General features: G+C 48.8%; 1 protein-coding gene across 3 annotated transcripts; it reads left to right on the top strand.

The window, feature by feature from the left end:
• The first annotated feature begins 58,358 nt into the window (after positions 1 to 58,358).
• On the top strand, positions 58,359 to 117,985 carry LOC147108354 (procathepsin L-like). 3 transcript variants are annotated; one of them, XM_086004950.1, is made up of 8 exons: positions 58,368 to 58,708; positions 76,589 to 76,730; positions 85,677 to 85,799; positions 88,007 to 88,159; positions 90,099 to 90,323; positions 92,103 to 92,268; positions 107,782 to 107,887; positions 117,256 to 117,985. In XM_086004950.1, the coding sequence occupies exons 2-8, from the start codon at positions 76,599 to 76,601 to the stop codon at positions 117,353 to 117,355; spliced, it is 1,005 nt and encodes a 334-aa protein (XP_085861076.1). In that variant the 5' UTR covers positions 58,368 to 58,708; positions 76,589 to 76,598; the 3' UTR covers positions 117,356 to 117,985. The 3 variants fall into 3 exon arrangements, with proteins under 3 accessions (XP_085861077.1, XP_085861076.1, XP_085861075.1); XM_086004949.1 differs by having other exon boundaries at positions 58,368 to 58,827; XM_086004951.1 differs by lacking the exon at positions 107,782 to 107,887 and having other exon boundaries at positions 58,359 to 58,827.
• Positions 117,986 to 144,179: the final 26,194 nt, after the last annotated feature.

Here is a 144,179-nt window from a genome sequence, read left to right as displayed (position 1 = left end):
GGCGCCCTCACTTCCCCACCATGAGTCCTGAATAGCGAGGTCTCCCGCAAGTGAACTTCGGTCAGGATAGTGCTGGGTTGGGGGCCGTGCCCCACCCAGCTGGAGCCATCTCTTCCGCGTAGGATGAGTAGGCAAGTTCCTCCGGACCCTGTCCAGTTTCTCCCAAAGGTCACTGCGGGGTCTCCTCCTGGATTTGTCCAGTGGCGAGGTGATCCCCAACATTCTGTATCCATATCTTCATTCGATGCCCAGCTCGGGCTGGGCGAACAGGGCTGCTCCTTGGTCCACTCTCCTGTAAAAAACTTAAAAGGACATGCAGCCAGGTCTCTCACTGACCTGCTACCTTAGGTGGAGACATGGTCGGGTCCCTCGACCTCGGACCAAAATAAAAGCATTTGGCACACGTATAAACTTAAACTTTAAACTTAAAACTCAAAATAACTAGTAAAATTCTAAACTTAAAATTTAAACACCTTAAAAGCAAGCTATAAACATTGGTTACTTAACACAAAGCTATAATACAAATGCCGCCCGTCTCCGGACGGCCAGGCTAATCTCTGGTGTCACTGTTGCAGATTACTGCTGCCTGCAGCGAAGCTGGACTGATTCCAGCTTCCGGTCCCTCGCAGCTTATGGCTGCTGATTGGGGACCTCTGCCCTTTGGCTTCTCCCTGGTTTGGGAGCCCGCCCTACTCCACTGTAAAGTGGGTGACCATGCTTTCTTGGGCTGGGGCACCCGAAGAGACCTTCTGGGGGGCGTCTCTGTGGGGGAAACTTTGGCTGACGGACCCTGAGCCTGGGTCACAGCCCTAGCTGGCTGGGGCCTTCTCCCCCTGGTGCAAACAGCCCAGATTGTATAATATACCTGGCAACCTGCCAGTACTCTGGGTTTGTCTCCTTTTCCCTACCCACTCCTGTACTGGGGGCAGGTATCCCCTCACCACCCGCTGCTGATGGCTGAAAATCTTCCTCTCCAGGTCCAAAACCCGGTACCGGCTCCCCTGCAAGAGGAATTGCTATCCCTTCCTCCCCAGAGTCCCACACCATAGGGGGAATCACTCTAGAAGTGGGCTGAGAAGCTTGTCCCTTTAAACAGGCAACTGCGCCTGCGCGAACCTCCTCCCCTGAGTCCCTCGGCAGAGGCTGTGAAGCCTCTGTCTTCAAACAGGCGACTGCGCCTGCGCAGGGAAACCGAAGAGGAGCCGCTGTGGTCCCGCAGGCAACTGCGCCTGTGCATTCGATCTCTTCGAAAAGGGTAGGAAGAACCGCTGGGTCTTCCAAGCAGGCTACTGCACCTGCGCGTATAGACTGGGAAGCAGGGACCTTTAAACGGCCGGCTGTGCCTGCGCGCGCGGCCTCACAGTGAACAGGAGCCGCTGGGGGTTCCAAGTCCGTGACTGCGCCTGTGCGAACCTGGTGTTGGGAAACCTCTCCCCTCAGGCACGTGACTGCGCCTGCATGGGAAAACTGAAGAAGAGCCGCTTGGGTCACAGGCTGGGGAACTGCGCCTGTGCGAACAGGCCGTTCAACAGACTGGGGAATTCCTGTCTCCAGACCAGCGACTGCGCATGCGCGGGCAGTCTCCAAGCGATCTTCTGTGAATGAACTGGCAGCAGCCTGCCGATTTCTACTCTCAGGCTGCTGTTTCTCTGTTTCTGAGCCAAATAACTGGTTCAAATTTAAACTTTGACCAAAACTTAGGTCCCACTGGGGCGGGGAAGTTTCCCAATTGGTGGGCCGGACAACTTTTCCCTTGGAACAAGCCACAGTGCCTGTCTTTACAGCCTGTGAACTTGAACTTGTCTGGTCAGATTTATACAATTTTCCTGATTTTCCCTGTGTCCCATCCCTGCCTGTAATCGCTGCCACTGGCCCAGACTCATATGGGTCCCAGAAAGTGCCTGCACATGCACCCTCCTTGGCCAGCATACCGGCCAGTCATTGTGCGGAGGCAGAGGTGGGCGAGGGGGCTGCAGCACCACTGATGGCTGCTACCTTTTCCTGATTGGCCCTGAGGAAAGATCTTATTGACTCCATGACGGACTCGACTGTATCGGGAGGAGTTTCTGTCTTTGCCTTCTGAGTTGGGGCTGCGGGGGTCCTGGCTTTATCATCTCTCCCAGGCTTTTTACAATCCCTGTGCCAGTGGCCTTCCTCCCCGCACCTGTAACAAGTGACCTTGTTCTGGGAGGGACGGCTCCCCTCCTGGCGCCACTCTTTCTTGTATTGAGCCCCAGGTTTGACCTCCTGGACCTTACCCTTGTGCTGGGGGGTCCCACTATTCCTACCATTCTTATATGCTACCGTGAGCTGCCGGATTACAGTCTCTTCGGTTGCTAGGTGGTCTCGGGGGTCAAACCAGGTATCAGCCTTTGCTTTTATCTGGGGCAGGCAATTGAACACCAGGCAACGAAGCCATTGGGTCCGCTGCTGCTGGTTCAGTTGTGCCCTCTTTTGTCCCCCTGTACACGTGCTGTTGTAGACTGACCACAGCCTGTCTGCAAATGCCTGTGGGGTCTCCCCTTCCTTCTGCAGTGTTTTCCCTATGCGATCGAATGGATTGCCATCGTTCGCACCCATGGCTTCCAGTATTTCCTCCTTTAGGTCCTCAAAACCCTTCTGCCCTCTCTTAGCCTCATCTGAAAGGGTCTGATAGAGCGTACTATCTACAGAGAAAAGCAACATTTTGGCTCTCTCTTCCTCATCACAACCGTTAACACAGGCTGCCTGCTCGATCCCCTGGAAGTGCACTGAGGGGTCTCCCTTTTCAGAGAGCAGGGGAATATGTTTCACCAGGCCTCTGAGCTGTTGGGTATCATAGGCTACCAGATAGGTATGCTGAACAGCCCCTGGGTCATTATCATTCATGGGTGGACCGTACCTCCGTTGTCAGAGGGGGTACACTGGTCCTGGTCCCCGCCTGCCTAGCGGGACCTGCTGGCCTTCTTCTACCACCCCATTGTCCACCCCTTCTTGATGCCAGAGCTCCTCAAAACCCAGAGTTGTGGGCTGCGGTCTTGGGATCTCTAATTCCCTAGCCAGCCTTTCCCTGGGTGTTGCCTGTGGGGCTGTTTTACTTAGGTTGCCAGTAAAATCCGGCTGACCTGCCTTCGGGCTGATCAGGCAAATCATCCCCTTTGCTCCTTTTAAAGCCATCTTAAGGCTTTCTACCTCTGCCCTACAGGGGCCATGATCTGCTTCCTCAAACCTTTGGTTGCAGGCCAGCTTATAAGCTGCCTTTACCTCCCTAACCATTTCCTCCTGCTCTGTTACTTCTGAGGTGAGGCGGGCATTCTCTTCCCGCAGTCTCATCTCGTTACTCCTTGCTTCTGTAAACTGGCACTTTAGGAACTCTATCTTGTGCCTCGCGTGGCTTTTGCCCTCGCTAGCTTCTTGGGTGAGGTGTGCGTTTTCCTCCTGTAGCCTCATCTCACTGTCCCTAGCCTCTGTGATTTCCTGCACAAGGCACTCTATCTCTGCCTGGCATTTTGTGACCTCTAGTGTGAGGCGTGCATTTTCTTCCCACACCCTCATCCCACTATCTCTGGCCTCATTCACCTCTCTTATGAGGTGTTCTACCTTCGCCTGGCATTTTTCAAATTCGGACTCCCGATTCTTGGCCTCTGTAACCTCCTTCCGCACCCTCATCACACCCTTCTTAACCCAGCCACCTATACCATAATAGGTCAGCTTACATGCTGTCGCTATCTTCTGCAGGGCTACCCACAAACTTAAAGCAAGAAAAACAAGAGCTGATGCTTTCTCCAGATCCAGACCACTTATCATATCGAGAACTGCCTCCAGTCCTGCCGCGGTCGCCAATTTGTAGGGGGGCATCTTTTACCTGGTTTACAGTAATTTACCTTCCTTTACCTGGTTTACAGTAATTTACCTGGTCAAGCAGCCTTTTTAACCACTGCACTGAGACCAATACCAAACAGCGGTTTCGAATTGCTAAACCCACCCTTCCAGTTCTGACTGGAGGAACTTATAATTAATGATATATTAAAATGGACAAAATGGTCTGGATGCGAGAAAATTAAACTTTACTAACTAAAGAAAACTACACCACACGATCAAAGCAATAAAGAAACTACACCACACGATCAATGTAAAATTGCTTAACAGGGGAAGGCAGATGGCAAAAATGAGGGATAAATGGCTACAATGTAAGTCTTACAATCTTAGCAATTTCCCTTAAATTACCACGCCTCTAACTCCTTACTAGACTGCCTTGCTGAGGAGTCAGAAACCTGCTCACCTGTGGTCCAAAGAGAGAGAAGAGCTCACCTGCAGTCCAAGGAACAAGAGAGCGAGATGCTTCTGAGAAGCTATCTTTATATCCTGTGAGCTCCTGCTGTTTTGGTGCTGAAAAGGTCTGTGTGCAAATTCCAGCCAAAAAGTTTGAATACACAAGAGAAAGGCCATGATTGGCTGATTTAAACGGGCCATTTCCCAGTGGCCAAACTGCTTCCTTTGTCTGGAATGGGTTTCGAATAAAGCTTGGGGTGGTTTGAATGTGTCTTCATTCTGGGGCTGAAATGTTCCCGCCCACATCCAGAAGTTTCTGGGCTAAAACAAAAGAGATCCAAACTGTCCATTATCTGTAATGGGTGATTCAAACCCATTCTGTTTAAACTGTTCCCTTCCTCAGTTTGAGTGTCTGTGAATGGCTTTGAATGGAGTTGAATTACTGTGTAAACAGCTTGGGAGGCTATAGTAAACAAAGCCATTTCCTGTGGACAGCTTTAAGTGGTTTGATCAGTTTCTGTAAACACATCGATTGTATTGGCAGGGCGGGGAACTCCCTCCCCCCCCTGACCGGACCCGCCCATGCTACAGGGTGACTGACAGCCCGGCTCCATTCAAATGCTAACCGAAACCCCCCTTTGATTGGCAGGTCTTTCTCACAGACACACTTCTCCTGCCATGTGGTCTGACAGCCATTTTAAGCCCTGGAATATTAAAACAGTCCAAAAATCCATCTTTTAATAAAATGATTTTCCTCTCAAAGTGTGCGATTTTCACACAGTTCTTTGATTCCAGTGCCCAAGTGCTGCTCTGCCTACAAGCTTTTCAATGCAGCCTTTTTGCAGTTCTGGGTATACATAGATACATAGATACATAGAAGATAGGAGCAGGAGTAGGCCATTCGGCCCTTCGTGCCTGCTCCGCCATTTAATGAGATCATGGCTGATCCTTTAATTCAGTATCCCGTCCCCGCCTTCTCTCCGTAACCCTTAACCCCTTTTGCCCGTAGAAATATATCTAATTCCCTCTTAAATATATTTAATGAGTTGGCGTACACTGCCCTCTGTGGCAATGAGTTCCACAGGTTCACCACTCTCTGAGTGAAGAAATTCCCCCTCATCTCTGTCCTAAATGGTTTAGCCCTTATCCTTAAATTATGTCCTCTAGTTCTGTTCTCACCCGCCAAGGGAAACATTCCTTCTGCATCCAGTCTGTCTAGACCTGTCAGAATTTTATACACTTCTATGAGGTCCCCTCTCAATCTTCTAAACTCCAGTGTGTACATCCCTAAACTACATAGTCTCTCCTCATAGGTCATTCCCGCCATTCCTGGTATCAGCCTGGTGAATCGCCGCTGCACCCCCTCCATGGCAAGAACATCCTTCCTCAGATGAGGCGACCAAAACTGTACACAGTACTCGAGGTGTGGTCTCACCAGTGCCCTGTACAGCTGCAGCAAGGTATCCCTGTTCCTGTATTCTAACCCTTTTGCTATGAAGGCCAGCATACCGTTTGCCTTCTTGACCGCCTGTTGCACCTGCATGCTCGCCTTCAGTGACTGGTGTACAAGAACACCCAGGTCTCTCTGTACTTCCCCCTCTCCCAATCTATTGCCATTTAAATAATAATTTGCCCTCCCGTTCCTGCACCCAAGGTGGATAACTTCGCACTTGTCCACATTATAGTGCATCTGCCATTTATCCGCCCAATCGCCCAGTCTGTCCAAATCGCTCTGGAGCTTCCTGGTCTCTTCCTCTGAGCCCACCCCACCTCCTAGTTTAGTGTCGTCTGCAAATTTGGAAATGCTGCATCCGACTCCCTGATCCAGGTCATTAATGTAAATTGTGAACAGCTGGGGGCCCAGGACAGATCCCTGTGGTACCCCACTTGTTACTGCCTGCCATTCAGAAAATGAGCCGTTTATTCCAACTCTCTGTTTTCTATCTGACAGCCAGTTCCCTATCCACGCCAAAACTTTCCCCTTTATCCCATGAGCCTCAATTTTCCATGCTAATCTTTTATGTGGGACCTTATCGAAGGCCTTTTGGAAGTCCAGGTACACCACATCTACTGGCTCTCCCCCATCTATTCTACCAGTTACTCCCTCAAAAAATTCCAATAGATTAGTCAAGCACGATTTACCCTTTGTAAATCCATGTTGACTCTGTCCTATCCTGTCCCCATTTGCTAAGTGCTCCGCTATTTCATCCTTAATGATGGACTCCAGCATTTTGCCCACAACTGATGTAAGGCTTACAGGTCTGTAATTACCTGCTTTTTCCCTACCCCCCTTTTTGAATAGTGGGGTAACGTTAGCTACCCTCCAATCCATCGGCACTGTTCCCGAGTCTAATGAATTCTGAAAAATCATCCTTAGTGCATCCGCTATCTCTAGGGCCACCTCCTTCAGTACCCTAGGATGCATGTTATCAGGCCCTGGGGATTTGTCCACCTTCAATCCCTTTAGCTTCCTTAACACCATATCCTTAGAGATATTGATTTGCGTCAGTTCCTCCTTTGCCAATGTCCCTATTTTTCCCGATATCCCAGGGAGGTTTTTTGTGTCTTCCTTCGTAAAGACTGACCCAAAGTATGCATTTAGTTGATCTGCCATTTCCTTATTTCCCATTATATATTCCCCCGTATCTGACTGCAATGGACCAACTTTGGTTTTCACCAGTCTTTTCCTTTTGATATATTTATAAAAGCTTTTGGAGTTAGTTTTTATATTTTCCGCCAGCTTATTTTCGTAAGCTATTTTGCCCCTCTTGATCATGCCCTTTGCCCTCCTTTGCTCTATCTTAAACTGTTCCCAATCTTCCGCTCTGGCGCTTTTTTTGGCTATTTTATACGCCCTATCTTTGGTATGTTTTAAAGCATTGTCCAACCCAGAGACAATTTAAATCACACCATTCTTCGTATTAATGTTTCCCGATCTTCGGGGCTGAGGGGACTTTTTGCGAACCCCTACATTAGTTAGTAGAGTTTTAAATATTGGCCGGGACACTGGGGAGAACTCCCCTGCTCTTCTTCTATTAGTGCTGTGGTATCTTTTACATCCACCTGAGAGAGCAGATGGGGCCTCGTTTTAGCATCTCACCTGAAAGGCAGCACCTCTGACAATACAGCACTCCCTCAGTACTGCACTGGAGTATCAGCTAGATTCTGTGCTCAAGTCTCTGGAGTGGGACTTGACATTTTCACAGAGGCGAGAGTGCTCCCCACTGATCCAGGGCTGACACCGTGAGCTAGTTAATAGAGCCCATCTCCCTCCTAGTACCTCGGTAGATAAGCATGTTGCCTGGTGATGAGGAGACCAGGAAGGTCCCATGCTTGAACCCCAGTCTGTGCTGAATTGGATTTTCTCAGCCAGAGAGTAGAGGTACCACAACAGGCCTCAGGAGAGGGAAAAAAGTCAGCCAGAGTTACTGCCCCTGATCCCTATCTGGTGACCCCTTGCTGCAGAGCGGATGTCATGTGAGCACAGGATCAGGCCCTGCTGTGGTGACACCCATGGTTGAATGGCCTGACAACAGCACTGTCCAGATTCACAATGGAAGACTGGAGAAGGTTTCTGAGAGCCCATGGAAAGAAACCCCAGCTACAGCAGAGGAAGGAGACAATTCAAAAAAACAGTTTGTTTAATAAACATGTATTGGGGTAGATTAATGAATTCACACTCTCCACCCAGAGCACACATCAGGAATTTAGATATAGAGGTCAGCGCGCCTGTGGAATTGTCTGTTCTAATGATGTTACATAGAATTGACAGCACAGAAACAGGCCTTTCAGCCCAACTGGTCTGTGCCGGTGTTTATGCTCCACACGAGCCTTCTCCCACCCCTCTTCATCTAAGCCCATCAACATATCCCTCTATTCCTTTGTCCCTCATGTACTTATCTGCCTTCCCCTTAAATGCATCTGTGCTATTCGCCACAACTACTCCTTGCGCTAGCAAGTTCCACATTCTAACCACTCTCTGGGTAAAGAAATTCCTCCTGAATTTCTCATTGGATTTATTAGTGACTAGCTTATATTTGTGTCCTTTAGTTTTGGTCTCCCCCACAAGTGGAAACTGTTGTGTATGTAACCTGTTCCACCTTAAGAGAGCTTAAGCCTGTTCCACCTTAAGAGATGTACTACTTTCTCAGGCTCCTGTAGACGTAATACCGGGGGTGAACACACCGGTATATAAGCACTGTGCAGTAATCTTGTATTCAGTATAGTCCCTACCTCCAACCAGTAAAGACCTGTTTTTATTGTTACTCATTAGTCTGTGTCTTAATTAACTAAATAATTCACAGACTTAACACTGGCGACGAGTCAGGTTCTTACCCTGCGGCAGTTATTCCACGGCGGTTGAAGAGAGGTTTCAAACCACACCACCACTGGAAGCGACCGGCATTAGGAACCTGAAGCCTCCATCAGCTTGTGAACCGGAGTAGAAGACAGGGCTGGGGAAGACAGAGGTACAGGGCGATAGTGATCAGCAGATAAGGGCCGGGCCGCTTTGAAGTGAGGGGCGCAGCCGGGCCATCGATCGCAACCACCGATAAGGGCCGCACTCGGGCTGAAAGGGCAGCGGCTGCAGAAATTGAAGGCGCGAGAGCCGCGGTGCACAGCGCGGGCCATCGATCGCGATCGGGAGATAAGGGCTTTGGAGTGCGAGGCGCAGCTGGGCCATCGATCGCAAGCACTGATAAGGGCCGGGCCGCTTTCAAGTGCGAGGCGCAGCCGGGCCATCGATCGCATCCGCTGATAAGGGCCGCACTCGGGCGATCGCGGCAAAGATAAGGGCCGCACTCGGGGGCTGAAGGGAGATGGCATCGGGGGATGGGTGAAGACCGCCAAGCGCGGGAAAACCGCCATTTTGTGGGCGGAGGACGACGGCAAGAGCGGGAAGCCGCCATCTTTGATAACAAGTAAAGAAAATAAAATCTGAGAAATTGCAAATCTACAATGCCTAAACACGGGAATATTAGCACCTTTGACAGTGACCTCGAAGATTGGGCCATATATGTTGAAAGAGTAAAAAATTATTGTAAGGCCAATAAAATTCGTGACCAAGATAAAGCTCTAACATTATTAAATTTAATGGGTGCGAAGACATACGGGCAATTGAAACACCTGTTATCACCAGATGAACCGGCGGATAAGACATTCGATGAGACTGTTACTGTCCTGAAAGATCATCTAAACCCCACGCCGCTGATGCTCGCGGAATGATTTAAATTTTACGACAGAAGGCAGCTACAGCATGAAAGCAATGCTGAATATTTGCTGGAATTGCGTAAATTAGCGAAATATTGCCAGTTTGGAACGGGACTGACAGATGCATTACGAGACAAATTTGTGTGTGGTTTATTTAAACAGGATACACAAAAGCGACTGCTCGAGGAGAATGAGCTGACGCTTGAGAAGGCGGTCACTATGGCAGCAGCACACGAAGCCGCAGCGAGAGGCACGGCAGTAATGCAGCTACGGTCACCGGAGCTCAGTGCACACAAATTGGGTGTGAGTTCTGGCAAATGTTATCGTTGTGGAAAGACAACGCATGATCAGAACCAGTGTTGGTTTAAAAACCAAGAATGTAGAACTTGTGGTAGGCTTGGACACATAGCTAGAGTATGCAGGTCAGGGAAGAAGACCAGCAACAAGAAGTCACCGCAAGGAAAATACGCAAAAGTACACAAGGTGGCCGAACAGGAGTCCGATTCAGACGCTAGCAGTAATAAACTGGCTGGCTTAAGCAGTATTGAACTGGCTAGCTTAAGGGTACTCAACGTTGGTAAGGGTGCAGACCTCCAGACAATTTGGGTTACTCTTCAGATAGAAGGAGTCCAAGTAAAAATGGAATTGGACACTGGATTGGCATTGTCGGTCATGAATAAGAAAGATTACAGAAGGTTATTCCAACATATTCCCCTACAGGATACGGAGATTATATTGACAACCTACACGGGGCAGAGAGTGTACCCCATCGGGACAATAAAGGTTGCAGTGGCCAACAAGGGCGAAGGAAGTCAAATAATGGACTTATATGTGCTACCGGAGGGAGGTCCACCACTACTAGGCCGGGAGTGGTTTAGAAACATAAATATGGACTGGCATTCGCTAAAAGCCATAAAGAGTGAGAACTCGGTGCAGACAATCAGCACAGACTCTAGAACTGATGATGGTAAGACCAACCCATGTGCAAAAGACAAAGTTTCAGCACAGAATTCCACTGAGCAACAACAACATAGTTTAACAGAGAATTCTGAGTCTGTCAAGTCTACTGATATGCACATTTTTGAGGGACACTGGGCTCGAACTCAACTCCATTTCAAACTACAACAGCAATTAGAACAAATGATTCGCCGTTTTGAGCAAGAGATGAATGAAATAAAAAAGTTCTTTGTTACAGAGTGGGAGAATCTGGAAAGTCAACAGAAGCAACTGATGGAGAAAATGGAGCAGGAGCACACCAACCATCTGCGCGAGGAGGCCGAACGAATCAAAGCTGATTCAGGTTCTGAAGGTGCGTGCCATAATCTGGTGTCAGAAGAGTTAACGGTCAGCCAACTCCTTCATATGCTGAGGGACAAGACTCTGAAATGGGAAAAACTTGAACAAGAGCTGCGATCTTCAAAGGAAAAGGGTTTGGAGCTCTCAAAAGTCATTGAGATGGCTGATGTGACGACACAGACTGAAACGACCGCAACAGAGCAGCCATTGGATGCCAAAAGTACGCTGACTCATGTCAATGTAGAACAACAGACCGCTGAAACAGCTGCTCCGGTAGAGGGATTGCATAGTCCGATCAATCAATCTCCAAAGGAAGTTGAAGTATTAAAATCACAAATGAGGTCACTAGTAAACGACTTGCTGAAAGCCCAGAAAAAGCTGGATGCAGAGGTACACATGAAGAAGTCTCTTCAGGAAAGATGTCTGGATTTGGAACAAGAGCTGGCTAACGTCCAGCTGGGTATGGAGGAAATAGACGACCCTCTCACTGGTCTAGCTCAGGACGACACCGAATATTACCATGACCTGGTGGACGACACCGAATATTACGATGTCCTGTCCTGCCCAGCTTGTAACTTCGACTCCCAAAGTGCAGAAATCATGGAGGAGCACCAAAAGTCTACGGAACATCGGGAGAAGCTGGCTCTACGACGGAAACAGGAGGAAGAGAAGGAGGAACTGCGTATGCAGCTGGCAGCTGTGGCAGCTGACAATGGAGCCCAGAGAGTCTCCAAGAAGCAGAAAAGGAAAAGTAAAAACAGAAGATGACCCATCTGAACCATTATCACCTCTACCAGATCACACGTGGTCCCTCCGAACGGAGCCAAATCAGTTCGGAGGTTCAAGCTGTTAAATCCATGAAAGGACTATTGAATGAGTAACGTGAACCGACTACACCACAGAGATTGAATCTGTGAACTGTTTTCCGCAGAGACTGAATCTGTGATATGTTACGTTAAACATGAAGTTATATATGTATATATGTTATTACGTTATGTTAAATGGGGGGGATGACTATAAAGCTAAGAAGGGAGGAGTGTTGTGTATGTAACCTGTTCCACCTTAAGAGAGCTTAAGCCTGTTCCACCTTAAGAGATGTACTACTTTCTCAGGCTGCTGTAGACGTAATACCGGGGGTGAACACACCGGTATATAAGCACTGTGCAGTAATCTTGTATTCAGTATAGTCCCTACCTCCAACCAGTAAAGACCTGTTTTTATTGTTACTCATTAGTCTGTGTCTTAATTAACTAAATAATTCACAGACTTAACAGAAACATCTGCACTTGAATTCCTGATATGGGCTCCCGTCATGTGATGCTCCACACCAGTCTCATGAACCTCACTGAGGAGAGTTTGTGCAGTGGTGAGCGCATTCATTGAGGGGATGAATTGCCTCAGAGCTTCTCCCACTCCGCTGCAGGAACCTCGGGGGTAACAGGATTCCCACTGCCCTTCGGCCTAAGTCACAACAGTGGAGCGGGAGAAGCTCTGAGCAAATTCACCCCTGATGTAGCTGTTTATTTTGGGGGAAACGCCCTATTATCGGTCATCTTCAAATAAGACAAAGGCCTCATTTTCACACATTTCTAAAAATTGGCCATTGGGATGCGGGCAGCACTGGTGACAGCCCATCTATTGCAATAACACAGTGAAGGAGGCGTACTGCAGATCCATTCTACTGCAAAAGCAAGATACTGCGGGTGCTGGAAATCTGAAATAAAAACAGAAAATGCTGGAAATACTCAGCCGGTCAAGCAGCATCTGTGGAGAGAGAGAAAGAGAGTTAACATTTCAGCTCGATGACCTTTTGTCAGAACTGGAAAAGGTTAGAGTTGTAACAGGTTTTTAAGCAAGCACAGAGGCAGGGAAAGGGGGAGGAAACAACAACAACTTGTATTTATATAGCACCTTTAATGTAGTAAAACGTCCCACGGCGCTGCACAGGAGTATTTTAAGACAAAAAATTTGACACCGAGTCACCTAAGGATAAATTAGGGCAGGTGACCAAAAGCTTGGTCAAAGAGGTAGGTTTTAAGGAGTGTCTTAAAGGAGGAAAGATAGGTAGAGAGGCAGACAGGTTTAGGCAGGGAATTCCAGAGCTTAGGACCTAGGCAACAGAAGGCACGGCCACCAAAGGTTGAGCGAGTATACACAGGGATCCTCAAGAGGGCAGAATTAGAGGAGCGCAGATACCTCAGGGGGTTGTGGGCAGAAGGAGATTACAGCGATAGGGAGGGGCGAGGCCACGGAGGGAACAAAAGGGAAGGTCTGTGATAGGGTGGAAGGCAGGAGAGATTAAATGACAATAGGGATGATGGTGCTGTAATGATCAGTAAACTGTCATTCTGGAATGGTACACTAGGTGGTGCTGTATATATATAAGAGTGGGCTACCCATGATGCACTAGGCTACCCACAAGGCAGCAGTCAAGATGGAGGCACCTACAGATACTGTACCTAGTCCACATGTGCTCAATAAAGTGTCTAGCAAAAGCTAGCTGTTCTTAATAAAAACGACTAGTTATTAATGAAGATAACATGGTACCAGGATTGGCAAGATCTGCTGAATATTGTGCAACGCGACATGGAGAGTTTGAAGCCACCAGAGCATTTGAAACTCACAGGAAATGTCGACTACAATTGGCAGACTTTTAAACAACAATTCAAACTCTACACTGCTGCCATCGGGTACGGTACAAAGCCAGATGCAAGGAAAATAGCGTTGCTGCTCACGGTTGCAGGCCCACAGGCAATAGAGGTATTTAATACATTTGTATTTAATCCAGAGGAGAACAGAGAAAAATTAGACGATGTGCTAAAGAAGTTTGATACACATTGTTCTCCCAAAAAGAATGAAACCTATGAGAGGTACATCTTCCGTTCTCGGACACAGCAGCAAAATGAGACTTTTGATAGCTTTTTGACTGATCTGAAACTGAAAGCACAGACATGTAATTTCTCTGAGCTGAAAGCATCCATGATTCGTGACCAGATTGTGTTTGGTATTCATGATAAAAAAGTCAGGGAACGTCTGTTGAGAGAAACCGAACTAACATTGGAAATTGCTGTGAAAATATGCCAAGCTAGCAAGCTAGCTCAAAAGCATGCCAAGACTTTCAGTGAAATCAATGATGATGCGTTTGCAGTAAGTGCTGCTGTCGGTGCTGTGTCCTACAAGGGGAAGAAACATGGGCAGAACAGAAGTGAAAAGCAATTGGAGGAAGGAATTTTTAATTGTAAACGCTGTGGTTACATACACCAGTTAAAACAATGTCCAGCATTTGGAAAAATGTGCACAAAATGTCATGGAAAGAATCACTTTGCCAAACAATGCTTTTCAAAAGTAAAAACTAAGAAAGGGCAACGAGTTAATGTAATTGAGGACACTGATTTAAGTGAGACATGTTTTGTAGGAATGGTGTCATGTGACAATATCAAAAAGGATACAGAAAATGTGCAGCCCTCAGGAATTAACAATGCTGAACATAAAGTTAATGCAGTAAAAGAGGACAAATGGATGATCCCACTGCAGGTAAATGGAGTATTAGTTACATTGAAACTAGACACTGGGGCAAAAGCAAACTTAATCAGTATGAGTGACATTAACAATATGAAAGAAAAGCCCAAAATACAGAAAAAGTCAGTACTACTGAAGGACTATAATGGACAGAAAATAGATAGCTTAGGTGTATGCAGACTTAAAGTGACAGTCAAAGACAAAGTGCATCATCTCATGTTTTCTGTTGTGGCTGAAGGACTTGATTCACTACTGGGTGACAAAGCTTGTGAGGACTTAGAACTGGTCAAGAGAGTCTACCGTATAAACTGTGCCATAAGCAGACCAGATGACTCGGTGGATTCTGTAGTGAATAATTTCCGTTCAGTCCGTAAGGGTGACCCCGAGCTTCCGGTCGCCCGTCATTTTAATTCACCGCTCCATTCCCACTCGGACCTCACCGTCCTTGGCCTCTTGTATTGTTCCATGGAAGCTCAACGTAAACTCGAGGAACAGCACCTCATCTTCCGATTAGGCAGTCTGCAGCCTTCCGGACTCAATATCGAGTTCAACAATTTCAGATCATAAGCTCGGCCCCCATTTCATTTTCTCTTGTAATTGTTCCACTCCTTTCCCCCCCCCCTTTCCTTTTGTTTCTCTCTCACACCTGGCAGCTATCTTTTGCCCTGCCAGTACACTTTACACCTAATCCCAGCCTATTACCATCTCGTCTAGCTTCTAATCTCTTTTACTTCTTTTGTTTCTTTTATTCTTTTGTCCGATCGCAGCCCTGCCTCCGATCTAGTTTCTTTTCTTTCCAGTTTTGAAGAAGGGTCCAACCCGAAATGTCAACTCAAATTTCTCTCCACGGATGTTGCCTGACCTGCTGGGTTTTTCCAGCATTTTCTGTTGTTATTTCGGATTTCCAACATCTGCAGTATTTTGCTATCGAATAATTTCCAGGATGTGTTCAAAGGATTTGGAGTTCTACTATTCACTTACAAGATCCAGCTAAAGGAGAATGCTCAGCCAGTGGTATATGCTCCACGAAGAGTTCCAGCACCCCTGCGTGACCGGCTCAAGAATGAACTGGACAGAATGACCACACTAGGAGTCATCAGGAAAGTCGAAGAGCCAACAGACTGGGTTAACTCCATGGTATGTGTAAAGAAAAAGAACAATGATCTAAGAATATGCATGGATCCAAAGGACTTAAATGCAAACATAAAACGTGAACACTACCAGATTCCCAAGCAAGAAGAAATCACCAGTGAAATGTCAGGTGCCAGATCCTTTACAAAGCTTGATGCCTCACAAGGATTTTGGCAACTAAAACTGGATGAAGAGAGCACCAAATACTGTACCTTCAACACACCATTTGGCAGGTATTGTTTCCTCAGAATGCCTTTCGGGATAATATCTGCATCTGAAATCTTTCATCGAGCGATGGAACACATAATTGAAGGTCTGGAAGGAGTTTGGGTCTATGTTGATGACATCATCATCTGGGGCTCCACATTGAAAGAACACAATGAGAGACTGACTAAAGTGCTACAGAGCATACGCCGGAATGGACTGAAGCTCAACAAAGCCAAGTGTCAGTTTGGCGTCCGGGAAGTCACTTTCCTAGGAGATAATCTATCTGGTAAAGGAATAGAGCCAGATATGGAAAAAGTAAATGCCATACTCAAAATGCCCCGACCCACTGACAAAAAAGGAGTGCTACGCATCATGGGGATGATAAACTTCATTGGAAAGTTCATTCCTAACTTGTCAGCCAAGACAGCCTGTCTGCGAGACCTGCTACGTAAAACAAATGAGTTCGCATGGACAGAAAGACATGAACAAGAGTGGATAAACCTCAAAAACAGTGCTGACAACCACACCTGTACTCACCTTCTTTGACCCAAGAAAAAGAATCAAAGTGTCAACGGATGCATCAAAAGATGGCCTAGTTGCGGTCTTGCTACAAGCAGAGGGTGAAGATTGGAAGCCTGTTGCCTATGCCTCCAGGTCTATGACTGATACTGAGTGTCGATATGCCCAGATTGAAAAGGAATGTCTAGGCTTGGTAGTTGGACTAGAAAAGTTTCATGGCTACATATATGGACTTCCCACCTTCACAGTTGAGACAGACCACAGCCCACTGGTTGCCATCATAAAAAAGAACCTGAATGAGATGTCTCCAAGGATTCAACGACTCATGATGAAGCTGCAAAGATATGACTTTGAACTGATCTACACACCAGGCAAATACATAGTGTTAGCAGATGCACTCTCCCGAGCACCCACAATGAGTCATGTGAGCTCTACTGAAGAAGACGTGGATGTTCATGTGAGTATGGTCACTGCTGCGCTGCCCGTGTCAGACACAAAATCAAAGCAAATAGCAGAAGAAACAGTAAAAGATACAGTATTACAAACAGTAATAGAGAACATTCATTCATCATGGTTGGCCAAAAGGTTCCTGTCCAAAATATTTTCACATAAGGTCAGAATTGAGTGTCGCAAGTGGACTATTACTAAAACAGAACAGAATAGTCATTCCACAGGCTCTACATCAAGACATGCTCAAAAGGATTCATGAGGGACACCTCGGAATTGAAAAATGCAAAAGGAGAGCAAGAGACACTGTTTATTGGCCTGGCATAAATAAGGACATTGAGAACATGATAGGCAAATGTGAGACATGTCAGAAACACCAAAACAAACAAGCAAAGGAACCAATGATAGTAGCTGACATACCAACGGCACCATGGCAAAAGGTTGGTATGGACCTTTTTCATTTAAATGGTAAAGACTATCTAATAGTGATTGACTACTATTCTAACTATCCTGAGATGGCGCTGCTCTCAAGCACCACAGCAAGCAGCGTCATAATGCATGTGAAATCCATCTTCGCCAGACATGGAATTCCCAGGATTGCCGTTAGCAACAATGGTCCGTGCTTCAACTGTAAGGAGTGGCAAAAGTTTGCAGCACATTATGACTTTCAACACATCACATCCCGTCCTTTGTATGCTCAGTCGAATGGTAAGGCAGAGAAAAATGTTCAAGTTCTCAAGCAGCTACGGAAGAAAGCGACAGAAAGCAAGTCTGATCCTTATCTCGCCCTGCTGAGCTACCGAGCCTCACCTTTAGACTCTGGTTCTTCACCTGCTGAACTCCTAATGGGTCGCAAGTTGCGTACCACGCTACCCTGCTGTGTAAAAGAAAAGCAGAGTAAGGAACTGAGACAGAGACTTCAACTGTTAAAGCTGAAACAGAAATCATACTATGACAAGTCATCCAAAACTCTGAAACCATTGACAAGGGATGATGTTGTCAGGATTGAGGATCCAGATGCATGGAACAGGAAAGCTACAGTTCTTGAGGAAGTAGGAGCAAGGTCATACACTGTTAGAACTGAGGAAGGACAGATTCTCAGGAGGAACCGCCGTTCCCTCCTAAAAACACAAGAGACTATCGAAGAGCAAGTCGATGACAATGCCGCAACTAAATCTTGTCACTCACCACCAGAACAATCTAACACAAATACACATACAGGCTCTCATGAAAACACATCAGACTTACCTGTGCTGAGAAGATCCACACATGAAGTAAAAAAGCCTGATAGACTTAATCTTTGAGTACAAAGAAAACTACATTGAAAATGTATTGACTGTTGAAGATGTTTATGTTGTTATTGATTGATATTGATTGATACTGATTTTGTTTAACCTCAAAGAAAGGGGAATGTAATGATCAGCAACCTGTCATTCTGGAATGGTACACTAGGTGGAGCTGTATGTATATAAGAGTGGGCTACCCACGATGCACTAGGCTACCCACAAGGCAGCAGTCAAGATGGAGGCCTCTACAGATACTGTACCTAGTCCACATGTGCTCAATAAAGTGTCTAGCAAAAGCTAGCTGTTCTTAATAAAAACGACTAGTTATTAATGAACATAACAGGTGCAAGGCGAAAGGAGATCGTAATGGGACAAGTAAAGAAACACAAAATGGGCCTAGACCCATTCTACTGTATGGATTTAAAAAATGAGATGCTCATTAGTGATTTTTGCCTCCTAGAGCTGAGCTACCTCTTCCAATTTTATTGGAATATGTTGCCTCAGTAGCCAGTACAGGGCACAGAGTAGGCCTAAGGCCTCCACACCTAATACACAAGGATGCAACACCTGATACACAGCTCAATGGACACTGACCATTATATCACTGACCCTATAGATTGTGATCCACCATTTGGCAAATTATTTATATATTCACTTGGACTCAGCTGTATCTTAGGGTAAAATGTACCACGTGGTATAATCAGATGGATCATTTGGCAGTATTACTACTTACTCACTGCAAATAAAATGAACGTGAAATATAACTTACAGTGTATGGATAGGACTCCTCTGAGTCAATCCACCATTGCTTACAGTATCAGTGTATGGCTAGGACTCCTCTGAGTCAATCCACCATTGCTTACAGAGTTAGTGTATGGATGGGACTCCTCTGAGTTAATCCACCATTGCTTACAGTGTCAGTGTATGGATAGGACTCCTCTGAGTAAATCCACCATTGCTTACAGTATCAGTGTATGAATAGGACTCCTCTGAGTCAATCCACCATTGCTTACAGTGTTAGTATGGATAGGACTCCTCTGAGTTAATCCACCATTGCTTACAGTGTCAGTATGGATAGGACTCCTCTGAGTTAATCCACCATTGCTTCGTACATATTCAAAAGCATGTGGCATCAGCCACCATTGCATCCATTGCCCCCCTCTGGTCTGGGACCATCAGTCATGTTCTGCTCGCTCAGTGAGATGAGTTTTCCTGTCTTCCTGAAGGTCTGACCCTCCAGAGCACCAGTTGAACTGAAAGCCCAGCACGAACCACAGTGACCCTGGTTCTAAAAGTTAAGTGGACATTATTTCATTTCTAGTAAGTTTTTACTGAAAGTTGCCTTTGAAACCACGGCTGCATATAGTGACATTGAAGTTAAGTTTGGTTGATGGATAAATATTGGCCAGGAGAACTCCCCTGCTCTTCTTTGAAATAGTGCCACGGGATCTTCACGTCCACCTGAGAGGGCAGATGGGGCTTCAGTTTAATGTCTCATCTGAAAGACGGCACCTCCAACAATGCAGCACTCCCTCAGTACTGCATTGAAGTGTTAGCCCAGATTATGTGCTCAAGTCTCTGGAGTGGGACAATGAACTCACAAGTGGCCGCGATTTTCCCATTGGAGGCGGGTTGGGTGCAGATCAGGTGGTCGGCGGGTCCCGATCCCATCTCCGCTGTCAGGTGGGAAAAGGTTGCGATTTTCCCCTAACTGGCCAATGAATTCCGGGTGTGTGCGTTCCTCTGGCCCAATTAGTCTTTTGGGATGAAACTTGCCTCTGCTGACATCACTTATCCAGCTGCGTTTAAGGTCTCCAAGCAGCCTTGGTTCATTTTCTGCCCCTCTTTTTGATGATTTACAACTCTGTTACTTTCTGCTGCTATAAAGATGTCCAGCTCAAGGCCCAAGGCCTCCCCGAGGTTCGACGATGACTCCCTCCATGCTCTGGTGGAGGGAGTAAGAGCTCACAAGGAGGTGCTCTTCCCCTCAACAAACAAAGGCTGTATGGCTCCAACTCGCAAGGGATGTGAGCTCTAGGTCGGTGTGCAGCAGAACCTGGCTGTAGTGCCGTAAGAGGTCCAATGACCTTGCCCGATTAGGAAAAGTGAGTATACCATCACCTTGATCCTCATTCCGCTCCCCTTCTCCTCTCATCACCAGCACTCTGCATTGCCAACCTACTCCTACACATCCCACTGTACATCCCTTGCACCCTTAACCATCCCTCTCTCTCTGTGTACACACTCACTTCACTATTCGACTATGCAGCCCTCACACTCCCTATCACAGTTATGCAATGACAACAACTAACAACGTACAGGGAGGGCGCTTGGTATTGGCACCTCACTCCATCTTTGTCTCCTTCTAAGCATCTATGCTCTGGATTCTCTACACTCACTCCATCATTCTCACTCAAACTCCACTTGTTGCCCTCATTGCAAGAAAAGAGAGCCCACAATAAGTGGGAAAGGGCGAAGACTGGAGGAGGGCTACCCTCAATAGCTCATTTGATCAACGGGCTCCTGAGGAGGCGGCACTCAAAATCATTGGAGGTGATGAGGATGTGGAAGTGGGGGACGGACAGACGGGCGCATCTGAGCTAGCTGGTGACAGAATAGTTTTGCATCTCTCTCATTGACATTGCATGAGTGACTGATATGGCTTCTGATGCTCATACAGATTGATTTATGATCATCTGCACAATTCCATGTGCATGCTACATTAATATCAGATGTCTAACTCATGCCTTTACTCCCCCACAGGACCATCGACAGCCTCCCCCACCACTGTCCAGGAGGAAGAAGCGGAGCCTGAAAACTCCTCAGAGGAACCTGCAACCTCTGAGGGCGCAGCGTCAGCCTCCCTCATTGCAGAAAAGAGACCCCACAATAAGTGGGAAAGGGCGAAGACTGGAGGAGGGCCCAGCACCAGCACAGATACACACACCTCGGTGGGACCTTCGGGACATAGAGTAGAGTTGTCACCTGGTGTATCACAGCTCACACGTGAGCATCAGCAGATGGTGGAGACAGGGACAGCAGTGGAGAGTCCTCGTCGGAGGCTGCAGGGCAATCCTAGCTCTGCTCAGCTGCATGTGGATCCTGTGCCTCCGGGTCCATTCAGAAGGAGAGTGGTGTTGGAACTCCAGGAACAGGTGCAAGATTCTCTGGCAGGTTTTGTCTCCAGGGTCACTGCGAGTGTGGAGAGAATGGAGGAGTCAATTGCTAACATGAGCAGAGCCTTTGTGGAGGTATTGGCGCATGAATGCATCACCACGGAAAGGTTGGCAATCTGCGTGGAAAGGATGGCTATGGTAGAGGAAAGGATGGCTACGGCCATGGAGCAGCTAAGTCACCAAGGGTGTGGAAAACATGGTGAATTTTCAGAATAGACTGACATCTCTGGAGGAGCGATGGGCAGCTATTGAGCAGTGAAACCAGAACTTCATGGAAGTCCCCTGGAGTACGACTGCCAGTGCGGATACGGGTCCTCATGGCCCCCCTGATGTGCAGCAAGGTGCTGTCCAGCCACTTGGTAGCACTGAAGTGGGGCTGACCCATGAGAGGGATGTTGGTGGCAGACATCAAGGAAGTGGGGGCTCCTCCCCAAGCGCTTACACTCCCAGGCCACTGAGTAGCCCTTGGTTAGAGCCCCACCAGAGTCATCACCCAACTGAGATGTGCGTCTCAGCCCCTGCACAGCCGCAGGAGCAGCAGACTGTTGCCGAGCCCTCACAGGCTTGCAACCCCAGAGGATGCCCGCCAAAGGTGTCGAAGCAGGAGCAGCATGAAAGTGAGCAAGGTGCCTCCACATCTGCTGAAGTCACAGGGGAAGCACCATGTAGGAGCACGCATAAGAGGAAGATAAAGCACAATTAATCACAAGGTTAGTCACTTGGGTGTTCTGTTTTGTTTAATTCTTAAATGCCATCCTTTAGTGAATGTAATAAACTGAAGTGATGGCAATCTGTTGAAGTTCTGGCCTGTGTCATTTTGGAAATGGAAGATCCACATTGAGGGCTCAGGGCAACTTGGATTTGTCACAATGCTGGTCAGAGTGATAGGAAGCCACAGGTTCTTGTCCATTGTCTATGGTGTGGCAAGAAGTTGCCAGTCCCATGTGTTTGTTTGGGCAACCTATGCAAATCTGGCCAAGATGAGTGCATCCCTTGCATCCCGGGCAGCAATGTGCTCGCGTGCTGCTGGAGCTGATGCCTCCGCTTCTGCAAGGTCTTACTCCTCCTCCTCCTCTTCCTCCTCCTCCTCCTCCTCCTCATTTGAGGATGCTATGCGCTGAGCCATTTGTTCCTCAGGTAGCTGGAAGCCATGATGCTGTGTGATGTTGTGCAGTGCACAGCAGATCACGATGATTCTGGAGACCCTGGCTGCTGAGTACTGAAGGGCTCCACCTGATCTGTCAAGGCATCTGAATCGCATCTTCAGCAAGCCGATGGTTTGCTCAATTATGGATCTGGTCGAAATGTGGCTGGCGTTGTAGCACTCCTTAGCTTCGTTTGATGGCCTCCTCCATGGCATCATTAGCCATGTCTTCAGGGGATAGCCCTTGCCTCCAAGTAGCCATCCGCAAAGTTGGTTTGGCGGATTGAAGAGCGGAGGCACACTAGACTGCTGCAGGATGAATGAGTCATGGCAACTGCCAGGGTACTTGGAAAATGTCCTTCTTGTGGTTACACACCAGCTGCACATTGAGGGAGTGGAAGCCCTTGTGGTTGACAAAAAGAGTTGGGTCATGATGGGGTGCCCTAAGGGTCACATGTGTGCAGTCTATGATGCCCTGCACCCTTGGCAAGCCTGCCATATTTGCAAATCCAACCGCATGCACGCTTACACTTGCTTGATCCTTGGAGAAGTTGATGTAATTGTGCGCCTTTGCAAAGAGGGCATCGGTTACCTGCGTGATGCAAGTGTGTGCGGCCGCCTGGGAGTCGCTGCTGATGTCTGCTGATGATCCCTGGATGGAGCCTGAAGCAAAAAAGTTGTGGGCGGTGGTGACTTTGACAGCCACTGGTAAGGGGTGTCCACCCGCTCCTCTGGGCTCCAGGTGTTGGTGCAGCATTGCACAGATGTCACCGACTACCTCTCGCGAAAGTCTCAGCCTCCTTTGGCACTGCTGCTCAGTCATGTTTAGGAAGCTCATCCTCATCCTGTAAACCCTGTTTTGGGAGTATCTCCTGCGGCGACGTGCTTCCCTGCGCAGACGCCTTCTGCCCTGTGCATCATCAGGTGGGTGAGCAGCAGGTTGGCGCACCTGTTGTTGCTGCTGTTGCTGCTGCTGTTGTTCCTGGTTCTGCTGCTGCCGCGGCTGCTCTTTGTCCGAATCTGAGGTCCAGGATCAAAGGCAATAAATGGTTCCCATGCTGCTGGCAGACACCTCAGTTGAGGAAGCGTTCAGTCAATGTGGAGAGAGGGTTTTCCCAGGAGGCCACAGTGGAGATGGATCTCAGCTTCACCACTTCCAAAATCAGTGGACCTGCAAAAACTTCTCCAAAACCTGAAAAAACAAAGTTCTGCCACCTGCAACTGATCCTTGTTGAAAGCTCCGTTTTTATGCTGTAGCTGCAGCTGTTGGGAAGCCAGCCACTTGTGAACCCGACAGGATTAACTGGCGTGTTTCATAATCATAATCAACTTTATTGTCATTGTTAGTGCACAAGTGCAGTACAATGAAATGTAGGCTTGCGGCTCCCGAGAGTGTACATTTAGATTAAGACATTTAAACATTCAACATTCATTTGGCTTGTAATACATTAACATAAACATAACCATAATAAAGTGCATTGGCAGATGTGCAGGCTTTAGAGTTTATTTGTGGAGTTCAGTAGGATGACAGCCCTGGGAAAGAAGCTGTTCCTAAATCTGGTTGTTCGGGTGCGAATGCATCTGTAGCGTCTCCCAGATGGCAGGAGGGTGAACAGACTGTGGCTGGGGTGGGTAGGGTCTTTGATGATGGTCCGTGACCTCCGTAAACAGCGTTTCTGGTATATGTGCTCTATGGTCGGTAGCCGGGTGCCGGTAATGCGTTGGGCAGTTTTGACTACCCGCTGCAGGGCTTTCCGGTCATAGTAGCTACAGCTGCCATACCATACTGTGATACAGTTCATCAGGATGCTCTCTATTGTGCAGCGGTAAAAGTTAGAGAGGATCAGGGGTGACAGGTTACATCCCTTCAGCCTGTCAAAGCGAGCGTAGAAGTTGTTAAGCTCCTCCGGAAGGGAGGCATCGCTAACCGGGGGGCTGGTGTTTTTACTCTTGTAGTCAGTGATGGACTGGATGCCTTGCCACATGCGCCGGGGGTCCGAGTTGTTGTGGAAATGATCCTCTATCCGCAGTGTCTGTTTCCTTTTGGCAGTCCTGATACCCTTTTTTAGGTTGGTCCTAGCTGCACTGTAAGCCGCCGCGTCGCCAGATTTAAATGCTGCGTCGCGTGCTTTCAACAGCGAGCGGACCTCTCCGTTCATCCAGGGTTTCTGGTTGGGGTATGTCCTGATATTTTTATGGGTCGTGATGACCTCGACGCAACTGTTAATGTAAAATAGCACCGTGGATGCGTATTCCTTGATGTCATTATGGGCAAACATGCCCCAATCAGTGCGTTCGAAGCAATCCTGAAGCTCCGAGACTGCCCCCTCTGGCCATACTTTCACTGATCTCACTGATGTTCTCACTCTTTTGATGAGCGGTTTGTATGCCGGGGCTAGAAACAGGGAGAGGTGGTCAGACTTCCCAAGGTGGGGGCAGGGAATGGCCTTATAAGCATCTACAATGCTCGTGTAGAATTGATCCAGTGTGTTCTCCCCTCTTGTGGGGCAGGAAACATTCTGGTGGAATTTCGGTCGTACAGATTTTAGGTTTATGTGATTGAAGTCCCCTGCGACGATAAAAGCTCCGTCTGGGTGCGCAGTTTGTTGTTCGCTGATGGCCCTGTAGAGGTCCTTCAGTGCTAGTTTGGCATTAGCGTGTGGTGGGATGTAGACTGCAGTGATGATAACAGCCGTGAATTCCCGAGGCAGGTAGAAGGGTCTGCACCTTACCATGAGGAATTCCAAATCAGCCGAACAGGATCTATCGATTATGTCTGTGTTAGTGCACCAGGCATTGTTAGTGTAAATGCACAAACCGCCTCCCTTGCTCTTACCGGAGTCTGCAGTTCTGTCGGCGCGGAAGACCGTGCGTCCTTCTAGCTCGATGGTGGTGTCAGGGATGCCGTTGTTCAACCAGGTCTCTGTGAAGATCATGGCACAGCATTCCTTTGTCCTTTTCTGTGAGGAGAGATCAAGTTTGATCTCATCCATTTTATTTTCTAGTGACCTGACGTTGGCCAGGAAAATACTTGGGAGGGAGGGTTTGTGTGGGGCCCTCTTCAGCCTATTTTGGATTCCGGCCCTCTTACCCCGCTTCTGCTGGCGTTCCCTGCGCGGTCTGCGCTGACTTCCGGCTGGGGAAGGACGCCACGCTGGTCCCGGGGGTCGGGCGATGTCGGGAGGCAGATCGACGGCGCCGAGTGTGAGCCGCACGCAGTCGGCCCCGATATCGAGGAGCGTCTGCCGGCTGTACAGTAGGTCTGCCCTCAATTCCCATATCAGCAGAGTCCAGAAGAGACTCAGAAAGAGGGTAAAAACGCTCAGTCTCGGGAGAGACAAAGCCGCTGCGTCCATGCGCACCGCCATTTTTTTTTTTTTTTTGATGTGATGTGCAGCATGCTGGAAATGTGGGAAAATTTGACAGGCCTCTCAAAATGGGATTATAGAGGTCGTTAAGTGGTAGTTAAGTGCCGTAAGGGCCTATCCCATTGTTTGGAGGTGGGACCGAAATGGAGTCTGCAAGCCCGCCTTTGGGAAAGATGCACGGAGGCGGGCTGACAGCGGGATCGGAACCCGCCATCATTCTTTGCAAGTTTCCCACCTGACCCGCCTCCAAACCTGCCCCCTGAGTGCCGGCAAAATCCAGCCCGAGTTGAGAGTGCTATCACTGAGCTAAGGCTGATACCAGGGGCTGGATTTTGCCCAGTAATAGGGGCTGCGGGATGGCTGTAATGATGTGCTTGTTGATCCCAACAGCCATCTTCTCCGTCATTCATCGGAAGTGCTGTCTTATGAGGCGTTCATGAACGGCCCTTGCAGAAGCAACATTGAGTGCCTCCCTCCCACGTTGTTGCTGCTCATCCTCATCTTCATCCACCTCCTCTGCATCCTCCTCCTCCTGAGATGGTCCACCAATCCCTGGTCCTCAGAATTGCGAGGTTGTGCAGCATGCAGCACACAACTATGTAAACCGATACTTGATTGGGGGAGTACTGCAGGGCTCCTCCAGAGTGGTCAAGACACCGGAACCGTTGCTTCAGCACACCGATCGTCTGTTCAATGAGGTTCCTAGTAGCGCTATGGCTCTCATTGTAGGCGAGCTCAACAGGAGTGTTGGGGTTACGGAGCGGTGTCATCAGCCAGTTGCAGAGTGAATAACCCTTGTCCCCGAGGAGCCAGCCACGAGGTTGGTACGGTGGCTGGAACCAGTCTGGGACACCAGTCTGGCGCAGGATGGATGAATCGTGGATGCTGCCAGGATAGCGGCCATTGACGGCGAGGATGCGCTGTCTGTGGTCGCATACCAAATGGATGTTCAGACAGTGGAAGCCTTTGTGGTTGCAGAAAACCTCTGCATTTTCATGAGGTGCCCGCAAAGCCACGTCACGTGCAGTCAATGGCGCCCTGAACCATGGGGAAGCCCACTATCCTAGCAAAGACACATGTGTGTTCATGCTGTTTGTCTCGGGTCATGGGGAATGTGATGTACACCCTTCTCCTTTTGTAGAGAGCATTTGTGACCTCCTGGATACAACAATGGACAGCAAACTGGGAGATGTTTGCAATATCCCCTGTTGAAGCCTGGAAGGTGCCGCAGGCATAGAAATTGAGAGCCACTGTCACCTTCACTGCCACCGACAGAGACGTCCTGGTCCTGAGCTGAGGCTGGAGCTCTGTGACCACCTCCTTGCTGAAGCGGAACCTTCTAAAACACTACTCCTCGGAAAGATGAATGTATGAGAATCACTCCCGGAACACCCTGGGAGGGTAAGGTCTCCTTTGCAGAGCCCAGTTGGCCCTCCTCCCTCTGGCCACGTTTTCCACTATCTCTCTCCGCCTCCACTGCCTCTGATGGTGAAGCTGGAGGACGAGGCCCCGTGCTAGTGCAGCCCCCATTAAATCTTCTAAATTGGTAGTATTAAAGCTTACAGAAATGGGAACCTGAAAAGTCTTGCAGACGAACAAAACTCCTTCAAGTCGGATAGCATTAAATGTCTCCAGATGCCTCTCTCCCTCTCTCAACCTGCGAATGCAGAATCTTTTGCCGACAGGAAAAAGCAGGAAGCGCATGCCTTTAAATAGCGCTCCCCCAGCTTCCAGCTGACTACAAAGCGTCCCCCTCTACCTGTCGTTCCTAATGCCAGGCGCTGAGGCAGGGGGCGAGAATCAATTTCCGGTCTGGGGCGATGCGTGCTTGGATGGTGTCATGATCGCCAGGCGCAGGAGATCGTGGTGGTAGTGTTTAGCGCCACCGCAAACTGCCAGTTCAATTTCACAGGCAGCGTTAAAATCACCGCGCTCGGGCAGTAAGTTGTTATCGCCCCCCCGGAGGCGCTAACGGAAGGCGCTAACCAACCAAATTTTCCCCCCTAAGTATTTTATTGTTATGGTAAAGTGATGGGAAATAGGTGCGTCTCACTGTCAAACCTGTATTCTGTTCATTCATATATTTGATGAAAAATAAACCAGTTTGTTGAATCAGTCTTCTCACTCGAGTGATCAGTCCACCTTCCAGAAAGGCAGGGCAACGTCTGCAAGATCATGGTGACCAGTATATGCAACAGGGAATCAATGTCAAAGCCCCAGGCTATGCTATTGTTCAACTAGACATTGGGCAGAAAGGATGCACTCCAGATTGTAGGGGATGTGAGGTCCACATATGGGAGGGATTGTTGATGCTGAAACCAAGAATATCTGCTGTAGACCGGTGACATTTATAATAGGTCACTGGTAAAACATTTGTAGACACACACACAAACACACATACGGAACCAGTAAGTAAAATTACCACCATTTTGTTTTATTTAAAAAGTTTATTATAAATGTTAAAATATGAAACAGGCCTTATTGATCACTTTAAACAGCATGGTTATAAAATGTCAATACTTTCTCTGATACCACTACAGGTTGAGCGTCCTGAATCCGGCAACCTCGGGACCGAGGCCGAGCCGGTTTTCGTGTTTTTCCGGACTTCAAAACGTGTTTCTGATGTCCGAAGTCCGGAAATATTGCAAACTGGGCTCGGGCGTTTCCGGAACATCAGTAACACGTTCCGAATCCGGAAATGCCTGGGCCCAGGTTGCGATATTTCCGGTTTTTGGACGTCACCTTGTAGTTCTTCTCCTCGCAGGCCTTGTAGTCCTCACTTCTTCGCAACGCACGGTAAGCCTCCCTCTCTTGTTTTTGCAACGCAGTACTCTGTAACTGTACTTAATGTGAGCTTCCTGGCCTGTATCTTTTGCTACCATCTTCATATTTGAAAAGGAATGTACAGTACTCAAAGCATGAAATATAATAAAGGTAAGTTATTATGAAATATAAAACAGTAAATGAAGGCTTTTATTTGTTAAACAGAATAAAAATAAACAGGTAAAGTTACAATTAGTTGGAGGTTGTGCTTGAGGTAGAGGGCTCAGCTATGATATCTGGGGCTGATGATGGGCCAGCAATAGTATTATCAAATGTGGAAGTTACTGGTGTAGTTGCACGCTGTAGGTCTTGGGCCTTCTGTTGTGACATCTTTTGAAAGATATTTAATATTGTCGTTCGTTTAAATAATTTGGGCTTTTCTTTCACTAATCTTTCCCGAATTCTGTAGACCTGCAGTATTTCTTCTTCACTTATGAAGCTTTGTTGCTCTAAGGCGTGAATTAATTCTTGACAAAGATTGATTACTTTGTCAATCTGCACTTTTTCGACTTGATCACAGGCATCATCATCATCCTCACTGCTTTCATCCTTTTCTTCTGGATGCAAAACCCTCTGCATGATTTCGTCATCTGTCACTGCATGCACAATGGGAGCATTGTTGTCTATGTCCATGCAACATTGTCCTCATTCAATTCCTGCGCAGCTTCGCAAGTCAGCCCTCTTGTATAATCTAAAAGTTGAGCAATCATTGCTTTCTCCCTGGACACACGAAAGCCTTGAAAGTCCTGAGGAGCATCATCAGCATCATCATCAGCAAACATAGTTGATGGCCAGATGTTATGTCAAGCATTGACCAAGGTGTCTGCAGTTACCAAGTTCCATGCATCCGCAGCTGTCCATATGGCGTCCTTGATAGAGAAAGCTTTTGAGATTGCTTTTATTCCCATGCCTGTGTTCACAGCATTAAGTAAACACCTCATAAACTTGTTTTTGTACAGACACTTCATCGATCTCAAAATTCCTTGGTCCATTGGCTGTATCAGTGATGTAACATTTGGAGGTAAGTAGATTCCATGGACATTATCCTTTACCAAAAGCTCAGCATCGGGATGTGCTGAGCAATTGTCTAGCAGCAAGTATATTTTGCAGTTTTCCTCAAGGCCAGCTTCTGTGCGATGAGGGACAAAATTCTTCTCAAACCAGTTCAGAAAGATTACCCTGGTTACCTATGCTTTCCTATTGGCATAATAATGCACTGGCAATACTCTCAAACCCTTGAAACATCTTGGACGCTGGCTTCTCCCAATGACCATAAACTTACACGTGTGTCCCAGCCGCATTTGCAGCAGCAAGCACAGTCAACCTATCCTTGGCGTCTTTAATACCTGCTGGCTGCGTTTCTTCTGCTGCTGCTAATGTCTTTCACGGTACGCAGTACCAAAACAGTGCTGTCTCGTCAGCACTGTACATTTGCTCAGGTGAAAGGTTTTCATCAGCAATTAGTTTGATGAACTCATCAATATAATTTTCAGCTGTCTCATGATCTGCTGAGGCTTTCTTACCACATACTTTCAGTTGCCTGATGCCATGACGCCTTTTAAATTTGGCTAGCCAACCAGAAGAGTATTCGCATGGAGTTTCAATCCCCAGTTGCGCATTGAATATTTTAGCTTGTTGCCTCACCATTGGGCCAGACAAAGGAACCTTTTCACTTCGCCTCTGTCGCCACCATTCCATCACTGCTTGATCCAAATCATCACATTTCGGCTTATGCATAATTTTTCTCTTACTCATTTCCTTATGAACATCACTTTCCGCATAAAACTTCATGAGCTGTTCTTTCTGTTTTCTAATATCATAGATGGTGGAGAGTCCAACACCATACTCCTCACTCAATCTTCTCACTGAAGCACCTCTTTCTAATCTCTGAAGTAACTCAACCTTCTTGGCAATTGAAAGTGAACTATGCTTCCTCTTTCCTTTATCTGAACCCATTGGGGTATCTGTTGGCCTTTTTGACATGTTTGCAATGACAACACAAATTCACAATCTTTACCTGTGCAGATCTTTAAATCGGGAAAAACACCACAGCAATGGAGTCAGGTTGGGTGGGGTCTGATCATGGGATGTAGGTGGGTCAGCTGGGGTCTTAGCATGGGGTGTAAGTAGGTCACCTGGGGTTGAGTCAGGCCAAAGGGACTTGTGTGCTGTGCAGAGTTGATTCTGGCCAAAGGGACTTGTGTGCTGTGCAGAGTTGATTCTGGCCAAAGGGACTTGTGTGCTGTGCAGAGTTGCTGCGGACCCAGGAGCAGCGGTGCGGTGACTGTGAAGACCTGGCCTGGAACAGGTAGGATTGATGTTTTTATTCATAGAAACATAGAAGATAGGAGCAGGAGTAGGCCATTCGGCCCCTCGAGCCTGTTCCGCCATTCAATGAGATCATGGCTGATCATCCAATTTCAGTACCCTGTCCCTGCCTTCTCCCCATATCCCTTGATCCCTTTAGCCTTAAGAAATATATCCAACTCCTTCTTGAATATATTTAATGAATTGGCCTCCACTGCCTTCTGTGGTAGAGAATTCCACAGGTTCACCACTCTCTGGGTGAAGAAATTCCTCCTCATCTCTGTCCTAAATGGCTTACTCCTTATCCTTAGACTGTGACCCCTGTATCTGGACTCCCCGGCCATCGGGAACACATCCTTCCTGCATCCAGTCTGTCCCGTCCTGTTAGAATTTTATGGGCTAGATTTTCAGTATAGACAGTTTTGGGGCGCCAACCTTAGCGCCCGCCCGAAGTTAGCGCCCGCCCCAAAGTAGCGCCCCGTTGCCGGAAATTCAGTGGCTTCGCCCTAAGAGATTGGTGGAGCGCTAAAAGAGGCGTTCCACTCCTATCTTTAGGCGCTAAGCCGGCGGTCCAGAGGGGTAGCGCCCAGGCGGGGCGCAGCGCGGGTGCGGTCATTTTTGGACTGACAGCAGACCCCGTGGCGCCGACCAGCTCTTAAAGGGGGAAGGGACGAATTGGTCTGCTGCCACGCCCTGCACACTGCAGCCTTGCAAAGAGGCCTCAACACTGCTGCTCAGCCCCAGGGAGTCATGGCAACGCCAGAGAAGGCCCGTCAGCGTGCCCTGCGCTTCTCAGAGGGTGATCTGGACATAATGGTCACAGCTCTGGAGGTGAGGCGCAAGATCTTGTTCCCAGAGAGTGGGAGGAATCCAACCCACCACGACTACACCAAAGCCTGGAAGCAGATCGCCCAGAGGGTGACGTTCACCGGCGATGCCCCCAGGACCCACAAACAATGTCGTAAAAAATACAACGATCTGACCAGGATTGTGAAGGTGAGTAGCCTTTCCAGTCTCCTCCTCATTCTTGCATGTACACCTGACATGATGGGCAAAGGGAGCTGAAAGTCCTATTGGCCAGCCCTCAGCCAGCAGCATTGGGACAGTCATGAGCATCACATGGCCATTCGGCACTCTACACTTTGTCCAAGCTATTCCACCATGGGAGGCAGTGCACACTACATCAGGGCTTCACTCTGTCCAAGCTATTCCACCATGGGAGGCAGTGCACACTACATCAGGGCTTCACTCTGTCCACGCTATTCCACCATGGGAGGCAGTGCACACTACATCAGGGCTTCACTCTGTCCACGCTATTCCACCATGGGAGGCAGTGCACACTACATCAGGGCTTCACTACGCACTTACAGCCCGTCCTTTCTCTTGCAGGCTAAAGAAGCGGTTAATCGCCAGGTGCGTGCCAGGGGTGGCCGCGCCAAGCTGCAGAAGCTCACTCGGCTGGAGGAGCACGTGTGTGTGCTCATGGGAGCCCGTGAGATTGTCCCCACAGCGTGCGGAGTATCCGACCCTCCACTGCCCGGCAATGGTAAGGACCTCGCCTTTTGGCCCTCTCGCGTCGCACTGGCCCATCCGAGCTACCTCCTTTGCCACTGTCCCACCAATGCGCTGAATGCCACCAGTCCTAACTCCCTCGCTGACGCCGTCTCCTCACTCTGAAGCTACTCTTGTGCATTCCTGCTTTCAGCTGGTGACGACCAGGACCCTAAAGCTGCCAGTGACAGCACCTCCGACCAGGAGGAGGAGGAGGAGCAAGCCGGACCTTCGGGGGAACAGTCACGTCCCGCAGGAGAGGAGGAAATGCTTGACACCTCCTCACTGGACGAGTGCCTGGAGGAACTGTCGCAGGGCAATGCAGCTTCTGGGACCAGTGGCGTCCAGCCACCCAGGAGCCGTGCGCGTGGCCCGCGGCCTTCCCCCCAAAGGGGGGAAGGATCAGAGGGGAGTGCTGCTGTTCGGCACACTCGCCGCCACCAACGCGGCAAGGGTCCCCTAGTTCGGCCCCCTCCTCCCCAGCGGGAGAGTCGCGACTCCAGTCCGGACACCTTCACCTCGGAGGAGGTGCGGAAGCTGGATAAGATGGCCGCGGATTCGGACCGGCGCCACACGGAGCTCATGAGCGTGGTGGGGCGCATGCCTGAGGCCATCGAGTCGCTGGCGACCAGTGTGCGCGAGTTCGGGGCAGCAACTGCCGCGAGTGGCCGCATGCTGACTGATGCCGTCAAGACCCTGGCGGCTGTGATGCGCGCGCACACCAGGACCACAGGGGCACTCACTGCTGCCACACGCGCTGTCTCAGGCAGGCATCGCCAGGGCAGCCGCCGCGCTGGACCATCCCAGCAAGCCGCCCCTTGGCTGATTGTTGCGGATCCTGCAGTGCGGGCCCGGCCGAGTGCCACCGCGCCACAGCACCAGCCAGCGCATCCCACACGCCAGCTGGCCCACATTGCGCCATCCGTCGCCGCCATTCCCCCACTGGGGCGTCAAGGGCAAGCGGCTGCAGCTGATGGTGGCCAGGCTCAGGTGCGCCACTCAGCAGACGGCCCCTCGAGGCCCAAACGCCGTGTAGGCAGCCCCCCAGCGGCATCTGGCGGAAGGGCATCTGAGCCTCAGGCACCTTCCCCCAGCCTCGCAGCAGCCACTGGGCAGAGCTTGCGAAGGAGCAGCAGGCCGGGCAGGGGAGGCAAAAGGCTGGGCAAGGTCTCGCCCTCGCGGGCCACTCAGTAGAGGGTGTGGGCAGCTTTCCTTTTATATGGCGGTGGCCATCTTTATTTTGCCCATGGTTGTGTTGTTGGAGGGCTTATTTTTTGCGTTAGGCCGACGTTGAGGCCCGGTTTGAAGAAAGGTGGAGTGACTCCTCCCCAGTTTGTGGGAGTGAGTCGTTTGTTGGGCTTTTTGTGGGGCCCGTTTATTGTTTTTGGGGATTCATGTGGGAAGGGCTTTTCATTTCTGTGTAATAAAAAATTATCTTTATTCATGCAGTCTCCATGGTTGTTCTTCTTAGTGTTTATTGGCTTCGCCGGCTGAGGGGTTGCGGAGCGGCTGCATTCATCTTCCCTCATGGCCCCTGGCCATTCCCTGACAGGGGGCTTAGAAGTACCGTGTAATAAGGTGGCGTCGTGCGGCCCTTGGCCCTGGTCGCTCCCTCCTGGGAACGTACTCCTGTTCCTCCTCCTCCTCCTCATGCTCCTCCTGCTCCTCCTGCTCCTCCTCCTGAGGTGCTGGTCCAACGTCAGGTGGCAGTGCCTGAGTCCTGCGGATAGCCAGGTTGTGTAGCATGCAGCAAACCACCACAAATTGGGAGACCCGGTCCGGCGAATACTGGAGAGCTCCTCCGGAGCGATCAAGGCAGCGGAACCGTTGCTTGAGGGCCCCAATAGTTAGCTCGATGATGTTGCGGGTGGTTTGATGGCTCTCGTTGTAGGCCTCTTCAGCAGCGGTCCTGGGCGCGCGGCGCGGGGTCATGAGCCAGGTGCACAAAGGATAGCCTTTGTCCCCGAGTAGCCATCCTCTTGGGGGAGGCTGTGCCTGGAACATGTCATGCACAGTACTCTGCCGCAGGATAAAGGCATCGTGGCTGCTGCCTGGGAAGCTGGCATTGACTGCCATGATGCGCTGCTTGTGGTCACAGACCAGCTGCACATTCAGAGAATGGTAGCCCTTCCTGTTGCGATACTGCTCGCCATGCTCCAGAGGGGCCCGCAAAGCCACATGCGTACAGTCAATGGCGCCCTGCACCAAGGGGAATTCCCCGAGTCTGGAAAATCCCAATGCGCGCTGATGCTGGCTCTCCAGGGCCATGGGGAAGGAGATGAATTGGCTTCTCCTTCTGAACAGTGCTTCGGTCACCTGGCGGATGCAGCGATGCGCGCCGTACTGGGAGATGTTTGCTATGTCCCCAGCAGCGTATTGGAAGGAGCCGGTGGCATAGAAGTTCAATGCCACCGTCACCTTCACTTCCACCGACAGAGACGTCCTGCACCTGAGCTTTGGCCGCAGATCTCGGCGAAGCAGGTGGCAGATCTCTGCAATCACCTCCTTTCGGAATCGGAGCCTTTTAACACATCGCGCGGCACTCATGTTTAGGTAGGAGCGCTGCTGGCGGTATAGCCTGACTGGGTAAGGCCTACGTGGCCGACGCCTGTAGCCCCCTCTGCCTCTAGCCAGGGCTGCCCCTCTCACAATGCGTCTGCGAGCCCTACGGACATGGAGCTGCAGCTCCGCGTTGGCACCCCATGCAACCCCCATCAAATCCTGGCAAACACTCTAATTTCCAAAAGGCCACTTGCAGCGCTCTGGCCTGAGTCCAAAAATACCTGGCTCTTGCTGCTTGAAACCAGTTAGCTATCCTCCTTGTTGTGTCTCCAGAAATGCGTTGCACAAGAGTGTTTTCTGAAAAAAGGCTGGCCTTTATACTGGAGAGTACGTCCCCTTTAATTTGCGCCCCCCGGGGCCCGCGCTGGTTGTGTTGCGTTCCTTTTTCCAAACGCTCCGGCCGCTAGCCGCACAATGGGGCGGTCCGACTGAAGTTTGGAATCGGGGCGCACAAAGGGCGTTGCACGAGGATGTGACGTCATTTTCTGCGCGCGCATCCGGGCGGGCGCTAAACTTTGCGCCGGCGCTAACGGGCAACTTAATTTGGGGCGGGGCGCAAACTGCGCTGCGCCCGGGCGCTACACGCATAGCGCCCGAAAAACACTTCTCTTAAGGCGCTAACTGCTGGCGCAAGCGACTGAAAATCTAGCCCTATAAGTTTCAATGAGATCCCCTCTCATTCTTCTAAACTCTAGCGAATATAAGCCCAATCGACCCAATCTCTCCTTATACGTCATTCCTGCCATCCCAGGTATCAGTCTGGTGAATCTTCGCTGCACTCCCTCCATGGCAAGAACATCCTTCCTCAGATAAGGTGACCAAAACTGCACAAAATACCCAAGGCCCTTTACAACTGCAGCAAGACATCCTTGTTCTTGTACTCAAACCCTCTCACTATTAAGGCCAACATACCATTTGCCTTCTTAACTGCCTGCTGCACCTGCATGCTTACCTTCAGCGACTGGTGCACAAGGACACCCAGGTCTCGTTGCACTTCCCCTTCTCCCAATCTATTGCCGTTCAGATAATAATCTGCCTTCCTGTTTTTGCCACCAAAGTGGATAACCTTGCATTTATCCACATTATACTGCATCTGCCATGCTTCTGCCCAATCACCCAACCTGTCCAAATCATACTGGAGTTTCTCTGCATCCTCCTCACAGCACACACGCCCACCCAGCTTTGTGTCGTCTGCAATTTTTGTCACTGTACAGTAGTTGGATTTCATTTTTTGACTTTTCACTGGGCCCGGCTGGCGGCAGAAATGGTTTGACAGGGTGTCCAGATTCCGGAACATTTTACGGATTCTGGACGACCCTGCCACGAATCGTCCCAGAGTCCGGATTCTGGAACATTCTGTATTCTGGAACTCCGGACTTTGGACACTCAACCTGTATTACATATTAGTGTATGAAGACAAATAATACAAACAGCCACTGTTTACAAAAAAAACAAGGAAAATGTATATAGGGAAAGTGTTTTTAAATACATGTACCTTGTGTATAAAGGTGTGGTAGCATAGTAAACATTCACTAATTACACAGGCAAACAGGAGTGGAGCCACAGCGATGTTTTGGTGGACCCTAAATACTTGATAAATATAAGCCAGACCTAAATCATCTTCCCTCCACCGCCCACAACTTCCAATATGATGTCTTTCATTTATCAGACAGTATTCCAACTTTCTTTGCATTAAACAAGTGCTGGTTGTGTTTAAGGCTTAATTATATTAAAAGCATAATATAAAATGGTTTCACCTAGAGAACTTGAGTATTGCTTTAAATAATATGCTGGTGCGTTTAGCTGCACCATACCAGTAATTCACAGGAACCAATGGGAATCGGGGCCGGGGGGGGTGGGGGGGGGGGAGAACTCTCCACTGGCTGGAGTCATCCCTAGCACAAAGGAAGATGGTTGTGGTGGTTGCAGGTCAATCATCACAGCCCCAGGACATCGCTGCAGGAGTTCCTCAGGGCAGTGCCCTAGGGCCAACCATCTTCAGCTGCTTCATCAATGACCTTCCCTCCATCATATGGTCAGAAGTGGGGATGTTCGCTGATGACTGCACCGTGTTCAGTGCCATTCGCAACTCCTCAGACAATGAAGCAGTCCATGCCTGCATGCAGCAAGACCTGGACGACATTCAGTCTTGGGCTGATAAGTGGCAGGTAACATTCGTGCTACACAAGTGCCAGGCAATGACTATCTCCAACAAGGGAGCATCTAATCCTAATCACCGCCCCATGACATTCAACAGCATTACCATCGCCGAATCCCCCCACCATCAATATCCTGGGGGGTCACCATTAACCAGAAACTGAACTGGACCAGCCACATAAACACTGTGGCAACAAGAGCAGGTCAGAGGCTGGGTATTCTGCAGCGTGTTTCTCACCTCCTAACTCCCCAAAGTCTTTCCACCATCTACAAGGCACAAGTCAGGAGTGTGATGGAATACTCTCCACTTGCCTGGATGAGTGAAGCACCAACAACACTCAAGAAGCTCAACACCATCCAAGACAAAGCAGCCCGCTTGATTGGCACCCCATCCACCACCTTAAACATTCACTCCCTCCACCACCGGTGTACCATGGCTGCAGTGTGTACCATCTACAACATGCACTGCAGCAACTCGTCAAGGCTTCTTCGGCAGCAGCTCCCAAACCCGCGACCTCTACCACCTAGAAGGACAAGGGCAGCAGGCGCATGGGAACACCACCACCTCCAAGTTCCCCTCCAAGTTACACACCATCCTGACTTGGAAGTATATCGCCATTCCTTCATCGTCGCTGGATCAAAATCCTGGAACTCCCTCCCTAACAGCACTGTGGGAGTACCTTCACCACACGGAATGCAGCGGTTCAAGAAGGTAGCTCACCACCACCTTCTCAAGGGCAACGAGGGATGGGCAATAAATGCTGGCCTTGCTAGCGATGCCCATATCCCATGAGAGAATTTAAAAAAATCAGTAAGTTTCTGGCCCAATGAGGAAGGAGACATTGCTGGATCTGGTTCTGGGGAATGAGGTGGGTCAAGTAGAGCAAGTGTCATTCAGGGAATATTTAGGGAACAGTGATCACAGTATCATAAGGTTTAGACTAACTGTGGAAAAAGACAGGGAGCAATCTAGAGTAAAAATACTTAATTAGAGGAAAGCCAATTTCAGTGGGTTGAGAATGGATCTGGCCCGGGTAAATTGGAATCATAGATTGACAGGCAAAACTGTAATCGAACAATGGGCTGCCTTTAAAGAGGAGATGGTTCGAGTACAGTTGAGGTACATTTCCACGAGGGGGAACGGTACAACAACCAAAGTCAGAGCTCCCTGGATGACGAAAGAGATAGAAAGTAAGATGAAGCAGAAAAAGGGGGCGTATGACTGATGTCAGGTTGAAAATACAAGTGAGAACCAGACTGAATATAGAAAGTTCAGAGGGGAAGTGAAAAAGGAAATAAGAGGGGCAAAGAGAGAGTATGAGCATAGTTTGGCAGCTAACATAAAACTCAAAGTCTTCTATAGGCATATAAATAGTAAACGCGGCTGCAGTGTGTACCATCTACAAGATGCACTGCAGCAACTCGCCAAGACTCCCAAACCCGTGACCTCTCCCACCTAGAAGGACCAGGGCAGCAGGCGCAGGGAAACACCACCACCTCCAAGTTCCCCTCCAAGTCACACACCATCCTGACTTGGAAGTATATCACCATTCCTTCATCGTCGCTGGGTCAAAATCCTGGAACTCCCTCCCTAACAGCACTGTGGGAATACTTTCACCACACGGACTGCAACGGTTCAAGAAGGCGGCTCACCACCAACTTCTCAAGGGCAACTAGGGATGGGCAATAAATGCTAGCCTTGCCAGTGATGCCCACATCCCATGAAGGAAAGAAAAATCACTAAGTTTCCGGCCCAACGGGGAAGCTGCAACACAGGACCACATGCATGCTAAAAAGCGGAAGCAGTTTGCAACCATCTTCAGCCAGAACTGCCGAGTGGATGATCCATATCGGCCTCCTCCTCAGGTCGCCACCACCACAGAAGCCAGTCTTCAGCCAATTCGATTCACTCCAAGTGAAATCAAGAAATGGCTGAGCGCACTGGATACAGCAAAGGCTGTGGGCTCCGACAACATCCCGGCTGACGTGCTGAACACTTGTGCTCTAGAACTAGCCGTACCTCTAGCCATGCTGTTCCAGCACAGCCATAATACTGACATCTATCCGAAAACTGCCCATGTATGTCCTGTCCACAAAAAAAGGACAAATCCAATCCGGCCAATTACTGCCCCATTAGTCTACTCTCAATCATCAGCAAAGTGATGGAAGGTGTTGTCAACAGTGCTATCAAGCAGCACCTACTCACCAACAAGCTGCTCACTGATGACCAGTTTCAGTTCCGCCAGGACCACTCGGATCCGGACCTCATTACAGCCTTGGTCCAAAAATGGACAAAGGAGCTGAATTCCAGAGGTGAGGTGAGAGTGACTGCCCTAGACATCAAGGCAGCATTTGACCGAGTGTGGCATCAAGGAGCCCTAGTAAAACTGAAGTCAATGGGAATCGGGGGGGAAACTCTCCAACATATGGTCAGAAGTAGGGATGTTCGCTGATGACTGCACAGTATTCAGTGCCATTCACAACTCCTCAGATAATGAAGCAGTCTGTGCCCGCATGCAGCAAGCCCCGGACAACATTCAGCCTTGGGCTGTTAAGTAGCAGGTAACATATGTGCTACACAAGTGCTAGGCAATGAATATCACCAACAAGCGAGAGTCTAACCACTGCCCCATGACATTCAACAGCATTACTATCACTGAATCCCCCCACCATCAATATCCTGGGGGGTCACCATTAACCAGAAACTTAACTGGACCAGCCACATAAACACTGTGGCAACAAGAGCAGGCCAGAGGCTGGGTATTCTGCAGCGAGTGTCTCACCTCCTGACTCCCCAAAGCCTTTCCACCATCTACAAGTCACAAGTCAGGAGTGTGATGAAATACTCTCCACTTGCCTGGATGAGTGCAGCACCAACAACACTCAAGGAGCTCAACACCATCCAAGACAAAGCAACCTGCTTGATTGGCAACCCATCCACCACCTTAAACATTCACTCCCTCCACCACCAGCGTACCGTGGCTGCAGGTTGGCACCGCATTTTTAGGTATGCCTGGTGCTGCTCCTGGCATGCCCTTCTACACTCCTTATTGAACCAGGGTTGTTCCCCTGGCTTGATGGTAATAGTAGAGTGAGGGATATGCTGGGCCATGAGGTTACAGATTGTGGTGGAATACAATTCTGCTGCTGATGACCCACAGCACCTCATGGATGCCCAGTTTTGAGCTGCTAGATCTGTTCTGAATCTATCCCATTTAGCACGGTGGTAGTGCCACACAACACGATGGAGGGTGTCCTCAGTGTGAAGACCAGATTTCATCTCCACAATGACTGTGCAGTGGTCACTGCTACCAATGCTGTCACGGACAGATGCATCTGCGACAGGTAGATTGGCGAGGACGAGGGAAAGTAGGTTTTTCCCTCATGTTGATTTTCTCACCACCTGTCGCAGGCCCAGACTGGCAGCTATATCCTTCAGGACTCAGCCAGCTCGGTCAGTAGTGGTGCTACCGAGCCAGTCTTGGTGATGGACAATTGAAGTCCCCCACCCAGAGTACATTATGTGTCCTTGTTACTCTCAGCGCTTCTTTCAAGTGGTGTTCAACAGGGAGGAGTACTGATTCATCAGCTGAGGGACGGCGGTAGGTGGTAATCAGCAGGAGGTTTCCTTGCCCATGCTTGACCTGAAGCCATGAGGCTTCATGGGGTCCGGAGTCAATGTTGAGGACTCCAAGGGCCATGCCTTCCTGACCTTATACCACTCCTGGTGGATCTGTCCTGCCGGTGGGACAGGACATACCCAGGGATGGTGATGGAGGAGTTTGGGACATTGGCTGAAAGGTATGATTCTGTAAATATGACTATGTCAGGCTGTTGCTTGACGAGTCTGTGAGACAGCTCTCCCAATTTAGGCAGAAGTCCCCAGATGTTGATGAGGAGGACTTTGCAGGGTCGACTGGGCTGGGTGTGCCGTTGTCATGTCTGTAGCCGGTGATGAGGTCAATGCCAGGTGCTCCGTCCGGTTTTATTCTTATTGTTTTTGTTGCGGTTTTTTACAACTGAGTGGCTTGCTAGGCGATTTCAGAGGGCAGTTAAGAGTCAACCACATTGCTGTGGGTCTGGAGTCACATATAGGCCAGACCAGGTAAGGACGGCAGATTTCCTTCCCTAAAGGACATTAGTGAACCAGATGGGTTTTTACAACAATCCGATAGTTTCATGGTCACCATTACTGATACTAGCTTTTTATTCCAGATTTATTTAATTAACTGAATTTTAAATTCCCCAGCTGCCGTGGTGGGATTTGAACTCACTTCTCCGGATCATTAGTCCAGGCCTCTGGATTACTAGTCCAGTAACATAACCACTATGCTACCGTTCCCGATCAAGAAAGTTCTTCTAAACACACTTCAGAAATTCTTCCCCCTCTTTACCCTTTACGCTGTTACTATCCCAGCCTATATTGGGATTGTTGAAGTCCCCCATTATCACTGCTCTATAGTTCTTGCACCTCTCTGTAATTTCCCTGCAAATTTGCTCCTCTATATCCTTCCCACTAGTTGGCAGCCTATAGAATACACTTCGTAGTGTAATGGTCCCTCTATTGTTTCTCAACTCTAACCAAATAGATTCTGTCCTTGACCCCTCCAGGACATCCTCTCTCTCCAGCACTGTAATATTCTCCTTAATCAATACTGCCACCCCACCTCCTTTCTTTCCTTCCCTATTTTTCCTGAAAACCTTATATCCAGGAATATTTAGTACCCAATCCTGCCCTTTTTCGAGCCAGGTCTCCATTATTGCCACAACATCATATTCCCATGTGTCTATTTGCGCCTGCAGCTCACCAACCTTATTTACCACACTTCGTGCATTCACACATATGCACTATAAACCTGTTTTAGATCTTCTTGTATTCTCTTAGTCTGACCCCACCTAATACCTTACTATTTCTTACTCTAGTGCTAGCTGTCTCTCCCAATCCTTTGTGCACTTTGTTTCTCCTTTCTAATGCTACATCCTGGTGCCCATCCCCCTGCCAAATTAGTTTAAACCCTCCCCAACCGCACTAGCAAATCCCCCTGCAAGGACATTGGTCCCAGCTTTGTTGAGGAACAACCCGTTCGGCCTGTACAGGTCCCACCTCCCCCAGAACAGGTCCCAATGTCCCAGGAATCTAAAGCCCTTCCTCCTACACTATCTCTCCAGCCACGCATTCATCTGCTGTATCCTCCTATTTCTATACTCACTAGCTCATGGCACTGGGAGTAATCTGGAGAATACTATCTTTGAGGTCCTGCTTTTTAATCTCTTTCCAAGTTCCCTAAAATCTGCCTGCAGGACCTCATCCCTCTTTCTACCTATGTCATTGATACCGATATGGACCACAACCTCTGGCTGTTCACCCTCCACCCTCAGAATGTTTTGCAGCCGCTCAGTGACATCCTTGACCCTGGCACCAGGGAGGCAACATACATAAGAACATAAGAACATAAGAAATAGGAGCAGGAGTAGGCCAATCGGCCCCTCGAGCCTGCTCCGCCATTCAATAAGATCATGGCTGATCTGATCCTAACCACCAATCTACTATCACAGAACCATCTCCTGAATCTAACAGAATTAGACACACGAAATAGGAGCAGGATCAGGCTACACGGCCCCTGGGCCCGCTCCACTACCCACAGGGCCATGACCGATCCGAAACTAGACTCATGTCCAAATTCCTGCCCGCTCCCCGTAACCCTTAATTCCCTTTACTTCTAGGAAACTGTCTATTTCTGTTTTAAATTTATGTAATGATGTAGCTTCTACAGCTTTTTGGGGCAGCATATTCCATGGACCTACCACCCTCTGAGTGAAGTAGTTCCTCCTCCTCTCAGTTTTGAAAGAGCAGCCCCTTATTCTAAGACTATGCCCCCTAGTTCTAGTTTCACCCATCATCGGGAACATTCTCCCCGCATCCACCCGATCCAACCCCTTCACAATCTTATATGTTTCAATAAGATCGCCTCTCATTCTTCTGAACTTCAATAAGTAGAGTCCCAATCTACTCAACCTCTCCTCATATGTCCATCCCCTCATCCCCGGGATTAACCGAGTGAACCTTCTTTGTACTGACTCGAGAGCAAGTATGTCTTTTCTTAAGTATGGACACCAAAACTGTATGCAGTATTCCAGGTGCGGTCTCACCAATACCTTGTACAACTGAAGCAATACCTCCCTATTTTTATATTCTATCCCCCTAGCAATGAAAGCCACATTCCATTGGCCTTCTTAATCACTTGCTGCACCTGCATACTAACCTTTTGAGTTTCGTGCACCAGGACCCCCAGATCCCTTTGTACTTCAGTACTTTAAAGTTTCTTGCCATTAAGATAATAACTTGCTCTACGATTTTTCCTGCCAAAGTGCATAACCTCACACTTTCCAGTATTGTATTCCATCTGCCAAATCTCTGCCCACTTACTTAGCCTGTCTATGTCCCCTTGCAGGTTTTTTATGTCCTCCTCACTCACTACTTTCCCCCCCATCTTAGTATCATCTGCAAACCTTGATATGTTACACTCGGTCCCCTCCTCCAAATCGTTACTATAGATTGTAAAGAGTTGGGGACCCAGCACCGACCCCTGCGGAACACCACTAGTTACTGATTGCCAGTCTGAGAATGAACCATTTATCCCAACTCTCTGCCTTCTGTTAGATAGCCAATCCTCTATCCATGCCAGAATATTACCCCCAATCCCGTGATTTTTTATCTTAAGCAATAATCTTTTGTGTGGCACCTTGTCAAATGCCTTTTGGAAGTCTAAATACACTACGTCCACTGGTTCCCCTTTATCCACCCTATATGTTACTTCCTCAAAGAACTCCAGCAAATTTGTCAAACATGACTTCCCCTTCGTAAAACCATGCTGACTTTGTCCTATTAAATTATGATTATCCAAATGTCCTGTTACTGTCTCCTTAATAATGGACTCCAAAATTTTACCTACCACAGATGTTAGGCTAACCGGTCTATAGTTTCCAGCCTTCTGTCTACTGCCCTTTTTAAATAAGGGTGTTACATTAGCAGTTTTCCAGTCTGCCGGGACCTTTGCCGAGTCCAGGGAGTTTTGGAAAATTATTACCAATGCATCCACAATCGCTACCGCCACTTCCCTCAAGACCCTAGGATGTAAGCCATCCGGTTCAGGTGATTTATCCGCCTTGAGTCCCATTATTTTACCGAGTACCACTTCCTTAGTGATTTTGATCGTGTTTAGCTCCTCCCCCCCTATAGCCCCCTGTTTGTCCAGTGTTGGGATATTCTTAGTGTCCTCTACTGTAAAGACTGATACAAAATATTCATTCAGTGTTTTTGCCATCTCCATATTTCCCACCATTAATTTCCCGGTCTCATCCTCTAAGGGACCAACATTTACTTTAGCCACCCTTTTTCTTTTTATATAACTATAAAAACTCTTACTGTCTGTTTTTATATTTTTTGCTAATTTACTTTCATAATCTATCTTCCCTTTCTTAATTAATCTTTTTGTTATCTTTTGCTGTCTTTTAAAGTTTTCCCAATTCTCTATCCTCCCACTAGATTTGGCTACCTTATATGCCCTTGTTTTCAGTCGAATACTATCCTTAATTTCTTTACTTAGCCACGGATGGCTGTCTTTTCTTTTACACCCTTTTCTTCTCAGTGGAATATATTTTCTTTGGAAGTTGTAAAATAACTCCTTAAATGTACACCACTGATCATGTATCGTCTTACCCATTAATCTATTTTCCCAATCCACTCTGCTCAATTCCGCTCTCATACCTTCATAGTCTCCTTTATTCAAGCTTAGCATGCTTGATTGAGATCCAACCTTCTCACCCTCTAATTGAATATGGAATTCAACCATGTTATGGTTACTCATTCCAAGGGGATCCTTTACTAGGACATTTTTAATTAATCCTGTCTCATTACACAGGACCAGATCTAAGGTTGCTTGCCCCCTGGTCGGTTCAGTTACATACTGCTCAAGAAACCCATCCCTAATACACTCAATGAACTCATCCTCAAGGCAGCCCTGCCCAATTTGATTTGTCCAATTAATACGATAGTTAAAATCCCCCATAACTATAGATGTTCCCTTATTACAAGCCTCAACTATTTCCTGATTGATACTCCGTCCAACAGAGTTGCAACTGTTCGGAGGCCTATAGACTATGCCCACTGGTGTTTTTTACCCCTTATTATTCCTTATCTCCACCCAAACTGTTTCATTATCCTGATCTTTTGACCCAATATCATTTCTCTGTATTACAGTGATTCCTTCCTTTATTAACATAGCCACCCCACCTCCCCTTCCTTCCTGCCTGTCCTTCCTGATCGTTAAATAACCTGGTATGTTTAATTCCCAGGCATTGTCACCCTGCAGCCATGTTTCTGTAATGGCCACAAGATCATACCCATATGTAGTTATTTGTGCCATTAACTCGTCTATTTTGTTACGAATGCTACGTGCATTCAGATAGAGAACTTTCAAATATGTTTTGTGACACTTAGTTCCTGCTTTTGCCCTTTTTATTACTTTACCTTTTACTCCATACCTTCTGCCCCTTCCTGACATGCTCTGATTTTTAATTTCCCCACTGCTACCTAAGTCTATGACCTTCTCTGTTGTCATTTTTATTATTTGCGCTCAAGGAACCTCCCCCCAACTAGTTAGTTTCAAGCCCTCTCTACAGCCCTAGTTATATGATCCACCAGGACTCTAGCCCCAGCACTGGCCAAGTGAAGCCCGTCCCAACGGAACAGCTCCCTCCTGCCCCAGTACTGGTGCCAGTGTCCCAGGAAGCAAAACCCATTTCTCCCACACCAGTCTTTGAGCCACGCATTTAACTCTCTAATTTTATTTGTCCTTGCCAAATTCGCTCGTGGCTCAGGTAATAATCCAGAGATTATTACCCTTGAGGTTCTGTCTTTTAATTTGACCCCTAGCTGCTCATACTCCTTTAACAGAACCGGCTTCCTAGTCCTTTCTATGTCGTTTGTACCAACATGGACCACGACAACTGGATCCACCCCCTCCCACTGCAAGTTTCTTTCCAGCCCAGAGGAGATGTCCTTAACCCTGGCACCGGGTAGGCAACACAGCCTACGGGACTCTCGCTCTCGGCTGCAGAGAACTCTATCTATCCCCCTAATAATACTATCCCCTACCACTACAACATTTCTATTTACTCCCCCCTCTTGAATGGCCCCCCATTCCACGGTGCTGTGGCCAGGTTGCTCATCCTCCCTGCAGTCCCTGCTCCTGTCCCCACAGGGAGTAAGAACCTCGAACCTGTTGGACAAGAGCAAGGGCTGCGGCTCCTCCAACACTACCTCCTGGATCCCCGTACCTGCCTCACTTGTAGTCACACCATCCTGTCCCTGACCATGGGCTACATCTGAATTAATTAACTTCATAGGTGCGACCATCTCCTGAAACACAGAGTGCAGGAACTTCTCCCCCTCCCTGATGTGTCGCAGTGTCTGAAGCTCAGACTCCAGCTCATCAACACAGAGCTGGAGTTCCTGTAGCAGCAGACACTTGTCACAGACGTAATCACCGTGAGCCTCAATGGGGTTCACCGGCTCCTACATCTCGCAACAGTAACACATCCCTGCTCCATTCTATGTAATTCATTAATTTTTTTATTGTTAGTTATGGACACCCTCTGCCCGATTATAGATGCTAGTAGCCCCTTTAATTTATTGGATTTAAATTAAATCAATTCCTCTAATTACACCAGTTAAATGGTTCACCAACAGTCACTCTGCACCAGAAAGGCCTTATTAACTGCAACCCACAGAGTTAAAGTTTGAAAAGAGCACCTAACACCCCACTTACCCTAACTCACACTTACCCAAACTCAGAGCACTCTCTGCTGACCTCGCACTCAGTGCTTGCTCGCACTAGCAATGGTCTTTTTATACTGTTTGTTTGTTTACAGCCAAATGAGTCACCCCTGCTGATTGGTTAGAAAACTGGTTTTCACTGCCTGCTGTGCCAATTTACTCCTACTGCAGTGTAACCTTGTTTTACTCTTCTTAAACCAACAGAATCCCAAATACTTAACTTTTCCCCTTTACTTAAACTGCTTAAGTAATCTTATCAAGAATGATTTAAGGAGAAATAACAATTATTTCTGGAATCATGGCTGCGGCCGCAGAAAATCCTGTCTGTTCCCCCAACTATCGAATCTCCGATCACTATTGCTTTCCCAATCTTCTTCCTCCTCCTTGTGTACCGTTTTGGTCACCTTATCTGAGGAAGGATGTTCTTGCCATGGAAGGAGTGCAGCGAAGATTCACCAGGCTGATACCTAGGATGGCAGCAATGACGTATGAGGAGAGATTGGGTCGATTGGGCTTGTACTCGCTGGAGTTTAGAAGAATGAGAGGGGATCTCATTGAAACTTATAAAATTCTAACATGACTAGACAGACTAGATGCAGGAAGGATGTTCCTGATGGTCGGGGAGTCCAGGACCAGGGGTCACAGTCTAAGGATAAGGGGTAAGCCATTTAGGACAGAGATGAGGAGAATTTCTTCACTCAGAGAGGGGTGAACCTGTGGAATTCTCTACCACAGAAGGCAGTAGAGGCCAATTCATTAAATATATTCAAGAAGGAGTTGGATATATTTCTTAAAGCTAAAGGGATCAAGGGATATGGGGAGAAAGCAGGGACAGGGTACTGAATTTGGATGATCAGCCATGATCGCATTGAATGGCGGAGCAGGCTCGAGGGGCCGAATGGCCTACTCCTGCTCCTATCTTCTATGTTTCTATGTTTCTTCCCCCTGTACAGCTGAGCCACCCGTGGTGCCATCGACTTGGCTCTGGCTGTACTCCCCAGAGGAACCATCGCCCTCACCATGAATACTGGTTGGAGAGCGAGATGCATTCAGGGAACTTCAGCACTACCTGCCTGGTCCTCCTTGTCTGTCTGACGGTCATCCATTCCCTCTCTGCCTGCACACACTTACGCTGCAGGGTGACCACCTCCTGAAATGTGCTATCCATGTAGCTCTCAGCCTCATGGATGCACCGCAGTGATGCCAGCTGCTGCTCAAGCTCCGAAATCTGGAGCTTAATATATATCTTTTGAGAGTCAAACAATATACAACTGCTTATTCAGCTTCTAGCGCACAGCTTTTACCACCTACTCAAGCAACCAATTACACTGATAGCTGTTAACTGCTAACTGCCACTGACCATGCACTTTCTTTTATGTTACAAGACAAAGCCAAATTCCAATCTGATGATTACTTACCTAACTTACCTTATGCCTATCAGTGAATTTCTCCTCTCCACTGATTCCTTTGCTTACAAAATTCCTCACTCTGCTTGCGATTCACTCTGTTTGCGATCTCCCACCTCTGTCTCCAAGCTCTGTGCTCAAGGGAGATAGAACATGTCCAGGGAACTATAGACCAGTCAACTTAACATCAGTAGTAGGAAAAATAATGGAATCCCTACTAAAGGATAAAATAGAAAAACATCTGGAAACTTAAAATATAATAATGAATAGTCAACATGGATTTCAAAAGGGAACGCCTTGCTTGACCGAACTCATTGACTTATTTGAAGAGGTAACAGAGAGAGCAGACAAGGATAATGCAGTAGATGTAATATATCTAGATTTCCAAAAGGCCTTCGAGAAGGTACCACATAATAGACTAATGAATAAGGTCAAAGCATGCGGAGTCAGGGGACAAGTAGCAGAAAGAATAACTAGCTGGCTGCAAGACAGAAAGCAGAGAGTAGGGGTAAAGGGTAGTTGTTCAGAGCGGCAGAAGGTAGGAAATGGGATCCCACAAGGATCAGTGCTGGGACCAATGTTGTCCACAATTTATAATAACGATTTAGACTTTGGAATTAAAAACATAATTTCTAAATTTGCAGGTGGCACCAAATTGGGAAGGTTAGTCAACACTGAGGATTGCAGAATGGGCATATAATTGGCAAATTAATTTCAACATAGATTAGTGTGAGGCATTACATTTTGGTGGTAAGAAAAATAAGGAGGCCACATAAAAAAATAAGAATCTAAATGGGGTAGAGGAGCAAAGGGATGAGAGTACAAATACACAAATCACTAAAAGTAGTGACGCAGGTCAATAAGACCACAAGGAAAGCAAACCAAGCACTATGGTTTATTTATAGAGGGATAGCAGAGAAGTTATGCTAAAATTGTATCGAACCTTGGTTAGACCACACTTGGAGTACTGTGTACAGATCTGGTCGCCATATTATAAAAAGGATATAGAGGCACTGGAGAGGGTGCAAAAAAGATTTACAAGGATGATACCAGAACTGCGAGGTTATACCTATCAGGAAAGAATGAATAGGCTGGGTCACTTTTCTCTTGAAAATGGGGAGGGGGGGGGAGAAAAGCAAAACTAGAGGCCATCAATATAAGATAGTCACCAAGAAATCAAATAGGAAATGCAGAAGAAACTTCTTTATCCAGAGAGTGGTGAGAATGTGGAACTACAACAGGGAGTAGTTGAGGTGAATAGTATAGATGCATTTAAGGGGAAGCAGTATTGCCAACCCCACCTCCTCATAAATAAGGAGACAAACTCATAAAAATCATGAGATTTGGCATGGAAATCATGAAACTCCTCGTTGACCTTTGCTCCTGGACTGGAAGCGCATTTGGCCGTCACTAACCTCTGTCTCTCTCTCTCTGTCACTTCAAAAAGTACTTCATTGGCTGTAAAGCGCTTTGGGACATCCGGTGGTTGTGAAAGGTGCTACAGTATATAAATGCAAGTCTTTCTTTTCTGTTTCTGTTTCTCTCTCTTTCTCTCTATCTTTCATCTGCTTTCTCTTGTTTTTGATGTAGGTGCTTTTAAAAAAAAATTAAATTCATAAGCTGTCAACCCCCTGCCTGATTGTGGGATTCGATCCCAGGGAGTACTTTACCCTCGCAAAGGTATTAATCACCTTGTAGACCTCTCACCCTGCCTCCGACTCTGAACCTTTCACTTTAGTTTAATAAGAATTTCTCCTAATTATTTCAGAGGATGCAGCCAAGGGACCACGCTCTGCCGTGAAGGTCTTGTCCACAGACGTGACTGTTATACTGATCATGTCAAAGAATCAATAATTTAGGCTATGACTTTATAGGAGAGCAGAGAGAGAGCTGTGTTGCCCCTGTGAGCCACACAGTCCTGATAAATCATTAATGGAGTAGTTTCAAGCCTAATCTCTTCCATTCAAAGAGGTTAATGGGTCCATCAAATAGCTTTTGTGAAAATAATTGCTTTGGTATAAATTAAGTACAGGTTTGCTTTGTGACTTAGGAATATAGGAACAGGAGTTGGCCATTTAGCCCCTTGAGCCTGTTCCGCCATTCAATGAGATCATGGCTGATCTGCAACCTAACTCCATATACCTGCCTTTGTCCCATATCCCTTAATACCTTTGGTTAACAAAAATCTATCAATCTCAGAATAAAAATTAACAATTGATCTAGCATCAATAGCCGTTTGCAGAAGAGTGTTCCAAACTTCTGCCACCCTTTGTGTGTAGGAGTGTTTCCTAATTTCACTCCTGAAAGGTCTGGCTCTAATTTTTAGACTATGCCCCCTAGTCCTAAAATCCCCAACCAGCGGAAATAATTCCTCTATAGCTACCCTATCTGTTTCCCTTAATATCTTGAAAACTTCGATCAGATCACCCCTTAATCTTTTGATTGCAGAGGTGAGGTCCTCGACTTACCACCTGAATCCAGAAACACCTAAATCTTGGGGAGAAAAAATACACGATTTGCGCAAATCAGCGTTTTTTTTTCAAATAAAAATGTAGGCATTTAGGCATTCCAAAGCGAGATTGCGAGTGAAGTTTTGTTTCACTCTGAAATCGCATGGCAATACTGGAAGCTAGATAAGCATATGAGGGAGAAGGGAATAGAAGGTTATGCTGATAGAGTTATAGAATCATAGAATCATTGAATAGTTACAGCATGGAAGAAGGTCATTTGGCCTGTCGAGCCCATGCCAACTCTCAGCTAATCCCACTCCCCTGCCCTTTCGCCGTAGCCCTGCAAATTGTTTTCCTTCGGATACTTATCCAACTCCCTTTTGAAAGATAAGATTGAGTCTGCCTCCACCACCCTTTCAGGCAGTGCATTCCAGATCTTAACCATTCGCTGCGTAAAAAAGTTGTTTCTTACGTCACCTTTGGTTCTTTTGCCAGATTTGTTAGATGCTGAGGATTGGGAGGAGGCTCAAGTGGAGCATAAACGCCGGCATGGACTGATTGGGCCAAATGGCCTATTTCTGTGCTGTATATTCTATGTATCCAATATGAAGTAGGCAACTCAACACAGATCTTCCAGGAATAAAAACAGAAAATGCTGGAAATACTCAACAGGTCAGGCAGCATCTGTAGGGAGAGAAACAGAGTTAACCGGGTCAATTTTAACTCAGGTGCGGGGAATTGTCGGGTTCCCCGAATTTAGTGCTTCCCACACGAATCTAAATGGGTCTGTGAGATTGATGCAATTTTAACTCAATTGGCCAATTGATTTCCAACGTGGGGCAGCACAGTGGCATAGTGGTTAGCACTGTTGCCTCACAGCGCCAGGGACCCGGGTTCGAATCCGGCCTCGGGTGACTGTCTGTGTGGAGTTTGCACATTCTCCCCGTGTTTGCTTGGGTTTCCTCCGGGTGCTCCGGTTTCCTCCCACAGTCCAAAGATGTGCGGGTTAGGTTGATTGGCTATGATAAATTGACCCTTAGTGTTAGGGGGATTAAATACGTGGGGTTACGGGGATAGGGTGGGATATGTGTTGGTGTAGGGGTTACAGGGATCGGGTGGGATATGTGTCGGTGCAGGCTCGATGGGCCGAAATGGCCTCTATCTGCACTGTGGGGTTTCTGTGATTCTGTGATTCTGTGTGGGAAACCTTGGCAATTGAGTATTTCCAGTCAGAAAGCCGCAGAATATGACATCATCATTGCTGCTGCTTTTAAGGTCCACAGCAAGCCTTGCTTTTTCTGCAGGCTTCCAAGCTTTCCCATTATGATGGCACAGGAGCCTGCAGGAGCAACGGCCAGTGGGAGGGCAAGAGCTGCCCCAAAATTTGATAAGGCTTCACTCCAGGCATTGCTGGATGGTGCTAGGGCCCACAGGGAGGTACTGTTCCCTTCTTCAGGGAGGAAGAGGCCTCCCAGCCAGACCAAGGCTGTGTGGCTACAGGTGGCTGGGGAAGTCAACTCCTTGGGGCTCACATGGCGCACCTGGATGCAGTGCAGGAAAAGATTCCATGACCTTCAACGCACTGGAAAAGTAAGTACTGTATGAAGTTTCCATCACCCTCAATCTGATCCCCATTGCCTTTCCTCACCAGCACTCAGCTTTAGCAATCTCTTCCTCCACATCCCACTTGACACTCACATCCATGCGCCCTTACCCATTCCCTCTCTCTCTATGTTCACATTCACATAACTATTCCACCATGCAGCCCTCACACTCCCTCTCACTCTGATGCTTTGAACACAACTGACAACACACAGGGAGGGCCCTTGGTCTAGCAACCTCACTCCATCTTTGTCTCCTTCTAAGTATCTATGCTATGCAATCTCTGCACTCACTCCTTCATTCTCACTCAACCTCCACTTGTCTCCCTCATTGCAGGAAAAGAGAGCTCACAACAGGAGAGAGCGAGCCAGGACAGGAGGAGGGCCGCCCTCATTAGCCCAGCTCACCCCCTGGGAGGAAGCCGTCCTGGAGATTGTCGGGGCTGACAGAGATGCGGACGTTGGGAAAGGACAGACAGGTGCATCCCCGCAAGCTGGTGACAGAATAGTTTTCCATCTCTCTCATTGGCATTGCATGAGTCACTGATAATGATTCTGAAGCTACATCATATGGACTTATGATCATCTGCAAAATGCAATGTGCATGTAAGCTTGGCATCACATATCTAACTTTTTCCTTGACTCCCCCACAGGACCATCGAGAGCCCCCATCCCCAGTGTGCAGGAGGAAGAGCCTGAAATGCCAGACTCCTCAGAGGAATCTGCAACCTCTGAGGGTGCAGCGTCAGCAGAAATAAGCGCACCCAGCACCAGCGCAGACACTCACACCTCGGTGGGACCTTCGGGACATATAGTAGAGTTGTCACCTGGTGTATCTCAGCTCACAAGTGAGCATCAACAGATTGTGGAGACAGGGACAGCAGTGGAGAGTCCTCGTCGGAGGGCGCAGGACTCTGCCAACTCGGCTCAGCTGCATGTCGACCCTCTGTCTCTGAGTCCATCCATAAGATCAGAGGTGATGGAACTCCAGGAACAGATGCAGGAGTCTCTGGCAGGTTTTGTCTCCAGGGTCGTTGCGAGTGTGGAACGAATGGAGGAGTCCATAGCGAACATGATCAGAGCCCTTGTGGAGTCATTTGCGCATGAACGCATCAACAAGGAAAGGATGGCTACCTACGTGGAAATGATTGCTGCCTCCATGGTAAGGCTGGCTACCATAGAGGAGAGGATGGCTACGGTAGAGGAGAGGAGGGCTACGGTAGAGGAGAGGAGGGCTACAGCCATGGAGGAGGTTAGTCGCCAGGGTATGGAAAACATGGTGAGTGTCCAGAATAGAATGACATCTCTTGAGGAGCGATGGGCATCTATTGAACAGAGAAACTAGACCTTCATGGAAGTCTTTCTGAGTAGGACTGCCATTGCAGATACGGGTCCCCATGGCCCCACTGATGTGCAGCAAGGTGCTCCCAAGCCACTTGCAGGCACTGAGGGGGACCTGACCCGTGAGAGGGAGGTTGGTGGCAGACCTCAAGGAAGTGGGGGCTCCTCTCCAAGTGCTCACACTTCCATGCCATTGCAGAGCCCTCGGTCAGAGCCCTGCTGGAGTCCACACCCAACTGAGATAGACGTCTCAACTCCTGCACAGCCGCAGGAGCAGCAGACTGCTGACGAGCCCTCACAGGCTCGCCACCCCAGAGGACGCCCGCCAAAGGTGTCGAGACAGGAGCAGCAGGAAAGTGAGCAAGGGGCCTCCACATCTGCTGAATTCACAGGGGAAACATAGAAACATAGAAACATAGAAGATAGGAGCAGGAGTAGGCCATTCGGCCCCTCAAGCCTGCTCCGCCATTCAATGAGATCATGGCTGATCATCCAAATTCAGTACCCTGTTCCTGCCTTCTCTCCATATCCCTTGATCCCTTTAGCCTTAAGAAATATATCCAACTCCTTCTTGAATATATTTAATGAATTGGCCTCTACTGCCTTCTTTGGCAGAGAATTCCACAGGTTCACCACTCTCTGTGTGAAGAAATTCCTCCTCATCTCTGTCCTAACTGGCTTACCCCTTATCCTTAGACTGTGACCCCTGGTTCTGGACTCCCCGACCTTCGGGAACATCCTTCCAGCATCTAGTCTGTCTAGTCCTGTTAGAATTTTATAAGTTTCAATGAGATCCCTTCTCATTCTTCTAAACTCCTGCGAGTACAAGCCCAATCGACCCAATCTCTCCTCATACATCATTCCTGCCATCCCAGGTATCAGCCTGGTGAATCTTCGCTGCACTCCTTCCATGGCAAGGACATCCTTCCTCAGATAAGGCGACCAAAACTGTACACAATACTCAAGATGTGGCCTCACCAAGGCCCTGTACAACTGCAGCAAGACATCCTTGTTCCTGTACTCAAACCCTCTCGCTACGAAGGCCAACATACCATTTGCCTTCTTAACCGCCTGCTGCACCTGCATGCTTACTTTCAGCGACTGGTGCACAAGGACACCCAGGTCTCGTTGCACTTCCCCTTCTCCCAATCTATTGGGAACCACTACGTAGGAGCACGCGTAAGAGGAAAATAAAGCACAAATAGTCACAAGGGTAGTCACTTGGGTGAAATGTTGTGTATTTTGTAAAATTGCCATCAGTTGTTTGTTTTGTATAAAAATTCTGATGGCAACTGCTGCAGTTCTGGCGTGTGTCATTTCGCGAATGGGGCTTTCACATTGAGGGCTTAGGATTACTTGCAGTTGTCAGGATGCTGGTCAAATAGCTCAGAATCCGCAGGGTTTGGCCATTGTCGATGCTCAGGTAAGAAGCTGCGAGGCAAAATAATTTGATTTACTAGGCTAAGCAAATCTGGCCAGGATGAGTGTGTTCCTTGCATCCCAGGCAGCAATGTTCTCGCGTAATGCTGCCGCTAGTTGATGGGCCTCTGCAGGATGCTCATTCTCGCCCTCCTCCTCCTCCTCATCATCTGAGGAGGGTATGTGAGGAGCCACTTGGTCCTCAGGAATCTGCAAGCCACGATGCTGTGCCATGTTGTGGAGTGCACAGCAAACCACAATGATTCTGGAGACCCTGGCTGCTGAGTACTGTAGGGCTCCACCTGATCTATCCAGGCATCTGAAGCGCATCTTCAGCAAGCCGATGGTTTGCTCGATTACGGATCTAGTGGAAATGTGGCTGGAGTTGTAGCGCTCCTCAGCTTCGTTGGCTGGCCTCCTCAACGGCGTCATTAGCCAAGTCCTCAGGGGATAGCCCTTGTCTCCAAGCAGCCATCCGTGAAGTTGGTCTGGCGGGCTGAATAGTGGAGGCACACTAGACTGGCGCAGTATGAAGGAGTCATGGCAACTGCCAGGGTACTTGGCACAAACATGCAAAATTTTCTTCTTGTGGTCACACACCAGCTGAACGTTAAGGGAGTGGAAGCCCTTGTGGTTGACAAAAATACCTGGATTGCGATGGGGTGCCCTAAGGGCCACATGTGTGCATTCAACGACACCCTGCACCCTTGGAAAGCCTGCCAGCTGAGCTAATCCAACCATTTGCGTGATCCCTGGTGAAATGGATGTGATTGTGCGCAAGGGCAAAGAGGGCATCGGTTACCTGCGTGATGCAAGTGTGTTCGGCCGACTGGGAGATGCCGCTGATGTCTGCTGCTGATCCCTGGAATGAGCCTGAGGCAAAAAAGTTGAGTGCGGCGTTGACTTTGATGGCCACTGGTAAGGAGTGTCCACCTGGTCCTCTGGGCAGCAGGTCTTGCTGTATCATTGCGCAGATGTCAGTCACTACCTGTCGCGAAAGTCGGAGCCGCTTTTGACACTGCTGCTCAGTCATGTTGAAGTAGCTGACCCTGTGTCTGTAGACCCTGTTTGGGGGGTATCTCCTGCGCCGACGGGCTTCCATGCGCTGGCCCCTTCTGGCATGTGCTGCCTCAGGTGGGTGAGCAGCAGCCTATCGCTCCTGCTCCTGCTGCTGTTGCTGGTGCTGCTAGTGTTCCTGGTTCTGCTGCTGCCGCGCCTGATGCTGGAGGTCCTCTAATGCCAAGAAGCGAAGGAAAAAATGGCCTCCCATGCTTCTGGTAGATGCCTCAGTTGAGGAAGCGCTGAGTGAGGGTGGCGAGAGGGGTTTCACAGGAGGTCACACTGGAAAAGTGTGTGAGGCTCCAACCTTCCACAGGTGTGGTTAAGCCTGGTAAATTTGCCCCAGGCCTGAGACAACAAAGTCCTGCCACCTGCAAATGATGACTGATCAAATCTCCTCTTTAATGGTTGACCTGCAGCTGATAGTCAGCAAGCTAATAGTGTTCACGCCAGGTTTCACAGGCGTGATTCCCACCAGGCGTGTTTTATGTGGGAAAAGGGTTAAACAGGCAAGGGCCTGTTAAAATGGGATTATAAAGGCTAATTGGTGCTATTTAAGGGCCCTAAAGACCAGTCCCGCCTGTTGCAGGCGGGACTGATTCGGGACCATCAGACACACCTGGGTTAAAATGGCTAGGTGTCGGGAACCAGCCAGGGGGGCGTCCTGACCCCCAGGTTTTGCGATTTTAACCCCCCACACGCCTCAAAGCCCGCCTGATGGCTGAGTTAAAATCGAGCCCAACGTTTCAGGTCGATGACACTTCATCAGAACTGGAACAAGTTAGAGATGTAGCAGGTCTTTAAGCAAGTGTAGGGGCAGGGAAAGGTCGGGGGGAGGAAAGAACAAAAGGGAAGTTCTGTAATAGGATGGAAGGCAGGAGATATTAAAGGGATGATGGTGCAAGGCAAAAGGAGATGGTATTTGGGACAAGTTAAGAAACAAAAGATGACTCTAGATGAGGTGTAAATGGCAATGGCAGAATCATCAACAGCTGCCATGTAAAAAAAAAGGGGAAAAAAGAAAAAAAAAGAAATTGGGTCCGAGGTTATAGTCTGAAATTGTTGAACTCAATGTTGAGTCCAGAAGGCGGTAAAGTGCCTAATCAAAAGATGAGGTGCTGTTCCTCGAGCTTACGTTGAGCTTCGTTGGAACAGTGTAAGAGGCCGAGAATGGAGAGATCAGGGTGGGAGTGGAGCGGAGAATTAAACTGACAGGCGACCGGAAGCTCGGGGTCACACTTACGGACTGAATGGAGGTGTTCCGCAAAGTGATCACCCAATCTGTGTTTGGTCTCCCCAGTGTAGAGCGAATACAGTATACTAAATTGCAAGAAGTACAAGGAAATCGCTGTTTCACCTGGAAGAAGTGTTTGGGGCCCTGGACAGTGGGAAGGGAGGAGGTAAAAGGGCAGGTGTTGCATCTCCAGTGCTTGCACGGGAAGGTGCCGTGGGAAGGGGAAGGGGTGTTGGGAGTGATAGAGTGGACCAGAGTGTCGCGGAGGGAGCGGTCCCTTCGGAAAGGGGAGGGGAGGGGAAGATATGTTGAACAGTGGGATCACGCTGGAGGTGACGGAAATGGCGCAGGATGATCCGTTGAGTGTGGAGGCTGGTGGGGTGAAAGGTGAGGACAAGGGGAACTCTATCGTGGTTCCGGGAGGGAGGGGAAGGGGTGAGAGCAGATGTGTGGGAAATAGAACGAATATGGTCAAGGGCCGTGTCAACCACAGTAGAGGGGAATCCTCGGTTGAGGAAAAAGGAAGACATGTTGGAAGCACTAGTATGGAAGGTGGCATCGTCAGAGCAGATGCGGCGGAGACGGAGAAACTGGGAGAATTGAATAGAATCCTTACAAGAAGCGGGGTGGGAGGAAGTGTAGTCCAGGTAGCTGTGGGAGTCAGTGGGCTTATAGTGAATGTTTGTCAATAGCCTATCCCCAGAAATGGAGACAGAGAAGTCAAGGAAGGGAAGGGAAGAGTCGGAGATGGACCACGTGAAGGTGGGGGGAAGGGTGGAAATTGGAAGCAAAGTGAATGAAATGTTCTAGTTCACGGCGAGAGCAGGAAACAGCACCGATACAGTCATCAATGTACTGGAAAAAGAGGTGAGGGAGGGACCTAAGTTGGACTGGAACAAAGAATGTTCCACATATCCCACGAAAAGGCAGGCATAGCTGGGGCCAGATCTGTAAGGGTCAGTACTTCACTGGGCGGTGCATCTCGCTAATGAGCCACCAGATGACCATCCTCCGCTTCAAAGATATTTTATTTGTTTTCTCTATCTCACATCAGCTGCGGGACAACTGAGAGCAGTATGCACGTCCTCACGTTTATTCCTTATAGGTTGTGGGTTTGCATCTAACCGCAATGGGAATTGCATTCCTTTCTGCCGTGTCTATACAGCGTGCACACTCGGCGTTTTTTTGCACACACATTTATCAGCTTGTATATATTACAGTCTCCACCGCTTGCCCAGCCTGTACGGAATACCATCGCAGAGCGAGGCCAGTGTTTGGAGTTTCCCAGTCACATGAGATCGACGAGAGGAAGTTGTTTCATTTTCTGCTGCCGCTGCATTCGTACTGACGACTGCCAGTTCCAGACTCAAGTAAAGCCGAGCCGAGCACAGCAAGAAGCTACAAGGTCAGTCCGCCCGCAGAGCTGGTTTTAGGGTGGGCTCGAGCGGAGACATTGAGTGATCGGCAGAGTGATTGACAGCTGCTCCGGGCACCTTTCAACTTCCTGGGTTAAGGGCACAACAGGTAGGACTTTGCGCTTTGTGTGCAGAGCTGGTTTCCAATTTCGGTCCGTTTCAAAGAATAGCTAGAAATTGAAAGACTTTTCCTGTCAACTTTTCCTGGATCAGTCCCTGCAGTTTTTGAATCTAAAGTGGAAAATGATTAAATTAGAAACATAGAAAAAGTAGGAGCAGGAGTAGGCCATTCGGCCCTCGAACCTGCTCCGCCATTCCATATGATCATGGCTGATCCCATGGGCTCAATTTTAACTCAGCCATCAGGCGGGCTTTGAGGTGTGGGGGGTGTTAAAATCGCAAAACCTGGGGGTCGGGACCCCCCGCCTGATTCCCGACACCTAACCATTTTAACCCAGGCATGTCTGATGGTCCCGAATCAGTCCCGCCTGCAACAGGCGGGACTGGTCTTTAGGGCCCTTAAACAGCACTAATTGGCCTTTATAATCCCATTTTAACAGGCCCTTGCCTGTTTAACACTTTTCCCACGTAAAACATGCCTGGTGGGGATCATGCCTGTGAAACCTGGCGTGAGCACTATTGGCTTGCTGACTATCAGCTGCAGGTCAACCATTAAAGAGGAGATTTGATCAGTCATCATTTGCAGGTGGCAGGACTTTGTTGTTTCAGGCCTGGGGCAACTTTTACCAGGCTTAAACACACCTGTGGAAGGTTGGAGCCTCACACACATATCCAGTGTGACCTCCTGGGAAACCCCGCTCGCCACCTTCACTCAGCGCTTCCTCAACGGAGGCATATACCAGAAGCATGGGAGCCATTTATTTCCTTCCTTTCTGGGCATTTGTTGAGCTCGAATACTAGCCGCGGCACCAGCAGAACCAGGAACAACAGCAGCAGCAGCAACAGGAGCGCCAGGCTGCTGCTCACCCACCTGATGCTGCACAGGCCAGAAGGGGCCAGCGCTTGGAAGTGGCTTGAGAGCACCTTGCTGCACATCAGGGGGCCATGGGGACCCGTATCTGCACTGGCAGTCCTACTCAGAAGGACTTCCATGAAGGTCTGGTTTCTCTGTTCAATAGATGCCCATCGCTCCTCAAGAGATGTCATTCTATTATGAACACTCACCATGTTTTCCATACCCTGGTGACTTATCTCCTCCATGGAGGTTGCCATCCTTTCCATGTTGATGCGTTCATGCGCCAATGACTCCACAAAGGCTCTGCTCATGTTCGCTATGGACTCCTCCATTCGCTCCACACTCACATTGACCCTGGAGACAAATCTTGCCAGAGACTCCTGCATCTGTTCCTGGAGTTCCAGCCCCGCTGATCTTATGGATGGACCCAGAGGCAGAGGGTCGACATGCAGCTGAGCCGAGCTGGCAGCGTCCTGTGCCCTCCAACTAGCACTCTCCACTGCTGTCCCTGTCTCCACAATCTGCTGATGCTCACTTGTGAGCTGTGATACACCAGGTGACAACACTACTGTGAGTGTCTGCGCTGGTGCTAGGTGCACTGAATTCTGCTGATGCTGCGCCCTCGGAGGTTGCAGATTCCTCTGAGGAGTCTGGAAGCTCAGGCTCTTCCTCCTGGACAGTGGGGATGGGGGCTCTCGATGGTCCTGTGGGGGAGTGAAGGAAAGAGTTAGAGATGTGAGGTCAAGGTTACATGCACATTGCATATTGCAGATGATCATAGGTCCATCTGTTGTAGCTTCAGAATCATTATCAGCGACTCATGCAATGTCAGTGAGAGAGATGGAAAACTACTCTGTCACCAGCTTGCTGTGATGCACCCGTCTGTCCGTCCCCCACTTGCGCCTCATCCTCCAGTCCTACGATCTCCAGGACTGCCTCCTCCCAGGGGGTGAGTTGGGCTACTGATGGTGGCTCTCCTCCTGAACTCGCTCGTTCTCTTTTCCTGCAATGAGGGAGACAAGTAGTGTTTGAGTGAGAATGAAGGAGTGAGTGTAGATAATCCATAGCATAGATGCTTAGAAGGAGACAAAGATGGAGTGAGGTGGCAAGACCAAGCCCTGTGTGTTGTCAGTTTTTTTCATCGCATCAGAGTGATAGGGAGTGTGAGGGCTGCATAGTCAAATAGTTAGATGAAAGTGACCATAGAGAGAGAGGGAATGGGTAAGGGTGCATGGATGTCAGTGTCAAGTGGGATGTGGAGGAAGAGATTGCTAAAGCTGAGTGCTGGTGAGGAGAGGCAATGGAGATCAGATTGAGAGTGATGGGAACTTCATACTCACTTTTCCAGTGTGCTGAAGGTCATGAAATCTCTTCCTGTACTGTATCCAGGTTCTGCGGGTAGCCGATAAGGAGTTGAGCTCCTCTGCCACTTGCAGCCATGCAGCCTTTGTCTGCTGGGGAGGCATCTTCCTCCCTGATGAAGGGAAGAGCACCTCCTTGTGAGCTCTTGCTCCCTCCACTAAAGCCTGCAGGGCAATGTCGTCAAAACGGGGTGCAGACCTCGGTCTTTCTCTTGCCATTCTGCTTCCAGCTCAGTGTATCAGCAAATGCCAAAAAGTTGGCAGCCTGCAGAAGAAGCAAGGCTTGTTGCAGACCCTAAATGCAGCAGCAATAATGACGTCATATTATGCGACATTCTGACTGGAAATACTCATTTGCCAAGGGTTCCCACATGTTGGAAATCAATTGGCCAATTGTGTTAAAATTGCATCAATCTCACAGACCCATTTAGATTCGTGTGGGAAACACCAAATTCGGGGAACCTGACAATTCCCCGCACCTGAGTTAAAATCGACCCCTCTATCTCAATACCATATTCCCGCTCTCTCCCCATACCCCTTGGCGCCTTCTGTGTCTAGAAATCTATCTATCTCCTTCTTAAATGTATTCAGTGACTTGGCCTCCACAGCCTTCTGTGGTAGAGAATTCCACAGGTTCACCACCCTCTGAGTGAAGAGATTTCTCCTCATCTCAGCCCTAAATGTCCTACCCAGTATCCTGAAACTGTGACCCCTCGTTCTAGACCACTCAGCCAGGGGAAACATCCTCCCTGCATCTAGCCTGCCTAGCCCTGTCAGAATTTGATAAGTTTCAATGAGATCCCCCCTCATTCTTCTAAACTCTAGTGAATACAGGCCTAGTCGACCCAATCTCTCCTCATACGACAGTCCTGCTATCCCAGAAATCAGTCTGGTGAATCCTTCGCTGCACTCCCTCTATGGCAAGTATATCCTTTCTTAGGTAAGGAGACCAAAACTGCACACAGTACTCCAGGTGTGGCCTCACCAAGGCCCTGTACAACTGTAGTAAGACATCCTTGCTCCTGTACTCAAATCCTCTTGCAATGAAAGCCAACATACCATTTGCCTTCCTAACTACTTGCTGCACCTGCATGTTTGCTTTCAGTGACTGGTGTACAAGGACACCCAGGTCCTTTTGTACATCAGCATTTCCCAATCTATCACCATTTAAATAATACTCTACCTTTCTGTTTTTCCTACCGAAGTGGATAACTTCACATTTATCCACGTTATGCTGCATCTGCCATGTATTTGCCCACTCACTCAACTTGTCTATATCGCCTTGAAGCCTCTTTGTATCCTCCTCACAACCCACCTAGTTTTGTGTCGTCAGCAAACTTGGAAGTATTATATTTGGTTCCCCCATCCAAATCATTGATATATATTGTGAATAGCTGGGGCCCAAGCACTGATCCCTGCGGTACCCCACTAGTCACCGCCTGCCACCCTGAAAAAGACCCATTTATTCCTACTTTCTGTTCCCTGTCTGTTAACCAATTTTACATAAGAACATAAGAACATAAGAAATAGGAGCAGGAGTAGGCCAATCGACCCCTCGAGCCTGCTCCGCCATTCAATAAGATCATGGCTGATCTGATCCTAACCGCCAATCTACTATCACAGAACCATCTCCTGAATCTAACAGAATTAGACACACGAAATAGGAGCAGGATCAGGCTACACGGCCCCTGGGCCCGCTCCACTACCCACAGGGCCATGTCCGATCCAAACCTAGACTCATGTCCAAATTCCTGCCCGCTCCCCGTAACCCTTAATTCCCTTTACTTCTCGGAAACTGTCTGTTTCTGTTTTAAATTTATGTAATGATGTAGCTTCTACAGCTTTTTGGGGCAGCATATTCCATGGACCTATCACCCTCTGAGTGAAGTAGTTCCTCCTCATCTCAGTTTTGAAAGAGCAGCCCCTTATTCTAAGACTATGCCCCCTAGCTCTAGTTTTACCCATCATCGGGAACATCCTCCCCGCATCCACCCGATCCAACCCCTTCACAATCTTATATGTTTCAATAAGATCGCCTCTCATTCTTCTGAACTCCAATGAGTAGAGTCCCAATCTACTCAACCTCTCCTCATATGTCCATCCCCTCATCCCCAGGATTAACTGAGTGAACCTTCTTTGTACTGACTCGAGAGCAAGTATGTCTTTTCTTAAGTATGGACACCAAAACTGTATGCAGTATTCCAGGTGCGGTCTCACCAATACCTTGTACAACTGAAGCAATACCTCCCTATTTTTATATTCTATCCCCCTAGTAATGAAAGCCAACATTCCATTGGCCTGCTTAATCACTTGCTGCACCTGCATACTAACCTTTTGAGTTTCGTGCACCAGGACCCCCAGATCCCTTTGTACTTCAGTACTTTCCAGTTTCTTGCCATTAAGATAATAACTTGCTTTATGATTTTTCCTGCCAAAGTGCATAACCTCACACTTTCCAGTATTGTATTCCATCTGCCAAAGCTCTGCCCACTTACTTAGCCTGTCTATGTCCCCTTGCAGGTTTTTTATGTCCTCCTCACTCACTACTTTCCCTCCCATCTTAGTATCATCTGCAAACTTTGATATGTTACACTCGGTCCCCTCCTCCAAATCGTTAATATAGATTGTAAAGAGTTGGGGACCCAGCACTGACCCCTGCGGAACACCACTAGTTACTGATTGCCAGTCTGAGAATGAACCATTTATCCCAACTCTCTGCCTTCTGTTAGATAGCCAATCCTCTATCCATGCCAGAATATTACCCCCAATCCCGTGATTTTTTATCTTAAGCAATAATCTTTTGTGTGGCACCTTGTCAAATGCCTTTTGGAAGTCTAAATACACTACATCCACTGGTTCCCCTTTATCCACCCTATATGTTACTTCCTCAAAGAACTCCAGCAAATTTGTCAAACATAACTTCCCCTTCATAAAACCATGCTGACTTTGTCCTATTAAATTATGATTATCCAAATGTCCTGTTACTGTCTCCTTAATAATGGACTCCAAAATTTTAACTACCACAGATGTTAGGCTAACCAGTCTATAGTTTCCAGCCTTCTGTCTACTGCCCTTTTTAAATAAGGGTGTTACATTAGCAGTTTTCCAGTCTGCCGGGACCTTTGCTGAGTCCAGGGAGTTTTGGAAAATTATTACCAATGCATCCACAATCCCTACCGCCACTTCCCTCAAGACCCTAGGATGTAAGCCATCAGGTCCAGGTGATTTATCTGCCTTGAGTCCCATTATTTTACCGAGTACCATTTCCTTAGTGATTTTGATTGTGTTTAGCTCCTCCCCGCCATAGCCCCCTGTTTGTCCAGTGTTGGGATATTCTTAGTGTCCTCTACTGTAAAGACTGATACAAAATATTCATTCAGTGTTTTTGCCATCTCCATATTTCCCACCATTAATTTCCCGGTCTCATCCTCTAAGGGACCAACATTTACTTTAGCCACCCTTTTTCTTTTTATATAACTATAAAAACTCTTACTATCTGTTTTTATATTTTTTGCTAATTTACTTTCATAATCTATCTTCCCTTTCTTAATCAATCTTTTTGTTATATTTTGCTGTCTTTTAAAGTTTTCCCAGTCCTCTATCCGCCCACTAGATTTGGCTACCTTATATGCCCTTGTTTTTAGTCGAATACTATCCTTAATTTCTTTACTTAGCCACGGATGGCTGTCTTTTTTACACCCTTTTCTTCTCAGTGGAATATATATTTTTTGGAAGTTGTAAAATAACTCCTTAAATGTACACCACTGATCATGTATCGTCTTACCCTTTAATCTATTTTCCCAATCCACTCTACTCAATTCCGCTCTCATACCTTCATAGTCTCCTTTATTCAAGCTTAGCACGCTCGTTTGAGATCCAACCTTCTCACCCTCTAATTGAATATGGAATTCAACCATGTAATGGTCACTCATTCCAAGGGGATCCTTTACTAGGACATTTTTAATTAATCCTGTCTTGTTACACAGGTCCAGATCTAAGGTTGCTTGCCCCCTGGTCGGTTCAGTTACATACTGCTCAAGAAACCCATCCCTAATACACTCAATGAACTCATCCTCAAGGCAGCCCTGCCCAATTTGATTTGTCCAATTAATATGATAGTTAAAATCCCCCATAATTATAGATGTTCCTTTACTACAAGCCTCAACTATTTCCTGATTGATACTCCATCCAACAGAGTTGCAACTGTTCGGAGGTCTATAGACTACACCCACTAGTGTTTTTTTCCCCTTATTATTCCTTACCTCCACCCAAACTGTTTCATTATCCTGATCTTTTGACCCAATATCATTTCTCTGTATTACAGTGATTCCTTCCTTTATTAACATAGCCACCCCACCTCCCCTTCCTTCCTGCCTGTCCTTCCTGATCGTTAAATAACCTGGTATGTTTAATTCCCAGGCATTGTCACCCTGCAGCCATGTTTCTGTAATGGCCACAAGATCATACCCATATGTAGTTATTTGTGCCATTAACTCGTCTATTTTGTTACGAATGCTACGTGCATTCAGATAGAGAACTTTCAAATATGTTTTGTGACACTTAGTTCCTGCTTTTGCCCTTTTTATTACTTTACCTTTTACTCCATACCTTCTGCCCCTTCCTGACACGCTCTGATTTTTAATTTCCCCACTGCTACCTAAGTCTATGACCTTCTCTGTTGTCATTTTTATTATTTGCTCTCTAGGAACCTCCCCCCCCACTAGGTAGTTTAAAGCCCTCTCTACAGCCCTAGTTATATGATCCGCCAGGTCTCTAGTCCCAGCACTGGCCAAGTGAAGCCCGTCCCAACGGAACAGCTCCCTCCTGCCCCAGTACTGGTGCCAGTGTCCCAGGAAGCAAAACTCATTTCTCCCACACCAGTCTTTGAGCCACGCATTTAACCCTCTTATTTTATTTGTCCTAGCCAAATTCGCTCGTGGCTCAGGTAATAATCCAGAGATTATTACCCTTGAGGTTCTGTTTTTTAATTTGACCCCTAGCTGCTCATACTCCTTTAACAGAACCGGCTTCCTAGTCCTATCTACGTCGTTTGTACCAACATGGACCACGACAACTGGATCCACCCCCTCCCAATGCAAGTTTCTTTCCAGCCCAGAGGAGATGTCCTTAACCCTGGCACTGGGTAGGCAACTCAGCCTTCGAGACTCTCGCTCTCGGCTGCAGAGAACTCTACCTATCCCCCTAATAATACTATCCCCTACCACTACAACATTTCTATTTACTCCCCCCTCTTGAATGGCCCCCCGTTCCACGGTGCTGTGGCCAGGTTGCTCATCCTCCCTGCAGTCCCTGCTCCTGTCCCCACAGGGAGTAAGAACCTCGAACCTGTTGGACAAGAGCAAGGGCTGCGGCTCCTCCGGCTCTACCTCCTGGATCCCCGTACCTGCCTCACTCGTAGTCACACCGTCCCGCCCCTGACCATGGGCTACATCTGAATTAATTAACTTCATAGTTGTGACCACCTTCTGATACACAGAGTCCAGGTACTTCTCCCCCTCCCTGATGTGTCGCAGTGTCTGAAGCTCAGACTCCAGCTCATCAGCACGGAGCTGGAGTTCCTGTAGCAGCAGACACTTGTCACAGACGTAATCACCGTGAGCCTCAATGGGGTTCACCGGCTCCCACATCTCGCAACAGTAACAGATCACCTGCTCCATTCTATGTAATTAATTAATTTTTTTTATTGTTAGTTATGGACACCCTCTGCCCGATTTTAGATGCTAGTATCCCCCTTAATTAATTGGATTTAAATTATATCAATCCCTCTAGTTACACCAGTTAAATGGTTTACCAACAGTCACTCTGCACCAGAAAGGCCTTATTAACTACAACCCACAGAGTTAAAGTTTGAAAAGAGCACCTAACACCCCACTTACCCAAACTCACAGCACTCTTTGATGACTCACACTAGGACTGGTCTTTTTATACTGTTTGTTTGTTTACAGCCAAATGAGTCACCCCTGCTGATTGGTTAGAAAACTGGTTTCCACTGCCTGCTGTGCCAATTTACTCCTACTGCAGTGTAACCTTGTTTTACTCTTCTTAAACCAACAGAATCCCAAATATTTAACTTTTCCCCTTTACTTAAACTGCTTAAGTAATCTTATCAAGAATGATTTAAAGAGAAATAACAATTAAAGAACTCTCACACTTACCCAAACTCACAGCACTCTTTGATGACTCGCACTCAATCCATGCCAGTATATTACCTCCAATCCCATGTGCTTTCATTTTGCACACTAACCTCTTATCTGGGACTTTATCAAAGGCCTTCTAAAAATCCAAATACACCCCATCCACTGGTTCTCCCTTAACTATTCTACCAGTTACATCCTCAAAAAAACTCCAGTAGGTTTGTCAAACACGATTTCCCTTTCATAAATCCATGTTGACTTTGTCTAATCCTGTTGATATATTCTAAGTGTCCTATTATCACATCCTTTATAATAGACTCTAGCATTTTCCCTACTACTGATGTTCGGCTAACCGGTCTGTAGTTCCCGGTTTTCTCTCTCCCTCCTTTTTTAAATGGTGGGGTTTCATTTGCCACCCTCCAATCTGCCGGAAGTATTCCATAATCTATAGAAATTTGGAATATGACAACCAATGCATCCACTATTTCCGTGGCTACCTCTTCTAGTACTCTGGGATGCAGATTATCAGGCCCTGGGGATTTATCAGTTTTCAGTCCCATTAATTTCTGCAGCACTACTTTTTTTACTAATACTAATTTCCTTTAATTCCTCCTTCTCACTAAACCCTTGGTTCCCTCGCATTTCTGGGAAGTTATTTGTGTCCTCTTCCGTGAAGACAGAACCAAAGTATTTGTTTAATTGCTCAGCCATTTCCTTGTTCCCCATTATAAATTCTCCCACTTCTGACTGTAAGGGACCTACATTTGTCTTCACTAATCTTTTTCTTTTTACATATTTGTGGAAGCTTTTACAGTCCACTTTTATGTTCCTTGCAAGTTTACTCTCATACTCTACTTTTCCCCTCTTAATCAATTTCTTGGTCCTTTTCTGCTGAACTCTAAACTGCTCACAATCCTCAGGCTTGCTACTTTTTCTGGCAACTTTATATGATTCCTCTTTGGATCTAAATTGTTGGGGAATCTCAATCAAAAAAACAATCCCACCACGGCAGTTTGAGAGTTTGAATTCAGTTTTTAATAAAATCTGGAAATAATAAGTGGTAAAAGTGACCATGAAGCTGTCGATTGTAGCATAAAAATCCAGTTGGTTCACTGATATCTTTTAGGGAATTAAATCCACTGTCCTTACCCAGTCTTGCCAAAATGTGAAAGAAAAGACAGATTTGCATTTATATAGCACGACCACCAGATGTCCCAATGCGCTTTACAGCCACTGAAGTACTTTTGAAGTGTAGTCACTGTTGTAATGTAGGAAACGCGGCAGCCAATTTGCATACAGCAAGCCCCCCACAAACAGCAATGTGACAATGACCAGATAATCAGTTTTTGTTATGTTGATTGAGGGATAAATATTGGCCAGGACACCAGGGATAACTCCCCTGCTCTTCTTCAAAATAGTGCTGTGGAATCTTTTGCATCCACCTGAGAGAGTAGATGGGGCCTCAGTTTAACGTCTCATCTGAAAGACGGCACCTCCGACAGTGTAGCCCTCCCTCAGTTTTGTACTGGAGTGTTAGCCTGGATTTTTGAGCTCAAGTCTCTGGCGTGGGACTTGAACCCACACCCTTATTGAGGTGAGGGTGCTACTAGCTGAGCCACGGCTGACACTAGTCTCTAGTTCCACATAGGGTTTCCAACCCTTTCGCCGGGAGTCTCCCGAAACCGGCGACTTCTCCACCGAATGCTGCCTGTAGCTGCCCGGGATATCAGCGCTTTAAATTTCCCACCGTAGTGCGTGACATCACCGACTGCTGCCCAGAGAATCCTTTGGCTCAGTAACATCATTCAACCAACTCTGTAGAGAGCTGAGACCGGCTGGTGTGCAGTCGGGAGGGGGCCGGGAGACTGGAATCGGTGTGGGGAGGAAGGACTCAGGAATCGGGGCGATGTCAGCAATTGGTGGGGGGGGGGAAAGAGCGAAAGTGGGGAATGGGGGCTTAGGGAAAGAAATTGAGACTGGGGAATGGATCTTCGGGAAGCGAGAAAGACTATGGATGGTGGATTAGGGGATGAGAGGTTGTAGGAGTGAAGCGGACTGGGGAATGGGGGTCGGGGTATTGGGGCTCAAACGGGGAGGGGGCGACAATGGGGCAGGGGTATGGGCGTGGGGTCCAGCATTTTCCAGAGCCGGGAGCAGCAGCAGCAAGCTGAGGAGTGGGAGCTACGCTGAGAGGAACAGCCAGTAAAGGATGAGTGAAACCTGGGGACCTTACTGTGGGTAAACAGTGAAAGATTGTTTCTGCTGGTAGGCGAATGGGGAACAGGAGTACAGAGACTGAGGATTCTCACTGGAAGAACCAAGGGGGAAGGGAGGAGGAAGCTTCTTGAACTGAGGGCTATTAGACCGTGCGATCCTTCACCCCATGTGACTATTGAGGTAGAGACTAAAACTTCATTTCAAAGGGAAGGGGCTAAATATTTGAAAAGGAGGAATATAAAAGGATCTGGTGGGAGTGGGGTTACAGGAGAAAGTGCTAGCCCTGGGGGCCGAATGAAAACTCTCCTTTATCGAGTTCGAGCCCAGTGAGTGGTTTAGAAATGTTAGTGCTGAGCTGAGTTTAGGGCGATGTGCCCTGTTAGAAGTGCTCAAACACTGAGCCCGCTGTCCTTTGTGCGATCTCTCAGTTTGGTTCAGGTCGGTCTGTACTGGCCAGTTTTGACGTGTGAAGTCCAAATACAGATCAGCTCTGACTGAGGCTCCCAGTTCAGAGTCATCACCTTCACACAGTAACTGAGTTCAAACCAGAATGCAAGGAGATAGTGAGAGAGATCGATCCTGTTAAAAATGGTATCAACAGGGGAGCCTGACCACACCCTGTGCAGTGCAGGGGATTTGGGCTTTGGTTTCAGGTGGAATATCAGAGGGTTATAGAATTACTACTAGTTACAGGTAGGATATCAGGGCATTACACCTAATAGCAGTTACATATAGACTATCGATGAGTTATTGTATTACTGTTGGTTATGAAAGAAAGACTTACATTTATATAGCACGTTTCACGACCTCAGGACTTCCCAAGGTGCTTTACAGCCAATGAAGTACTTTTGAAGTGTAGTCACTGTTGTAATGTAGGAAACGCAGCAGCCAATTTGCGCACAGCAAGCTCCCACAAATACCAATGTGATAATGGCCAGATAATCTGTTTTTGTTATGTTGATTGAGGGATAACTATTGGCCAAGACACCTGCGTGTCTTCGAAATAGTACCATGGGATCTACCTGAGAGAGTACACGGGACCTCGGTTTTAACATCTCATCTGAAAGACGGCACCTCCGACAATACAGCGCTCCCTCAGTAGTGCCCTGGAGTGTCAGCTAGATTTTCTTGCTTACGTCCCTGGAGTGGGACTTGAACCCACTCTTGAACCTTCCAACTCAGAGGCAAGAGTGCTACCCACTGAGCCACGGCTGACACGGCAAGGGGAATCTGATATGCTCGTCCCCTCCCCCATCCCCTCTATTACTATTAGTTATCACTGCAATTTCAGTGAGTTACCATCAGTTACTGTGGAATCAAAGTTCCTCCCTCCTCTGGTTTCTCCTCTGCAAATAGCTCCCCCACCTTTGGTTGGCCCTCTTCCCCGCCCTCGGTTTCCCTTCTTACTGGGGGAGAGAGAGAAACACAAACTGGGAGAAAGAGAAAGTTAAACACAAACTGGGAGTGAGAGAGAGAGAGAGAGAGAGAAACACAAACGGGAGAGAGAGACACACACACACTGGCGAGAGAGAGAGACACATACTGCGGGGAGAGAGCGAGAAACACAAACTAGGGAATGAGAGAGCGAGAGAAACACAAACGGGAGAGAGAGACACACACACACTGGCAAGAGAGAGAGAGACACACATACTGGGGGAGAGAGCGAGAAACACAAACTAGGGAGAGAGAGAAACACAAACTGGGGGGAGAGAGCGAAATACTTGGGGGGAGAGAGAGAGAAACACAAAACGTTGGCCTGTGATGTGTGCTGTTGTACAATGTGTTTTGTTCCGGGAGTCAGGCAGCTTTGGTGCTTCTCTCTGAGGACTGAGCCTCACCTCCCTGAAGCTGGGCTTCAGTGGTGGGGATGGGAGTCGGTGAATTGAATTAGGTTTGGTTTTATTCATTATTTTAATAACTTGCTGTGTATTGTGAAAAGTCATTGGGCTGGATTTTCATTCAGAAGTCGGGAAGGAGGCGGAACTACAACTTTCGGGTTTTAGTCCCGCCTCCATCGAGATGTGGCCAATCCACGCGATTTTCACTTGATTGACCTTGTTGAGCTCACCCAGCGGGCTCAGCAGGCCAATTAAGGGCCACCCGGCAACAGGTGACGTAACAGACTGAAATTTCATCTGCCAAGACGTGTTGACAGATGAAATATCAGTGTTTCACAGCTGTTTGAAGCTGTCAAACACTGACAGTCTTACTTCTAACATGAGTCCTTCTACGCAGACTCAGTTAGAAATCTCGCCGGCAATGAAAGCTGCAGGTTGTCACTTTTGACAGCTCGTGGCCATTCTGCTTTCTGTGCCAGCTGAATGATGGACTCCCGAAGCCTAGAGGAAGGAAGGCTGTAAAGGTAAATACAGGTAATTTAAACTTCTTTACACACTTTAGACACACCAAACACACTTACCTTTGCACTCATTCACCCATCACTCACCTGAACACTGACATCTCGACCCCTCCAAGTCCTTCAACCCGACGGCCTGACTCCTCTAACCTGGCGTAGTTTGGAGCCGTCGGGAATCCCACACGACACCCTTCAAAATAGGGATTAGGCTAAAAACTGCCTGTTAACTACTTATTAACAGGCAGTTAATTGGCACTAATCCTTTCCCGCCTCGGGTCGGCGGGTTCCAGTGCGGGGTGGGTACCCGCCTCCTTTGAAACTTACGTGGAGGCGGGTTTTGGGCGGGATGGTGTTGGGACCCCCGAATTCGGGATTTTAGCCCCCCCACGCCTAAAAGCCCGCCTCACGGCACACTGAAAATCAGCCCCATTATATTGTAAGAAGTAAACAGGAATTGTGACATACTTTGAAATATAAATTTTGACAAGAAAAAAATCCTGAAAAGCCTAGATGGAGAAAATGGAAATGCGAGACTAAATTTTGGACTCAAATGTTTCCAAATCTGAAACTAAAATATGACCAATATTTGGGAACAAGAAGTTAGAGTAAAACCAGAACTAACTTCCTTCAAAAGTCTGAACACGAGATCCAGAGACTAAAACAACTTTGAGGTGCTGACGGAGATGAAACTCGTGCTACTTCCTTTCCATTCTCTGAGGAAATGTGTTTCCAATCAACGTTACTTCAACTTAGCTGAGTCAGATGTTCGTGCTAAATGTGTTTATTCATTTAAAGGGCTACAGTTTTTGGGAAAGATTGTTCATTCCACATATTTTTCTGAAGATTTTATCCCTTTAACTACGGTGGGATAGCGGGCTGAAAGCTGCAGAATCTTGAGATATTTAGCAACATGTCACAATAATAAGGACTTCCATAATTTTATCGCCAAATTCACTACGGCATGCAAGGCATTTCCCTGGAATGGGGGAGCATTTCACACAATCACAGAGAATCATAGAATGATACAGCACAGAAGGAGGCCATTCGGCCCATCGTGCCTGTGCTGGCTCTCCAAAAGTGCTATACAATTAGTCCCACTCTCCTGCTCTTTCCCCATAGCCCAGCAAATTTTTCCTTTTCAAGAAACTAATGGGACTAAAAGCTGACAAATACCATGGACCTGATGGTCTACATCCTAGGGTTCTCAAAGAGGTGGCTGCAGAGATAGTGGATGCATTGGTTGTGATCTTGCAAAATTTCCTAGATTCTAGAACGGTCCCAGCGGATTGGAAGTTAGCAAATGTAACCCCAGTATTCAAGAAGGAAGAGAGAGAGAAAACGGGGATCTACAGGCCAGTTAGCCTGACATCAGTCGTCGGGAAACTGCTGGAATCCATTATCAAGGAAGTGGTAACAGGGCACTTAAAAAAATCATAATATGATTAGTCAACATGGTTTTATGAAAGGGAAATTGTGTTTAACAAATGTTATTACAGTTTTTACAACTAGCAGGGTAGATAAAGGGGGACCAGTGGATGTAGTATATTTGGATTTCCAAAAGGCATTCGTTAAGGTGCCACATCAAAGATTGCTACACAAGATAAGGGCTCATGGAGTTGGGGATAATATATTAGCATGGATAAAGGATTAGTTAACGGACAGAAAACAAAGAGTAAGGATAAATGGGCCAATTTCCGGTTGGCAGGCTGTAACTAGTGGGGTGCCGCAAGGATCAGTGCTTGGGCCTCAGCTATTTATAATCTATATTAATGAATTCGATGAAGGGACCAAGTACAATGGATCCAAGTTTGCTGATGATACGAAGCTAGGTGGGAAAGTAAGCTGTGAGGAGGACACAAAGAGCCTGCAAAGGGATATAGACAGGTTAAGTGGGCAATAAGGTGGCAGATGGAGTATAATGCGGGGTTGGGACCCGTTCCCAATTTTCCCATTTTCCCAGCAGTCCCGCCTCCAAACCCGCATCTTCAGGGCTGTGAATGTTTGCCAAGCCTTTTGATGAATCTGAGTGTTGTCAAACATACATCTTGCTGGAGCGGGGTATCTCACGGTGTACACCATTATTAGTTAGACTTTTTTCTGCACCCTTCAGCTCGAAAAATTTTTGCGCCTTCACTTGCTGGAAGTGCGATCTTAAAACAGCGCAGTGAGGGCAATGGACCATTGGGGACCTTAGTGAACAGTGGAACCAACAATGTATTTCCTTAATCATTGAGAATTAAAGATTGGGAAAGAAACAGGAGTGGCGGAGAAGGAGGGTGAATAAGAGTGGGTGAATTAGGTTCAAATCAGGTACAGAAAGAGAAATAAGGAGAAGGAAAGAAAGATTGGATTAAGAGAGAGAAAAAAGAGACAGAAAGGAAAAGCAAGAATTTTTTTTTTTAAATGAACATTTGACATTTTTAAAATCTCTAACAGCTATATTTGCTATATGCAGGAATGAGATTGAACAGTTTAACATTGTTCCTTTTTTGGGCCAGAGAGGTTGATTGGCAGTCATTAACAATTACCGCATTGTTATAAAGGAACTTGCGCTGTTAAGTTCCAGCCCTAATTTTCTGCGGCAAGTTTAATAGGCAATTAATGTGCAAATCTAGCAAGTTCTTAAAAATAACAGGGAGGCTGAGGGTGAGCTGCCGTTTGTGCGAAGCAAACAGCGGAGCGGTGTTAATTGACCAGCAAATTCTGGAGATTTGCAACTCACAGCGCATCTTTTAATCCGCTGAGCTTACTGGTTGATTTGCACATTAATAATGGTGGGAGTTGTTAACATGCCATTATTTTTCCAGTAAGATCAGGCCCATTATCAAATAGCTTGCGTGTGATGTTGTGATTTATTTAGCGTATGCAAACTCGGCGTATAATCCCAGCCATTTTAGAGCACTGTTATCACCGACGTGCAAAGTGAGTAGACCACTAGATAGTTTAGTTAGTGGGCATGATTCAGCGATGTGGGACATGGTTTGTATTTGTTCGCAAGGACATTTGTCCTCATCATGAAGGCGCCCATAGGTGAAGATATGGGGCGCTCTGTCTTGTCCAGTATGGAAGAAGTTGAGAAGCACTCAACTACGACTTGGCCAGTTGAATCCTGGCTGACGGTCTGTAAGGTCGGAGATGAAATGGTGATTTATTGGAGCATCTGCTGTCCACACTTCCCACCATCGAGTTGGTAAGGAAAAGTCAAAGGAATCAGGAAATTATGATCATATTGGGTGTCTCAGAGAGAGCTGCGCTGAGTGGCTAGAACTAATCAGTGAATTGGGAACATCATTTTGTCGTGGAGTCTATTCACCAATTTTGTTACTGCATCTGAACAACCAAGATGTGGAGGAGTTGTGTCACAGAGGACTGATAACCACAGGAGGAGAGTAGGGCCAAATGTGCCTGACACAAGACACATAGTAGCGTGCAGTGGAGTATCCACCAGATTAGTGTGCCGTAACTGAACCCAAACAGGAGAGCAATATTCCGCAAGCGAATAGCAGAGTGCGAGAGCGGATGAGCGTCAAGTGGTGGCATTTGCTCCCCAGGTAGAGCTGGCAAGTTTGGCGGCTCGGTTATGATGAAAAGGGCACATGACTTTTCAGCTGTTCCAAAGTACTTTTTTGTACTGTGCTAGCTTGGCTTAGTATATAGCCCTGGTCTCTGGAACAGAAGGTTGTGGGTTCGAGCCCCACACCAAGACTTGGTGCTTCATTGTTGGAAGTGCCATCCTTCAGATGAGACATTAAACCACTGAGTCTGCAGAAATATCTATGGATTTTCAGGACCTTATAGCCTGTAATATGGGATGAAATCAGTGAATACTTAGAAAAGCATAAACTAATAGGGAATAGCCAGCATGGGTTTGTAAAGGGCAGATTGTGCTTGACTAATTTAATCAAATTGTTTTAGTTTAAAGATAAAGGGAAAATGATGGATATTGTAGATATTGGGCTTTGATAGCCGCATGGATAGATGGGTTATTAGAGGACAGAAAGCAAAGAGTAGGGGTAAATGAATGTTTTTCTGATTGGCGAGATGTGGCTATTTCTGGGGTGTCCAAGCTTTTTCCTCTGTGGGCCACATAGTTGGACTTCATGGAGGCAAAGTGTAAAACCCATGTTCCCATTTATTTCCATATATCTCAAGCAATGTTCCCTGTAGTTTTTTTGGGTGCGCGGGCCCTTTAACTGACTGCGCAGCCCATTCAATTTTTCACGCATGCGCGGTTATTTACATTGAAAAGTCCTGAGCGACCTGCGCAGGACCTCCAGACCGCTGCGCGGATGTGCAGCTTAGCGGGAATGTTGATCTCAAGTTGCTGATGCCAATAGATCTTGGTGTCCTGATTTAACAGAGACAGCCCATTCCAAACCTCTAGGCCAACACAGTTCAAAATAGGACAAACCAGCAAATAATAACTATGTGTAAAAAGGACATAGTTGATGAGCTTTAGTTGACTAAGAGGCAATTGAAATCTCTGACTGCTACCTGATTGGGTGGCACCTGCGTGCAGTGGTATGTGACCAATAGTCCCCTTACAGCACATTCCTAATCCCACCCAGGCCATTGTCGGATAGCTTGGAGAAAATGGTCAGAAATTCCCAACAGGAATGGAACACCAGAGGTTGACTAGACCATGGTGAACCATGAACCCTAGTGTACGACTTAGCAACTGTTTGCTTAGCAACACAGTGATGGCCTGCAAGAGATCAGCGGCTTTTCTTCTCTGCTGGAATTCATGGAATGAGGAACCTTGAAAGAACAAAAGAAGACATCTCTGTTGTGTTTTTATCTTTCAGATAAGCCATCATGAAGGCCTTCCTGTTTCTGGGGAGTTTTGTGATCGTGGTTCTGGCTGTCACTGTCTCGTCACTGTTTGATCCAGTGCTGACTGAAGGCTGGGAGAAGTGGAAGGTGTTTCACCAGAAACAGTACACAGAGGTGAGAGTACAGAACAGCAAACTGACTGAGATGGTTCAAGGCACACCAGCTCCCCTCCGTAGATTTTCAGTTAATTTAAAAGAAAGATAAAAAGAGCTTGCGTTTATATAGCACTTTTCACAAGCTCAGAACATCCCAAAGCGCTTCACGACCAATGAAGTAACTTTGACCTGTAGTAACTGCTGTAATGTAGGGCAACGCGGCAGCCAATTTGCGCACAGCAAGGTCCCACAAACAGCAATGACCAGATTTTATGTTTCAGGTGTTGGTTGAGGGATAAATATTGGCCAGACCACCAGGAGAACTCCCCTGCTCTTCTTTGAATAGTGCCATGCGATCTTTTACGTCTACCTGAGAGAGCAGCCAGGGCCTCGGTTTAACGTCTCATCCGAAAGACGGCACCTCCGACAGTGCAGTGCTCCCTCAACACTGCACAGGGATTGTCAACCTGGATTATGTGAGCATGTCTTGGAATGGGACTTGTACCCATGATCGCCAATCCCCCCGCTACCTCCCCCACTCACCACGGCCCATTGGTTGCGAGGCTCCCCTGGTTGGTGATAGTGCTACCTCTGAGCCACAGCTGACACCTAACTTCTATGAAATAGAGTAATAATTAAAGAATAAAGCATACTGAGTCTGGATTGACCAGATTTAAAATAATTTTTAATATTATGTCTGGCACTGAATAAAGCACTAAAATATATAAAATCTGCAGCGGCCCACAGTCCTCCTTGTGATTACAGGGTTTTGATGTACAGCAGAAAGTTGCAGCAGGTCCTAAAGCAGTTGATTTGTTTACGAAAAACCTTCCCAGTCCATCTAGTAGGACGATATTCAAAGTTTGGCAAGACCCCCCCCTCCCCCCACTCCCTACGGCCCATTGGTTGTGAGGCTCCTCTGGTTGGTGCACAGAGAACCGAGACAGCATTGAAATGTCAGGAGAGGTTTGCGTTTTGATGGTTTAAGAGAGGTCGAGGGACATATTCCACTGGTTAACTTGGGTTATTAACGCCGTCACGTTGTAGCACAGGCTGTTGGAGCACTGACAGGTCAGGGCAAACCCTGCAAATCTGGAACTGCTGTGCAAACCCCACTTGCTGCCTGACTGTTCTCAGCACAGTGAACAGCAACAGAGTTGCTCTGATGAGTTCAGGCAGGAAACTGTTGAACAGGATACACCTGTAGGGGAAGAAAGAGTTCTTGTATCAGATTCAGTTCTGTAAAATATTGCAATCTCTTCCATCCTATATACCATGACTAACATTATGGTAAAGAATGAACAGCCCAATAATCCCTCAACAACATTTATCCTCAGTTTTAAAATAGGTTTTCCCCCACCGTTTGGACCCACTCTTCTCCCCCTGCCCCTCACCACGCCCTGGCCACTGATGCAGGCAACCAGCCCCCACATCTCTGCCGATGCCATTCTGGGACCTGCTGCCAGGAAGCTTCACCACCCCCCAACCACACAACCCCAGCCAGAACACGGTTCTAATGCCCTAGGTTGGTGGTGACCAATGGGGAACTAAATACTGGGTAGGTACAATCCAACATAATAGTTCATCACTTTCAGCCGATCCATGATAGTTATGGTAGCCCAGAGGTTATAGTACTAGATGGGAAATCCAGAGGTCATGAGTTCAAATCCCACCACAACAAGTTGGGAAATTTAATTCACTAAATGTGGGAATTTGTGTGTTGGCACCAGAAACTGACCATTTTATTGTAAAAAAAAATCCAACTGGTTCACTAATGCCCTTCAGGGCAATGAGCTGCCACATTTATCCGGCCTGGCCTACATGTGACTCCAGTCCCACATTAGGTGGTTGACTCTTAATGCCCTCAGGGTAACGAGGGATGGGTAATAAATAGTTCCTTGCTGGTGTTGCCCACATCCCAACAACAAATATAAAAAAAGACGACAATGGACAAAATACATAGAAAACCTTCCCCTACCTGTGGAAGGCACGGACTGTGGCTCGGGCACAGTTCCGCAGACAGCAGCCGCCATCCGGTACTTTGGCAAGTGACCATCCTCCACGTGTGAGCCTGGACATCGTCATTGTCATCGCGGTAACTCAGCACAGATCAGCACATAAGAACTAGGAACAGGAGTAGACTATTTGGCACTTCGAACCTGCTCCGCCATTCAATAAGATCATGGCTGTTCTGCTACCTCAAGCCCTGCACTATCCCCATATCCCTTGCTTCCTTTAGTATCCAAAAATCTATCGATCTCTGTCTTGAATATACTCACCGACTGAGCATCCACAGTTCTCACGGGTAGAGAATTCCAAAGATTCACCACCCTTTGAGTGAAGAAATTTCTCCTCATCTCAGTCCTAACTATGGTAACTAGCAGAATAGATAAGGGGGAACCAGTGGATGTGGTGTATTTGGATTTTCAGAAGGCATTCGATAAGGTGCCACACAAGAGGTTATTAAACAAATTTAGGGCTCATGGGATTGGGGGAAATATACTAGCATGGATTGAGGATTGGTTGACGGACAGAAAACAGAGAGTAGGAATAAACGGGTCATTTTCAGGTTGGCAGGCTGTAACTAGTGGGGTACTGCAAGGATCAGTGCTTGAACCTCAGCTATTCACAATCTATATCAATGATTTGGATGAGGGGACCAAATGTAATGTTTGCTGATGATACAAAGCTGGGTGGGAATGTAAGTTGTGAGGAGGATGCAAGCCGGCTTCAAGGGGATATAGGCAGGCTAAGTGAGTGGGCAAGAACATGGCAAATGGAATATAATGTGGAGAAATGTGAAGTTATCCATTTTGGTAGGAAAAATAGAAAAGCAGAGTATTTTTTAAATGGTGAGAGATTGGGAAATGTTGGTGTTCAGAGGGACCTGGGTGTCCTTGTACACGAATCACTGAAAGTTAACATGCAGGTACAGCAAGCAATTAGGAAAGCAAATGGTATGTTGGCCTTTATTACAAGAGGATTTGAGTACAAGAGTAAAGATGTCTTACTGCAATTATATAGGGCCCTGGTGATACCACCCCTGGAGTATTGTGTACAGTTTTGGTCTCCTTACCTAAGGAAGGATATACTGTACTTCCCATAGAGGGAGTGCAATGAAGGTTCACCAGACTGATTCCTGGGATGGAGGGATTGTCCTATGAGCAGAGATTGAGTAGACTAGGCCTATATTCCCTAGAGTTTAGAAGAATGAGAGGTGATCTAATTGAAACATACAAAATTCTTACAGGGCTTGACAGGGTAGATGCAGGGAGGATGTTTCCCCTGGCTGGGGAGTCTAGAACCAGGGGTCACTGTCTCAGAATAAGGGATTGACTATTTAGGACTGAGATGAGGAGAAGTTTCTTCACTCAGAGGGTGGTGAATCTTTGGAATTCTCTACCCCAGAGGGCTGTGGAGGCTCAGTCATTGAGTATATTCAAGACAGAGATCGATAGATTTTTGAACATTAAAGAAATCAAGGGAGATGGGGATAGTGCAGGAAAGTAGTGATGAGGTAGAAGATCAGCCATGATCTTATTGAATGGCGGAGCAGGCTCGAAGGGCCAAATGGCCTACTCCTGCTCCTATTTCTTATGTTCTAAAAGACGACCCCTTATTCTGAGACTATGCCCCCTAGTTCTAGACTCCCCAGCCAGGGGAAACATCATCCCAGCATCTACCCTGTCAAGACCTTTAAGCATTTTATATGTTTCAATGAGATCACCTCTCATTCTTCTAAACTTCAGAGAATATAGGCCTAGTCTACTCAATCTCTCCTCATAGGATTGATGAACTTGGTGGCTTCTTGTTTTGTATGTCCAGTTCCAATATATGTTTAATAATTGAAGCATTGTGGGAGTACATGGAAATCTTAATTCCCTCTTTGATAAAACATTTTAAGCTGTGTAATGTTAGGGTAAAGAACTGGTTGTTGCAAATCAGCCATTGCTGAACATCAAAGAAGGAGAGTATTGCTCAATATTAAACCTTTCCTTGATCCAGGAGCAGGAATATTTAAAAGAAAGATATCAATCATGGGGATGTAATGGTTTTTGTTGTGTATGTAACCGTTTACCTTTAAGGGAACTATAGAATGTAACCGTTCGCCTTTAAGAGCACTACTTTAGGGTGGCACTATTTGTTGGCTCATGTATACTGTAATACCGATAGTGACCACACCAGTATATAAGGGTTGTGATACGTTAACTAGGGCAGAATCGCCCGAACCTCTGAATAGTAAAGACCTGTTTTATTTTGTTAATCGTGGAGTCTGTGTATTATTTACAATACAACCCACAGACTTAACACTGGCGACGAGTCGGATTCGAACCCTGCGGCAGTTATTCCACGGCGGCTTCGTCCAAAGACAGGACGTTGAAGAGAGGCTTCAATCCTCACCACCCCACTGGAAGCGACAGGCATTAGGACCCTGCAGCCTCCATCAGCGACTGAAAACTGGAGTGCAGAAGAAACAGGGCTGGGAAGACAGAGGTACAGGCGCTCGCGATCGGCAGATAAGGGCCGGGCCGCTTTGAAGTGAGGGGCGCAGCCGGGCCATCGATCGCAACCACCGATAAGGGCCGCACTCGGGCTGAAAGGGCAGCGGCTGCAGAAATTGAAGGCGCGAGAGCCGCGGTGCACAGCGCGGGCCATCGATCGCGATCGGGAGATAAGGGCTTTGGAGTGCGAGGCGCAGCCGGGCCATCGATCGCAAGCACTGATAAGGGCCGGGCCGCTTTCAAGTGCGAGGCGCAGCCGGGCCATCGATCGCATCCGCTGATAAGGGCCGCACTCGGGCTGAAAGACAGCGTCGGGGGACGGGTGAAGACCGCCAAGCGCGGGAAAACCGCCATTAAAGTGGGCGGGGAGAGCGAGAAGCGCGGGAAAGCCGCTATTTTTCGCGGGAAAACCGCTGGGGAAGAAGACAGAAGCGGGAAACCGCCATCTTAGAAAATTAATTAGAATTTTCAGAAAGGCTGGGGTGTTCACAAGAAGAGAGGAAAAATAAGAATAAGTAAAGCAATACTTGTGTTGTTCTCAAGAAGAGAGGAAAAATAAGAATAAGTAAAGCAATACTTGTGGTGTTCTCAAGAAGAGAAGAAAATTAATAATAAGTAAAGAAATACTTGTACTGTTCTCGAAAAGAGAAGAAGATGCCTAAGCGAGGAAATATTAATGATTTTAATGCTGAAATAGAAGATTGGGCCACGTATGTGGAACGCATAGAAATATATTGCATAGCCAACGAAATTGAGGATGACGACAAGGCAATAACTTTGTTAAATTCGATGGGAGCAAAAACATACGGGCTTTTGAAACATCTAATAGCACCAGTTAAACCAGTGGACCAGACCTTCGAAGAGATCGTAACAGTGTTGAAGGATCACTTGAACCCCACACCGTTGATGCTGGCTGAACGATTTAAATTTTACGCCAGAACCCAGAGGCAAGATGAAAGCAATGCGGAATACTTAGTCGAACTGCGTAAGCTAGCGAAATACTGCCAGTTTGGAGGGAATTTGACCGAGGCGCTGCGGGACAAGTTCGTATGCGGCTTGGCCAAAGAAGGAACGCAGAAGCGACTTCTGGAAGAAAACGACCTCACACTGGACAGGGCTGTCCTCATAGCTTCATCGCACGAAGCCGCAGCGAAAGGAACGGCGGAAATGCAGCAAAAGGCGGCGGCACTCGGGGTGGACCAAATTACTGCAAGCACTTCCAAATGCTACCGTTGTGGAAAGACAACACACGACCAGAATCAGTGCTGGTTTAAGAACCAGGAGTGCAGGAAATGTGGCAAACTGGGTCACATCGCGAAGGTATGCAGGTCCGGAAAGAAGACCAACAAGCAAAGGAAGCCACCACCACAAGGAAAGTACAACAAGGTACATCAGGTGGCTGAAAAGAGTTCAGATGAACAAAATTCAGACTCAGACCCAAACAGCCAGGAGCTGGATAGTCTGAGAATCCACAATGTGGGTAAAGTAACTGATCTACAGATGATCTGGGTCACACTAAAAATAGCGGGAGTCCAGGTACGAATGGAGCTGGACACGGGATCAGCTGTATCCGTCATCAACCAAAAGGACTATCACCGGCTGTTCTCTCACATACCCTTAAGAAATACCAAATTCGTATTACAGACATACACGGGGCATAACGTATACCCCATGGGAAAAATACGAGTCAAAGTGAGAGATAGGGGCAAAGAACACCCACGAATGTATCTGTACGTATTACCTTGAGGGAGGACCACCACTCCTAGGGCGGGAGTGGATGCAGAAAATAGACATGGAATGGCACTACCTACAAGCAATGACGAGTGAGGACTCGGTGCAGACAAGCAGCTCAGACTCCGAGCCGGAAGACGATAAGTCCAGCTTACGTATGAAAAACAAGGTTAACATGAACTCACGGACTAAGGTTGGAAAATCGATGGCGTGCATAAAGACAGAGAATTCTGAGTCTGTTCAAGTTACAGCCATATGCATTACGGAGGAACACCGGGCTCGAACTCAACGTTATTTCAAAGTACAACAACAATTAGAACAAGTAAGTTACCGCCTCGTACAAGAGATGAAAACAATGAAAAAGTTCTATGACACCGAATGGGAGAGGCTGGAAAGACAACAGAACCTACTGGCTCAAGCAGAGAGCGACCATAGAGCCATCGTGACCAATTACCGATCACATCTCCCTTATGATGTTCAGGAGTTAGAATATTTGCATGATCTAGAGATACAGCAGAAGGGCAAACCACACTACACTGAGGATTTTGTTCTGCAATTAGAGACGGAGCTAGTGCAGGCAAGGTTAAGAGAAGTTGAATCGCAGTGTGCTCTTAAGGAGATGCAGAAACAAATCTTGGACATGGAAAAGAGAAACGCTTCTTTACCTGATGTGAATAATGTGGACATGTTGCGAGAGGGGATTATTGAGGCGAAACTGAAAGAAGCTAAGCAAAGGATGTTGGAACTTGAAACACAGAACCAAATCAGCAGAAATCAGCTATGTCGAGCAGAGAAGGAGCGCTATGGTCTACATGAGAAGGTGCAATATCTCTCAGCCCAGAATAAGGGGCTACTCACTCAGTTAAATGAGAGTAAACGGGAAATGGCTGAGATAGACTGCAAGAATAAAGAAGAATTGATGGCAGTGAGACTTCGAGAGGCAGATAGCATAGCAGCCTTGGCTGAACTCCAACAGGAAATTGCAAAAAAAACAATTGCAGAGGAATCTTCAGGAAGCCAGGATTTTATTCCAGTCCTTCTTTACGACTCCTTACAAGCAGAGTGTGAGAAGTTGAAAGAACAGTATGGACAGGCCCAGGCTACAATTCTGGAGGGGATTAACTCGGCAACCCCCGAAAAGCTAGTTTCAGTAGAAGCATATGAACAACTAAAGGTTGAACATGAGCAAGAAGTCCAAAGGCTGCAGGAAATGTTTGATGAGCTCCAGGCCAAGGCTGCCTCATCGGTAAAGATTCCATCCATAGATGAAACATTAGTGGTGGAAGAGGAGAGGGGTTTGGAGCTCTCAAAAGTTATGGAAATAGCTGAGGTTGCAACACAGACTGAGAAGATGGCAGCAGAGCAACCCTTGGATACCAAAAGTACGCTGACTCACGTCAATGTAGAACAACAGACCGCTGAAACAGCTGCTCCGGTAGAGGGATTGAATAGTCCGATCAATCAATCTCCAAAGGAAGTTGAAGTATTAAAATCACAAATGAGGTCATTAGTAAACGACTTGCTGAAAGCCCAGAAAAAGCTGGATGAAGAGGTACACATGAAGAAGTCTCTTCAGGAAAGATGTCTGGATTTGGAACAAGAGCTGGCTAACGTCCAGCTGGGTATGGAGGAAATAGACGACCCTCTCGCTGGCCTAGCTCAAGACGACACCGAATATTACCATGACCTGGTGGACTACACCGAATATTGCGATGTCCTGTCCTGCCCAGCTTGTAACTTCGACTCCCAAAGTGCAGAAATCATGGAGGAGCACCAAAAGTCTACGGAACATCGGGTGAAGCTGGCTCTACGACGGAAACAGGAGGCAGAGAAGGAGGAACTGCGCAGGCAGCTGGCAGCTGACAGTGGAGCCCAGAGAGTCTCCAAGAAGCAGAAAAGGAAAAGTCGAAACAGAAGATGACCCATCTGAACCATTATCACCTCTACCAGATCACACACGTGGTCCCTCCGAACGGAGCCAAATCAGTTCGGAAGTTCAAACTGTTAAATCCATGGAAGGACTATTGAATGAGTCACTTCAGCAATGTGGACTGTTTTCCGCAGAGACTGAATCTGTGATCTGTAAGGACTATTGAATGAGTCACTTCAGCAATGTGAACTGTTTTCCACAGAGACTGAATCTGTGATCTGTTTTGACATGAAGTTATATATGTTATTATGTTATGTTAAACATGAAGTTATATGACGTTGACTCCATCGAGAGTATATCTGTAAATTGTTATATGATGTTGACTCCATCGAGAGTATATCTGTAAACTGTTTATATGAAGTTGAAGATTGTATGTTTAAAGGGGATTCTGTAAGTAATAAGCTAAAAAGGGAGGAGTGTTGTGTATGTAACCGTTTACCTTTAAGGGAACTATAGAATGTAACCGTTCGCCTTTAAGAGCACTACTTTAGGGTGGCACTATTTGTTGGCTCATGTATACTGTAATACCGATAGTGACCACACCAGTATATAAGGGTTGTGATACGTTAACTAGGGCAGAATCGCCCGAACCTCTGAATAGTAAAGACCTGTTTTATTTTGTTAATCGTGGAGTCTGTGTATTATTTACAATACAACCCACAGACTTAACAGTTTTCACTGAGAATATCTGCAGAAGTGACTGACTCGCATTTATCTCTAAGATTATAAAACTGTCTCGAGAGAAGAAACTGCTTTATTTTCAAAATGTTTCACACCTCTGATTTTCTAACTTTTTTTTCAGCATGAAGAAAGTGCTCGGAGAATGGTATGGGAGAAAAACTTCAGGTTTGTTGAATATCACAATCTGGAGTACTCGATGGGTAAACACACCTATAATCTTGAGATGAACCAGTTTGGAGACATGGTAAGTGAGAACGTATTAAAGTGGGAAGAGTTTTGAATGAACATTTTGAGCTGTGTAATATTAAGGTAAAGTACTGATGGTAACAAGTCTGCCGCTGGTGATGGGAGCAACTAATGAATATCATGCAAGGACTTTATTGCTCAATATTAAAGCAGCTTAGCATAAGTGAATTTTTTACTGAGAATATTGGTACCAACTAAGCCCAGTGACAACATGGTTGTATAAAAATCTCTGGGGGGGGGGGATTTTAACCCCCAGAAACGGGTGGGTTTGGGTCGCGTGAGATGTGACAATTGAAAAAATCTCAAACCTGACCCCAACTGCCTCCAACCTGCCCACTTCTGGATTTAATGGAGGCGGGATGGGGTGGTGGGGGGACAACCAACCCACTCCCACGAGGCAGGTTGGTCTTTGAAATATTATAACGGGACTATGTGCCTCAGATTTAACCTATCTTCCAGGTTTAACCCTGGCCGGACAGGTTTCCCAGGCCTTGGGAAACCTGGCAGCTAAAGGGAGGCGAAGAATGCTTACTGGAAAATGTAAGTGACTTTACAGCAGTCCCTGTGAGCCAAGAGGAGCAGGAGTGCATCCTCCCGGCCCACCAAGCTTACCTTCTCTGCCTGCCATTGGACCCCCCTCCCTCTGGGACCGGAGATCAGACCCGCACGGGATTGGAGATCGAACCCCTGTGGGATCGGAGATTACCCTTCCCTCCTGGTATTGGCGACCACGCCCCCTCCCACCCAGAAGATCTGGACCCTCCCCCTCCCCCCACGCTCTCACTCACCCAGCTGCAGTCTCCCTACCTGCTCCTGGGCTGCAGCCTCCTCCGGAGCGTTTCCCGCTCGACAGGGAGCCAAGCCTGTCAATCAGGCTGGTTTTGGGTGGGGAACCTGCTGGGAAAAAAAAGACGCATGCTGTGGAGTTAAAACTGCACAGTGTGCTTTCCCAATCAAAACTCCTCCTCCCTCTGCTCCCCCCTACTACTGCTCACAAGACCCGCCCAGTAAATATCGGGGGCTGTATCTGTATCTCTGGACTGATTGAGAACTGCCCTGGTTTTGTTGTTTCCTCTGACTGAGATGTTCTCAAATTGACACAAGCACTCCTGGTGAGGTCTAGAGAGGCAGGAACATTCGTTGATCTGACTTGGAACAGGAACCATATTTGATGGGACCAAGCGCAAAATGGTCGCTTTGGACTAGCACAGTGTCATCTGCAAACTTTGACCCCGCCACTGTATACTTCCTTCTAGTCTGAAATGTGAAATGAAGAATGTGGAGAGGCAATATAAACTAAATGGTATTATCTTAAAGGGGGTGCAGGAACAGAGAGACCTGGGGGTTCACATACACAAAATCTTTGAAGGTGGCGGGACAAGCTGAGAAGACTGTTAAAAAAGCACACAATATCCTTGATTTTATAAACAGAGGCATGAGTACAAAAGCAAGGTAGTTATGCTAAACCTTTACATAACACTGGTTAGGCCCCAGCTGGAATATTTTGTTCATTTCTAGGCGTTACACTTTAGGAAGGATGTCAAGGCCTTAGAGAGGGTGCAGAGGAGATTTCCTAGAATGGTATCAGGGATGCAGGACATCAGTTATGTGGAGAGAAGCAGGGGTTGTTCTCTTTAGAGCAGAGAAGGTTAAGGGGAGATTTAGTAGAGGCGTTCAAATTGTGAAGTGTTTTGATGGAGTAAATAAGGAGAAACTGTTTCCAGTGGGGGAGTGGCAGAAGGGTTGGTAACCAGAGGACACTGATTTAAGGTAATGCGATGAGATTTTTCATTTGTTCAGTGAGTTATGATCTGGAATGCACAGCCTGAAAAGGTGGTGGAAACAGAGTCAATAGTAACTTTCAAAAGGGAATTGGATAAATACTTGAAGGGGAAAATTTTGCAGGGCTATAGAGGAGGAGCAGGGGAGTGGGATTAATTGAATAGCTCATTCAAAGAGCCAGCATAGGCCTACGATGGGCCGAATGGCCTCCTTCTGTGCTGTGTATCATTTTATGATTCTACGATTTCACAGTAATTTCACGTTTTTTCTTTTGCTTTGTCGAGTGCTAGGGACATTTTGTGGTTTTTCCCAGCAAGTAGGGGAATGGGTTGTTCTTAATACATTTTGGGAAATCTTACTCTGAATAGTTCCTTCCGCTGATCTGATGCTCACTCCGTACTGAAACTCTTATTCATCTTTCAGACCTTGGAGGAGTTCAATGAGCGGATGAATGGATTCCGTCTGTTCAAACCCAGGAACTCATCCGAGCCGCTTTTAAGGATTCCTGAATCAGTAGAGATTCCAAAGAGTGTTGACTGGCGCAATAAGGGTTACGTTACTCCGGTGAAGAATCAGGTAAAAGATTTTGTTCTATAGATTCCTTATCACCGCAGCGCCAGTGTTAAGCAGAATAGCAGCTGGATAGCGTTAATCTGGATAGAGTCACTGAGGGTGAAATTAGTCTGGGGCTGTAGTATAAAACAAGCCATAGCGAATCAGCAGCCTGTTTTATACCCTGCCCGATTTTTGTTTCCAGTGACTTCAGTCTGGCAGCGTGTAAAATGGTCTACTGTTTTACCATCGCGCAATTTGCTTTGCCATCCAAAAACAATTTCACTCCCACTGTGTTTTTCTCCCCTCTTCTCAAAAAGCTGTCCGCTCCCTCAATGGGTTACGGTGCCAGTGCCCCTTTTAATACCTCACTCAAGTCATTATTTACGTGTACTCCGTGACAGTGAGTGCCAGCGGGCTAACCAGCTATGGAGGGATAGCGCAGTTGAGCTTATTCCCTCATACGTGCTTCCATTAGGCGTCCCGATCAAGAGTGGGAACTGTGGCTGATTTCTGTTTTCTTGACCCTGGGGTGTAGTGCTGAGCGGTAGCCCCCTTATCACTGCCCCCGATTGCGAGCAGCTAACTTAGCACAGACCAGGGGCTGAGCCTGGGACCTTCCTGTGTGCATGGTTTGGAGACAGAGGAGCCGGAATTCCTGGAAGGATGGAGGGATGCAAATTCTGCCTGCTGAGTGTGTAAGATGTGACCATGTTTCAAATCCGGGACAGGATCATTTTAATACTTGGTGGGCAGCCTGTGCCCGCAGAGAGGGGCAACAGAGGTCCCAGCCAACTGATGGCAGAAAATCGGAACAACATCCTGCTGTTTTGATGAAGGAGCCTGAGGCTTTTAGTGTGCTGAAAAGGACTAAGAATATTTTTTATTTATCCCTGAAGGGAAACAAGGGTCTGTACTAGGAGGTATTCGATTTCCCCACTTATCCAATCCCCAGCATTGATTACCTCAGCTCCACAATGGTTTTGAGGCCTTGGAAGGCCCGGTGCCGAACCCATGCTTTCTCTCTGCAGGTGTGGGAACCGCTGGGCAGTTTCGCCGTGGTAGCCTTGGAACGCCCCCTCGCCCCGAGACCTGCCCCCAAACTTCTGCCGGATGGGGTGGGGCTGGCGGACGACCCACCCGGCCCCACCAGGATATCTGATGGAGAGCAAATGGGGCGTACACCTGACAGAGCCAGGTTCCACCCCGAATTCCTGTCCCAACACAGGCAAGCCACCTGGGTTACTCCCTCCCCTACCGGAAATCCCAGGCCCAGAGCCGTTATCTCTGAGCGATTGTTAAGGGGTCTGTTTTATTGGAGAGACAGTACATAGATCATTTAATTAGAGAGAGAGTACATGGGTTGTTTCCTCAGCACAAATACACAGTATGCTTAATGCGAAAATGTTCTTTTAGCCACCTTTTCATCAAGAAAATGCCCTGCTGAGAGCAGTACGAAATGCAAGGCCCCATCTTTAACTTTACATGCTGACGTTCCACTGCAGCATCAGATCCAACATAATTAGGAAAATAATACAGTGGATGAGAGGACGGTCCTGTGTGTAGACCAACAGAGATTTGATCGGCAGCATTTAATGTATAAATTCAGGACATAAACATGTTGGGTTTTGCTGACAAGATCTCACTCATAAAGGGTTGAATAAGCCTCGTCCTCACTGTTGCCGATGTCTTTTGTTTAGCGGGAAAGCTTGGAGTATGAGGTACAAGGAACCCACAGGTTCTGAGTTCAAACCGAGATGTTATTCACTTGTGAAATGGCCACCAGCAGGAGAGGCTCACTTCTTCTTTGAAACCTGATTGGCTGCAACTCCTCACGAGAAGCGTTTGTAACGGGGACCCAGCAGCACCAATCAAACCACATTTGAACCGTGTAGGTTTTGTAATCAAAACGGAATTTCCAAAAAGTTCAGCTCCTTTTGGGACTGCGATTGTGTGTTCTCAGGGTGGCTGTGGCTCGTGCTGGGCGTTCAGTTCAACTGGAGCGTTGGAGGGACAGACCTTTAAAAAGACAGGAAAACTCATCTCACTGAGTGAGCAGAACCTGGTAGATTGTTCGAGACCACAGGGGAATGAAGGATGTGGCGGTGGATGGATGGAAAATGCCTTCTTGTATGTACACGACAACCATGGAATTGACTCCGAGGCTGGATATCCCTACACTGGCACTGTCAGTAACTCATTTCTATTTGACTTTGCTACATTAATCATGACATTCTTCCAATGATTTTCCAGTTTTACATAGTTGACCTGACTTGTTCTTTCAAGATTTTAATAAGTTCTTAGCACTTGCAGCAAAAGACAAAAGAGTGAAACAGGTCTGGGTGTTGCTATAAGTCAGATGCTGCCCTTTAACCCCTGTAACCTGGGTACAAATCCTGCCCAGGCTAATGTATTGATAGTGCCCAGTCTCTGATAGGGGACTAGAGAGTACAGTTGGTTCAATCACTGTTCATTCAGCTCTGGCACCTATGTTTGAATCCAGCCCTGACAGACAGAGTGAAAGTCTCCTCTATCCGCCTGATGTAAGGCCCTGTTCAGGGCCTGGGAGAGGAATCTCAGGGGCACCTGGAACTGGATAGGAATGGCACATCCAAAGTGCTTTGGGTAATTTCAACCCTGTTGCCTTTGGGGGGACAAGTCCAGAGGCACAAATTGGCAATCTAGCCCAGTGACTTCTGACAATTTAAAAAACAGCTAGCAGAACTGTGGCCCTGGAATTACAATCAAATTGGACAGACAAGATGTACCTTCCTGTATATTTTGATATCCTCTAAATGGGCATATGTGACTTATAAACTAGATGAACTTCCGGGATGTTTTCCAAAAAAAGCCTGCAAAAATGGAGATGCAGCATATAGCCTGGATTCTTATAGTATCCGTGTAGCCTGTTAGCAGTTATTGTTATTGATCCCTACCTGTTTCCTACACTGATTGGTGTTTAGAATTACAGAACAGTCTGGATCCAACTGACTTTGCACTGGCACTGTCGGTGTTCCAGACACTCGATCCTCACTCATTCCGCACTGGCACTGTCAGTGTTCCAGACATTGGATGTAACTCACTCGGCACTGGCACTGTCGGTGTTCCAGACACTGGATGTAACTCACTCTGCACTGGCACTGTCGGTGTTCCAGACACTGGATGTAACTCACTCTGCACTGGCACTGTCGGTGTTCCAGACACTGGATGTAACTCACTCTGCACTGGCACTGTCAATGTTCCAGACACTGGATATAACTCACTTTGCACTGGCACTGTCGATGTTCCAGACACTGGATGTAACTCACTCTTTGCACTGGCACTGTTGGTGTTCCAGACACTGGATGTAACTCACTCTGCACTGGCACTGTCAATGTTCCAGACACTGGATGTAACTCACTCTGCACTGGCACTGTCAATGTTCCAGACACTGGATATAACTCACTTTGCACTGGCACTGTTGGTGTTCCAGACACTGGATGTAACTCACTCTGCACTGGCACTGTCAATGTTCCAGACACTGGATGTAACTCACTCTGCACTAGCACTGTCAATGTTCCAGACACTGGATGTAACTCACTCTGCACTGGCACTGTCAATGTTCCAGACACTGGATGTAACTCACTCTGCACTGTCACTGTCGATGTTCCAGACACTGGATGTAACTCACTCTTTGCACTGGCACTGTTGGTGTTCCAGACACTGGATATAACTCACTCTTTGCACTGGCACTGCCAGTGTTCTGGCACTGGCAGGGGTGAGACTGGCACCAGTGACTTCAGCACTGAACTGAAGAGGAGTTTGGTCCAGGGAGGTTATTGAACTGGAACCATTCAGATATCCTTTTGAGTTTAGCTGCACTTCTTTTCTGTGAAGAATTACAATGCTCACAGAATAAATTCATTGGCATTTCTTTGACGGGATGATGATGACATTGTATTTACTACATGTTTTGTTTTTAAAACAGGACGATCCCTGTACTTACAAGATCAAGTACAAGGCTACCAATTGCACCAATTACTTTTTTATTACCCAAGGCGATGAAATTGCTTTAGCTAAAGCTGTTGCCAAAATTGGACCCGTATCTGTTGCTATCGATGCCACTCATCAGTCCTTTCAGTTCTACCATTCAGGTAATTCACTATTGGCAGTTTAAGTATCCACTGGTAGGCATCTATATAGGGATGGATAGCTTTTCCCTGTGTGCCCTTGGGCATATATATTCAGTACGCCTTCCTCCCAAATACTTGTGAAAGTGAAAGTGTGGGTGAAAGGATGTTGTCACAGAATCAAAGAATCGTACAGCACAGAAGGAGGCCATTGGGCCTATTGTGCCTGATGGGACTAACCATAATGCACTGTGTTGATTCAGACCTGACTCTGGGATATGGGGTCAGGGTGTTAGAATTATTCATCGAATCATAGGCCTTGATATTAACCCCCCGCTAAGGGCGGAAGAGGGTCGAAGAGGGTAAAAGACTTGAATATGGGGAACTCGCCCCAACACACCATGCACGTGCCCGCCACCGTAATAGTGGTGCGTCCGAGTGTCCCACTGTGGATACTTCATTAACATATTTAAATCTGGTTCCACAGTGCAATTGGGAGCCCAATTTAAAATTCACTGCTTCTACACGGTTTCCCAGGGGTCGGGAAAGTCGGCAGTGAAAGGGAGGTGGGAGCTGCTGGCTCCACAAGGTAAGTGCCTTTTCCAGCACTCCTTCTGGGCCGGAGGAGCAAGAGTGCTCCCCGGCCTCTGAAGGAAGCCTTCGGCCTCCCCCCACCCATTCGCCGACCTCCCCGCCCTCCCCCCCACACCCCTCTCCAGCCCCTAGGTGCTCTCTCAGCCCCCTGCCGCAATTACTGATCTCCCCTGCCCCGATTTCCGATCGTCCCCACAAGCCCCAATCTCCCCCTGCCTCAATTTCTGATCTCCCCCACCGCGATTTCCAATTGTCCGCCACAAGCTGCGATGTCCAAACTTCCCCCTCTGCACCGCAAGAGGAACAGGAAGAGGACATTCAGCCCCTTGAGCCTGATCTGCCATTCAATGAGATCATGGCTGATCTGTATCCTAACTCAGGCCACCTGCCTTGGCTCCATGGCCTAGAAATTGGGTTGGGGCGCCAAAGTGGCGCAAAAGTCACCTGAGCGCAGGATTTAGCGCAGCGATCGGAGTGATACCGATCGCCAGAAATTCAGTTTCAGTGCCCCTCGAGGGACACGGGGCGAGGCTCGAGGTGCTCCGCGTCCCTCTTAGGGCGCTGAAACTGATTATCGCAGCGCAACGTGCCGCAGCGCCACATGCTGTGGCACGGCACGCTGCGGTACTGCAGGCCTTCCTCCCACTGTTAAGGGGGAGGTGCCTGCAACAGCGCGATCCCTGCTCGCGAGTGCCGGCAAATGAGCCCGGCACCAAGGAGAGTGCCGGGCTCTCGGGAAACAGCCGGCAATGCCGCGGGGGGGGCGGTTAGGAGGCCGGGGACGGAGGTGCTGGCAGGCGGCCGCCGAAAAAGCGGCCGCCCCGCACCTCCACCTTAACTTGCGCCGCTGCCGGCACAGTAAGGCCCCGTGAACCGGGTGCGGGTAGCGAGCGGCGCAACTGCGGCGTTCGCTACCAAATATCGCGAACGGGGCACGAATGGGGCGCTGCGCACACCGATGACGTCATCGGTGGCGGCGCAGCGCAAATGCCTAACACCACCATTAGCGCCCCTACTGAATATCGCGGGAGACGCAGCCAGTGGCGCTACAGCCACTGACTGCCTCTTTAGGTGCTAACAGGTGGCGCTACTCACCCAATTTCTCCCCCAATATCTCTTAATACCCTTGGCTAGCAAAATTTAGCGATTTCAGAATTAAACTTATTAATATCTACTGCTTTTTGTGGGACAGAGTTCCACACTTCTAACTTTGAGAGAAGAAGTTTTTCCAAACTTCTCTCCTGGCTCTGATTTTAAGGTTATGTCCCCTTGTCCTAGACTCCCTTACCAGCGGAAAAAGTTTCTCCCTATCTACCCTGAATTCCTTTCAGGATCATAAAAACCTCAGTCAAATCACTCTTAACCCTCTGTATTCCAGGGAATACAAGACTAGTTTATGTAATCTCTCCTCATAATCTAACCCTTGAAGCCCTGGTAGCATTCTGGTGAATCTGTGCTGCACTCCTTCCAAGGCCAATATATCCTTTCTAAGGTGCGGTGCCCAGAACTGTACACAGAACTCCAGATGTGGTCTAACCAGGGCTTTGTATAGCTTTAGCAGACTTGAACGGATATGGCGGACAACTGATTTAGTCATTCACCACCAGATCTGGCTGGACCACTTAAAGCACTATTGGGTCCTGCTCCTCTCCTCGAAAAAACATCTTTCTTGACCCATCTGTCTTTGCAAACTACCGCCCCATCTCCAACCTCCCTTTCCTCTCTAAAGTCCTTGAATGTATTGTCGCCTCCCAAATCCTTGCCCATCTTTCCCCGATGTTTGAATCCCTCCAATCTGCCCCTGCCACAATACCAAAACAGCTCTTATCAAAGTCACAAATAACGATGTGACTGTGACAAAGGTAAACTATCCCTCCTCATCCTTCTTGATTTGTCTGCAGCCTTTGACACGGTTGACCACTCCATTCTCCTCCAACGCCTCTCCACCGTTGTCCAGCTGGGACTGCACTCGTCTGGTTCCATTCTTATCTATTCAGTCGTAGCCAGAGAATCAATTGCAATGGCTTCTCTTCCCACTCCCGCACCATTACCTCTGGTGTCCCCCAAGGATCAATCCTTGGCCCCTCCTATTTCTCATCTACATGTTGCCCCTTGGCGACAGCATCCGAAAACACAGCGTCAGTTTCCACATGTACGCTGACGATACCCAACTCTACCTCACCACTGCTTCTCGCGACCCCTCCACTGTTTTCCATTGTCAGACTGCTTGTCCGACATCCAGTGCTGGATGAGCAGAAATTTTCTCCAGCTAAATATTGGGAAGACCAAGGCCATTGTCTTCACTCCCCGCCACAAACTCCGTTCCCTAGCCACTGACTCCATCCCTCTCCCTGGCAACTGTCTGAGGCTGAACCACACTGTTCGTGTAATATTTGATGGTTGTTGTAATAATTGACTCCAAGATGAGCTGCCGACCACATATTCATGCCATCACTAAGACCACCTATTTCCAACTCCATAACATCGCCCGACTCCGCCCCTCCTCAGCTCATTAACTGCTGAAACCCTTACCCATGCCCTTGTTACCTCTAGACTTGACTATTCCAACGCACTCCTGGCCGGCCTCCCATGTTTTAACCTCCGTAAACTTGAGGTAATCCAAAACTCTGCTGCCCGTGTCCTAACTCGTACCAAGTCCCGTTCACCCATCACCCCTGTGCTCGCTGACCTACATTGGCTCCCGGTTTACAATGCCGTGGTTTTAAAAATTCTCATCCATGTTTTCAATTCCCTCCATGGACGCGCCCCTCCCTATCTCTGTAATTTCTCCAGCTCTTCATCTGAGATATCTGCGCTCCTCCAATTCTGGCCTCTTGCGCATCCACGATTTTAATCATTCCACCATTGGTGGCCATGCTTTCAGCTGCCAAGGCCCAAAGTTCTGGAACTCTGGGCTGGATTTTGCCAGCCCTGAGGAGGCGGGTTTGGAGGTGGGACTGCCGGGAAAATGGTAGAATTTGGGGGCGGGTGCCCAACCCCCCCCAACCCACCTCTGTGCCATCTTGCCAGGAGGCGGGTAGCCGTCTCGCACCGGGTCCTGTCTCCTTGGAGGCGGGAAGGGATTACAGGTAGTTAACAGGCAGATAAGAGGATTATCCCCATTTTGCCCACACAAGTGCGGGCTTCCTGAAGACTCCGAAACCCGCCAGGGTCACCGAGGCAAGTAGTGGGTCTGTGGGGGTCTGCGGGGTGCCAAAGTGCGCTGTGAAGGTAAGTGATGGGTGCAAGAGTGGAGAGATGAGTATCTGAGGTAAGTGGAAAGTGTTAGAAAAAGTGTACTTACCTTTGTTTCTTCCTGCAGGCTTCAATCGGTGGGTATGCGGAGAGTCTTGCACCTCCGCGGCAGAGATGACAGATGGCCGTTGCATTCTCCAATGCAGCAACCATCTAATTTCTGCAAAAGAAAGAGGTTTGATGAGGTCTTGAATTCAAGACCTCATCCAACTACAGAGAATGTCACTGTTTGACAGCTTCACAGAGCTGTCAAACAATGACAATTCATCTATGAAACGTCATACGTTGATGTTCTCTGTAACCAGCTTTCCCTTAATTGGCCTGCTAAACCCGCTGGGCGGGCTTAACAAGGTCAATCAATGAAAATTAGAGTGGGTTGGCCAGAAGTTGATGGAGGCGGGACTGAAACCCGACAGGTGGGAGTCCCGCCTCCAAAAGCTCCCCATTGGCAAAATCCAGCCCAGAGTCTCTCTCTAAACTTTTCCGCCTTGCTACCTCTCTCATCCTTTATGACAATCCTTAAAACCTACCTCTTTGACCAAGCTTTTGGTCATCTGCCAGAATATCTCCTTATGTGGCTTGGTGTCAAATTTTGTTTGATAACGCTCCTGTGAAGCACCTTGGGACGCTTTACTATGTTAGAGGTGCTATATAAATGCAAGTTATTGTTGTTGTAGCAAAACTTCCTCCCCTTTATATTCTAGCCCTCTCGTTATAAAGGCTAACATTCCATTAGCCTTTTTGATTATCTTTTGTGCCTGACTACTACATTTTAGTGATCTGTATACATGGAACCCTAAATCTCTTTGGACCTCCACTGTTCCTAGCTTTTCACCATTTAAAAAATACTCGGATCTATCCATTTTTGGTCCAAAATGGATGACCTCACACTTAGGAACATAGGAACAGGAGTAGGTCATTGAACCCCTTGAGCCTGTTCCGTGATTCAATGAGATCATGGCTGATCTGCGACCTAACTCCATGTACCTACCTTTGGCCCATATCCATTAATAACTCTGATTAACAAAAAAACTATCAATCTCCGATTTAAAATTAACAATTGATCTAGCATCAATTGCCATTTGTGGAAGAGAGTTCCAAACTTCTGCCACCCTTAGTGTGTAGAACTGTATCCTAATTTCACTCCTGAAAGGTCTGGCTTTAATTTTTAGACTATGCCCCCAGTCCTAGAATCCCCAACCAACGGAAATAGTTTCTCTCTGTCTACCATATCTGTTCCCCTTAATATCTTGAAAACTCGATCAGATCACCCCTTAACCTTCTAAGTTCTAGGATACAACCCTAATTTATGTGATCTCTCCTTGTAACTTAACCCTTGAAGTCTGGGTATCAATCCTACGTTGCACTCCCTCCAAGGCCAGTATATACTTCCTGACGTAATAAAACTACGCACTTGGTTTGAGCATAAAGCAAAGCTTTAATCAACTTGTTTCAGAACATGGAGGTCTAGTTATACTTCACTAGTTCCTTGTCTTACAAAATGTCCCTGGCTAGCTGGGGCCGACGCCTGAGTATTTATACTCCTTGCACGGCGCCACCAGCTGGCCGTCCAGCATTATTTCACGAGTAGTTTCTTGATGAATGATGAGATTTATAACATTTCCTAAGGTGTAGTGCCCAGAATTACAGTACTCCAGGTGTGGTCTAACCAGAGTTTTGTATAGCTGAGCGTTACTTCTACCCCCTTATAATCTAGTCTTTTAGATATAAAGGTCAGCATTCCATTAGCCTTTTTGATTATTTTCTGCACCTGTTCATGACATTTTAATGATCTATGTACCTGGACCCCCAAGTCTCTTTGGACCTCCACTATTTTTAGCTTTTCACCATTTAGAAAATACCCTGTTCTATCCTTTTTAGGTCCAAAGTGGATGACCTCATATTGACCAGAAACTTAACTGGACCAGCCACATAAATACTGTGGCAACAAGAGCAGGCCAGAGGCTAGGTATTCTGCAGCGAGTGTCTCACCTCCTGACTCCCCAAAGTATTTCCACCATCTACAAGGCACAAGTAAGGGGTGTGATGGAATACTCTCCACTTGCCTGGATGAGTGCAGCTCCAAAAATACTCAAGAAGCTCGACACCATCCAGGACAAAGCAGCCCATTTGATTGGCACCCTATCCACCACCTTAAACATTCACTCCCTTCACCACTGGCATACCATGGCTGCAGTGTGTACCATCTACAAGATGCACTACTGCAACTCGCCAAGGCTTCTTCGGCAGCACCTCCCAAACCCGCAACCTCTTCCACCTAGAAGGACAAGGGCAGCAGGCGCATGGGAACACCACCACCTCCAAGTTCCTCTCCAAGTCACACACCATCCTGACTTAGAAGAATATCGCCGATCCTTCATCGTCGCTAGGTCAAAATCCTGGAACTCCCTCCCTAACAGCACTGTGGGAGTACCTTCACCACACGGACTGCAGCGGTTCAAGGCGGCGGCTCACCACTACCTTCTCAAGGGCAATTAGGGATGGGCAATAAATGCTGGCCTTGCCAGTGATGCCCACATCCCATAAACAAATACATTTTTTTTACCTACATTGAAATCCATTTGTCACAGTTTTGCCCATTCACTTAATCTATCGATATCCCTTTGTAATTTTATGCTTTCATCTACACTGCCTACAATACTGCCTATCTTTGTGTCATTGGCAAATTTGGATATATGACTTTCTATGCCATCATCTAAGTCATTAATAAATACTGTGAATAGTTGAGGCCCAACACAGATCCCTGCGGGACACCACTAGTCACATCCTGCCAATTTGAGTACCTGCTCATTATCCCTACTGCCTGTCTCCTGCCGCTCAGCCAATTTCATAACCAGGTCAATAATCAGCCCTGAATTCCGTGGGCTTCTACCTTAGTTAACAGTCTCTTATGTGGGACTTTATCAAATGCCTTCTGGAAGTCTATATAAATGAAATCCATAAATATTCCCCAGTACCTACTCAAAAAATTCAGTCAGGTTTTTCAGGCATGACCTACCTTTCACAAATCCATGCTGGCTCTCTGATCAACTGAAAATTTTCAAGGTGTTCAGTCACCCGGTCCTTAATTATAGACTCTAGCAATTTCCTGACAACAGATGTTAGGCTAACTGGTCTATAATTCCCTGGTTTTCCTCGCTTGCCATTCTTAAATAGCGGAGTGACATGCGCAACTTTCCAATCTAAAGGAACGGTTCCTGAATCAAGGGAACTTTGGAAGATTATAGTTAGGGCATTTGCAATGTGCTCACCTACTTCCTTTAAAACCCTGCGATGGAAATCATCTGGTCCTGGGGATTTGTCACTCTTTAGTGCCATTATTTTCTTCATTACTGTTATTTTACTTAAGTTAATTTTATTGAATCCCTGTCCCCGATTCAATATTAGTTTCCTTGGGATTTCTGGCATGCTGTCCTCTTCTACTGTAAATACTGACGCAAAGTAATTATTCAACATGTCTGCCATTTCCTCATTAGCATTGATAATATCTCCGCTTTCAGTTTTTAAAGGGCCAATGTTGCTCCTGACTAGCCTCTTTTTCCTAATATAGTTGTAAAAATTCTTTGTGTTGATTTTGATATCCTTTGCAAGTTTATTTTCATACTCCCTTTTTGTAGCTCTTACTATCAGTTTTGTGACCCTTTGCTGTTTTTTGTATCTTTCCCATTCACCAGGATCTGTGCTTTTTTGCATTTTTCTTTTAGTTTTATGCTGTCCCTTACCCCTTTAGTCATCCATGGCTGTTTTTTTTGGCAAGTAGAACTCTTGCCCCTGAGGGGTATAAACTGGTTCTGTATCACCAAAATCTTTTTTGAACATTTTCCACTGATCCTCTATCGTTTTACCCACTAACAGATTGGCCCAATTTACTGTGGGCAGTCTCTGCTTCATCCTGTTGAAGTCGACCTTACCTAGATCTAGAACCTTAGTAGCTGTTTCGCGTATCTCCCTTGAACTCGATCATGTTATGATCGCTATTGGATAAATGTTCACGCACAGTTAGGCTGCTAACTAAATCTGGCTCATTACTCATTACTAAATCTAATATGGCATGCCCCCTTGTTGCCTTTAGGACATGTTGTAGAAAACTATCCTGGACACACTCAAGAAATTCACTACCTTTCTGGCAGGTGCTAGTCTGCTTATCCCAAATCTTTATGAAAGTTAAAATCCCCCATTAAAATCACTCTGCCTTTGCTACACATCTCCCACTACATTCTTAAATCCTTTCCTATTTCTTAATTCTACCCATAAAGTCTCCACTGCCTGCTTACCTCTCTTTATATCCTCACTTATCATTGAAGTGATTTCATTCTTAATCACTAAGGCTACTCCTCCCCCTCTGCCATTTTCCCTATCTTTCCTGTAGACCTTATAACCTGGTATATTTAGTTCCCACTCCTGACCATCTTGCAGCCATGTCTAAGTAATGGCTACCATGTCATACCCTCCAAGTTGAATTTGTGCCTGCAGTTCATTCAATTTATTCCTTATACTCTGTGCGTTTGTATAAAGAACGCTTATTTGGGCCACACACCCTAGCCTGTCCTTCAGCTCTAATGTTTTACTCACATGTTTCTTATTTCTCTCTCCTGGTTTAATCACTTTACATCTTTTAGTTTTCCCTTTACCTGTAGTGCCTAAAGCACAATTTCTGACTGTTACTCTACTCTCTTCCCTTTCGTTTGTTTTTGAACTACTATTTGTACTGCAATTTCCCCCTGAGCCCTTCCCCCCATTTACTTGTTTAAAGTCCTTGTGACCGCCCTATTTATCCTTTCCGTGGGACCCTGGTGCCAGACCTATTCAGGTAGAGCCCGTCCAACGGTACAGTTCCTTCCTGTCCCAATACCTGTGCCACTGCCCCATGAAATGGAACCCCTTTTTCCCACACCACTCTTTTAGCCACTTGTTCACTTCCCTAATCAGCTTATTCCTCTGCCAATTTGCACATGGCTCAGGTAATAATCCAGAGATTATAACCCTTGAAGTCCTGTTCTTTAATTTAGATCCTAGTTCCTGGTACTCCCCAAACAGGATCTCTTGCCTACTCTTCCCTATGTTGTTGGTTCCAACATGGACCACAATGACTGGATCCTCCCCCTCCCTTTCCAATATCCTTTCAAGCTGGTTCGAGATGTCCCTCACCCTGGCACCAGGTAGGCAACATACCATGTGGAACTCTCGATCCTGCTTACAAAGGAGGCTATTTTCCCCCCTAATTATAGAATCCCCTATAACTACCACATTACGCTTCCTCTCCTCCTCCTCCTCCCCATAGGACAGCCTCCTGCTCCAAAGTGCCATGGTCCACATTCTGGCTGTTCTTCCGACAGTCTTTATCCTTATCCTCACAGGTAGCAAGTACATTGTACCTGTTGGATAGGATCAGTTTCTGTGAATCCTCGTTCACTTTCTTACCTGGATTCCCCTTACTCTGTATACTATCGGTCACACCCACCCCGTTCTGAACCTGCACCTCTCTACGAGGTGTGACCGAAGTCTGGAGCAAACTGTCCAGATATTCCTTCCCCTCCCTTATGTGTCAGCAGGTCTCCAACTCGCACTCCAGCTCAGTGACTCTGAGTCGGAGAGATTCGAGATGGAGATATCTCCTGCGGATGTGTTTGCTCGGGACAGTCTCGCTGTCAGCCAACTCCCACATACTGCAGTCCAGACACACAACCTGCTCTGCCATATCTTAGTCGAACCTTATTTTATTTATTTAATTAGTTAAAATCTTTATTCAATGATTTTTTTTAATAGTTATATTAATTAGTTTATCCAGTTAAGTTTTTTATTTAATAAAGTATGTTGTAGTTCCTGCTCCTAGTTTAAACCACTGCCCTAGCTTACAGAGAAAACAAACATTAATACTCACCAACCAATCACCTACCTGCTGTCCTGTGATGTCACTCCTTGTTTTTACATCGTCACTCTGGCTCTCTGTTCCCGTTCTGTTTAAAGTACTCTGCCGCTCTGGCTCTCTGTTCCCGTTCTGTTTAAAGTACTCTGCCGCTCTGGCTCTCTGTTCCCGTTCTGTTTAAAGTACTCTGCCGCTTTGGCTCTCTGTTCCCGTTCTGTTTAAAGTACTCTGCCGCTCTGGCTCTCTGTTCCCGTTCTGTTTAAAGTACTCTGCCGCTCTGGCTCTCTGTTCCCGTTCTGTTTAAAGTACTCTGCCGCTCTGGCTCTCTGTTCCCGTTCTGTTTAAAGTACTCTGCCGCTCTGGCTCTCTGTTCCCGTTCTGTTTAAAGTACTCTGCCGCTCTGGCTCTCTGTTCCCGTTCTGTTTAAAGTACTCTGCCGCTTTGGCTCTCTGTTCCCGTTCTGTTTAAAGTACTCTGCCGCTTTGGCTCTCTGTTCCCGTTCTGTTTAAAGTACTCTGCCGCTTTGGCTCTCTGTTCCCGTTCTGTTTAAAGTACTCTGCCGCTTTGGCTCTCTGTTCCCGTTCTGTTTAAAGTACTCTGCCGCTTTGGCTCTCTGTTCCCGTTCTGTTTAAAGTACTCTGCCGCTTTGGCTCTCTGTTCCCGTTCTGTTTAAAGTACTCTGCCGCTTTGGCTCTCTGCTCCCGCTCTGTTTAAAGTACTCTGCCGCTCTGGCTCCCGTTCTGTTTAAAGTACTCTGCCGCTCTGGCTCTCTGCTCCCGCTCTGTTTAAAGTACTCTGCCGCTTTGGCTCTCCGTTCCCGCTCTGTTTAAAGTACTCTGCCGCTCTGGCTCTCTGCTCCCGCTCTGTTTAAAGTGCTCTGGCTCTCTGCTCCCGCACTGTTTAAAGTACTCTGGCACACTGCTCCCGCTCTGGCTTTCAGCTCCCGCTCTGTTTAAAGTATTCTGGCACTCTGCTCCCACTCTGTTTAAAGTGCTCTGGCTCTCTGCTCCCACTCTGTTTAAAGTGCTCTGCCGCTCTGGCCAATTAGTCCCACTCCCCTGCTCTTTCCCCATAGCCCCCTGCAAATTTTTCCTCTTCAAGTATTTATCCAATTCCCTTTTGAATGTTAACATTGAATCTGCTTCCTTTCAGACAGTGCATTTCAGATCACAACAACTCGCTCCGTAAAAAAAAATCTCCTAGTTTAAAAAAAAATCTGTAGCAGAAAGCTTACATAGAAACATAGAAGATAGGAGCAGGAGTAGGCCATTTGGCCCTTTGAGCCTGCTCCGCCATTCAATGAGATCATGGCTGATCATCCAAATTCAGTACCCTGTCCCTGCCTTCTCCCCATATCCCTTGATCCCTTTAGCCTTAAGAAATATATCCAACTCTTTCTTGGATATATTTAATGAACTGGCCTCCACCGCCCTCTGTGGCAGAGAATTCCACAGGTTCACCACTCTCTGGGTGAAGAAATTCCTCCTCATTTCAGTCCTAAATGGCTTACCCCTTATCCTTAGACTATGACCCCTGGTTCTGGACTCCCCGGCCATCAGAAACATCCTTCCTGCATCTAGTCTGTCCAGGCCTGACAGAATTTTATAGGTTTCGATGAGCTCCCCTCTCAATCTTCTAAACTCCAGTGAGTATAAGCCCAATCGACACAATCTCTCCTCATATGTCATTCCTGCCATCCCAGGTATCAGCCTGGTGAATCTTCGCTGCACTCCTTCCATGGCAAGAACGTCCTTCCTCAGGTAAGGCGACCAAAACTGCACACAATATTCAAGGTGCGGTCTCACCAAGGCCCTGTACAACTGTAGCAAGACATCCTTGTTCCTGTACTCGAACCCTCTTGCTACGAAGGCCAACATACCATTTGCCTTCTTAACTGCCTGCTGCACCTGCATGCTTACCTTCAGCGACTGGTGCACAAGAACACCCAGGTCTCTTTGCACTTCCCCTTCTCCCAATCTATTGCCATTCAAATAATAATCTGCCTTCCTGTTTTTGCCACCAAAGTGGATAACCTCACATTTATCCACATTATAGTGCATTTGCCATGTTTCTGCCCAATCACCCAACCTGTCCAAATCGTACTGGAGTTTCACGACATCCTCCTCACAGCATACCCTCCCACCCAGCTTTGTGTCGTCTGCAAATTTGGAGATATTACATCCAATTCCCTCGTCCAGATCATTAATATATATTGTGAACAGCTGGGGTCCTAGGACCGATCCTTGCGGTACCCCACTAGTCACTGCCTGCCACTCGGAAAATGACCCGTTTATTCCAACTCTTTGCTTTCTGTCCGCCAACCAGTTCTCTATCCAAGTCAATACCTTGCCCCCAATCCCATGTGCCTTAATTTTGCACGCTAATCTCTTATGCGGGACCTTATCGAAAGCCTTCTGAAAGTCCAAATACACCACATCCACTGGTTCTCCCTTATCTATTTTACCAGTTACATCCTCAAAAAATTCCAGTAGATTAGTCAAGTACGATTTACCTTTTGTAAATCCATGTTGACTTTGTCCGATCCTGTCACTGCTTTCCAAGTGCTCTGCAATGACATCTTTTATAATGGACTCTAGCATTTTCCCCACTACCGATGTCAGGCTTACCGGTCTATAATTCCCCGCTTTTTCTCTACCACCTTTTTTGATAGTGGGGTAACATTAGCTACCCTCCAATCCATGGGTACTGTTCCAGAGTCTATCGAGTTCTGGAAGATGACCAGCAATGCATCTACTATTTCTAGGGCCACTTCCTTAAGTACCCTGGGATGTAGATTATCAAGCCCTGGGGATTTATCGGCCTTCAGTCCCGTCAATTTTCCTAACACCATTTCCCTACAAATACTGATTTCTTTCAGTTCCACCCTTTCATCAGACCCTGTGTTCCCCGGCATCTCTGGGAGGTTATTTGTGTCCTCCTTTGTGAAGACAGAACCAAAATATGCATTTAGTTGGTCTGCCATTTCTTTGTTCCCCATTATAAATTCCCCTGATTCTGACTGCAAGGGACCTACGCTTGACTTCACCAACCTTTTTCTCTTCACTTATCTATAAAAGCTTTTACAGTCAGTTTTTATGTTCCCTGAAAGCTTACTCTCATATTCTATTTTCCCTTTCTTAATTAATCCCTTTGTCCTCCTTTGTTGAATCCTAAACTGCTCCCAATCCTCAGGATTATTGCTTTTTCTGGCCAATTTATATGTCCTCTCCTTGGATCTTATGCTATCCCTAATTTCCCTTGTTAGCCACAGTTGAGTCACCTCTTTTGTTTTATTTTTATGCCAAACTGGGATGAACAAATTCTGTAGCTCATCCATGCGGTCTTTGAATGTTTGCCATTGCCTATCCACCGTCAACCCTTTGAGTGCCATTCCCCAATTAATCCTACCCAACTCGCTCCTCAGACCATCGTAGCTTCCTTTATTTAAATTGAGGACCCTAGTCTCTGAGTCAACTACTTCATTCTCCATCTTAATGAAGAATTCGATCATATTATGATCGCTCTGACCCAAGGGGCCTCGTACAACAAGATTGCTAATTAATCCTTTCTCCTTACATAATACCCAGTCTAAGATGGCCTGATCTCTGGTTGGTTCCTCGACATATTGGTCCAGGAAACCATCCCGTAAACACTCCAGGAATTCCTCCTCCACAGTATTGTTACTAATTTGGTTGGCCCAATCTATATGTAGATTAAAGTCACCCATGATGACTGCTGTGCCCTTATTGCATGCTTCTTTAATTTCCCTTTTAATGCCATCCCCAACCTCCGCCTTACTGTTTGGAGGTCTATATACCACCCCCACTAACGTTTTTTTCCCCTTAGTATTTCTCAATTCTACCCATACAGATTCCACATCATCAGAGCTAATATCCTTCATTACAATTGTGTTAATCCCTTCTTTAACCAGTAATGCTACCCCACCTCCCTTTCCTTTTTGCCTATCTTTCCTGAACATCGAATACCCCTGGATGTTGAGTTCCCAGTCTTGGCCATCCTTGAGCCACGTTTCTGTAACCCAACCAAATCATATTCGTTTACCTTTATTTGCGCAGCCAATTCATCCACCTTATTACAAATGCTCCTCGCATTAAGACACAAAGCCTTCAGGCTTGTTTTTTTAACGCTCTTAGACCTATTAGAATTATTATTTACTGTGGCCACGTTTGATTTAAACCGTTGATTTCTCTGACTGCCACTTTTGTTTTTCTCCTTCCTATCTTTTGCTTTTATCCTTATTTCCCTTTCCTCTGTCTCCCTGCTCAGGTTCCCAACCCCCTGCCATTTTAGTTTAAACCCTTCCCCACAGCACTAGCAAACACTCCCCCTAGGACATCGGTTCCAGCCCTGCCCAGATGCAGACCGTCCAGTTTGAACTGGTCCCACCTCCCCCAGAACCGGTTCCAATGTCCCAGGAACTTGAATCCCTCCCCCTGGCACCATTCCTCTAGCCACGCATTCATCTGAAGTATCCTTCTATTTCTACTCTGACTGGCGCGTGGCACTGGTAGCAATCCTGAGATTACTACCTTTTGAGGTCCTGTTTTTTAATTTATCTCATAACTCCCTATATTCTGCTTTTAGGACCTCATCCCGCTTTTTACCTATATCGTTGGTGCCTATATGCACCACGACAACTGGCTGTTCACCCTCCCCTTCCAAGATGTTCTGCCGCTGCTCGGAGACATCCTTGACCCTTGCACCAGGGAGGCAACACACCATCCTGGAGTCTCGTTTGCGGCCGCAGAAATGCCTATCTATTCCCCTTACAATTGAATCCCCTACTCTTTTTCCTCTCATTCTGTGCAGCAGAGCCACCCCTGGTGCCAGGAAGTTGGCTGCTGCTGCCTTCCTCTGATAAGCCATCCCCCCCAACAGTACTCAAAGTGGTGTATCTGTTGGAGAGGGGGATGGCCACAGGGGACCCCTGCACTACCTGCCTGTGCCTAGTACTCTGCCTGTCGGTCACCCGTTCCCTTTCTTCCTGTCCAACCTCTACCTGCGGTGTGTCCAACTCCGTAAATGTGATATTCACGATGTCCTGAGCATCGCGAACGCTCTAGTATGCATCCAATCGCAGCTCCAGTGCCGCAATGCGGTCTGTCAGTAGCTGCAGCTGGATGCACTTCCTGCACATGTAGTTGTCAGGGACACAGGAAGTGTCCCTGAGCTCCCACTTAGCGCAGGAGGAGCATACCACGGGGCTGGGTTGTCCTGCCATGACTTACCCTTTAATTAATTGAATTTAAATTAAATCAATCCCACTAATTACACTACAGTTAACTGGTTTACCAACAGTCCCCGCTACACCAGAGAGACTTTAGAAACTATAAACCACATTGTTAAAGTTTAAAAAAAGAGAGAAATACCAACCAATCACTTACCTGCTTCCTGGTGACGTCACACTTTGATTACTTTTTACCTCTCTCCCTGCTGTTGAATTGGTAAACCTCGCTCCTCACTGCTCCCACACAGGTCCGATGCTCTGGTCGGGCCTCGCTGCCGGTTTTAAGCTCCGCCGCTCCTCACTGCTCCCACACAGGTCCGATGCTCTGGTCGGGCCTCGCTGCCGGTTTTAAGCTCCGCCGCTCCTCGCTGCTCCCACACAGGTCCGATGCTCTGGTCAGGCCTCGCTGCCGGTTTTAAGCTCCGCCGCTCCTCACTGCTCCCACACAGGTCCGATTTTTTACTGGTATATTTTAGTTTATACTTTGGGTTGGAGGAAGGGTTGTGATCTGTAACTGATATCTTCCTGTGAATTGCATTGCTTTGCTCCCCAGGTATTTACTACGAGCCCACTTGCCAAATTAATATTATGAGTCACGCGGTACTGGTTGTTGGATATGGAAGAAAATCTAGGTTGAACTACTGGATTGTTAAAAACAGGTACGTTTCCCACACCAACTACAAATGCTTTAATTCCTCTTGTCAGAGCAAAACATAGGATCTTTATTGTATTTAAAAGCACTTAAGAAAAAATTGGCAATCTCGCTGAGAGAGAAGGTGGTTGACAGGGGAAATAGGAAAATTCATCCAGGTACTTTTGGGGTGTTCTGAGATTGACGTTAAGGCACATTGTTGAAGTACCAATTTGGACAGTGTGAGTGGAGCTTGACTCTGCATTTAACCTGTTTAAACCATGTTTAACCAGGAGTGATTGATGTTGGGCGCAAGGTGGAAATGTTCCATTCCGTAGGCATCCTTCAACTTGATGAGCACATAAATTTATACAAAAATGTAAATGAACTAAGAATGCACTATTTCTCAATACATCATTGGAAAATAATGGGTGTGAAATTCGGCTCCTTTGTGCCCGCCATTAGCGCCTCTGGGGGGGCGCTAACGGGGCACAAAGGGGTTATTGCCCGGGGGAGGGGGGGGGGGCGGCGAAAAAAGCACTTCCCGCGAAATTCGGCAGGGCGTTGCTGAGGCGCTACCCGATAACGCTGCGCCCCCGCCGGTAGTGCCCTGGGCCGCTGCGCCTCCAGCGATAACCACCACAGTGCACGGTGACTCCTTAGCACCCCGCCATTTCCTTTACTGCCCCGTGGCAGAAATTCGGCTACGTCCTGTGAGGCTGGCGCGGGTGGTGTCAGCACCAGCCTCGTGGGTCGTGAGCTGGGCCGACATTCGCTCGCGGGTCGGTAGTTAAAGGGGAGGTACGGCCGCAACCCGCGCTGACATTTTCTTTCTTTGGACGACCTCCAGGTCGGTCCTCCGTGGTGTGGTCCTGGCCGCCATCGCGCAGCCTGGCACCACGTCTTGGCGCCGGGCTGCTGCCATGGCACCACGCCGCCCTGGTGGCCTAGTTGCGGCCATGGGAGGCCCTGCAGAGTGCACAGCAGCCCTCCCCTTTAACTGAAGGGGAGGGGCGTTGAAGTGCAGCAGTGCTCCGCGGAGCGCTGCTGATCTCGCCCAACATCGCCTCGGTTACCACCCCACCAGGAAGTGGAGCGCCCAACATTGCGCTCCACTTCCTGGGCAGGGTGGTAAGGTGAATTTCGTAGCCGGGGCGGGACTTCCTCGTTGGGTGCAGGATGTCCCGCCTCACTGGTGTTCTCACCCCGAAACGGGGTGCTACCAAATTTTGCGCCCAATATATTTAAAGTTGTTGGGCTCTGATTGGTACCTTGGGTTAGCAAAATGCCCTTTCACCTCTAGGACATTGAATCCAGCCCAGAAAACTGCGATGAAAGTCTCCTCTCTCTGATGGTGTAAGAGGCTGCAGGAACTGAGTTTGGGAAATTAACATCAATAACTTGCATTTGAATTACATCTTTAATATAGTGTTGCACAGAAGCTAACTGGGAGAAAAGTTAGGAGAGGTAACTGAAGGCATGATCAAAGGAGATAGGTTTTGAGGGCGTTGAAGGAGAGATAGTTAGGAAGATGGACGAGGGTTTGGAGACCGTGTTCCAGAGTGTGAGGCCAAGATGGTTAAATTTGCTAAAACTGAAGGTGGAACAGAGAGAGAGCATTGTACATGGGGCAGAGTTAGAACACTGTGGGTGTGCAGTGGCTTAGAAAGCTGAGGGAGATTGAGAGGACACGGAGGTAGGGAGAGCTGGAGAAGACACACAGTTCGGGAGAGCTGGGGAGGACACAGGTAGAAAAGCTGATGCCATGAAGGAATTGTAAACAAAGAGAAGGATTTTGGATTCAGTGCTTGTGAATGGAGGTTGATGAGTACAGGAGTGATACGGGAACAGGTCCTAGTACCTAGGATTTAGGCGGCTGAGTTTTGGTCATGTTTTAATTCAGTCTTGTTAGTGTTAAGTTGGAAAAAGTTCTTGCTCATCCATAACATCATGTCAGAAAATCAATCTGATAGCAAAATAGAAGTGGCAAAGTAGAGCTCAGTGTCATCAGCAATCATATGGAAGCTAGTCCCATCACTAAGGGACAGTATGTAGATGAGGAAAAGGAGAACCAACTATGGGGAATTTCTGAAGTGACAGTGTGAGGGGTAGCAGGAAAAGCCATTGTAGGTGATGTGTTGGCTACTGATGCGCTATCAATTACTCATAAAAGACTGAGAGTTAGAAGAGTAACTAAAGGCTTTTATTAACAACAGAATGGAGGTCTGCCTCGCGTGGTCGACCGGTCCATGATACTAAGGGCTGGGGAGCAGTCACCTTTATACTAGGACCTGTGGGAGGAGTCAGCCGAGGCATGTCCAGGCATGTACACAGTGGAATACAAACAGGACAAACAGGAATACAAACAGTGGTTTACCACATTCACCCCTTGTTTAAAATTGAGTCCGGCGGGGTGAAGTGTATTAAAAGTTAGTGTATTGGAGTCTCTCCGGAGGTCTTGTCTGCCGCTGTGATCTGCGTGGCGACGGCAGGGGTAGTGAAGTTTCCGGCGTCGAGTCAAGCGTAGGCTGTGGCACAGGCGTGTCGTCCTCGTAGATGTCGAGCGGGCCGCGGGGCCCAGGCCTGCCGTCTGCTGGGGCTGGATATCGGATCGTGGGGGGGGGTGGTAGTGGGTAGTGGGTTACTGCGGCCCCCGAGGGTGCAAGGTCTCTTATGGAGACTGTGTCCTCCCGCCCGTCCGGGTATGCGATGTAAGCATACTGGGGGTTGGCGTGGAGGAGGTCGACCCTCTCGACCAGGGGGTCCGTTTTATGGGTCCTCACGTGTCTTCTCAGTAGGACCGGCCCTGGGGACGTCAGCCATGGCGGTAGCGATGTCCCCGATGTGGACTTCCTTGGGAAGACAAACATTTTCTCATGAGGGGTGGCGTTAGTGGCAGTGCAGAGCAGTGACCGAATAGAGTGGAGCGCATCGGGGAGCACATCCTGCCAGCGGGAGGTTGGAAGGCCCCTAGACTTTAAGGCTAGCAGGACGGCCTTCCAAACTGTCGCATTTTCTCTTTCCACCTGTCCGTTCCCCCGGGGGTTGTAACTGGTGGTCCTGCTTGTGGCAATACCCCTAGTTAGCAGGTACTGACGGAGTTCGTCGCTCATAAACGATGAGCCCCGGTCGCTATGGATATAGCTGGGGAAGCCGAACAGGGTGAAGAGGTTGTTCAGACATTTAATGACCGTGGCACTGGTCATGTCCGGGCAGGGGAAGGCGAACGGGAAACGGGAGTACTCATCAATAATATTGAGGAAGTACACATTGCGGTCGGAGGAGGGGAGAGGCCCTTTAAAATCGAGGCTCAGGCGCTCGAAGGGGCGAGTGGCTTTTATCAGGTGGGCCCTGTCTGGTCTATAAAAGTGCGGTTTGCACTCAGCGCAGACTTGGCAGTTCCTGGTCATGGTCCTGACCTCCTCAATAGAGTAAGGCAGGTTGCGGGCCTTGATGAAGTGGAAGAACCTGGTGACCCCCGGGTGGCAGAGGTCATTGTGGAGGGCCCGCAGTCTATCGATCTGCGCGCTGGCGCAGGTGCCACGCGATAGCGCATCCGGGGGTTCATTTAGCTTCCCGGGCCGGTACAAGATCTCGTAGTTGTAGGTGGAAAGTTCGATTCTCCACCTCAAGATCTTGTCATTTTTGATTTTGCCCCTCTGCTTGTTGTTAAACATAAAAGCAACTGAACGCTGGTCAGTGAGCAGGGTAAATCGTTTTCCGGCCAGGTAGTGCCTCCAATGACGCACAGCCTCCACAATCGCCTGGGCCTCCTTCTCAACAGCGGAGTGTCTGGTCTCCGGGCCTTGGAGGGTTCGTGAAAAGAAGGCCACGGGTCTCCCCGCCTGATTGAGGGTAGCGGCCAGGGCAAAGTCAGACGCGTCGCTTTCCACCTGGAAGGGGATGGATTCGTCCACTGCGTGCATGGTGGCTTTGGCAATGTCCTCCTTGATACGGTGGAAGGCTAAGCGGGCCTCTGCCGTCAAGGGAAAAGAGGTGGACTTGATCAGCGGACGGGCCTTGTCCGCATAGTAGGGGACCCACTGGGCGTAATAGGAGAAAAACCCTAGGCACCTCTTCAGGGCCTTGAGGCAGTGGGGCAGTGGAAGTTCCATAAGGGGACGCATCCGGTCGGGGTCGGGGCCGATGACTCCGTGTTCCACAACACAGCCAAGGATGGCGAGGCGGTTTGTGCGGAATATGCACTTCTCCTTGTTATATGTCAGGTTTAGGAGTTGGGCGGTGCGGAGGAATTTTTCGAGGTTTGCGTCATGGTCCTGCAAGTCACGGCCGCAGATGGTCACATTGTCCAGATATGGGAAAGTGGCCTGCAACGCATTTTGATCTACCATCCGGTCCATCTCCCTTTGGAAGATCGAGACCCCGTTGGTGACGCCAAAGGGAACCCTAAGGAAGTGATAGAGGCGGCCGTTTGCCTCAAAGGCAGTGTACTGGCGGTCCTCAGGGCGGATGGGGAGCTGGTGGTACGCTGATTTCAGGTCAATGGTCGAGAAGACGCGGTACTGCGCGATCTGGTTGACCATATCAGCTATACGGGGGAGTGGGTAGGCGTCCAGCAGGGTGTAGCGATTTATTGTCTGGCTGTAGTCGATGACCAGGCGCTGCTTCTCGCCGGTCTTAACGACCACAACCTGGGCTCGCCAGGGGCTGGTGCTGCCCTCAATAATCCCTTCTTTCAGGAGCCGCTCCACTTCGGTTTTAATGAAAACCCTGTCCCCGGCACTGTATCGCCTGCTCTTTGTGGCGATGGGCTTACAGTCGGGGGTGAGGTTAGCAAACAGTTGGGGGGGGGTGACTCTGAGTGTGGAGAGGTTGCACCTGGTGCGCGGCGGGCAGTTTGGAAGCTGCTGGCTGCGGACTGTGAGTGGGGGTAGGGGTCCACCGTACGCCATCGTAACACTTTTAAGGTGGCACTGAAAATCTAACCCCAGCAGGACGGCAGCGCAGAGGTCAGGCAGGACCAGAAGTTTAAAATGATCGTACACGGTCCCGTCTACTACGAGTGTCACCACGCAGTAGCCGCCGATGTCCGCCGACTGGGACTCGGAGGCCATAGAAATCCGCTGTTGTGCAGGCAGGACTGGGAGAGAGCAACGCCGCACCGTGTCGGGGTGGATGAAGCTCTCCGTGCTCCCAGAGTCAAAAAGGCAGATTGTATCGTGACCATTTACCTTAATGTCCATTGTGGAACTGGCCAGTTGGTGCGGTCTCGCTTGGTCCAGTGTAACGGATGCCAGCGTAGGGGTCGGTGTGTCGCTGCGGGTATCAGATGAGGCGGTGTCGGGGGCCTGCTGCGTCCCGGCTGTCGTCCAAGATGGCGGCGTCCATGATCCCCATGTGGCTGGAGGCGTCCAAAATGGCTGCTGTACCGGTGATTCGCACATGGCCGGGGAGGTCCAAGATGGCGGCCCGCGTGGCCCACACGCGGCGCTGCTGGGGTTCAGGGTGGCTTTGGCCCTGCAGACGCTAGCGTAGTGTCCCTTCTTCCCGCAGCCCGAGCAGATCGCGTTTTTCGCCGGGCAGCGCGCTCTGGGGTGTTTTTGCCTGGCCACAGAAGTAGCATTTCTGGCCTTGGGGCACTGCTGTCTGGCCTTGGGACACTGCTGCGGTAGTTGGGCCGTTGTTGGGGTGTGGCTGGGGTGGCACGGCGCTATGAGGCGGTCCTACCGTGTCCCAGGCTGTCATTCCCCGCGGCGTCCACGGTGCAGAGGAGTAGGCATCCATGCCCTGGTAGGCTGCATCCAACGATAGTGCGAGTTCAGAGGCCTTGTTGAGGTCGAGGTTACTCTGCTCCAACAGTCGCTGTCGGGTGTAATTGGATCTGTGGCCCGCTACAAAAGCGTCCCGGATAAGTTCCTCTGTGTACACGGCGGCCTTTACATCCTTACAACCACAGGCCCGGCCAAGCACAGACAGTGCCTGAAGGTATTCCACGGTCGATTCCCCAGGTTGTTGTTTACGACTCCCCAGGAGGTGCCTGGCGTACACTTCGTTCACTGGGCGCGTGTACTGGTCCTTGAGGAGCTTGATAGCGTCCGCGTACGAGGTCGCGTCTTGGATGACCGAGTACACTCGGTGGTTCACTTTGGAGGTCAGGACATCCAGTTTGTCCTCGTCCGATTTGATTGCTTCGGAGGCGGTCAGGAATTTTTCGAAACACTTAAGCCAGTGAGTAAGCTTGGTGGATGAGTCCGCCTCCCGATGATCTAAGTCCAGGCATGCTGGTGTGAGGATCTTCTCCATTATAAAAATGTTGTTAATAAAATTGATGCGCTATCAATTACTCATAAAAGACTGAGAGTTAGAAGAGTAACTAAAGGCTTTTATTAACAACAGAATGGAGGTCTGCCTCGCGTGGTCGACCGGTCCATGATACTAAGGGCTGGGGAGCAGTCACCTTTATACTAGGACCTGTGGGAGGAGTCAGCCGAGGCATGTCCAGGCATGTACACAGTGGAATACAAACAGGACAAACAGGAATACAAACAGTGGTTTACCACAGCTACATTGAGACAGGTAGGCTTACAGCCAAGGAAGTATATTGCCATGGAGATGGACCACAGAGGAGAGATGTTGGAGGGGCCGCCCGTGTCAAAAGAGAGGTTGAGGAGGACGAGGAGATAGAGCACCCTGACTACAGCCACAGAGGATGTCATCAGTAACTGACCAGGTTATGGTCTCACTCTTGATCCAGTTCTAAATGGCCATGGATTCATAGCACCAAACTGCCCTTAATTGGCTCAAATCACTCGGAAGCCATAAGGATGGTTGCAGTGATAAATCTCCCATGTGATTATAATGGATTTTTTAAATTTTCACAAAGACTGGAGGAAGCAGAACTCGAGTAGTAAAAACAATTTCTAAAGAGTAATTGGGACAGTTTTGGAATCGATAAGGGAACAGGCCATACTAAATGTTGTGAAGAGTAACAGACTAGAATTAATTAACAATCTGACAGTAAGATGACATTTTGAAAAATGTGGCCATAATATGATTGAATTTGTTGTTAAGTTTGAGAGGAAGAAGAGTCACAAAAAACCATTTTTAATTTAAGTACGGCAAACTTCGAAGGTGAGAAATGAAATAATGGCAGTAAACTGACCTGAACTGTTAATGGATAAAGCTGCAGACAAACTAAAAGATGTTCTTATTTTTAAAAAAAAGAGGAAATGAATCAAAACATTATCCTTTGCAGCTGAGAAGCACATTTGCAATTCTGAAAACAAATTAAAAAATAATTTATTTCAGTGATTCCAGAAAAAAAAATCGATGTGGTTATTATTGGATGACTTTGCCCAGTCCCCTTTTTGCAATGCACTTACTTTGCATTCTACTGTTATAGAAACTGCTTACAGGAATTCCAGATTGTTACTTTAACTCTTTTCGACCCTATTAGAGTTCTACAACATGGGCCTCGAGTCCTGGACAAAGGGCCAAGGAAGAGAAATCCGGTATCGCCCCGTTTGGGGCGCAGTTATCGGCCGGGCACAAAGTTTAGTGCCTGGCGCTAATTATTGCCTCCGACTGCAAACTTGGCTTCTATCACCCCTGGAGGTGATTGGAGCGCTAAATCAGGTGCTACACACCTCTCTTAAGGCGCTAACGCCAAGGAGCGAGGTGCTACCTCAGCTCTGACGAAGCTCATGTGATGTCAGTTAGCAATGGAACACAGACACACTGGTGCCGGCCAGTTCTTAAAGGGGAGGGTCGATCCTGCTCTCCATCCACACCCTGCTCATTGCAGCCTTGAATCTCAGCCTGGAGAGACCTGTACATCAATTCTGTTGGAAAGAACAATTGTAAGAAGTCACACAACACCAGGTTATAGTCCAACAGCTTTATTTGAAATCACAAGCTTTCAGAGCGCTGCTCCTTCTTCAGGTGAAGTGAAGAAATGCATAAAGACACAGCTTATATAGTCAGAGAATCATGTCAGATGTTTACAGGTAACCTTTCCAACTGCCATTTATCACACCTCGGCAGAGAGATAATCACAGCAGTCAAAGGTGTGAATGGTGTCCAAACAGGTCAGTCAGGGAAACATTACATCAAAGAACAATGAGGTGGGGTCACAAGGGGTTTGAGATGGCTTTGAGTCGGGGTAATTTCAGCGGCAGATTGGAACAGGAACTAGTTCCGTAACATGGAGTGTGTGGAGGAAGGGAGAGGCCATTCTCGGGCTGTGTGTGTACAGTGTAAGACCCCAGCATCTGCAATATTGGCGGTAGTGTTTAGCGCAAAATATCTGGTCAATTTCGCGAGCGGCGCAAACATCGCCATGCCCGGGCGCTAGTTGCTTTGCACCCCATTAGCGCCCTCTTAGGGTGCTAACGGGAGGCGCTAATCAACCGAATTTTTCCCCCCAAAGCTCATATTACAGTTCGGGTTGCCAACACTCCAGGACTGGCCTGGAGTCTCCAGGAATTAAAGATTAATCTCCAGGACACTGCTGCTGGCAACCCGGGAGAAACATAATTGAGGCATTAAATTAATTGTGTGGGTTTTTTTCCACTTTATTTGAACACTTTTGTTCATAATATTTTTGGAGATGGGAAGAAAGCTGTTTGATTGGAGGCAGGAGGTCATGTGATGATACCTCCAGGGATACTTCCAATCAGAGTTGGCAACCCATTTTCAGGTCTCCAGCAGGGTTAAAATCAGTGGAAGAGTCGGGGTAAAGCGGAACGTGTGGATAAAATTATCTAAGCTTGAGCTTGAAAAGCCTGAAAATTGTTTGAGGAAGGAAAGATTGAGGAAGGCAAGGAGACCAGAGATTTGAGTTTCTGGGAATCAATGAGTTAAAGTGGGAGATAGCACGTGAGTCTCATTCAAGGCCATTAGGTTATGATTTTCATGGAGAAGTGGGTGGAATTGAGGCCTGTGATTACCAAAAGTCTTGGGATCCCATGTCGGAAAAATGGAATTGAACTTCTTCTGTTCGGCAAAGCAAAGGCCCTGTTCTTGTTTCAACACAGGGAAGATGTAGATAGGATGAAGTATATACAGGGCAGTGGGCATGCAGGGCAGTGGGCGTGCAGGGCAGTGGGCGTACATGGCAGTGGACAGTGGGCGTACAGGGCAGTGGGCGTACAGGGCAGTGTGTGTACATGGCAGTGGACAGTGGGCGTACAGGGCAGTGGGCGTACAGGGCAGTGGGCGTACAGGGCAGTGTGTGTACATGGCAGTGGACAGTGGACGTACAGGGCAGTGGGCGTGCAGTGCAGTGGGCGTACAGGGCAGTGGGTGTGCAGGGCAGTGGACAGACGGGAGAGTGGACATACAGCTTAGGATGAATAAGACAGGTGTTGCAGCAATATTTTCAATCACAAATAATGTGATGTAACAATTAATCATTTCTTTTTATATGTTTTCCAGCTATGGTGTTGAATGGGGAAACGAGGGCTATATTTTAATGTCTAGAGACAGGAATAACAACTGTGGAATTGCGACGCACGCAGTCTTCCCGACGATTTAAGAATGCAAAGGCTTCATAGGTCGTACCTCTCCAACATTACTGTTGTGTGTGTTGGGTTTTGTGTTATTCTAATTACTGTTGGTTGATTTCACATTCTTTAAATAGAATCTCTACCCATCATTTTCTGTGCTGGTGTTAACGTAACTTTTCTTGTCCTGGGGCTGCACTTATACCGATAAATGATCTGAATGGGGAATTCAACAGACACCAACTGATTGGAATTGATTGCTGAACGGAGCTTGTCGATCACATACTCCGTCTGACCGCTTGAAAACCAAGCACACTGCCCTGCTGGCCAAGGCGGTATTTACTCCCTCTCTTGTTTGAATTTTTGATGGTGCCATTGCTACTGTTTATAGCTGTGATGCCCATGGGGAGCGGCATGGATAGGTGAGGCTGGGTTAAATCGCTAGTGTTACCATTTGACTCTGGTGCCCAGAATGTCAAACAGATGATCTCAACCTAAGTCAGCCAGTAAATGCCAAATTCTTAACATAGTGTTGATAAAAGGGAATGGCTTTGTACAATCCACCAGGCGCCTGCACACTGGCTTATACTTTATGCTACTCTGTACGAACAATCATAAATGTTACTCTGTACGAACAATCATAAATGTATCATTTACACAAACAGGTGAAAAGTGCTCTGAATTTATTTCTTTTATTTAATTTATAGTCCGCCGTGGCTCAGTTGGTAGCACTCTTGCCTCTGAGTCAGAAGATCGTGGGTTCAAGTCCCGCTCCAGAGACTTGAGCACAAAAATGTAGGCTGACACTCCAGTGCAATACTGAGGGAGCGCTTTCAGATGAGACGTCAAACCGAGTGCCCCCGTCTGCTCTCTCAGGTGGATGTTAAAGATCCTGTGGCAGTATTTCAAAGAAGAGCAAGGGAGTTCTCCCTGGTGTCCTGACCAATATTTATCCCTCATCAAAAATCACTAAAACAGATTGTTTGGTCATGATCACTTTGCTGTTTGTGGGAGCTTGCTGTGCGCAAATTGGCTGCCGCGTTTCCCACATTACAACAGTGACTACACTTCAAAAGTACTTTAGCAAAATACTGCGGATGCTGGAAATCCGAAATAACATCTCCGACTCTTCCCTTCCTCGACTTCTCCGTCTCCATCTCTGGGATAGGTTATTGACAAACATTCACTACAAGCCCACTGACTCCCAACCCGCCTCCTGTAAGGACTCTATTCCATTCTCCCAGTTTCTCTGACTCCGCCACATCTGCTCCAACGATGCCACCTTCCATACCAGTGCTTCCGACATGTCTTCCTTTTTCCTCAACCGAGGATTCCCCTCCACTGTGGTTGACACGGCCCTCGACCGTGTTCGTTCTATTTCCCGCACTTCTGTCCTCACCCCTGCCCCTCCCTCCCGGAACCATGATAGAGTTCCCCTTGTCCTCACCTTTCACCCCACCAGCCTCCACATTCAACGGATCATCCTCCGCCATTTCCGCCACCTCCAGCGTGATCCCACCACCAAACGCATCTTCCCCTCACCTCCCCTTTCAGCATTCCGTAGGGACCGCTCCCTCTGCGACACTCTAGTCCACTCTACCACCCCAGCACCCCTTCCCCTTCGCCCGGCACCTTCCCGTGCAAGCGCAGGAGATGCAGATTGGGTGACTGCTTTGCGGAACACCTCCGTTCAGTCCGTAAGGGGGACCCCGAGCTCCCGGTGGCCTGTCACTTTAATTCACCGCTCCATTCCCACTCAGACCTCACCGTCCTCGGCCTCTTGCATTGTTCCACGGAAGCTCAGCGTAAGCTCGAGGAACAGCACCTCATCTTTTGATTAGGCACTCTACAGCCCTCTGAACTCAACATAGAGTTCAACAATTTCAGATCATACCCTCGGCCCCTATCACATATATATATTTTCTTTTATTTATCCACACTTTTTGTTTGGCCTTTATTCTTCCCTCTCACATGGCAGCTGTCCTTCATTCTGCCAGTGTAATTCACACCTCATCTAGAGCCATCCTTTATTCCTTAACCTGTCCTATTACCACCTCCTCTTGCTTTGAATATCTCTTAATGTCTCTTAATCTCTCCTGCTTTCTATCCTATCACTGACCTTCCCTTTTGTTCTTTCATCCCCTCCCCCTTTTCCCAACCCCTAAACTTGCTTTCCATTTCCTGCTTTTTTCCAGTTCTGACAAAAGGTCTTCGACCTGAAACGTTAACTCTGTTTCTCTCTCCACGGATGCTGCCTGGCCTGCTGAGTTTTTCCAGCGTTTCCTGTTGTTACTTCAAAAGTACTTAATTGGCTGTAAAGCGCTTTGGGACATCCAGTGGTCGTGAAAGGCGCTATATAAATCCAAGTCTTTCTTTCTTTAATTAACAAGATCTACCCTCCAAGCTTAGTACTGAACAAGATTAAACTTGAAATAGAAACAGAAAATACTGGAAATACTCAGCAGGTCAGGCAGCATCTGCAGAGAGGGAAACAGAGCTAACGTTTCAGGTCGATGACCCTAACAGAAGGAGTGGTCACACAACTGACATACGGAACCGCGGGTCCCAAAAGGTTGTGAGCAATTGTACAGAGTTAAAGCTTCAGAGTAAATATAGAAGGCGGGATTAGCAATGAACACTGAACACCGTTAATAAACAGTCCTATAAAACAGTACGTTTGCCCTGATTTAAGTGTTGTTCCAGAATCATTAGACCAGCATCATGTGGTGAAATATATTGTACGTTGATAATGGGGTGGGTCGTGGGTGTTGATGGGGTGGGTCATGGGTGTTGATGGGGTGGGGGTCGTGGGTGTTGATGGGGTGGGGGTCGTGGGTGTTGATGGGGTGGGGGTCGTGGGTGTTGATGGGGTGGGGGTCGTGGGTGTTGATGGGGTAGGGGTCGTGGGTGTCAATGGAGTGGGGGTCGTGGGTGTCAATGGGGGGGTCGTGGGTGTCAATGGAGTGGGGGTCGTGGGTGTCAATGGGGTGGGGGTCGTGGGTGTTGATGGGGTAGGGGTCGTGGGTGTCAATGGAGTGGGGGTCGTGGGTGTCAATGGGGGGGTCGTGGGTTTTGATGGGGTGGGGGCCGTGGGTGTTGATGGGGTGGGGGTCGTGGGTGTCAATGGGGTGGGGGTCGTGGGTGTCGATGGGGTGGGGGTCGTGGGTGTCGATGGGGTGGGGGTCGTGGGTTTCGATGGGGTGGGGGTCGTGGGTGTCGATGGGGTGGGGGTCGTGGGTGTCAATGGGGTGGGGGTCGTGGGTGTCAATGGGGTGGGGGTCGTGGGTGTCAATGGGGTGGGTCGTGGGTGTTGATGGGGTGGGGGTCGTGGGTGTTGATGGGGTGGGTCGTGGGTGTTGATGTGGTGGGTCGTGGGTGTTGATGGGGTGGGTCGTGGGTGTTGATGGGGTGGGTCGTGGGTGTTAATGGGGTGGGGGTCGTGGGTGTTGATGGGGTGGGTCGTGGGTGTTGATGGGGTGGGTCGTGGGTGTTGATGGGGTGGGGGTCGTGGGTGTTGATGGGGTGGGTCGTGGGTGTTAATGGGGTGGGGGTCGTGGGTGTTGATGGGTGGGGTCGTGGGTGTTGATGGGTTGGGTCGTGGGTGTTGATGGGTGGGGTCGTGGGTGTTGATGGGTTGGGTCGTGAGTGTTGATGGGGTGGGGGTCATGAGTGTTGATGGGGTGGGGGTCGTGGGTGTTGATGGGGTGGGGGTCGTGGGTGTTGATGGGGTGAGGGTCGTGAGTGTCGATGGGGTGGGGGTCGTGGGTGTCGATGGGTTGGGTCGTGAGTGTCGATGGGGTGGGGGTCGTGGGTGTCGATGGGGTGGGGGTCGTGGGTGTCGATGGGGTGGGGGTCGTGGGTGTCAATGGGGTGGGGGTCGTGGGTGTCAATGGGGTGGGGGTCGTGGGTGTCAATGGGGTGGGGGTCGTGGGTGTTGATGGGGTGGGGGTCGTGGGTGTTGATGGGGTGGGTCGTGGGTGTTGATGGGGTGGGTCGTGGGTGTTAATGGGGTGGGTCATGGGTGTTGATGGGGTGGGTCGTGGGTGTTGATGGGGTGGGGGTCGTGAGTGTTGATGGGGTAGGGGTCGTGGGTGTTAATGGGGTGGGTCGTGGGTGTCAATGGGGGGGTCGTGGGTGTTAATGGGGGGGGTCGTGGGTGTTGATGGGGTGGGGGTCGTGGGTGTTGATGGGGTGGGTGGTCGTGGGTGTTGATGGGGTGGGTGGTCGTGGGTGTTGATGGGGTGGGGGTCGTGGGTGTCAATGGGGTGGGGGTCGTGGGTGTCCATGGGGTGGGGGTCATGGGTGTCAATGGGGTGGGGGTCGCGGGTGTTGATGGGGGGGTAGTGGGTGTTGATGGGGTGGGGGTCGTGAGTGTTGATGGGGTGAGGGTCGTGGGCGTTGATGGGGTGGGTCGTGGGTGTTGATGGGGTGGGTCGTGGGTGTTGATGGGGTGGGGGTCGTGGGTGTTGATGGGGTGGGTCGTGGGTGTTGATGGGGTGGGTCGTGGGCGTTGATGGGGTGGGGATCGTGGGCGTTGATGGGGTGGGGGTCATGAGCGTTGATGGGATGGGTTGTGGGTGTTAATGGGGTGGGGGTCATGGGTGTTAATGGGGTGGGTCGTGGGTGTTGATGGGGTGGGTCGTGGGTGTTGATGGGGTGGGTCGTGGATGTTGATGGGGTGGGTCGTGGGTGTTGATGGGGTGGGTCGTGGGTGTTGATGGGGTGGGTCGTGGGTGTTGATGGGGTGGGTCGTGGGCGTTGTTGGGGTGGGTCGTGGGTGTTGATGGGGTGGGTCGTGGGTGTTGATGGGGTGGGTCGTGGGCGTTGATGGGGTGGGTCGTGGGTGTTGATGGGTTGGGTCGTGAGTGTTGATGGGGTGGGGGTCGTGAGTGTTGATGGGGTGGGGGTCGTGGGTGTTGATGGGGTGGGGGTCGTGGGTGTTGATGGGGTGAGGGTCGTGAGTGTTGATGGGGTGGGGGTCGTGGGTGTTGATGGGTTGGGTCGTGAGTGTTGATGGGGTGGGGGTCGTGGGTGTCGATGGGGTGGGGGTCGTGGGTGTCAATGGGGTGGGGGTCGTGGGTGTCAATGGGGTGGGGGTCGTGGGTGTCGATGGGGTGGGGGTCGTGGGTGTTAATGGGGTGGGTCGTGGGTGTTGATGGGGTGGGTCGTGGGTGTTGATGGGGTGGGGGTCGTGGGTGTTGATGGGGTGAGGGTCGTGAGTGTTGATGGGGTAGGGGTCGTGGGTGTTGATGGGGTGGGTCGTGGGTGTTAATGGGGGGGGTCGTGGGTGTTGATGGGGTGGGTGGTCGTGGGTGTCAATGGGGTGGGGGTCGTGGGTGTCAATGGGGTGGGGGTCGTGGGTGTCAATGGGGTGGGGGTCATGGGTGTCAATGGGGTGGGGGTCGCGGGTGTTGATGGGGGGGTAGTGGGTGTTGATGGGGTGGGGGTCGTGAGTGTTGATGGGGTGAGGGTCGTGGGCGTTGATGGGGTGGGTCGTGGGTGTTGATGGGGTGGGTCGTGGGTGTTGATGGGGTGGGTCGTGGGCGTTGATGGGGTGGGTCGTGGGTGTTGATGGGGTGGGTCGTGGGTGTTGATGGGGTGGGTCGTGGGTATTGATGGGGTGGGTCGTGGGCGTTGATGGGGTGGGTCGTGGGTGTTGATGGGTTGGGTCGTGAGTGTTGATGGGGTGGGGGTCGTGAGTGTTGATGGGGTGGGGGTCGTGGGTGTTGATGGGGTGGGGGTCGTGGGTGTTGATGGGTTGAGGGTCGTGAGTGTTGATGGGGTGGGGGTCGTGAGTGTTGATGGGGTGGGGGTCGTGAGTGTTGATGGGGTGGGGGTCGTGAGTGTTGATGGGGTGGGGGTCGTGGGTGTTGATGGGGTGGGGGTCGTGGGTGTTGATGGGGTAGGGGTCCTGGGTGTCAATGGAGTGGGGGTCGTGGGTGTCAATGGGGGGGTCGTGGGTGTCAATGGAGTGGGGGTCGTGGGTGTCAATGGGGTGGGGGTCGTGGGTGTCAATGGGGTGGGGGTCGTGGGTGTTGATGGGGTAGGGGTCGTGGGTGTCAATGGAGTGGGGGTCGTGGGTGTCAATGGGGGGGTCGTGGGTTTTGATGGGGTGGGGGCCGTGGGTGTCGATGGGGTGGGGGTCGTGGGTGTCAATGGGGTGGGGGTCGTGGGTGTCAATGGGGTGGGGGTCGTGGGTGTCGATGGGGTGGGGGTCGTGGGTGTCGATGGGGTGGGGGTCGTGGGTGTCGATGGGGTGGGGGTCGTGGGTGTCGATGGGGTGGGGGTCGTGGGTGTCAATGGGGTGGGGGTCGTGGGTGTCAATGGGGTGGGGGTCAATTGGGTGGGTCGTGGGTGTTGATGGGGTGGGGGTCGTGGGTGTTGATGGGGTGGGTCGTGGGTGTTAATGGGGTGGGGGTCGTGGGTGTTGATGGGGTGGGTCGTGGGTGTTGATGTGGTGGGTCGTGGGTGTTGATGGGGTGGGGGTCGTGGGTGTTGATGGGGTGGGTCGTGGGTGTTAATGGGGTGGGGATCGTGGGTGTTGATGGGGTGGGTCGTGGGTGTTGATGGGGTGGGTCGTGGGTGTTGATGGGGTGGGGGTCGTGGGTGTTGATGGGGTGGGTCGTGGGTGTTAATGGGGTGGGGGTCGTGGGCGTTGATGGGTTGGGTCGTGAGTGTTGATGGGGTGGGGGTCGTGAGTGTTGATGTGGTGGGGGTCGTGGGTGTTGATGGGGTGGGGGTCGTGGGTGTTGATGGGGTGAGGGTCGTGAGTGTTGATGGGGTGGGGGTCGTGGGTGTTGATGGGTTGGGTCGTGAGTGTTGATGGGGTGGGGGTCGTGAGTGTTGATGGGGTGGGGGTCGTGGGTGTTGATGGGGTGGGGGTCGTGGGTGTTGATGGGTTGAGGGTCGTGAGTGTTGATGGGGTGGGGGTCGTGAGTGTTGATGGGGTGGGGGTCGTGAGTGTTGATGGGGTGGGGGTCGTGAGTGTTGATGGGGTGGGGGTCGTGGGTGTTGATGGGGTGGGGGTCGTGGGTGTTGATGGGGTAGGGGTCCTGGGTGTCAATGGAGTGGGGGTCGTGGGTGTCAATGGGGGGGTCGTGGGTGTCAATGGAGTGGGGGTCGTGGGTGTCAATGGGGTGGGGGTCGTGGGTGTCAATGGAGTGGGGGTCGTGGGTGTCAATGGGGGGGTCGTGGGTTTTGATGGGGTGGGGGCCGTGGGTGTTGATGGGGTGGGGGTCGTGGGTGTCAATGGGGTGGGGGTCGTGGGTGTCAATGGGGTGGGGGTCGTGGGTGTCGATGGGGTGGGGGTCGTGGGTGTCGATGGGGTGGGGGTCGTGGGTGTCGATGGGGTGGGGGTCGTGGGTGTCGATGGGGTGGGGTCGTGGGTGTCAATGGGGTGGGGGTCGTGGGTGTCAATGGGGTGGGGGTCAATTGGGTGGGTCGTGGGTGTTGATGGGGTGGGGGTCGTGGGTGTTGATGGGGTGGGTCGTGGGTGTTAATGGGGTGGGGGTCGTGGGTGTTGATGGGGTGGGTCGTGGGTGTTGATGTGGTGGGTCGTGGGTGTTGATGGGGTGGGGGTCGTGGGTGTTGATGGGGTGGGTCGTGGGTGTTAATGGGGTGGGGATCGTGGGTGTTGATGGGGTGGGTCGTGGGTGTTGATGGGGTGGGTCGTGGGTGTTGATGGGGTGGGGGTCGTGGGTGTTGATGGGGTGGGTCGTGGGTGTTAATGGGGTGGGGGTCGTGGGCGTTGATGGGTTGGGTCGTGAGTGTTGATGGGGTGGGGGTCGTGAGTGTTGATGTGGTGGGGGTCGTGGGTGTTGATGGGGTGGGGGTCGTGGGTGTTGATGGGGTGAGGGTCGTGAGTGTTGATGGGGTGGGGGTCGTGGGTGTTGATGGGTTGGGTCGTGAGTGTTGATGGGGTGGGGGTCGTGGGTGTCGATGGGGTGGGGGTCGTGGGTGTCGATGGGGTGGGGGTCGTGGGTGTCAATGGGGTGGGGGTCGTGGGTGTCAATGGGGTGGGGGTCGTGGGTGTCAATGGGGTGGGGGTCGTGGGTGTTGATGGGGTGGGGGTCGTGGGTGTTGATGGGGTGGGGGTCGTGGGTGTTGATGGGGTGGGGGTCGTGGGTGTTGATGGGGTGGGTCGTGGGTGTTAATGGGGTGGGTCATGGGTGTTGATGGGGTGGGTCGTGGGTGTTGATGGGGTGGGGGTCGTGGGTGTTGATGGGGTGAGGGTCATGAGTGTTGATGGGGTAGGGGTCGTGGGTGTTAATGGGGTGGGTCGTGGGTGTCAATGGGGGGGTCGTGGGTGTTAATGGGGGGGTCGTGGGTGTTGATGGGGTGGGGGTCGTGGGTGTTGATGGGGTGGGTGGTCGTGGGTGTTGATGGGGTGGGTGGTCGTGGGTGTCAATGGGGTGGGGGTCGTGGGTGTCAATGGGGTGGGGGTCGTGGGTGTCAATGGGGTGGGGGTCATGGGTGTCAATGGGGTGGGGGTCGCGGGTGTTGATGGGGGGGTAGTGGGTGTTGATGGGGTGGGGGTCGTGAGTGTTGATGGGGTGAGGGTCGTGGGTGTTGATGGGGTGGGTCGTGGGTGTTGATGGGGTGGGTCGTGGGTGTTGATGGGGTGGGTCGTGTGTGTTGATGGGGTGGGTCGTGGGTGTTGATGGGGTGGGGATCGTGGGCGTTGATGGGGTGGGGGTCATGGGCGTTGATGGGATGGGTTGTGGGTGTTAATGGGGTGGGGGTCATGGGTGTTAATGGGGTGGGTCGTGGGTGTTGATGGGGTGGGTCGTGGGTGTTGATGGGGTGGGTCGTGGATGTTGATGGGGTGGGTCGTGGGTGTTGATGGGGTGGGTCGTGGGTGTTGATGGGGTGGGTCGTGGGCGTTGATGGGGTGGGTCGTGGGTGTTGATGGGGTCGGTCGTGGGTGTTGATGGGGTGGGTCGTGGGCGTTGATGGGGTGGGTCGTGGGTGTTGATGGGTTGGGTCGTGAGTGTTGATGGGGTGGGGGTCGTGAGTGTTGATGGGGTGGGGGTCGTGGGTGTTGATGGGGTGGGTCGTGGGTGTTGATGGGGTGGGTCGTGGGCGTTGATGGGGTGGGTCGTGGGTGTTGATGGGGTGGGTCGTGGGTATTGATGGGGTGGGTCGTGGGCGTTGATGGGGTGGGTCGTGGGTGTTGATGGGTTGGGTCGTGAGTGTTGATGGGGTGGGGGTCGTGAGTGTTGATGGGGTGGGGGTCGTGGGTGTTGATGGGGTGGGGGTCGTGGGTGTTGATGGGTTGAGGGTCGTGAGTGTTGATGGGGTGGGGGTCGTGAGTGTTGATGGGGTGGGGGTCGTGAGTGTTGATGGGGTGGGGGTCGTGAGTGTTGATGGGGTGGGGGTCGTGGGTGTTGATGGGGTGGGGGTCGTGGGTGTTGATGGGGTAGGGGTCCTGGGTGTCAATGGAGTGGGGGTCGTGGGTGTCAATGGGGGGGTCGTGGGTGTCAATGGAGTGGGGGTCGTGGGTGTCAATGGGGTGGGGGTCGTGGGTGTCAATGGGGTGGGGGTCGTGGGTGTTGATGGGGTAGGGGTCGTGGGTGTCAATGGAGTGGGGGTCGTGGGTGTCAATGGGGGGGTCGTGGGTTTTGATGGGGTGGGGGCCGTGGGTGTTGATGGGGGGTGGGTCGTGGGTGTTGATGGGTTGGGTCGTGAGTGTTGATGGGGTGGGGGTCGTGAGTGTTGATGGGGTGGGGGTCGTGGGTGTTGATGGGGTGGGGGTCGTGGGTGTTGATGGGTTGAGGGTCGTGAGTGTTGATGGGGTGGGGGTCGTGAGTGTTGATGGGGTGGGGGTCGTGAGTGTTGATGGGGTGGGGGTCGTGAGTGTTGATGGGGTGGGGGTCGTGGGTGTTGATGGGGTGGGGGTCGTGGGTGTTGATGGGGTAGGGGTCCTGGGTGTCAATGGAGTGGGGGTCGTGGGTGTCAATGGGGGGGTCGTGGGTGTCAATGGAGTGGGGGTCGTGGGTGTCAATGGGGTGGGGGTCGTGGGTGTCAATGGGGTGGGGGTCGTGGGTGTTGATGGGGTAGGGGTCGTGGGTGTCAATGGAGTGGGGGTCGTGGGTGTCAATGGGGGGGTCGTGGGTTTTGATGGGGTGGGGGCCGTGGGTGTTGATGGGGTGGGGGTTGTGGGTGTCAATGGGGTGGGGGTCGTGGGTGTCAATGGGGTGGGGGTCGTGGGTGTCGATGGGGTGGGGGTCGTGGGTGTCGATGGGGTGGGGGTCGTGGGTGTCGATGGGGTGGGGGTCGTGGGTGTCGATGGGGTGGGGGTCGTGGGTGTCAATGGGGTGGGGGTCGTGGGTGTCAATGGGGTGGGGGTCAATTGGGTGGGTCGTGGGTGTTGATGGGGTGGGGGTCGTGGGTGTTGATGGGGTGGGTCGTGGGTGTTAATGGGGTGGGGGTCGTGGGTGTTGATGGGGTGGGTCGTGGGTGTTGATGTGGGTCGTGGGTGTTGATGGGGTGGGGGTCGTGGGTGTTGATGGGGTGGGTCGTGGGTGTTAATGGGGTGGGGATCGTGGGTGTTGATGGGGTGGGTCGTGGGTGTTGATGGGGTGGGTCGTGGGTGTTGATGGGGTGGGGGTCGTGGGTGTTGATGGGGTGGGTCGTGGGTGTTAATGGGGTGGGGGTCGTGGGCGTTGATGGGTTGGGTCGTGAGTGTTGATGGGGTGGGGGTCGTGAGTGTTGATGTGGTGGGGGTCGTGGGTGTTGATGGGGTGGGGGTCGTGGGTGTTGATGGGGTGAGGGTCGTGAGTGTTGATGGGGTGGGGGTCGTGGGTGTTGATGGGTTGGGTCGTGAGTGTTGATGGGGTGGGGGTCGTGAGTGTTGATGGGGTGGGGGTCGTGGGTGTTGATGGGGTGGGGGTCGTGGGTGTTGATGGGTTGAGGGTCGTGAGTGTTGATGGGGTGGGGGTCGTGAGTGTTGATGGGGTGGGGGTCGTGAGTGTTGATGGGGTGGGGGTCGTGAGTGTTGATGGGGTGGGGGTCGTGGGTGTTGATGGGGTGGGGGTCGTGGGTGTTGATGGGGTAGGGGTCCTGGGTGTCAATGGAGTGGGGGTCGTGGGTGTCAATGGGGGGGTCGTGGGTGTCAATGGAGTGGGGGTCGTGGGTGTCAATGGGGTGGGGGTCGTGGGTGTCAATGGGGTGGGGGTCGTGGGTGTTGATGGGGTAGGGGTCGTGGGTGTCAATGGAGTGGGGGTCGTGGGTGTCAATGGGGGGGTCGTGGGTTTTGATGGGGTGGGGGCCGTGGGTGTTGATGGGGTGGGGGTCGTGGGTGTCAATGGGGTGGGGGTCGTGGGTGTCAATGGGGTGGGGGTCGTGGGTGTCGATGGGGTGGGGGTCGTGGGTGTCGATGGGGTGGGGGTCGTGGGTGTCGATGGGGTGGGGGTCGTGGGTGTCGATGGGGTGGGGGTCGTGGGTGTCAATGGGGTGGGGGTCGTGGGTGTCAATGGGGTGGGGGTCAATTGGGTGGGTCGTGGGTGTTGATGGGGTGGGGGTCGTGGGTGTTGATGGGGTGGGTCGTGGGTGTTAATGGGGTGGGGGTCGTGGGTGTTGATGGGGTGGGTCGTGGGTGTTGATGTGGTGGGTCGTGGGTGTTGATGGGGTGGGGGTCGTGGGTGTTGATGGGGTGGGTCGTGGGTGTTAATGGGGTGGGGATCGTGGGTGTTGATGGGGTGGGTCGTGGGTGTTGATGGGGTGGGTCGTGGGTGTTGATGGGGTGGGGGTCGTGGGTGTTGATGGGGTGGGTCGTGGGTGTTAATGGGGTGGGGGTCGTGGGCGTTGATGGGTTGGGTCGTGAGTGTTGATGGGGTGGGGGTCATGAGTGTTGATGTGGTGGGGGTCGTGGGTGTTGATGGGGTGGGGGTCGTGGGTGTTGATGGGGTGAGGGTCGTGAGTGTTGATGGGGTGGGGGTCGTGGGTGTTGATGGGTTGGGTCGTGAGTGTTGATGGGGTGGGGGTCGTGGGTGTCGATGGGGTGGGGGTCGTGGGTGTCGATGGGGTGGGGGTCGTGGGTGTCAATGGGGTGGGGGTCGTGGGTGTCAATGGGGTGGGGGTCGTGGGTGTCAATGGGGTGGGGGTCGTGGGTGTTGATGGGGTGGGGGTCGTGGGTGTTGATGGGGTGGGGGTCGTGGGTGTTGATGGGGTGGGGGTCGTGGGTGTTGATGGGGTGGGTCGTGGGTGTTAATGGGGTGGGTCATGGGTGTTGATGGGGTGGGTCGTGGGTGTTGATGGGGTGGGGGTCGTGGGTGTTGATGGGGTGAGGGCCATGAGTGTTGATGGGGTAGGTGTCGTGGGTGTTAATGGGGTGGGTCGTGGGTGTCAATGGGGGGGTCGTGGGTGTTAATGGGGGGGGTCGTGGGTGTTGATGGGGTGGGGGTCGTGGGTGTTGATGGGGTGGGTGGTCGTGGGTGTTGATGGGGTGGGTCGTGGGTGTTGATGGGGTGGGTCGTGGGTGTTGATGGGGTGGGTCGTGGGTGTTGATGGGGTGGGGATCGTGGGCGTTGATGGGGTGGGGGTCATGGGCGTTGATGGGATGGGTTGTGGGTGTTAATGGGGTGTGGGTCATGGGTGTTAATGGGGTGGGTCGTGGGTGTTGATGGGGTGGGTCGTGGGTGTTGATGGGGTGGGTCGTGGATGTTGATGGGGTGGGTCGTGGATGTTGATGGGGTGGGTCGTGGGTGTTGATGGGGTGGGTTGTGGGTGTTGATGGGGTGGGTCGTGGGTGTTGATGGGGTGGGTCGTGGGTGTTGATGGGGTGGGTCGTGGGTGTTGATGGGGTGGGTTGTGGGCGTTGATGGGGTGGTTTGTGGGCGTTGATGGGGTGGGTCGTGGGTGTTGATGGGGTGGGTCGTGGGTGTTGATGGGGTGGGTCGTGGGCGTTGATGGGGTGGGTGTTGATGGGGTGGGTCGTGGGTGTTGATGGGGTGGGTCGTGGGTGTTGATGGGGTGGGGGTCGTGAGTATTGATGGGGTGGGGGTCGTGTGTATTGATGGGGTGGGTCGTGGGTGTTGATGGGGTGGGGGTCATGGGCGTAGATGGGGTGGATTGTGGGTGTTAATGGGGTGGGGGTCGTGGGTGTTAATGGGGTGGGGGTCGTGGGCGTTGATGGGGTGGGGGTCGTGGGTGTTGATGGGGTGGGTCGTGGGTGTTGATGGGGTGGGTCGCGGGTGTTGATGGGGTGGGCCGTGGGTGTGGATGGGGTGGGTCGTGGGTGTTAATGGGGTGGGCAAACCCATGGCCCCTAGTTTGTGGGATCTTGCTGTGTGCAAAATGACTGCTGCATTTGCCTACATAGCAACAGTCAGTGCTCTTCAGTGTAACCCATTGTAGATTAATTGCTTTGAGATGTGTTAAAGTTCGATATAAAAGCTATTTTTACTTAAGATAACATAAGAAATAGGAGCAGGAGTAGGCCATTCGGCCCTTCAAGCCTGCTCCTCCATTCAATGAGATCATGGCTGATCTTCTGCCTCAACTCCATTCACCGGCCCTACCGCCATATCCCTTGATGCCCTTACTCGTCAGAAATCTATCGATTTCTGTTTTGAATATACCCAATGACTGAGCCTCCACAGCCCTCTGGGGTAGAGAATTCCAAAGATTCACCACCCTCTGTGTGAAGAAATTTATTCTCATCTCAGTCCTGAATGGCCTACCCTTTATCCTGAGGCTGTGGCCCCTGGTTCTAGACTCCCCAGCCAAGGGAAACATTCTCCCAGCATCAAGCCCTGTAATAATTTTGTATGCTTCAATGAGATCACCTCTCATTCTTCTGAATTCAAGAGAATACAGGCCAAGTTTACTCAATCTCTTCTCATAAGACAGTCCCGCCATCCCAGCAATCAATCTCGTGAACCTTCGTTGCACTCCCTCTATGGCAAGTGTGTCCTTCCTTAGGTAAAGAGACCAAAATTGTAGACAGTACTCCAGGTGTGGTCTCACCAAGGCCCTATATAATTGGAGTAAGACTTCTTTACTCCTGTACACAAATCCTCTTGTAATGAAGGCCAGCATACCATTTGCCTTCCTAATGGCTTGCTGCACCTGCACATTCACTTTCAGTGACTCATGTACAAGGACACCCAGGTCCCTTTGAGCATCTGCATTCCCCAATCTTTCACCATTTAGGAAATACTCTGCCTTTCTGTTTATTCTACCAAAGTGGATAACTTCACGTTTATCCACATTATATTCCATCTGCCATGTTCTCGCCCACTCACTGAGCCTGTCGAGATCCCCTTGAAGCCTCTTCACATCCTCTTCACAACTGACACTGCCACCTAGCTTTGTATCATCAGCAAATTTGGAAATGATACATTTAGTCCCCTTATCCAAATCATTGATATAGATTGTGAATAACTGGGGCCCAAGCACCGATCCTTGCGGTACCCCACTAGTCACAGCCTGCCATCCTGAAAAAGACCCGTTTATCCCTACTCTTTGTTTTCTGTCTGTTAACCAATTCTCAACCCATGCTAGTATATTACCCCCAATTCCATGTGCCCTAATTTTGTTCACCAACCTCTTGTGTGGGACCTTATCGAAGGCCTTCTGAAGATCCAAATACACCACATCTACCGGTTTCCCTTTGTCTACTCCACTAGTTACATCCTCAAAGAACTCCAATAGGTTTGTTAAACAGGATTTCCCTTTCATAAATCCATGTTGACTCTGCCCAATCTTACTATTAGTCTCTAAGTGCCCAGTTATTGCATCCCTTATAATAGATTCCAGCATTTTCCCAATTACTGATGGTGAGGCTAACAGGCCTGTAGTTCCCTGTTTTCTCTCTCCCTCCTTTCTTAAATAGCGGGGTTACATTTGCTATCCTCCAATCTGCAGGAACTGTTCCAGAATCTATAGAATTTTGGAAGATGCCAACCAATGCGTCCACCATCGCAATGGCCACCTCTTTCAAAACCCTAGGATGTAGGTCATCCGGTCCTTGGGATTTATCGACTTTTAGTCCCATTAATTTTGCTTTAAATCCACACGCGGCAGTACACACTTTAGTGGCACTCACATGGATGTTTGGCACTGTTGTGTAACTCTTATAATATTGTTCACCTCACTAATTTCATTGCTGCTGAATGTGTGCTTGTGCCCGCTGAAAGCTGCAATGCATCGAGCTTCTTGAAATCGTCACTGGGTAAATGCTGAGCTTAGTGTGACTTTGAGCCACTTGGACCAGGAAGACCCCGGTTTCAATCTCCAGTCCCCAACGAGTTACCTGATTTGTGTTGGGACCCTCTTCAGTGGGGAGCTATAGTTGACCTCGGCATATCTGGGTCAAAGTGGGGCAATCTGTAAGCTCCCAATCTGTGTGCAGTAACCCCTTGATAGAAAGTGCAGGTGTTGGACTTCAGTTGAGATATGGATTGGCCTTTAGCTGTGATGCTTCTCGTGACAAAATAACCTGCTGAAACTAGGGTTGAACTACCTGACCTTTGCCTCCAGGGAATTTCCATTCCCTAGGGGCAAAGGTCAGAAAAAAGAGGTAGAGACCGGTTACACTGGGTCTCCACGCTGTTTAGAATACACCGGGATTTCCATGGCTGCCCTGTAGGGAGGGGGAAGGTGAATTTGGGTCTGCACCTGTCATATAAATGAGGCAGGAGGGGGCGTTCTCAGCAATCTCGCCTGAATCTCAGTGAGAGGCCTTGGGGTTTGCAGAGGAAGCTGGGATTGCAAACCCTCCTTGGATCACAGGGCTTGGCCTTTTAAATGTACAGGTTTCCTTGGGCCTTGGGGTATTCAGCAGCAGCCAGACTGCCCCAAGGCCAGTAGCTGGGCCTGCAGCTCTACTCCCTTTTATCTGCCCAGTTTTCCAGTCCTAGGCCCAAGCAGGGGGTGGGACTGAGCCAGGTCTAGGAGAGGAAACTCAGGTGAACTTTGGCCTAGACAGAATTTTGAGCATGCTGCTCCCGTCTAGCACTGGGGCAGAGGGAGGTCAGGTAAATCTTCAACCTCTTACACTATTCCAATGAAGCCCAATGTAAGCTCGAGGTACAGCACCTCATCTTTCGATTAGGCACTTTACAACCTTCCGGACTCAACATTGAGTTCAACAAGGTGGCAGGACATATTGAGAGAGTGGTTAACAAAGCATATGGGATCTTGGGCTTCATAAATAGAGGTATTGAGAACAAAAGTAGAGAAGTTATGCTGAACCTTTATAAAGCGCTGGTTAGGCCACAACTGGAGTATTGCGTCTAGTTCTGGTCACCACATTTTCTTCTTCTTCTCAGGCAGACCCTCAAAACCGAGGACGACTTGTTTCCACGCTAAAAATGAGTTCTCAGGTGACTGATGAGTCCAAAGCGGGACCTACAGTCTCTGTCACAGGTGGGGCAGACAGTGGTTGAAGGATTGGGTGGGTGGGGTGCTTGGGTTGACATGCGCTCCTTCCGCTGCTTCCGCTTGGCTTCCGCTTGCTCCCGGTGAAGAGACTCGAGGTGTTCGGCATCTTCCCAGATGCTTCTTCTCCACTTTGTGCGGTCTTGGGCCAGGGATTCCCAGATGTCGGTGGGGATGTTGCACTTTTTCAAGGAGGCTTTGAGGGTGTCCTTGAAGCATTTCCTCTGCCCATCTGGGGCTCTCTTGCTGTGTCAGAGCTCTGAGTAGAGCGCTTGTTTTGGGAGTCTCGTATCGGGCATGTGGACGATGTGGCCCATCCATTGGAGCTGATCAAGCGTGGTCAAAGCTTCGATGCTGGGGATGTTGGCCTGAGCGAGAACACTGACGTTGGTGCGCCTATCATGCCAATGGATTTGCAGGATCTTGCGGAGGATGTGAAGGCCTTTTAGGAAGGATGTGAAGGCCCTTGAGAGGGTGCAGAGGAGATTTACCAGAATGGTTCCGGGGATGGGGGATCATAGCTACAAGGACAGGTTGGAGAAGCTGGATTTGTTTTCATTAGAGCAAAGGAGGTTGAGGGGTGATTTGATAGAGGTGTACAAGATTATGATGGGTTTGGATAGGCTAGACAGGGAAAGGCTGTTCTCACTAGTTGATGGTACAAGGACTCGGGGACAGAGATTTAAGGTTTTGGGCAAGAGATACAGGGGGGATGTGAGGAAAAACTTGTTTATGCAGCGAGTGGTGATGACCTGGAATTCGCTACCGACGGAAGTGGTGGAAGCGGAGACACTCAATGTTTTCAAGGGGAGACTGGATAGGCACTTGAGGGAAATAAACTTGCAGGGCTACGGGGATAGAGCGGAGGAATGGGACTGACTGGATTGCTCTACAGAGGGCCGGCACGGACTCGATGGGCCAAATGGCCTCCTTCTGTGCCGTTATGACTCTATGACACTCTAAGTTCCGATCATAACCTCTGCCCCCATTTTTTCAGATGGCAGCTGTTGATGATTCTGCTATTCCCATTTACACCTCTTGTAGACCCATCCTTTATTCCTTTACTTCTCCCATTACCATCTCCTTTCGCCTTGCACCACCATCCCTTTTGTCTTTTAATCACTCCTGCCTTCCATCCTATCACAGACCTTCCCTTTTATTCTTTCCTCCCCTCCCCCCCCCTTTCCCTGCCTCTGCACTTGCTTAAAATCTGTTACATCTCTAACGTTTTTTCAGTTCTGATGAAAGGTCATCAACCTGAAACGTTAACTCTGTTTTTCTCTCCACAAATGCTGCCTGATCTGCTGGGCATTTCCAGCATTTTCTGTTTTTATTTCAGGTAAACCAGCCTGGCTGTCTCAATTCATGCATGAAGGGCAGCCAGAGGGGGGAGACACATGAGGAGGGCTGGTGGCTGTGGAACGCCAGGGAGAGTCATCGTCTTGAGGAGGGGAGAAAATAGAAGGGGAAAAAGGAGCATAGAGCTGTAACGTACTGTAACATGGAACATATTCTGAGAAAGAATAACCTTTGACCTGTAATTTTTCCAGTCACTGAATAATATCTGCATTGCGCGCACTGTTTCCTAAACCCCCTGCTTTGCTCTTTGTGATTGAAATACAGCCTGCTCTCTGAAAGGAGTTCCAGGAAGTTTACTGGTGCGGGGAATTCCAGGTTGGCAGTACGGGGAAAGCCCAGAGATCAGCAACAGGTGAAAGCCACACCCACAGATTCAACCCCTGCCACCCTTTGTTCAAACACTCCAGACCAAACTGGTTCTGAACATTACATTTCTGTTGTTAAGCCTTTGTTAAATTTTGTCACTAAGGAAGGAACAGTTCATCTTCCAACAGGAAGTTAAACGGCTAGCCTCAGGGACATTGGCCCAGTTTATCAGGGAGGTTTTGCCTAGTTGTGGAGGTGGTTGAAGGACCGCCTACCACGTCCTCTCCTTTGGGGTCTCAGCGCCACCTTGTGGTGCGAATAACCCGCCACCAAAACCGCCCTTGAGCGATAGTTCCTGGTGCATCTTTCCTGGAAAAACGTCACTTGTGTCCATGGTTTAGATTTTGTCCGCAGTTCAGTTTCAGCGAGAGCAATGTGACTTTGTGCCACCCTCTGTTCATCTGTTACTGACTCTGTCCTGCACTATACAGTAAAAGGAACTGGGTCCATACAACCCAAACTTGGATAATAACATCTCTGATTCCACATTATAATAATTTTAAAAAGGTCTCAACTCACTTATAGCCAGTAAATTTTAGTATGATTAAATGAAACATACATGCTCAGTGGGTAGCACTCTCGCCACTGAGTCAGAAGGTAGTGGGTTCAAGACCCACTCCAGATACTTAAGCACAGAATCTAGGCTGACACTCCAGTGCAGTGCTGAGGGAGTGCTGCACTGTTGGAGGTGCCGTCTTCCCTCTCAGGTGGATGTAAAAGATTCCAGGGTACTATTTCGAAGAAGAGCAGGGGAGTTCTCCCCGTTTTCCCTTAACCAACATCACTACAACAAGTTATCCAGTCATTTATATCATTGCAGTTTGTGGGAGCTTGCTGTGTTTAAATTCACTACCACATTTCTTACATTACAGCAGTGACTAAACTTCTAAAGTGCTTTCGAATGTCCTGAGGTTGTGACAGGCGCTATAGAAATACAGGTCTTTCTTTGTTGGGGTGGTGTGATTTGGTTTTGCTAAGTTACTATCAATGAACATAGGAAGGAACATAGAAACAAGAGTAGGCCATTTAGCCCCTCGAGTCTGTTCCGCATTCAGTGAGATCATGGCTGATCTGTGACCCAACTCTATATACCCGCCTTTGCCACATATCCCTTAATACCTTTGGTTAACAGAAATCTATCAATCTCAGATTTTAAATTAACAATTGATTTAGCATCAACTGCCGTTTGCAGAAGAGAGTTCCAAACTTCTACCACCCTTTGTGTGTAGAAGTGTTTCCTAACTTCACTCCTGAAAGGCCTGGCTCTAATTTTTAGGTTATGTCCCCTAGTCCTAGATTTCCCAACTAGCGGAAATAGTTTTTCTCAATCTACCCTATAAGTTCACCTTAATATTTTTTTTATTCGTTCATGGGATGTGGGCGTCGCTGGTAAGACCAGCATTTATTGCCCATCCCTAGTTGCCCTAGAGAAGGTGGTGGTGAGCCGCCTTCTTGAACTACTGCAGTCCGTGTGGTGAAGGTGCTCCCACAGTGCTGTTAGGGTGGGGGTTCCAGGATTTTGACCCAGCGACAATGAAGGAACGGCGATGTACTTCCAAGTCAGGATGGTGTGTGACTTGGAGGGGAAGTTGGAGGTGGTGGTGTTCCCATGCACCTGCTGCCCTTGTCCTTTCTAGGTGGTAGAGATCACGGGTTTAGATAGTCATAGCCTGGCACTTGTGTGGCACAAATGTTACCTGCCACTTATCAGCCCAAACCTGAATGTTGTCCAGGTCTTGCTGCATGCGGGCATGGACTGCTTCATTATCTGAGGAGTTGTGAATGGCACTGAACATTGTGCAGTCATCAGCTAACATCCTCACTTCTGACCTTATGTTGGAGGGAAGGTCATTGATGAAGCAGCTGAAGATGGTTGGGCCTAGAACACTGTCCTGAGGAACTTCTGCAGCGATGTCCTGGGGGTGTGATGATTGACCTCCAACCACCAAAACCATCTTCCTTTGTGCTAGGTATGCTTCCAGCCAGTGGAGAATTTCCCCCCCCCGATTCCCATTGATTTCAGTTTTACTAGGGCTCCTTGATGCCAGACTCGGTCAAATGCTGCCTTGATGTCAAGGGCAGTCACTCTCCCCTCACCTCTGGAATTCAGCTCTTTTGTCCATGTTTGGACCAAGGATGTAATAAGTTCAGGAGCTGAGTGGTCCTGGCAGAACCCAAATTGGGCATCGGTGAGAAGGTTATTGGTGAGTAAGTGCTGCTTGATAGCACTGTCGACGACACCTTCCATCACTTTGCTGATGATTGAGAGTAGACTGATGGGGCGGTAATTGGCTGGATTGGATTTGTTCTGCATTTTGTGGACAGGACATACCTGGGCAATTTTCCACATTGTCGGATAGATGCCAGTGTTATAGCTGTACTGGAACAGCTTGGCTAGAGGCGCGGCTAGTTCTGGAGCACAAGCCTTCAGCACGACAGCCGGGATGTTGTTAGGGCCCACAGCTTTTGTTGTATCCAGTGCGCTCAGCCGTTTCTTGACATCACCTGGAGTGAATCGAATTAGCTGAAGACTGGCTTCTGTGATGCTGGGGACCTGAGGAGGAGGCCGATATGGATCATCCACTTGGCACTTCTGGCTGAAGTTGGTTACAAACGCATCAGCTTTGTCTTTTGCACTCACGTGCTGGGCTCCACCATCAGGCTGGAGATATTCATGGAGCCTCCTCCTCCTGTTAGTTGTTTAATGGTCCTCATGACTGGATGTGGCAGGATTGCAGAGTTTTGATCTGATCCGTTGATTGTGGGATTGCTTAGCCCTGTCCATAGCATGCTGCTTCTGCTTTTTAGCATGCATGTAGTCCTGTGTTGCAGCTTTCCCAGGTTGGCACCACATTTTTAGGTACACCTGGTGCTGCTCCTGGCATGCTCTTCTACACTCCTTATTGAACCAGGGTTGGTCCCCTGGCTTGATGGTAGTGGTAGAGTGAGGGATATGCCGGGCCATATCTTGAAAGCTTTGATCAAATCACTGCTTAATCTTCTAAACTCCAGGGAATACAACCCTAATTTGTGTAATCTCTCCTCGTATTTTAACCTTAGAAGTCCGTGTATCATTCTAGTAGATCTATGGTGTACTCTCTCCAAGGCCAATATATCCTTCCTAAGGTGTGGTGCCCAGAACTGCTCACAGTACTCCAGGTGTGGTCTAACCAGGGTTTGTATAGCTGTAGCATGACTTCTACCCCCTTGTATTCTAGCCCTCTAGATATAAAGGCCAGCATTCCTTGAGCCTTTCTGATTATTTTTTGTACCTGTTCATGACATTTTAATGATCTATGTACCTGGATCCCCAAGTCTCTTTGGACCTCCACTGCTTCTAGCTTTTCACCATTTAGAAAGTACCCTGTTCTATCCTTTTTAGGTCCAAAGTGGATAACCTCACACTAGCATCCTCTTCTTCAGTTTTTAGTGGTGGTTTTGTGGATTGGTGCTTTTACACATTCGTGTGACATCCCTCGGTCTGTTCCTTTAAGAGAGATGCTAACCCACATGGGCCAATGCTGCTGCTAAAACATTGGATAGAGGAATGCAACACAGATGTGTTTGCGATTAATGTTGAAAAGTCATTTCTACCTCATGTTCTTCAGTAGTTTACTTTCTTGCATTGGGAATTAAAATCATTGCACACTGCAATCATTAAAAATAAAGAATAGTGCAACAAACAAACTGGTTTGCAGACAGACTTAGAGAATTAAACTTTGTTCCCTCAGGTGAACCGAGAGCTTCCAGTTTGAGGTTTGCAAAGTGACTCTGCACGTCCCTGTGGGGTGCTGAGTGCTCTGATACAGACAGTGTGGTCTCCTCAGAAACAGCGCAACTTTCACCGCAAGCTCATAAACAATCTAAAAGCAGTTTTCAAAGTTGCTGAAACTAACTGGGAATTACAATCCAGAAACTGGACAGTGCCTGCGTTACACATCACCCTGGAACGCAGTAACAAGAGCCTAAATATGGGGATTTCAGCTTCATTTTAAAAAATTGAATCGCATTCATCACCGCTCCCTATCTTATTTCAAAACTCTGCAAATGCTGTAAAATGATGAATTAAAGCCAGTTAATGCCTTTATATCAGGGAACAGTCTCCTTATTTCAACAACCCAGCTGTACCGGTCTTGAAGACAATAAACCCTCACAGGAGACAACAGCCGGGCATGCCCAATAACGTTCCTTTCAGGAAAACAGGTTTTTAAAGCAGTTTATTTGAGATGTGAAACTTCTTTTGAGACAGGCACTAAATAAATACATCTGTAGCTTCAACTCTGAAAAATAAAAGCTCCTCTTAAAACCATTTCTGCCTCAAGTGGGGAAAGTACCGTGTGATTGATTGTGACAGTCTCCAGACCTGCCCTCCAATTAATCTGATTCGTTCTAGCAGGCTTCACTCATGCTCTCTAACTGGATCTGATTGGGTCTGACAGACTCCAATTGCTCTCCACCTGATAGTCTAACAGCTTAGGAATGAACAGGAGTAGGCCACTCAGCCCCTCAAGCCTCTGCCATACAATTAGATCATGGCTGATCTGTACCTCAACTCCATTTACCTGCCTTTGATCCATATCCCTTGATACCTTTACACAACAAAAGTCTATCGATCTCAGTCTTGAAAATTTCAATTGACCCCCAGCAGCCACAGCCTTTTCAGGGAGAGAAATCCCTATTTCCACTGCCCTTTGTGTGAAAAATTGCTTCCTGATTTCACTCCTGAATGACCTTTAAAGTTATGTCCTCCTGTTCTGGATTCCTCCACCAGAGGAAATAATCGCTCTGTATCTACCCTATCAAATCACTTTATCATTTTAAACATCTCGATTAGATCACCCCTCAACTGTCTAAACTCAAGGGAATGCAACTTAAGTCTATGCAACCTGTCCTCATAACGTAACTCTTTTAGCCCTGATATTCTGGTGAATCTGCACGGCACCCCCTCCAAGGCCAATATATCCTTTCTGAGGTGTGGGGCCCAGAACTGAACACAGTGTCCAGATGGGATCGGACCAAGGCTCTGTACAACTGAAGCATCACTTCCATCCCTTTGTATTCCAGACCCCCCTTGAGATAAAAGCCAACATTCCATTAGCCCTTTTGATTACTTTTTGTACATTACTGGTCCTGCCTTCAGGTAGATATGATTGGCTGACACACCTCAAAACCCTTTGAGAAAACATAATTCTTCTTGTTAAATGGTAACCCGCCGAATCATGGCTTGAGGTGATGAGTGCCAGATAAAAATACTAATGGCTGCCAAAAAATGGCCCAGTAAGTCACATCAGTATGTGTGATCTCCTCATATTCGGTGGAGATGGACAAGGTGTAATTGTGGCTGTGGTCCATTGGATCACAATGGTTTGGTTGTGTGCCGTACCTGGCTGGATGCAGCAGTTTGGTATTGCTCTGTGAAAATCACCCATTACTTGCTGGTTTGAGAATGAGTGAATTGCATATGCTTTTACTGCCATCAGTCGCCACTGGGTGGAATTCATGTTATTAACTATTTCAATCACATGTTACGTCCACCTGATAGGATTACCATGGTTACTGAAAGGTTTGGAATCTCACTTCTGAATTTATTTATAGTTTTGATTTTCTCCTCCCATTTTCTCCCCCCGCCCCCTCCATGATGATGCTGACTCGTGTTGGACACTGGCTTCACTCCTTCACCACACCTTAATGACCATTCTTCATGTGTGAGCCTCGACAGTGAATGTCAGTGGGTCATTCAACCGAGTGGGGGTGGAGGTATGGGCGTTGAGCCAGATCCTGTCCAGCAGGAGTCACTGAAAAGTGATCAGGAGTGGGAACCCTGGCTGATGTTCTCCTCCCAGTCGCAGGATGGCCCCTTTTACTGAGCTGTTTTGGGTTCGAGAAACAATCAATGATGATTTCCCCAACCATCCAAGACATATCAAATCAAAACATTTCTGATCGAATTACAGATGTTCTGCTGCTGATCTTGCCTGGGAAACTAGTGCACATTATTCATCTTAAACAACGGGCTAAGCAATGGGATATGGTGATCACTGCTGCCGAATCTTATGACTTTGCATATCTCAGGAGAGGACCTGGGAGATATTGACTGAAAAGTACAGGGAGTGTCAATCCCAATCTTATCGTGGTGTCCTAGCACATGTCAACTTTAGCTTAAGATGGATTGAAGGGCACTTTCAACTTTCTTTAATGACAGGAAATTCCCAATGAAGGGTAAGCTTGTGGTAAGACTTGTGTTCAAACAGTTATCTTTTATCATTCTCAGCACCTAGACCTGCAATGGAAGTATTGCCTTTGGTTCATGTCGGAGATCCATGTTCAAGCCGTGTGGTGAAATTGTGGCAAAAAGATGTGGCTTGGGGGGAGGAGGCAGTCAGCATCTTACATGACCATGGCTAAGGCCAGTGCCGCATACCAGGCAGTTAGTGACAGGTTTGTTATGCAGCATGGGACTTGGATATCTAGAACATCACAGCGTCTGGTACACCACAAGCTGTCTCACATTGCTCCTTCCTTCATGCTGAATGGAGTTACACACAGGAATGGTGTTACACACCGGACAGGAGTTACACGCGGGACTGGAGTTACACACGGGACAGGAGTTACACGCGGGAACGGAGTTACACGCAGGACTGGAGTTACACGCAGGACTAGAGTTACAGGCAGGACTGGAGTTACACACAGGACTGGAGTTACACGCAGGACTGGAGTTACACGCAGGACTGGAGTTACAGGCAGGACGAGTTACAGGCAGGACTGGAGTTACACGCAGGACTGGAGTTACACGCAGGACTGGAGTTACAAGCAGGACTGGAGTTACACACGGGGCTGGAGGTACACACTGGACTGGAGTTACACGCAGGACTGGAGTTACACACAGGACTGGAGTTACACACGGGACTGGAGTTACACACAGGACTGGAGTTACATATAGGACTGGAGTTACATACAGGAATGGAGTTACACACAGTGCTGGAGTTACACACAGGGCTGGAGTTACACACAGAACTGCAGTTACACACAGGACTGGAGTTAAACGCGCAACTGGAGTTACACACGGGACTGGAGTTACAGGAGGGATTGGAGTTACAGGCGGGACTGGAGTTACACACAGGAATGGAGTTACACACAGGGCTGGAGTTACAGACAGGACTGGAGTTACAGGCAGGACTAGAGTTACACACGGCTGGAGTTACACACACGGCTGGAGTTACACACGGGGCTGGAGTGACACGCGGGACTGGAGTTACACACAGGACTGGAGTTGCACATGACTGGAGTTACGCGCAGGACTGGAGTTACACACAGGGCTTGTGTTACACGCGGGACGAGTTACACACAGGATTGGAGTTACACGCAGGACTGGAGTTACACACAGGACTGGAGTTACATACAGGACTGGAGTTACACACAGGACTGGAGTTACCCACAGGGCTGGAGTTACAGACGGGACTGGAGTTACAAACAGGATTGGAGTTACACACTGGACTGGAGTTACACGCAGGACTGGAGTTACACACAGGACTGGAGTTACAGACAGGACTGGAGTTACAGACAGGACTGGAGTTACACACAGGGCTAGACTTGCACACAGGGCTGGAGTTACATGCGGGAATGGAGTTACACACAGGACTGGAGTTACAGGCGGGACTGGAGTTACACACATGACTGGAGTTACACACAGGACTGGAGTTACACACAGGGCTGGAGATACATGCGGGACTGGAGTTACACACAGGACTGGAGATACAGGTGGAACTGGAGTTACACACAGGACTGGAGTTACATGCGGGACTGGAGTTACACACATGACTGGATTTACAGGTGGGACTGGTGTCACACACAGGACTGGAGTTACACACTGGACTGGAGTTACACGCAGCACTGGAGTTACACGCAGGGCTGGAGTTAAACACAGGACGGGAGTTACACGCTGGACTGGAGTTACAGACAGGGCTGGAGTTACAGACGGCTGGAGTTACAGGCGGGACTGGAGTTACAGGCGGGACTGGAGTTACAGGCGGGACTGGAGTTTCACACAGGACTGGAGTTACAAGTGGTACTGGAGTTAGACACAGGACTGGAGTTACACACAGGACCGGAGTTACACGCAGGACTGGAGTTGCATGCAGGACTGGAGTTACAGACAGGACTGGAGTTACAGGCAGGACTGGAGTTACAGGCAAGACTGGAGTTACACACAGGGCTGGAGTTACACACAGGACTGGAGTTACACGCAAGACTGGAGTTACAGGTGGGACTGTAGTTACACGCAGGACTGGAGTTACACGCAGTACTGGAAGTACAAGCAGGACTGGATTTACACACGGGGCTGGAGTTGCACACGGGATGGAAGTTAGACGCAGGACTGGAGTTACACGCAGGACTGGAGTTACACACAGGACTGCAGATACACACTGGACTGGAGTTATACACGGGATTGTAGTTACACACAGGGCTGGAGTTACAGACAGGACTGTAGTTACACACAGGACTGGAGTTACACGGGAAACTGGAGTTACACACAGGGCTGGATTTACAGGCGGGACTGGAGTTACACAGAGGACTGGAGTTACACACAGGGCTGGAGTTACAGGCGGGGCTGGAGTTACACACATGACTGGAGTTGCACACGGGACTGGAGTTACACAGAGGGCTGGAGTTACAGGCGGGACTGGAGTTACAGGCGGGACTGGAGTTACACACAGGACTGGAGTTACACACAGGATTGGAGTTACACAC

The sequence above is a fragment of the Somniosus microcephalus genome, chromosome 13 (assembly GCF_052327205.1).
Source record: "Somniosus microcephalus isolate GS21.2 chromosome 13, FLI_Smic_1.0, whole genome shotgun sequence".
Taxonomy (NCBI): domain Eukaryota; kingdom Metazoa; phylum Chordata; class Chondrichthyes; order Squaliformes; family Somniosidae; genus Somniosus; species Somniosus microcephalus.
The sequence above is the reverse complement of the archived record's forward strand: the minus strand, read 5'-3'. Positions and strand labels throughout refer to the sequence as shown.

What these genes read in the sequence shown, in the direction of transcription:
- LOC147108354 (XM_086004950.1), top strand. Translation starts at nt 76,599, where the DNA reads ATGAAGGCCTTCCTGTTTCTGGGGAGTTTTGTGATCGTGGTTCTGGCT. An exon ending in TTACTCCGGTGAAGAATCAG is followed by an intron (nt 88,160 to 90,098) that starts GTAAAAGATTTT and finishes GTGTGTTCTCAG; the next exon opens with GGTGGCTGTGGCTCGTGCTG. An exon ending in TACTGGATTGTTAAAAACAG is followed by an intron (nt 107,888 to 117,255) that starts GTACGTTTCCCA and finishes TATGTTTTCCAG; the next exon opens with CTATGGTGTTGAATGGGGAA.